The sequence below is a fragment of the Salmo salar genome, chromosome 13 (genome assembly GCF_965601325.2).
Source record: "Salmo salar chromosome 13, fSalSal1, whole genome shotgun sequence".
Classification (NCBI taxonomy): domain Eukaryota; kingdom Metazoa; phylum Chordata; class Actinopteri; order Salmoniformes; family Salmonidae; genus Salmo; species Salmo salar.
The window spans coordinates 40740703-40884881 of NC_138303.1; the positions used below are offsets into that span (position 1 = coordinate 40740703).

The 144179-nt window shown below is 43.5% G+C and overlaps 5 protein-coding genes across 5 annotated transcripts; 1 reads left to right on the forward strand and 4 right to left on the reverse strand.

The window, feature by feature from the left end:
* Positions 1 to 844: 844 nt before the first annotated feature.
* LOC106567143 (von Willebrand factor A domain-containing protein 5B1) lies at positions 845 to 69840 on the reverse strand. The gene is made up of 24 exons (XM_082959726.1): positions 69658 to 69840; positions 69231 to 69392; positions 68707 to 68929; positions 68207 to 68361; positions 66625 to 66756; positions 65308 to 65432; positions 60808 to 61015; positions 60605 to 60765; positions 52067 to 52243; positions 32298 to 32447; positions 31598 to 31800; positions 21561 to 21675; positions 20912 to 21097; positions 20377 to 20584; positions 19998 to 20200; positions 17029 to 17296; positions 16600 to 16908; positions 15176 to 15315; positions 14269 to 14473; positions 11565 to 11702; positions 10086 to 10208; positions 6812 to 6881; positions 4187 to 4310; positions 845 to 4096 (listed from the first exon to the last, which is right to left on the reverse strand). Exons 1-24 carry the CDS (start codon positions 69794 to 69796, stop codon positions 3350 to 3352), a joined length of 4671 nt encoding a protein of 1556 aa, XP_082815852.1. The 5' UTR covers positions 69797 to 69840; the 3' UTR covers positions 845 to 3349.
* A 5578-nt stretch (positions 69841 to 75418) lies between these two features.
* LOC106567140 (ATP-dependent RNA helicase DDX19A) lies at positions 75419 to 82026 on the forward strand. The gene is made up of 12 exons (XM_014136098.3): positions 75419 to 75676; positions 76035 to 76098; positions 76206 to 76256; positions 76353 to 76488; positions 76684 to 76776; positions 77151 to 77253; positions 77535 to 77649; positions 77915 to 78092; positions 79745 to 79982; positions 80094 to 80256; positions 80403 to 80594; positions 80689 to 82026. Exons 1-12 carry the CDS (start codon positions 75620 to 75622, stop codon positions 80748 to 80750), a joined length of 1452 nt encoding a protein of 483 aa, XP_013991573.1. The 5' UTR covers positions 75419 to 75619; the 3' UTR covers positions 80751 to 82026.
* Positions 82024 to 83704, reverse strand: ubxn10 (UBX domain protein 10). The gene is made up of 2 exons (XM_014136100.3): positions 83570 to 83704; positions 82024 to 83124 (listed from the first exon to the last, which is right to left on the reverse strand). The coding sequence occupies exon 2, from the start codon at positions 83081 to 83083 to the stop codon at positions 82238 to 82240; it is 846 nt and encodes a 281-aa protein (XP_013991575.3). The 5' UTR covers positions 83084 to 83124; positions 83570 to 83704; the 3' UTR covers positions 82024 to 82237.
* A 3334-nt stretch (positions 83705 to 87038) lies between these two features.
* On the reverse strand, positions 87039 to 89586 carry LOC106567139 (ceramide-1-phosphate transfer protein). Its single transcript, XM_014136096.3, has 2 exons — positions 89132 to 89586; positions 87039 to 87873 (listed from the first exon to the last, which is right to left on the reverse strand). Exons 1-2 carry the CDS (start codon positions 89263 to 89265, stop codon positions 87351 to 87353), a joined length of 657 nt encoding a protein of 218 aa, XP_013991571.3. The 5' UTR covers positions 89266 to 89586; the 3' UTR covers positions 87039 to 87350.
* A 19112-nt stretch (positions 89587 to 108698) lies between these two features.
* LOC106567138 (lysophosphatidic acid receptor 6) lies at positions 108699 to 127538 on the reverse strand. Its single transcript, XM_082960093.1, has 2 exons — positions 123844 to 127538; positions 108699 to 110529 (listed from the first exon to the last, which is right to left on the reverse strand). The coding sequence occupies exon 1, from the start codon at positions 127134 to 127136 to the stop codon at positions 126000 to 126002; it is 1137 nt and encodes a 378-aa protein (XP_082816219.1). The 5' UTR covers positions 127137 to 127538; the 3' UTR covers positions 108699 to 110529; positions 123844 to 125999.
* Positions 127539 to 144179: the final 16641 nt, after the last annotated feature.

A 144179-nucleotide genomic window follows, 5' to 3' on the forward strand; every position in this document is an offset into this window, starting at 1 on the left:
CACACCTGCCTGCTGCCATTCCTGAGCAAGCTCTGTACTGCTGGTGCCCCGATCCCGCAGCTGAATCAACTTTAGGAGACGGACCTGGCGCTTGCTGGAATTTCTTGGGCGTATTAAAGCGTTCTTCACAACAATTGAACCGCTCTCCTTGAAGTTCTTGATGATCCGATAAATAGTTGATTTAGGTGCAATCTTACTGGCAGCAATATCCTTGCCTGTGCAGCCCTTTTTGTGCAAAGCAATGATGATGGCACGTGTTTCCTTGCAGGTAACCATGGTTGACAGAGGAAGAACAATGATTCCAAGCACCACCCTCCTTTTGAAGCTTCGTCTGTTATTCAGACTCAATCAGCATGACAGAGTGATCTCCAGCCTTGTCCTCGTCAACACTCACACCTTTGTTAACAAGAGAATCACTGACATGATGTCAGCTGGTCCTTTTGTGGCAGGGCTGAAATGCAGTGGAAATGTTTTTGGGGGATTCAGTTAATTTGCATGGCAAAGAGGGACTTTGCAATTAATTGCAATTCATCTGATCACTCTTCATAACATTCTGGAGTATATGCAAATTGCCATCATACAAACTGAGGCAGCAGACTTTGTGAAAATTAATATTTGTGTCATTCTCAAAACTTTGGCCATGACTGTACTGCCTTTGGGTGCAATTCTTTTAAAATGCCAAACGTCATTAACTGAACATAAAACTGGACATAAACCACTACTGCACCATTCAGGGTAACGTTTGTTATATTGTTTATGTGACCAATGGGACCAATAGTTTTTGCTTTGTCTCAATACAAACTTTTACGGCTTCATGTGCAAACATATTTTATTACATGCAGCCCCAAACAAACAGTCAACAATCTTTTCAAAACACACAGCAGCAATGGCAAGGTACACTATATATATATATAAAAGTATGTGGACACCTTTTCAAATTAGTGGATTCGGCTATTTCAGCCACATCCATTGCTGACAGGTGGATAAAATTGAGCACATCGCCATGCAATCTCCATAGACAAACATTGGCAGTAGAATGGCCTAACTAAAGAGCTCAGTGACTTTCAATGTGGCACTGTCATAGGATGCCACCTTTCCAAGTCAGTTCGTCAAATTTCTGCCCTGCTAGAGCTGTCCCAGTCAACTGTAAGTGCTGTTATTGGGAAGTGGAAAAGTCTAGGAGCAACAACGGCTCAGCCGCGAAGTGGTAGGCCACACAAGATCACAGAACGGGACCGCCAAGTACTGAAGCGCGTAACACATAAAAATTGTCTGTCCTCGGTTGTAACACTCACTACCGAGTTCCCAACTGCCTCTGGAACCAATGTCAGCACAATAACTGTTCGTCGGGAGCTTCATGAAATGGGTTTCCATGGCCGGCCAGCCGCACACAAGCCTAAGATCACCATGCGCAATGCCAAGTGTCGCCTGGAGTGGTGTAAAGCTTGCCGCCATTGGACTCTGGAGCAGTGGGAATGCGTTCTCTGGAGTGATGAATCATGCTTCACCATCTGGCAGTCCGACGGACAAATCTGGGTTTGGCGGATGCCAGGAGAACGCTAACATAGTGCCAACTAAAGTTTGGTGGAGGAATAATGGTCTGGGGCTCTTTTTCATGGTTCGGGCTAGGCCCATTAGTTCCAGGGAAGGGAAATCTTAACGATACAGCATACAATGACAGTCTAGACGATTCTGTGCTTCCAATTTTGTGGCAACAGTTTGGGGAAGGCCCTTTCCTGTTTCAGCATGACAATGCCGTGTACAAGATCTTGACTGACCTGCACAGAGCCCTGACCTCAACTCCATCGAATACCTTTGAGATTAATTGGAACGCAGATTGCAAGCCAGGCCTAATTGCCCAACGTCAGTGCCCGACCTCACTAATGCTCTTGTGGCTGAATGGAAGCAAGTCCCTGCAGCAATGATCTAGTGGAAAGCCTAATTGCCCAACATCAGTGCCCGACCTCACTAATGCTCTTGTGGCTGAATGGAAGCAAGTCCCCGCAGCAATGATCTAGTGGAAAGCCTTCCCAGAACAGTGAAAGCTGTTAAGCAGCAAAGGGGGGACCGACTCCATATTAATGCCCATGATTTTGGAATGAAATGTTTGACAAGGAGGTGTCCACATACATTTGGTCATGTAGAGTATGTTTGACCTCGAAACATGAAAAATACAACTTCTCACAAGTAAAGCCAGCCACCACAACCACTATAAGCTTATACAGATCACAATTACATTATGACATTTCTAGAGATGCGTCCCAAATGGCACCTTATCCCATATGCAGTGAGATACTTTTGACCAGAGCCCTGGTCAAAAATAGTGCATTATAAAGGGAATAGGGAGACATTTAAGACACACCTTTGATCTCATCTCCAACAGCCAAATGCAGCAGAATAGGTTGACTGTGGTGGGAATTGCTTTGCTCCCACTGTTGATACATCTTTTAAAACACAAACACCTGGTTTCCATGCAGCGGGATAGATGCAATTTCAAAGCCTGAGGAAAATAATATCACCTGAGTAAAACAACACAAATTTATGAGTAAATATGAGAGCAAAGTACAATGCCTTGTAAAAGATAACAAGGACCAAGGAAAACATTTATATCAAATTATTCAGAACTATGAAAACATGCTGAGCATTTTTTATAAGGAAACACAATTAATATAGCATATCAAACAACATGTTGATGAATGGACAATGCATGACATCAGCAAAACATGTAAATACGTATTCCAGATAACCAATCGTTGTTTGTGTTTGATCATTGTTAGGCACTTATGGCTGATGAAAATACAATAAAAACACATCGAACATGAGAAGAGGAGTTCGCAAAGTTGGCAAAACGGCACAAACAGATCTGCTACCAGGCTAATTTTCATATCACAATATGGATTTTGAAATGAGGGTGACGATCAAACACATTAGATGCAATATTAATAATTGGTATTGTTTTGGCAGATTCTCTCATCATTGGACATCAATATGATGGAAATATTAAACATAAACAAAACATATATTTTCTCTCAAATATGTAAACAGTCAGCAAGTAACTTTACAGCATGTTTACTCGAACACTTCGGATTTCTTTCACTGACCCATAGCTAGTGAATGCATGGTCTGTATCCATCCACATGGAGACAACAAGCGTGCCTCTGAGAAGCTTCTGACATGTTTAGAAGTTATCACAACAAAATTAATCCAACTACACAATGCTCACAACAACCTCACTAACAAAATCATCAGAACAACAAATACAATTTTTTTGTGAGTAAAGCGTTAGTCAGTTAGCATAGTATGGTTGGATATGTCAGGATGGAGGACGGTGCATGTGATGCGATCAGCCTCAGACACTGTTGGGGTTGTAGCAGAGCATGTTGAGCTGGAGGTTCTCGTCCCAGTGTCTGAGGATGATAAAGAGCTGGTTGGCAGCAGACTTGACCGAGGCTAAGTCCTTTCCTTCAGGGATGCTCTGGGCACTGAGCCACATGCTAGCCTTAGCTGCTATCAGCTCCCACTCTATGAAGTAGCTCGCCGAGCTGTGTTCCAGCCAGGCCAGGGCTACAGCCGTGGCCCACACCATGCCCTCCGTATCCAGCCTCTTCTCAGACCCAAGGGGCGCTGCTGGGGGGGTTTCCACACTCTCCGACTCTGAGCCCCGTCCGCCGTCAGTCAGAGAGAGAGGGTAGAGAGGGGGCTCGGCGTAGGTGGTAGGGGTGGAGGGGCCGCCCAGGAAGAAAAGAGAAGATCCTGGCCCACCCTCCATCCGGAGACTCCTGGCCAGGTGTGAGGGGGTGTGGCCCGTCTGGCTGTGGCTGCTGACAGCCAGGTCTCCAGTCTGGTGGTGGCCTGCCAGGCTGGTCTCTGTTACCTTAGCTGAGCTCTCAAATGGAGACGGAGAGGTGGACTTGTGGCTGTCTTCTGCAGTGCTGCTGTCTGAGCGGCAACTGGCTGAGTGGGAAACGTGGTGACTCAGACTGACCCGGTGGCTGGTGAAGGGAGATGTCCACTTCAGCTTGTCCATGTGCACATTGATGGCCTCACACAGAGCGCTGTCCAGGCAGAACGCACCACACGCCAACTGTAAGGACACCTGTACCAGAGAGAGGGAGATGTAGGGTGAAAAAAGATAAAGATTTATATTTTCAAAAACGTGGCGTTTTGTCACCAATGAATTACGCACCAGAGGAATGTAGTCTTTTTTTTCATTCTCGCTCTCCCCTACAGAGTTGCTGGTTTTGCTGTGTGAGCCAAACATGAAGCCCCTGGCAGCCCGGGTCAGGAGTCTTGTCCGGCTGAGAGTCAACCTGTAGAGGACAGGAGAGAGATGCAGCATCTCAAGATCAACTTCAAGTTTCATTCATTGCCATTTGTAAGCACAAATACATACACTGGATTTTCTCTGGGACATAACGAAGCATATGCAGCCCTTATTTCCTGCTCCTAGCATAACCCTGCCATTCTCAGCACATACCTATAGTTCAACATAATAACAACTGAACCCAGCCCTTATTTCCTGTTCCTAGCATAACCCTGCATTCTCAGCACATACCTATAGTTCAACATAATAACAACTGAACTCAATAAACACAAATGCCTCGTCCGTTTATGTTATTTCACGACAAAGGAAAAAAAGGAAATGTATTGGTCGAAGCAAAATTTTAAGATCCTTCCATCAGTAAGGATGCATAGCATCCTTAAGAATGGACCTCAAGGGCACTGGCACACAGTGAAATTGTTTTCATTTTGAGAATGATGCATAGCGGAAAAAGGCGACTGAGTGGTAATGTGTGCCTGAGAGATAAGACTGGGTGAGATTAGGATGAAATGGAGAAAGGAGACATTACATCACACAAAAAACCATGCACTCGAAGTAGGGCTGTCCCCAACTAAAACGAATCTCACTCGACCGATTGATTGGTCAAAATGTTAAAACGTGTATTTTTCCATATATGTGATTCGTTTAAGGAAACTAGGCGTATGTCGCACGTCACTACTTCACAGGAGAGGGATGTGAACATAAACATTTATTTTCTTATCAAAATGTGTTTTTTGGCAGAAATTCCTTCTGAAACATCTGAACTTTCATGTGCCTTAATAACAAACTTGTATTCCATCCATAAATACAAATAGATTTTTGAAATATCGAGCCTAGTTGGTTTAGTCACGGAAAAAGACAGGAATCTTACCGCTAGCCATGATTGGCTGAGATAATGGATGGGCTGGACATGCCGGGAGATGATTTTGGATTGGTCTGCCATGTAGCATGCTTCTGTTTGTAACGTGAGCTGTTCAGTATGTGTTGATATTCTTTTGTACCGCGCCATTTAAAAAAAAATATAACGTTAGCCATCGAGAACTACAAAAGTTTTGCTACTTTTCTCAACAACATTGATGCCCTGAATTTAGCAGGTACTATCAACAGTTCAGTTGGAAAAAGTGATGGACTACTTTCTGCACACGCCACGGTCAGTGTGAACCGGAGTGACTTGACACAACATTTGCCAAACAAGATGTAGCTACAAACAAAACGGAGTTAAATGGTTCCAGTCTGCCGTGAAACGTTTATCCATGTATACGGGTAAGAGTCTAGCTACATTTTCAGATATAAGTTTCTAATTTAGTCAGAAAGTCATTTTTATTGCAAGTTAAAGCGTACTGTTAGTTAGCTAGCGAACGTTAGCTTGCTGGCTCACTAGCTAACGTTAAGTGTATGATCTGTCTAGTAATATTATTCGAATCAGAAATCAATTTGCATTTCTAGTTAAAGAAAAAATAACACATGACATTTTTTTCCCTTTCATGCTGACTGGTTATCGAAAGGGAGATACTGGAAGATTTTTAAATAGGCTATGTTGAGGAACTATTGTCATTCTCAATGAATGTAAAAACAGACTTTGTTTACTTGCAGTTTGAGGCAAAAAAGTATACATTTGCACGCAGACCAGGTAGCCTAGGCCTACTTCTATGCGTAATCAGGTGGTTGTCCTTACTCAAAATTGACAGGAGCGCTCCAAGAAAAAAAACATTAATAAATTGATAACTCATAAATGGAATGAAATAAGCAAAAACTGGTGTAGCCTAGATTGTGTGCACTGCAAACAACGTGTCCACTCCTACAATGACAATGGTAAGACTGTATCAGTTAATATATTGAATGTATTAACAGAAATTACCTTAACCAAACAAACATTGTAGATGAGAAATGATGGAAATTAATCATAGGCTAAATGTACTACTGGTGATACTGGTGTGGCATCCCTTTGGCCTATGTAATGGATTAGTCCACTCAGACAGGCGTGAATCAGACAGGTGTCTCGTTTTTTCCCAAATTTTGTTATGTTACAGACTTATTCTAAAATGGATTAAATTAAAATGTTTCCCTCATCATTCTCTGAATACTTATGTAAATAAGATATTTCTGTTTTATTTTTTTGCAAAAATATGTAAACCTGTTTTCGCTTTGTCATGGGGGGGAGGGGGGGAACAATTTAATACATTTTAGAATAAGGCTGTTAGGTAACAAAATGTGGAAAACGTCAAGGGGTCTGAATAATTTCCAAATGCACTCTATTTGCTACTGCTCTACTAAAAAAAATCTTGAAAAATCTTGGTCAACCAACAGCCTATCGACCAAACAATCAACCAGTCGACTAAATGGGGTCAGTCCTAACTTGAAGTCACTAGACCTAGCAGGTGCCCTCAGAATATAGAGTAACAGGAAGTAACAATTATCAGTTGGCAATAAGACAGCACTAGCGGTCTAGTTAGTATTTTATTCTCCATTCTGGCCCTCTCCATCACCCACCTGGCTGAGAAGAGGCTCTCCACCAACTTCTGTGATTGGTCTGAGGTCACAGACGGGCTCCTCTGGGGGGCTGAGAGAGACAGAGAGAGAAAGAGAAATAAAGAGAGAGAGAGAGAGAGACAGTCAGTCATGGCACGTTAGTTTTCCATTCAGCTCTCCCCTCTCCTCTCTCCTCTGAGCATCACGACCACATGACACTACCACACAGTACACAGATAAGACACCCACAGAGGGTTGGAAGCCACAGCAGAGGACAAACGCAATCTAGCAGCGGGGGGGGTGGTGTGTGGGGGGGTGTGTGTGTGTGGGGTGTGTGTGTGTGTGTGTGTGTGTGTGTGTGTGTGTGTGTGTGTGTGTGTGTGTGTGTGGTGTGTGTGTGGTGTGTGTGTGTGTGTGTGTGTGTGTGTGTGTTTGTGCGTGTGAGCAGGCATGTTTAGACGTTATCAATGTAGACCATAAGAAAACAAATGGGCTTTTTAATGAAGACAATATTATTTGCGAGCCAGTGATTTTCCTTGAAAGCAAAACAGGCCAGATAAAAACTCACCATTTGTAAAGCTGCTTCTTTCCCAACCAGAGGATGAGGGGGTGCTGCATGGAGAGGCCCCATCTTCCACACCTAAAACCCAGCAAAAAGATAGGTCAATGTCATTTGAAAAGTTTCACTGTGGACAACATGAATAGTATACTACACAGGTAAAACACTCAAAGCATACTCTATGCTATGTTAATATGAATGCACTAACTGTAAGTCGCTCTGGATAAGAGCATCTGCTAAACGACTACAATATAAAATGTAAATGTTTTACATACAGATCTCACATTACTGTATTGATTCAAACTTTAAAAAAACATATTGTTCACAAATGTATCCTTTGTACAGTTATATTTCTTTAATGTAGTTATTTGTTACATTTGACTGTGTAAAACCTAGCAGTACTACTTGTTTTTCTGAGAGTGAGGCGGATATATAGCGTTTTGCAAAAAACATGATTATTTCTCCCTCTGAAATGAAACCATCAATTGATAGATTTCAAATACATGTCTGTCATTGCACAACCCCATGCCACGATTAGATAGTCAAAAAACACACAACCTCTTTCATAACTTCTACAATAAAAGCTAATTTAACAACATTTCTGAAAATAGCGTTTTGGAATGAAGCTTTTGTCACGCCCTGACCTTAGAGATCCTTTTATGTCTCTATTTTGGTTGGTCAGGGCGCGAGTTGGGGTGGACATTCTATGTCCTTTTTTCTATGCTTTGTATTTCTTTGTTTTGGCCTGGTATGGCTCTCAATCAGGGACAGCTGTACATCGTTGTCGCTGATTGGGAGTCATACTTAGGCAGCCTGTTTTCCTTTGGGGTTTGTGGGTGGTTATTTTCTGTTTACCGTAGTCATTTGTTACCTGACAGAACTGTTTGGCTGTTGTCTTTTGTTTAGTTGTAAAGTGTTCTCATTTTCCATAAAATTTCATGATGAGCACTAACCACGCTGCGCCTTGGTCCCATATTTCAGATGATCGTTACAGAACCACCCACCACAAGAAGACCAAGCAGCGTGGAAAAGAGGACTGGACATGGGAGGACATCTTGGATGGCAAGGGATCCTACACGTGGGAAGAGATCCTGGCCGGAAGGGATCGCCTCCCATGGGAACCAGTGGAGGCACTCAGAAGAGCGGAGGCAGCAGGAGAAAAGGACCAACGGCAACGGTATGAGGGAACACGGCTGGCAAGGAAGCCCGAGAGGCAGCCCCAATTTTTTAGGGGGGGGGGGGGGGGGGGCACACGGGGAGTGTGGCAGAGTCAGGTTGGAGACCTGAGCCAGCTCCCCGTGCTTACCAGAAGCAGCGTGGTACTGTTCAGGCACCGTGTTATGCTGTGAAGCGCACGGTGTCTCCAGTGCGTGCTCATAGCCCAGTGCACTATAGGCCAGCCCGCCGCAAGTGCCATGCTAGAGTGGGCATCGAGCCAGGACGGGTTGTGCAGGCCATGCGCTCCCGATCTCCAGTGCGTCTCCAGGACCCGGTCTATCCTGTGCCTGCTCCCAGAGCCAGGCCTACGGAAAGTCCCCGTCCAGAGCTTCCGGTGACAGTTCCCCGTCCAGAGCTTCCAGCAGAGACGGCCCACAGTCCGGAGACGGCCCGCAGTCCGGAGCCTGCCGAGACGGCCCACAGTCCGGAGCCTGCCCACAGTACGGAGCCTGCCGAGACGGCCCACAGTCCGGAGCCTGCCCACAGTCCGGAGCCTGCCGAGACGGTCCACAGTCCGGAGCCTGCCCACAGCCCGGAGCCTGCCGAGACGGCCCACAGCCCGGAGCCTGCCGAGACGGCCCGGAGACGGCCTACAGTCCGGAGACGGCCCACAGTCCGGAGACGGCCCACAGTCCGGAGACGGCCCATGGCCCGGAGCCTGCCGAAACGGCCCACGGCCCAGAGCCTGCCGAGACGGCCCACGGTCCGGAGCCTGCCGAGACGCTTCTCGGCCCTGAGTCGCCCGCAGGCCAGCCGGGTGCAGCCAGAGTCGCCCGGGCGCAGCCAGAGTCGCCCGCCAGCCGGGCGCAGCCAGAGTCGCCCTCCAGTCCGGGGCCCGCTGCGAGGGTCCCCAGTCCGTGGTCGGCGGCAAGAGACCACGCTCTAGGGGAGCCATTAAAGTGGGTGGAGCGGTGGAGCGGGGTCTGCGTCCTGCTCCTGAGCTGCCACCACAGGTAGATGCCCACTCGGACCCTCCCCTATAGGTTTAGGTTTTGCGGTCGGAGTCCGCACCTTTGGGGAGGGGGGGGGTACTGTCACGCCCTGACCTTAGAGATCCTTTTATGTCTCTATTTTGGTTGGTCAGGGCGTGAGTTGGGGTGGGCATTCTATGTCCTTTTTTCTATGCTTTGTATTTCTTTGTTTTGGCCAGGTATGGCTCTCAATCAGGGACAGCTGTACATCGTTGTCACTGATTGGGAGTCATACTTAGGCAGCCTGTTTTCTTTTGGGGTTTGTGGGTGGTTATTTTCTGTTTAGTCATTTGTTACCTGACAGAACTGTTTGGCTGTTGTCTTTTGTTTAGTTGTAAAGTGTTCTCATTTTCCATTCAATTTCATGATGAGCACTAACAACGCTGCGCCTTGGTCTACTCCATTCAACAGCCGTTACAGCTTTTCATATAGAAATGACTAAAACCTGTCAGATCTGTCTGTTTGGCCGGTGTATGACCTCCTCAAACTATCACCTGTCACAAATTTTCACACATTCTTCTACTATGTAGCACGGTAAAGGTCTTACTGGGGTGCAGATGCCCGTCCTCAGCCTCTTCTGACATGCAGCCAGACTGGGAGCGGCCCAGTCCGATGGAGTAACCCTGGTTCTTCCTGCTCCCCGAGCGAGAGCCCCACTTCAGACCCTCACCTGAAACAGCCAACAGAGACACAGTGTATTTCCTAACCAAAAGGGTGACAGAAGTCTTAGAACTATACACATTTGTAGTATTAAAGGACAAAGTTACCTTGATTTTAATAAAGGTCTGAAGAAGAGTCAATGGATAAAATAATGATTAAAAAAACTCCCATCCATTCAATGTGAACGTATGCATACCAAGAATTCCAAAAAGTTTTGGAACACTGTAAAGTCCATGGAGAATAAGAGCACCTCCTCCCAGCTGCCCACTGCACTGAGGCTAGGAAACACTGTCACCACCAATAAATCTACGATAATCGATCATTTCAATAAGCATTTTTCTACGGCTGGCCATGCTTTGCATCTGGCTACCACTACCTCGGCCAACAGCTCTGAACCCCTGCAGCAACTTGCCCCCCCCCCCCACTTCTCCTTCACCCAAATGCAGACAGCTGATGTTCTGAAAGAGCTGCAAAATCTGGATCCCTACAAATCAGCTGGGCTAGACAATCTGGACCCTCTCTTTCTAAAATGATCAGCCGAAATTGTTGCAACCCCTATTACTAGCCTGTTCAACCTCTCTTTCGTATCGTCTGAGATCCCCAAAGATTGGAAAGCTGCCGCGGTCATCCCCCTTTTCAAAGGGGGAGACACTCTAGACCCAAACTGTTATAGACCTATATCCATCCTGCTCTGCCTTTCTAAAATCTTCAAAAGCCAAGTTAACAGATCAGCGATCATTTCGAATCCCACCGTACCTTCTCCACTACGCAATCTGGTTTCTGAGCTGGTCATGGGTGCACCTCAGCCATGCTCAAGGTCCTAAATTATATCATAACCGCCATCGATAAAAGACAGTACTGTGCAGCCGTCTTCATCGACCTGGCCAAGGCTTTCGACTCTGTCAATCACCGCATTCTTATCAGCAGACTCAATAGCCTTGGTTTCTCAAATGACTGCCTCGCCTGGTTCACCAACTACTTCTCTGATAAGAGTTCAGTGTGTCAAATCGGAGGGCCTGTTGTCCGGACCTCTGGCAGTCTCTATGGGGGTGCCAAAGGGTTCAATTCTCGTCCGACTCTTTTCTCTGTAAATATCAATGATGTCGCTCTTGCTGCTGGTGATTCTCTGATCTACCTCTACGCAGACGACACCATTCTGTATACATCTGGGCCTTCTTTGGACACTATGTTAACAAACCTCCAGACGAGCTTCAGCTTTAACTCTGTGTTGTTGTTTTTGTCGCACTGCTTTGCTTTATCTTGGCCAGGTCACAGTTGTAAATGAGAACTTGTTCTCAACTGGCCTACCTAGTTAAATAAAGGTGAAATAAAAATAAACAAATAAAAATTAACAGAAGTGTCTCACCTGGGTTGATGTAGTCGATTAAGGTCTGTAGATATTCATTCGTGTCCAGATCAACAGGGACAAATGCAGTGTATTTACTGAGAATGTTACAGGCCTTGCTGGTGTGGATGGCATACAACTGGCATCTTCTGCCAGAACCTGGAAAATAACACGTTGTCACCTTATCATCTTTGATTTACATAAATTCCATTATAAAACTGATTTGAAAAAGTAAACTATTACCAAAACAAAACAATAAAAGACAATCACTCCAAAGGATACCATTTGTGACTGAATTCAGGAAGGTGAGCTTATGTCAAATTTTCAAGGTTAGATTTTTTTACAAACTCAAAGCTTCAAAATGGTGTATCATACACTGCAGTTACGGGAAACATGGGAATGTGATAAATGTTGTGGCAGACGGCAGGGAGAGATGAGGGGAGTGGTTATTGAGGGGAGATATCTTGCAGCCCGCTGGTTCCACCCCCGAGCCTTATATGGACTTCCTGCCCCAAATAGACAAGGCTGTAGATCGTTAAGCCAGGGAGTGCTTGGGGATAAAGGAGGAAGCAGCCTGCACAAAGGAGCAGAGTAAGGAAAGATCAATGTACGTTGATTTGCATTCTAGTTGTGCTACTGGTGTGTTTTGTTATTAAACTTGGTGACGTGGAAACCCCACACCCTTGAGCGTGCTACATATGGTGGAGAATGTGGAGAGGCCAAACCAAGCTCAATAACTAAACAGACACAGAGCACAATGGAAGAATTGGTGAAACGACTGGTGGAGGCGAACATAGCACAGCAGGCTATGCATCGGGAGCTGCTGGAGGAACAGCGTCACCAGACTGCTCTCCTGCAAGCTGAACTCAGCCAGCTGACAGCCGCCCAGGCCGGCATAGCGGCAGGCGCAGCAGTCTCTCGTCCCAAACCCAGTAGGTTTATACTGAAGCTGACAGAGGCTGATATTGAGGCTTACCTACATGCCTTCGAGAGGACGGCGGCTAGGGAGAAATGGCCCCATGAGCAATGGGCCAGCCTACTAGCACCCTTCCTGTCAGGTGCAGCACAGAAGACCTATCAGGATCTGACGGTTGACCAGGTGATGCATTACGAGGTGCTGAAAAAGGAAATCTTGCACTGGTATGGTTACACCCTGATTAGCAGGGCACAAAGATTCCATGATTGGGCGTATGATCTTACAGCATCCCCCCGATCACAAATGCATGATCTAATAAGGCTGGCCAAGAGCTGGCTAACTGCTAAACCCCTGACGCTCAAGACGATCGAAAGTGGTCATAGATAAATTGATACTCTCTCTCCCGAAGCTAAATAGTTAGCCAGCCAAGCTAACCCGCAGATCAGCTGGTGGAACTGGTGGAAGGCCAACAGGTGGCTTTGGAAGCCAGACTGGAGGGAGAGGTGGCAAGTCTGGAAGACATGTTCCCAATGGACGATGAGGTGGCACCAGAGCCCGACAACTCTCTAGCGGGCCGGTTCGGCACGGCCCAACTGGAGGATCCCAATTTGGCCAGCGCTCTCCAGCAGGTGACCGTGGTGGACGGAAAGCCCGTGGAGGGGGTAAGTCAAATAACCTACCCCCATTGCTCTATAAAGAAGTTGCTATATCAGGCCGTGAAGAAGAATGACGAATGTCTGGAGTTGTTGTTGGTGCCCAGTCCCTTTGTACCATCTGTCCTGAAGTTGGCACACTTCCATCTTCTTGGGGCTCACCTAGGGGTGGAGAAGACCTTAGACAGGATAAAGGCACGATTTTACTGGCCAGGAGTGAAGAAAGCAGTGGAAGAATACTGCCGTAGTTGCCCTGAGTGCCCGCAGGTGGCACTTAAAACCCAATTTTCACAGTCCCTTAATTCCCCTACCCATTATTTCAGTTCCTTTCAGCAGGACCACAATGGACCTGGTGGGACCTCTACCCAAGAGCAACCGAGGGCACCAATACATTCTGGAGATTCTGGATTATGCACCAGGTACCCAGAAGCCATTCCCCTGCGCACCATGGCCACCAAGGGAATTGCATTTGAGTTGGTCATGCTGTTCTCCCGAGTAGGCATTCCTGACGAGAGATTGACCGACCAGGGCACCCCGTTCATGTCACGAATCATGAAGAATCTATGCAAGCTAATGAAAATAACCCAGTTGCGCACCTCAGTGTATCACGCTCAGACCGATGGATTGGTGGAAAGATTCAATCAAACCCTGAAGCCGATGATAAAGAAGGTGATGGAGGCTGACTGAAAGAATTGGGATCAGCTGCTACCCTACCTAATGTTCTCGATCCGAGAAGTGCCCCAGGCTTCAACAGGATTCTCTCCCTTAGAACTCCTGTATGGGAGATAACCCTGAGGACAGCTGGACTTGGCTAAAGAAGCCTGGGAACAGCAACCGTCACCACACCGAACCTTGGTGGAGCACGTGGGAGACATAAGAGATTGGATGGCAACCCTGTGGCCCCTGGTACGGGAACACATGCTGGAGGCCCAAGCGTGGGTGTTCAACAGAGGAGCACAATGAAGGGACTTTCAGCCCGGAGACAAAGTGTTGGTCCCCACCTCAGAATGTACGTTTTTTGCCCGATGGAACAGGCCATACAAAGTCATTGAGAAGGTGGGTGTAGTTAACTATAGGGTCAGACAGCCGGGACGTAGGCATCTGACCCAGATTTACCAGGTGAATTTGCGAAAGAAATGGAATGCATGTGATGTACTCTCCTCTAATTCCCCGAAGAAGGCTACCACAGAGACCGAGCCGATGGAGGTGCCAATGGGGGAGCAGCTGAGCCATGCCCAGAAGCAGGAGCTGAGGGAGTTGGTCGGCCGAAACCAAGATGTGTTCTCCAGTGAACCAGGACACACCGATCTGGTACAGCACAGCATCATCACCGAACCCAGGAAAAAGGTGAAGTTGAGACCCTACCAGAAGCAAGGAGAGAGGCTGTCAGGACCGAGGTAAAAACGATGTTGGAAGCTGATATAATCGAAGAATCAAATAGTGAGTAGTGCAGCCCCATAGTGTAATGATTTTAGAAAGGTAAATTACATTTCAAAGTTCAACGCCTACCCCATGCCCCGAATTGATGAATTAATCGAACGGCTAGGGACCGCCTGATTTATCAGCATGCTAGACCTGACAAAGGGTTATTGGCAGGTGCCCTTAGCTCTCGAGGCACGGGAGAAAACTGCTTTCACCATCCCGGACAGACTGATCCATTATAAGAAGCTGCACGGGGCCCCGGCCACCTTCCAGTGGTTGATGGACCGGGTTCTCCAACCCCATTGGGAGTATGCGGCGGCATACATGAACGACATTGTGATCCAGGGGAGCGAGTGGGAGACACATCTAAACCAAGTGAGCGCGATTTTGCAGGCCTTACCGGAGGCGGGGCTAACAGCGAACCAAAAGAAATGTCGGCTCGGCTTGCGGGAGGCTGAGTACCTGGGGTACATGACCGGGAGGAGATGTGTCAAATCCCAGGTGAAGAAAGTGGAGGCGATTTGGGACTGGCCCCGCCCCCTCACCAAGAAGCAGGTACGCACGTTTGCGGGGTTGACTAGTTACTACCGGAGACTTATTCCCCACTTTGCCTCCCTAGCCAGCCCCCTGACAAAACTGACCAGGAGCCGTCTGCCCGCCCAGGTGATGTGGACCGAGGAGACGGAGAAAGCCTGCCAGGACCTAAAGTGAGCACTTTGTTCTGGACCTGTGCTGGTGACACCAGACTTCTCCAAACCACTGGTGGTACAGACCGATGCATCTGAAACAGGGGTGGGTGCCATCCCATCACAGCTACAAGAAGGTGAGGAACACCCAGTCATGTACATTGGCCGGAAGCTGTTGCCGCGGAAACAAACTTATTCCACGGTGGAGAAAGAATGTCTAGCGATCAAGTGGGCGCTGGAAATGTTGAAGTATTACTTATTGGGACAGCCCTTCACCCTCGTAACAGACCATGCACCACTGGTCCGGATGTCACGGGATAAGGACAGTAACACCCGTGTCACCGGCTGGTTCCTATCCTTACAGCCCTTTGCTTTCTGTCATCCACAGATCAGGTGCAGCCCATGGAAATGCCGATGCCCTCTCCAGGAGGGATGCTCTAGGGAACTGGACCGCCCTTCCCTCCTGGTCAGAGCTGAGGGGTGGTTATTGAGGGGAGATATCTTGTAGCCCACTGGCTCCACCCCTGAGCCTTATATGGACTTACTGCCCCAACAAGGCGAGGCTGTAGGTCGTTAAGTCAGGGAGTGCTTGGGGATAAAGGAGGAAGCAACCTGCACAAAGGGGCAGAGTAAGGAGAGCAACATCCATTATGAAGAGTGGGAGAAGAGAGAATAATATCTGAGATTACCCGTTGTGACCTGGACTGTCGGATTACCCCCCTTGTGTACTGAACCGTATTGGCTGAGGACCCAAGTTTTAGGATTACCCCTGGAGAACGGAACAGACAACGAGAATGGCTTGTGGACTGTGAAGTAATTGGTGAATTCCCCCTTCTTCCCCAGTGTACAAAAATCCCTAATAAACTTCCCATTTGCATTCTAATTGTGCTTGTGGTGTATGTTTTGTTATTGAACTTGGTTACGTGGAAACCCCACACCCTTGAGCGTGCTATAATGTGTTATGTAACTTTGGAGATAAGTAGGAGAAAAATGCCATTAAATTATTTTTACTACCATTTAGCAATGTTCACAACTTAAGCCTTAGCCCCACCCATCTCTAAGAATTCATATGTAAATGCATGAGTCAGCATGACATTGTCCTCCAGAATGTAGTCTCTCTATTATCCCCCTCCCTTATCTCAGCCAATCATGGATCCTGCCTTTCTCCCTATATAGCTCAGTGCTTTCTATTGGGTTAAACTCATGAGATTTTTTTTTCATATTTACAGATCCCATACAAGTTTGTTATTAAGGCATATGAAAGTTAACATGTTCAAGAAGGCATTTCTGAAGAAATTTTTTTTTTAAATCTCATCAAACACCCTGATCCTGAATCCAGTCACATTTGAGCAATGAGATATTACCCATGTCTTACGCACCATGCTCAATCTCACACTCCTTATCTGCCATGTTTTCAAAATCCTGAATAATGGAACGTCCAGCCAGATGATGGAACGTTTCGTTCCATAGTTCCTCGTGAACTTTCTCTTCCCGCTCTCTGCCCTTCAGGTAGGGGTTTATGTCAAAGGTCACCTCCCACTTGACTGGCTTCCCGCAGAGCAGGCCCGACACCACGGCCTTACAGTCCCCCTTCACCACCTCCTGACAGGCTGGGGTGGTGTTCAGTTCTGGCATGGCTGGAGGCTCCTGGGGGGTTTCTATCTCACACAGCTGATTGGGGTAGCAGTCTGGTAACACAACAATGAGAAGTTAGACGTCTTGTCTGGGATATCAGTTATTGAATAGATTAGTGTGTCTACCATTGCTCAATGTTCGGGTGAGTGGGGGGGCTGTGGTTGTGGACGCACCTGTGTCTCCTAAGCTGCCGACAGAAGGGTCAGTGGAGGAGGAGCAGTCCTCCCCACCGGTGCTCCTGGCTCCTCCTGGAGCGTGCTCTGGGTCAGCCCTGCTCCTGGTGGCTGCGGCCTGCAGGTTGGAGCCGGGGGGCTGGGCCTGCTCTGGGTCCACCTCTTGGGGAGCCCACTCCAGATGGGAGGAGGGTCTGTGAGAAGCCCCGTTGGCAGGGCGCCCCCTGGACGCTGTGGCAGATGTGGCACACAGGTTCACCAGCTGTGGCTGTCAGGGGTTAGACATAAAGATACATGTTTAGCTAAATACCAAATATGTTATTAAACTTTATTGCAATGTTCATTTATGTCCAGAATAATTGCAATACATCCATTGATTTACTCCCCACGACTGTGAACCGACCATAGACTAATTGCGACCGTGCCCATTCAGCCAAGAAACTCACTTAAGTGTTAATAAGGACCATTACAGTGATGGCATTGTGCATGCAGTAATCATAGACTCAGTCATCAGAGCAAAGTGTTTTTGCCCATTCCACTGTTTACACTAAATCAGTGGTTCCCAAACTTTTTATAGTCCCGTACCCCTTCAAACATTCAACCTCCAGCTGCGTACCCCCTCTAGCACCAAGGTCAGCGCACTCTCAAATGTTGTTTTTTGCCATCATTGTAATCCTGCTACACACACACACACTATACAATACATTTATTTAACATAAGAATGAGTGTGAGTTTTTGTCACAACCCGGCTCGTGGGAAGTGACAAAGAGCTCTTATAGGACCAGGGCACAAATAATAATAATCAATAATTTTGCTCTTTATTTAACCATCTTACATATAAAACCTTATTTGTTCATCAAAAATTGTGAATAACTAACCATAGGTTAATGAGAAGGATGTGTTTGAAAGGATGCACATACATGCACATACATGTGCCTGTATTTAGTTTTTATGCTAGTAAGGGCCGAGAATCCACTCTCACATAGGTACGTGGTTGCAAAGGGCATCAGTGTCTTAACAGCGCGATTTGCCAAGGCTGGATACTCTGAGCGCAGCCCAATCCAGAAATCTGGTAGTGGCTTCTGGTTAAATTACATTTTCACAGAACCGCTTGTTGCAATGTCGATGAGGCTCTCTTGTTCAGATATTGGTAAGTGGACTGGAGGCAGGGCATGAAAGGGATAACGACTCCAGTTGCTCATGTCATCCGTTTCGGGAAAGTAGCTGCGTAATTGCGCACCCAACTCACTCAGGTGCTTCGCTATATCACATTTGACATTGTCCGTAAGTTTGAGTTCATTTGCACACAAAAAAATCATACAATGATGGAAAGACCTGTGTGTTGTCCTTGTTAATGCAGACAGAAGAGCTCCAACTTCTTAATCATAGCCTCAATTTTGTCCTGCACATTGAATATAGTTGCGGAGAGTCTTTGTAATCTTAGATTCAGATCATTCAGGCGATTAAAAAAAACATCACCCGGATACATCATTGCATAGTGCAGAAAATACACGAGAGTTTAGGGGCCTTGCTTTAACAAAGTGAACCATTTTTTCACTGTAGTGTCCAAAATGTCTTTCAAGCTGTCAGGCATTTCCTTGGCAGCAAGAGCCTCTCGGTGGATGCTGCAGTGTACCCAAGGTGCTTCCCAGGAGCAACTACTTGCACGCGGGTTACCACTCTACTATGTCTCCCTGTCATGGCTTTTGTGTCATAAGTACAGATACCAACATGAGCAGCAGCTACGTTTGGCTACATATAGACCGTTAGTGGAATTCCCGCAAGAGAGTAACGGTTAATGTGATTGGATGTTAATTATTTGTCTAGGCTACCTGTATTTGACATTGTGTTGTTATTTCGCTGAACACTTGATGGTTTAATTTTATTTTTGGCAGTGAAACGATGCTAATGAGGCGAGAAATAATGTAATCACATTTTTATTTGGCGTACCCCCGACGGCATTGCTTGGGAATACCTGCACTAAATCAAGGACAATGCCAGATACATTCTGATGATCTTTTATGACATGGGTTATGCCACAATTTGAATTAGCTGATGTCAATTTGTATAAAATGTTTTCTTATATATTTCTTTATATGCTTTCTGTTGATGACCTTAAAACCTGTTTTGTCTTAATAAGCAGATCAATAATTTCAGCACCCAGAACCAAGTCTTGCGTGCACTAGTAACTATCACACTATGCAGATCAAAGTCAAATTCCAAGTATATCATTTGTACAAGGGCAGAAACCATGGAATGACAGGTGAGCCTTGCCTCATTATGCCAATGCGCTCTGGGCAACTTTCAGACAGTCCATTATCATTCATGAAATGATGGTGGCTCTCATTAGTGATGAGAGAACATTCCTCTTTTGTATTCTTGATTACACTCCAACTCAGCCCAGGATCAGATCGCTTTCTCCCACGCCATTATTACTCATCCACCGTCACTGCAATTTCAAAACTGACTTCCTGGCATATCTTATTGAAAAGACAATATAATTGTCCGAAAGAGATTTGGGGTTTTCATGTTCATGTACAAAATGCCATATGCTGCAAGATCAACCTGTAAAAAACTATATTTTCCAGAATAATGGTTTTTACTTTTACCATGAAAGCCTATTATTTTTGCGCCAATGTCTTAGGTATTCTGTGGTGTTTCTTAAATAGCTTTTGTGTGGTTATGAACAAAGAATAAATTGGATTGTCACTTAAACGATTCTATTTGAGGATTGAAATCAATGAACCATGTGTATCATATTAAGACATGTTTCTAATGATTTCTATAAATGTTTTTCTTTTTGAACAATTCCCCTCGTAGTCATTCTTCCTCAGGTTATAAGTAGAGTGTGAGATAGATGATGAGGACAGAGACAGTAGGAAGAGGGGACATAGGAATCGAACTGCAGTCTCCAGGGTCGAGACCCAGATCTGTTGGCAGTGCCACAAGATCACAGACACTGCACTCACGTGGTAGTCAGTCTTCCACTGTGCTCCATAGTCAGGGCTGGTCTGTCCATTCAGCTCCTGGACCTTAGCTCTCCTCAGCGGGTTCTTCCCCTCTACAGACCTGGGGTCACTGGGAGTGTAGGTCTTCTTCATGTTTTGGTTGTATTCCACTATCTGGCTGGTGCTATACACACGTCTTCTAGGTGACGTTTTGCTGTCCATTCCTATGGGTTTGTGAAAAGATCACATTCATTTATGTGCACAAATACAACTTTTCATGTCTGAATGCGTGATCATGTCTGACCAAGTGATTTTTATCGCATGAATTGGACCAACTAAACAAAAATGGCATTTGAACCAGTGGAAAGGCAGAGATGATCTCAGACCTCTAGATTCTTACCCATGGCTTCGTGTTCTGTGGGGCCAGGGCTGCTTTCTGACATGGAGTCCGGATAGGAGTCAAACGGCAGGCTGGAGTGTATGTCCCTGTGCGTTTCTGGACCGTCAGAGAAGCCTGTAGTCGTCCCTGGGTCCTCCTCTTGGGAGTGGTAAAACACTGAGCTAGCTGACACATTGGAATGCATCATACTGTATCGCCTCCTTTTATCCTGGTGGAAGAGTTGAAAGAGAAATGTTTGAGTGCTTCAGCTCTACACCACTTGAGAGAGTAATTGATAGTTGCTGACCGAGACATTCATTTCAAGATATAGCTTTTCGACACCTTTTAGAGAGGATATTTTAGCCTTCAAGAAATAATCCACATCCTTCACTTCAATCACTTAACATAGAGAAGATCTATTGAATTGAAATAGAGGGGAACAGATGATGTGCTTGAGTCTCATTTAGGAGTGAGGAGACTCAATATCTTAGTCACACTAAGAAAATATGAACACATATGACATAGCCACTTTATGTCAAGGTGTAGGCCTACTTACAGATTTGGGATTGGGATGGTAGCGCGTGGTGTCGCACACCACGCTGTAGCCAATCAAACAGTCCCCAGGGAACAGGAATGTGGAGCCCACTGGGGAGAGCAACACCTCCTTGGTATCAGGGAACAACCAGTCGATGGCTATGTCACTCAGTACTGGGGCCATGGTCTTCTTCAGCGACTTAATAATCTAGGAGAATATAGAGATAAGAGAGATGCAGTTGATATAGAATAGAAACAGAGATCTATTGAAGTTAATCTTATGATGTTCAGTGATCTGGGAGAGTACAGGCAGAGATGCAGATGACATTGCCTTCCCTGAGTGCCAGCATTATAGAGGTGAAACGCGGATTCCTAGAATACCTGAAATTATGACATTCCCTCCGTCTGTGCAATACAATTTGTTTTGTGAAAACAAGACTAGAGCCTGTGAGTATGGAATAATAAAGGACCCTTTTAAAACATAAAGTATGCTGTGAATCAGACTGATTCTAATGGGCGTTTTATTCAACAAAATGAATTGTTAATTGCTAACAGTGGCGAGCACTCTTTCTGAACAATTTGCATCCACTGCATAATGGCCCTCCTCTATGACATTCAGAATAGCTGGTTGTCGCAAAGAGGAGGATAAACATGTCATTGGAAATGAGGACCTTGGGCTGCAGTCTCTCCCCTTCTGCCAAGAACTCTGCCGTTCCTTTGGAAACGGCCGCCAGTCCTGTCATCAGTCTCCTGCAAGCACTCTGACCGATGCCGAAGGTGTAGCACCTGCCAAAACAAGATTCAAATCTCAGTGGCTTAGAGGCCTGGAAAGACCAGCGGCCTGAAAATGTCTGTAGGTATCGGAGTCTAATAAGCGTCAGACACCCTATCTCTCATAGACATTTATTCCCTCACAGAGACCTCTTGAGACGGTCCAGTAGCTCAAAGTTATGGTGGTACATTACAACACCCCCCCGCCCCACAAAGTTTTGGTTTTATAAGTCCATGTAATTTGCTGCACATAGCAGCAGAAAACTGGATAATGCGAAATGTAGTTAATTCTCCGCAATGAGAAGTATGAAGAAAATGACAGAGCAGTGGAAGAATTTAGTGTGTCATCAGGCACCCTCAAGGCAGTCAATGAACGCATTGCGCCAAGAGCAGTTAACAAACTAGACCTCGATTCAAATGTATCAAGAAACATGAATCTGTATGCCTAGCAATCAACAAATGTACATTGTTTAAAGCACAGATTTACAAGTCTCAGTCACAAATGACAGCTCCAATAAACCCCCTATGGTGAACAACGTTGGTGCTTTCAAGACAACTGGGAACTCTGAAAAAAACGATGATGAATCATGAAGTCAATGAAAGAGATCCGAGTAGGAATTCTGAGTTGTATGACCGTTCAAAACAAATTTTCCCAGTTGGAGCTCGTTTCCTTCCGAGTTCCCAGTTGTCTTGAACGCCCTGAAGTCGGAAGTATGAGATCTCCCAGATCTGAGTTCCCAGTTGTTTTGAATGCGGCACATGTGAACAAGAGGGTCGTAGAATCATTCATGACTCTTTTTGAGTTTTCAGTTCATCATTCGCCGGTAAGGGCACTGAGGTATAATAAAAATGGATAGGGGGTCCTAGTGGCTCTGGCCATTATTGAGTCAAATGAATGAAATTAGTCTAAAGATTTGCTCTTTTGACTAAATTAGTCGAAAAGATCAGAGTCAGCAAAAAGATCAGAACTACCCATCACTAGCCTGATGAGGACCGAGAGTGAGACAGAGAGTGAGAAATGATCGGACTCTGTTGATGGTCAATTTTCATCATCATGCAGCCTAATGCCATGTCTCCTTATCAGTTTTCCCATTAGGTTTGTCAATTTCACTTCACATGTCACACTGAGTACAAATTAGAGATGTCAATCTCCATCTCAACATCAGCAGATGCACCAGCAATGGCCGCTCTGCATAGTTGGTGGGGGCAAACAGTGGGGATTAAAAAGGAGGCGCAACCTTTAGCATAGCTACATGTCTGACGTGGACTGTGTCCCAAATGGCACCCTATTCCCTATACAGGGAAAAGGTAGTGCACTATGTAGGAAATTGGGTGCCATTTGTGATGCAAACCTGGTAGCAGAGGTTCATTAGTATTTTCTCTGTCCACTGACCGGGGATGTGCTGATTTGTGAGTGTGGAGCAATAATGATTCTGGACGTGCGGACCGATTGGCCAGACCATGGTGTATCTAATCCAATCATCTGGGGTTATTCATCCTTTAAAAAGGGGAATATTTAAAGTTAATTACATCAGTTGTAGTTCAAGAGAGGATGACTGCGGACTGAGATTGGAGATGCAACAACCAAAGTGAAACAATAACCAATTCCCTGCAGACAGTAATGTGTTATTGGCGGTCTTGGTCTATCAACAGCTGGTGTTTTGATTCTTCAGTTGCAGTGTTTGAAAATATTAGCATATTACCATATGACTTTGTTGACACTGAGTTGCTTTGACTTTACCATACCCAATAGTGTTGCGCGGGTTGATTCATAACCAGCAGTCTGCGCGGGGCGGGTTTAGGGCCATGAAATATTGTGTGGATTAAGGGTGGGTGGTGGTGGGCGTGTTGAATAAAGAGAAAACAATACCTTACCATAAATGTAGCCTATCATTCTTGTGCAATTTATAGGCTACATTGGCATTTTTATTTCATCATTTTACGCTCTGGCATTTGCGCATAAGCCTAAACTTTATAGGCCAAACTGTATGCATGCCAAACAGCCTTCACGCTAATCGACAAATGCTTTTGGGATCAGTCAGTAAATGTTAATGTCTATCCATGGAGGCGAAAAGGACAATGTTGGAGTTTAAAGCTGCAATATATGTAACTTTTTGAGTGACCTTACCAAATTCACATAAACGTTTGTGTTATAGATCGGTCATTCTAATTGAAAGCAAGTCTAAGAAGCAGTAGATCTGTTTTATGTGCGCTATTTCTATGCTTCCCGTTCTTACGTTTTGTTTTTGCATCTTTTACTTTCGGTTTTGTACACCAGCTTCAAACAGCTGAAATTACAATATTTTTGGTTATGTAAAATATTTCACAATGGTTTAGATGGTACAATGATTCTCTACACTATACTTGCTTGTTTTGTCACATAAACTGAAATTAGGCAAACTATTAGAATTTTAGCAACCAGGAAATGGAGGAGTGATTTCCGCATAGCGCATCTTTAATTCTATAAGGGGTAAAGCTGCGAAATGGAGAGTTGAAAATAAAGAGAAGGGAGGGCCAGAAAAGTAATGTTAGGAAACTATGGACACTATACCAATTGGATAGTCCCAAGTCTGACTTCAAATAGGCGTATGGCACCTCAAGGAAACTGTAGCCTACTGATTAGATTGGTTAAATGGAAACTGAACTCTGGACACTGCAGGTCTATAACATCTTACATGACCTTTATATTAACTCCTGCAGAATTAAGCATTTCTTGCAGTAAAATGATTCACCAAATGTAGGTTCCTTTCTGCATCTTGAGAGAATATGAATGCAGTTCCATCTGTAGAGTTGCTATCTTTAAAAGCTGAAAGTAGCCTATTTCAACCACATAAAACATGGTCATTTTCATAGCTGTTTGGTCGTTTTCATAGCTTTCTATTTCTTACAACCGGTCAAACAGATGTAATTTGGAAACTTTGCGCGGAAAATATTTCTAGTTTTTTTTTCTCCCCGGTCCCTAAACTTCTTTGCTCCGAGAAAGAAGCAGAAATGACATGGAAAACTTTACCGATGTCAACTAGATTGAAGCATTAATTCTATCGATTTATGACATTCTGGTAAGCAAGGGTTTATTTAGTCTTCTAGGGCAACATATAGGCCTACTGACATAATTATATACTGTAATTATAGACAAGTTGACTAACAAACATCCTACCACAATGTCGGAAATTATAAGCAGAAATAACTAAAATCAGGCAAAAAAAAGAATCCTGCACCCCCTGTCAAATTATTCCGTCATCTCTGACTAGCCTAGAATGCATTTTCTATATTATCAGGTTAGGGTCTGGTGTGGGCCTCAGATTTTCCCTTTACCACATACAGTGCCTTTGGAAAGCTCTGGAGCAGGTTTTCATCAAGGATGTTTCTGCACTTTGCTCCGTTCATCTTTCCTTTGATCCTGACTAGTCTCCTAATCCCTGCCACTGAATCACATCCCCACAGCATGATGCTGCCACCACCATTCTTTACCGGAGGGATGGTGCCAGGTCTCCTCCAGACGTGACGCTTGGCATTCAGGCCAAAGAGTTCAATCTTGTTTTCATCAGACCAGAGAATCTTGTTTCTCATGGTGCCTTTAGGTGCCTTTTGGCAAACACCAAGCGGGCTGTCATTTGGCTTTTACTGAGGAGTGGCTTCCGTCCGGCCACTCTACCATAAAGGCCTGATTGGTGGAGTGCTGCAGAGATGGTTGTCCTTCTGGAAGGTTCTCCCATCTCCACAGAGGAACTCTAGAGCTATGTCAGAATGATCATCGGGTTCTTGGTCACCTCTCTGGCCCCCCCCCCCCCCCCCCCCCCCCGATTACTCAGTTTGGCTGGGCAGACAGCTCCAGGAAGAGTCTTGGTGGTTCCAAACTTATTCCATTTAAGATTGATGGAGGCCACTGTCTTCTTGGGGACCTTCAATGCTGCAGAAATGTTTTGGCACCCTACCCAAGATCTGTGCCTCGACACAATCCTGTCTCGGAGCTCTACGGACAATTCCTTTGACCTAATGATATGGTTTTTGCTTGGACATGCACTGTAAACTATGGGACATTATATAGACAGGTGTGTGCCTTTCCAAATAATGTCCAATTAATTGAAATAATGTCAAATCAAGTTTTAGAAACATCTCAAGGATGATGAAAACAGGATGCACCTGAGCTCAATTTTGAGTCTCATAGCAAAGGTTCTGAATACTTATGTAAATAAGATATACACATAATACCCCATAATGACAGAGCAAAAACAGGTTTTTAGATTTTTTTGGGATTATAAGAATATATGGCCTGCTCGCCTCCCTACCTCTGAGGAAGCACAGTTCCCGCTCAGCCCAGTCAAAACTGTTCGCTGCTCTGGCACCCCAATGGTGGAACAAGCTCCCTCACGACGCCAGGACAGCGGAGTCAATCACCACCTTCCGGAGACACCTGAAACCCCACCTCTTCAAGGAATACCTGGGATAGGATAAAGTAATCCTTCTAACCCCCCCCCTTAAAAGATTAAGATGCACAATTGTAAAGTGGTTGTTCCACTGGATATTATAGGTGAATGCACCAATTTGTAAGTCGCTCTGGATAAGAGCGTCTGCTAAATGACTAAAATGTAAAATGATATATATAATCCCCAATATATATAATCCCCAAAAAATCTAAAAACCTGTTTTTGCTCTGTCATTATGGGGTATTATGTGTAGATTGCTGAAGATTTAAAAATATATATATAATCAATTTCAGAATAAGGCTGTAACGTAACAAAATGTGGAAAAAGTCAAGGGGTCTGAATACTTCCCGAAGGCACTGTATAGTCGGAAGGTTGCGGATGGGTTATTAGCAATTGCGGGTGCGGGTGAACAAACAGCTGAACCGCGCACCCCTAATATCCAATCCTGATTGAGCTACAGGTTTTTGAAGTCACACCAAATAATATCAAGTACTGTGCGAACATAAGGTGCATATTTCCAAGCTTCATTTTAAAAGGATTACTGCGCAATAACAGCACAGCCACCACATAACGTTCTGAGAGCCATATGTTTCTTAGAGCTTAACGAGCGTGTTGGTGTCATATGGTTATTTTGCATACAACCATCACACAACCTTCTGGGAATGGTGTAGGATAGTTGCTTGGCTTTGAAAATTCGCAACAGATTTAAGGACTTGACAAAAAACATACATTTGTTGGTACTGTAGCCCAATGACCAAAAGTGCCCTCTTTGGCCTCATGGGTGGAATGTTATTCATTTTTTTCATAATTCATAAAGGTAATTTTAAAAAATGATTGAAAATCTGGTGTTTCTATATAAAACAGTTTTGTTATATATTTCAGTCTTCTGTATTGTATATAAAGTGTCATATTGGGATGCAAAATTGAATACATTTCAACTTTATATCTGACATGGTACTGGTGTTTTCTTTCTTTAAGCCCATAACCATGTGTGTGAGGTGTATACTTTAGTTTCAAAGTAGATTTGCTTAAGACTATCAATAATCACTGTGGCCCTGATTTAGCCCACTGCAGTAAAAGGTTAACAGATTGTTTCCTAAAAGTTGAAAAATGGGTACATTTAATTACATTTTTAATGAAAATGTTGGTAATGTTATAGGAACGTTCTACAACTGGTTTGACATCAGGAATGTTCTCAAATAGTTCAAAGAGCTTTAACCTCTATGGGCTAGGTGGGACGCTAGCGTGCCACCCGTGGTGCACTCCATCAACAGCAGGTGCATTTCAAGAGCGGCAAATTTGAATCCAAATAAATGTCAAAATTCAAATTTTTCAAAAATACAACTATTTTACACCATTTGAAAGATAAACATCTCCTTAATCTAACCACGTTTTACGATTTCAAAAAGGTTTTACAGCGAAAGCATAAATTTAGAGTATGTTAGGACAGTACATTTACAAGAGTTGTGTGTAATGTTTTGTCAAGTCAAAGACAGGGTCACCAAAACCATAAAACCAGCTAAAATGATGCACTAACCTTTTACAATCTCCATCAGATGACACTCCTAGGACATTATGTTAGACAATGCATGCATTTTTTGTTCTATCAAGTTCATATTTATATCCAAAAACAGCGTTTTACTATGGCATTGATGTTGAGGAAATCGTTTCCCTCCAATAACCGGCAGTCAAGTCAGCGTCACAAATTAAATAATTAAAATTAGAAAACATTGGTAAAATATTATATTGTCATTTAAAGAATTATAGATTTACATCTCTTGAACGCAATCAACTTGCCAGATTTAAAAATAACCTTACTGGGAAATCACACTTTGCAATAATCTGAGCACTGCGCCCAGAAAAATACGCGTTGCGATACAGACTAGACGTCATGTTGGGGAGATCTAAAATCGAAAATACTATGTAAATAATCCATTACCTTTGATTCTCTTCATCAGATGTCACTTCCAGGTATCACAGGTCCATAACGAATGTAGTTTTGTTCAAAAAAGCTCATCATTTATGTCCAAAAATCTCCATCTTGTTAGCACATGATCTAAGCCAGCCGGACTTCTCGTCATGAACGAGGGGAAAAAATATATTTACGTTCGTTCAAACATGTCAAACGTTGTATAGCATAAATCATTAGGGCCTTTTTTAACCAGAACATGAATAATATTCAAGGTGGACGAATGCATACTCTTTTATAACGTATTGGAACGAGGGTACCCAACATGAACTCGCGCGCCAGGTGTCTAATGGGACATCATCGTTCCATGGCTCTTGTTCGGTCAGATCTCCCTCCAGAAGACTCAAAACACTTTGTAAAGGCTGGTGACATCTAGTGGAAGCAATAGGAAGTGCCAAAATATTCCTCAGCCCCTGTGTTTTTCAATGGGATAGGTTTAAAGTCAATACAACACATCAGGTATCCACTTCCTGTCAGAAAATGTCTCAGGGTTTTGCCTGCCAAATGAGTTCTGTTATACTCACAGACACCATTCAAACAGTTTTAGAAACTTTAGAGTGTTTTCTATCCATATATAATAAGTATATGCATATTCTAGTTACTGGGTAGGATTAGTAACCAGATTAAATCGGGTACATTTTTTTATCCAGACGTGCAAATGCTGCCCCGAAACAACGTTCTTCTGTGGAAATGTCAGTACTTCAGCATAACGTTTCCTACAGGTTTCGTCATGGTTCTATTTAAAGTAATGTTCTCATATTAACCTTTCGCTAAGCCCCAACTCCCTTAGTTACTGTTGCAACCTCAGACAACATTTTCCAGGGAAGCCCATTTCCCCATACGAACCACTGGCGAAATCCCTTCGCAATGATCTCAAACTGTGTTTTTAATACACAATGAAATGAAACACAGACTACCCCTTGCTAACCAGGAAACGCTCTGGTATATTGTGGTGGACTGCCATTACAATTGCTTTACGAGAACCTGGTGAAATTTGTTTGTGGTGTGGCTAGCCACTGAATGCCTCTGAATTCACTGTCAGCATGCAGTCAATGCTACTAACCACTTTTGGAGCTAACTAGCTAGTGCTTTCAAATCTTGATGTCGACAGCAGATGGCAGTTGTATTAATAACATGGCTAGCTAATATACATTTCAAAAAGAAAGTTATATTAAGTGGCTAGCTAGCTAGCATTAGCAACATTTGGTGGTCAATGTTGCTAACCAGCTGAGCTAGCAAACAATGTAACAAAAGTATAATTTCAGATTGGAAAAAATACTCCATCAGGCTCTGCATATCAGGAATCACAGTAGCAAGTACCCCTGGCGCACTGTTAAATTATTTAACCATTAAAACAATGTATTTTTTGAAGAAAACTCAATTTCATATGTTTTAAACTTGAGCTTGTCCGAGGTGTAGTACTCGACGACAGTTGTTATCCGTTGGAGCACTGTGATTGGTTGCCACAAATTCTTGAGGGGCTTAGCGAAGGGTCAGTTGTTCCGAGAACGTTAAGAAAACTATCCATAAAAACCACAAGAAAACTTTAGTAATGTTGAGAGAACATTCTAAGAATGTTATTTAAAAACATATACATTCCGTTCTCAGCATCAACAAAACTCTCTCTATGCTCTTTCTTGTTAAGTGTGTTCAGGTGTGTTGGCCACACCCACTTATTGGCCACACCTGATCTTGTTGAGTGCTTGATTCGTTTGAAATGAGGCCTGTTTGAATAGACAAAAATGAACAGTTTTGTATGTGTAAAAAACAAAAGGCAGGGCATGCTAGCACCATCCTGGTGGCGCAGTGGACTAATTCCATGGATAGAGAACAGAAGATTATAGACTCGAATCTCACTGATGCCTTGTCACAATAATAAAATAATTGTGTTTGCATGATTACTGCCTAAGGAAATAAATGTCCATGTGTCCTATCTGTGCTAAGCCAAAATATTCAGTGGAAGTTATTTAAAAAACCTAATAGCCTATCATTTCTCATGAATAAAACCTCCCAGAACATTCTCAGAACCTCCCTGCAATCTAAAAGTTTACATTCCCAGAAAAGGTGAAATTTTCACTTCTGTTCTCAGAGCATTTAAATAAAGATACCGGTCAGGAAACGGCTTCGTTCCCACAACCAATGTGAACTTCCGAGGAACCAAATGTGCTAGCTGGGAAGGTTTTGCAATAACGGCCCCTCCAATCCCCTAGCCTTGATTACATGTCTGAATGGTTTGTTGTTTATTTGCTTTGTGCATAATGCATTAGCAAGCCTAATCAGATTTAATATGACTACTGTGCTAGTTAGCGTTGTGCTGCTATTGTTCTTGTGTCCAATTCCATTCCAACTCTTAAAGCGGTGCCCGAGGCCGTCTGATTCTGTTAAGGGAATTTTCAATCCCAATAATGCACTTAATCTTTAACCAATTCACCGAGGTTTGTAAGACCCTGGGTTCACTAATAATTGGGCAAAGTCTCAGATTTTATAAAAAAGGTTCACAGATCTTTATTCATGAGAGCTCTAAAGTCAAAATGAGGAGCCAGTCCTTTTATAATACACACACACACATTCCTATCTTTAGACCACTCCCTGCTCAAACAACCAGTACTTTTCCACTAACCACAAAGAACCATAAATGTCACATTCTTCAAGGCTTTCACCTCCCCTCCCCCGTTGGGACCCTCTTGGTTTGAAACCCTCTAATGATTTTCTATTATCTACTCTACAACTTCACTCTGTTTACATCCCTACTAAAGAATATAACATCATAGTATTACAATACTAACAGATCTACTCACATCCTGGTTTTATCTTCTCATGATTCTCAAACATTTCACACTATCCTTCAATTTCAGAGTGGAACACTAAAGTCATTATTCTAACACATACAAATGATTCTAACAGATTCACACGTGGTATCAAATGGGGCACTTTGCAACGGGCTTAGATTAGAAGCCTCCAGCTAGGGCAAAACGAACAGCAATTTAACAATACCCATTGTCACGGCTGTTCGAAGGAGCGGACCAAGATGCAGCGTTTTCGTAGTTCCACATATTTATTAAAAGTGAAACGGAATGCAATACACTAATAACTTGAAAATAGGCCGCCAACAACAACAACAACAACACAACAACAACAACAACAACAACAACCCGTGACGCAGTGAGGACAACACACTACTCAAAAGACAATAACCCATAAACAACAATGACAAAAACCCCTACTTAAATATGATCTCTAATCAGAAGCAATGAGGATCAGCTGCCTCCAATTAGAGATCAACCCCAAACAATCCCAACATAGAAATAGACAAACTAGAACTTAAACATAGAAATAGAAAACATAGAACAACCAAAAACACCCCCTGTCACGCCCTGCCCTACACTACTATAGAAAATTACATCTTACTAGGGTCAGGACGTGACACCCATAAACCACTTTACACCATGGTAAGGAATGCTGGGTTTGCATACTGATTGATTCCCCCAGTGCCTGTAAGAAGAGGAAGTAAAGGACAGGAATATGTTGATTGTCTGTTTACCTGGTGTAGCGGGCATGGCTGCGGACCAGCTCGATGACCTTCCCTGTGTTGTTGACGGCCCCGTCTGTGAGCAGGAAGAGCATGCGAGGATGACCTGCGTGCATCGGTTGTCTCAGGATCCATTTGAGCGGTGCCAGGATGTTGGTGCCGCCCATGTCAGCTCGGATCTTCCTGATGTACTCACAAGCCATGGTTACTGTTTCCTGAAAAATGTAGAAAGCAAGAGAAAAAGCATAGTAGAATTTAATATCTTAGCAGTTAGAAAGGCTAGCCTGCAACCGGAGGGTTGCCAATTCAAATCCCGGGTCTGACTGGAAAAATCTGGTGGCAAGTGAGCTGGCAACCAGAGGGTTGCTTGTATCAAATTCTAGACGCTATTGCCTGCAGTTGTGCCCTTGAGCAAGACACTTAACACCCCACAACAACAGTGCTTCGGGCGCACAGTGTGGCAGCCCCTGCACCTCTCCTAGGGGTTGGGTTAAAAGTGGAAGTCAACTTTCGGTTGGATAATGTGTGCAATTGACCAATAAAGTGATCTCTCAATAGACAAACGTGTCTCTGACTCATACTTCGATTACCTGTAGTTGTCAAATCTGGCCCGCGAGATTAAGTATTTACTAATAGAGATTTTATCAATGACATGGAGTTAATTAATATTGACCTGAAAGCAGAAACACTACATGTCCTGCCAGCCTCATACCTCATCATAGCTCTGACTGGTAGTAAACAGTGCTTTGAATGTGGAGCCGAAGCCAATGATGTTGAAGAGGCTGGCAGGCACAAGGCTCTTCAGAATCACCACCATGGCATCCTGGGAACAGAACAGACATGATAGAAACACAAGGTCAAGAGGTAGAAGAGCAGAATGAGAAATGTGGGAAAGAGCAAGGAAGAGAGCAAAAAGAGAAAAAGAAAAGAAACAAGACAGGCAGACCAGGCAGTCCATTTTTAAGTCATTGTCTAACAATCAACCTTGTTCACCTGCTGCAAGTGTTCTTTACCTATATGAGGAAAATTGTTAAAACATTTTTGGCTGCAGCAGTACAACCAGATTACAGCTCCTCTAACACTGTCTTCTCTGGCATCAGGCTAGTTATTACAAACTGTTTAAAGTTTAAAGTGTCATTAGTCGTATGTACAGGATACACATATACACTGTCCAACAAAACGCTTACTTACAGGTTCCTTCTTGACAATGAAACAACAATAAGAAATAATACAAGATAAGAATATGAACAGAAAGTAAATGGCTTAGTAGAATAGAATAGACATTTTAGCATATGTATAATACAGGAAGTTTGTAGTAAATTAATTACATTTATGTATCAGGGAAGGGGGGATTAGGGGGCAAGTGTTTAAATTGTGCAGTATTAGCAATAGTAAATAAGAGTCTGGTAGCAGCAGTTGTGATGTGTGTGTACCACATACTCTCACTACTGGTGTCCCCCAGGGCTCAGTTCTAGGCCCTCTCCTCTTCTCACTCGGCTCCGTCATATCCTCACATGGTCTCTCCTATCATTGCTATGCGGATGACACTCAACTACCTTTCTCCTTCCCCCCTTCTGACACCCAGGTGGCAACACACATCTCTGCGTGCCTGGCAGATATCTCAACTTGGATGTCGACCCACCACCTCAAGCTCAACCTCCACAAGACAGAACTGCTCTTCCTCCTGGGGAAGGCCTGCCCGCTCCAAGACCTTTCCATCACGGTTAACTCCACAGTGTCTCCCTCCCAGAGTGAAAAGAAGCTTGGCGTGACCCTGGACAACACCCTGTCGTTCTCTGCAAACATCAAAGCAGTGACCCGCTCCTGCAGGTTCATGCTCTACAACATCCGTAGAGTATGACCCTACTTCATACAGGAAGCGGTGTGCGGGACTTAATCCGGCACTTGTCCTCTCCCGTCTGGACTACTGCAACTCGCTGTTGGCTGGGCTCCCAGCTGGTGCCTTTCAAACCCCTGCAACATCCAGAACGCAGCAGCACGCCTGATTCTCAACCTTCTCAAGTTCTCTCATGTCACCCCACTTCTCCACACACTCCACTGGCTTCCAGTTGAAGCTCGCATTCACTACAAGACCATATTGCTTACCTATGGAACAGCAAGAGGAACTACCCCTCCCTTCCTTCAGGCTATGCTCAAACCCTAAACCACAACCCGAGCACTCCGTTCTGCCACCTCAGGTCTCTTGGCCTAAGGGATGGCAGCTTACACTCAGGCCAGTCCAAGCTCTTCTCTGTCCTGGCACCCCAACGGTGGAACCAGCTTCCCCCTGAAGCTAGGACAGCAGAGTCCCTGCCCATTTTCTGAAAACATCTGAAACCCTACCTCTTCAAACAGTATCTTAAATAATCCTCCTCCTCACCTCGACCCCCGCCCACCCCCAACAAAAAACAACACTTGCACTTGACCTCTCCCCCAGCTTTGACTCTACTGTTATTGAGGAAAATGTACTTTCTATGCCTGTGATATGTGGTTGTCCCACCTAGCTATTTTAAGACTGTAGATCACTCTGGATGAGAGCATCTGCAAAATGACTAAAATGTTAAATGTAAAAAATGTGCAGCATGAATATATATATATATATATATATATATATATATATATATATATATATGTGTGTGTGAGTGTGTGTGTGTGAGTGTGTGTGTGTGTGTGTGTGTGTGTGTTTGTGTGGGTGTGTGCGTTAGTAATTGATTGCATGTATGCTAAGGTGCGGAGAGTAGGTGCAGGTGGTCAGTCCAGTTGAAGTCTTCAGCAATTTGATGGCTTGTAGGTACCAACAGGCTCAGAGACTGTTTCTATCAGACCTCATGCTCCGATGCCATCTGCCCGACGGTAAGGGAGTGAACAGCTCGTATGTGGGGTCCTTGATGATGCTGCTATACTTCCTCAGGCACCGTTTCAAGTAGATGTCCTGGATGGTTGGGAACATGGCCCCCGTGATGTCCACCACCCACTGGAGGGCCTTGCGGTCGTGGACATTTTTGTGAGATTCAATTGGTAGTTACAGTCTTGTCCCATCGCTGCAACTCCCATACGGGCTCAGGAGAGGCGATGGTCGAGATCCATGCGTCCTTCGAAACACGACCCTGCCAAGCTGCACTGCTTGCTTAACCTGGAAGCCAGCCGCACCAATGTATCAGAAGAAACACTGTACAACTGGCGACCGTGTCAGCGTGCATGCGCCCGGCCCGCCACGGGAGTCGCTAGAGCGCGATGGGACAAGGACATCCAAACCCTCGGAAGATGCTGGGCAATTTTGCACTGCCTCATGGGTCTCACGGTCGCAGCCGTCTGCGACACAGCCCGAGATCGAATCAGGGAGGTCCAACGCATACTCTGAGGATGCGGCCATGGATTCCATCTTGGCCTGCGGCTTTGTGAATATTCACTCTTTATAGAGTTTTCCTTACGTCAGCCTTGGAGAGCAAAAGCACCTGCTCATCCGGATCAGCGAGAGCCTTCCTGGATGGCTCGGTATTGTCTGCCTCAAAGCGAACATAGAATGTCTTAAGCTCATCTGGGAGGGAGGCTTCAGTGGGCACCACACAGCTGGATTTGCCTTTGTAGTCCATGATAGCCTGTAGTCCTTGCCACATGCATCGCGAATCTGAGTTGTTAAACATCGATTCAAGTTTGAGTTTGTATTATCTTTTTGCGTCCCTAATGGATTTGAGGAGCTCATACCTGCTTGCCTGGTACGTGTTGCACACCACGAGTCGTTGGGGTTTGTTCTGCGGACATTGAATGCTGCAGTACGGGCTCTCAGAATGGTATGGATTTCTCCGTTTATCCTGGGTTTTCGGTTTGGGTGTGTCCGGATTGTTATTGTGGGTACAACAATTCATCAACACATTTCCTAATGAAGCCTGTGACTGATGATTCCTCAATGTTGATGGATGAGTCCTGGATGGATGAGTCATTGAATATATTCCAATCAGTATTCTCGAAACAGTCCTGCAGCATTGAGTCTGACTCCTCTGTCCAGTGCCTAACTATTCTCTGTGTTGGTGGCTCAGTCTTGAGTTGCTGTCACGACTTCTGCCGAAGTCGATGCCCCTCCTTGCTCGGGTGATGCTCGGCGGTCGATGTCACCGGTCTTCTAGCCATCATCGATCAGTTTTTCATTTTCCATTGGTTTTGTCTTGTCTTCCTACACACCTGTTTCCAATCCAATTAATCATGTTGTGTATTTAACCCTCTGTTTCCCCTCATGTCCTTGTCGATGATTGTTTGTGATGTTATGGTACGTGGGTTTGTGTATCGGTGTGCGACGGGTATACTTTACCCATTTATTTTGTACTTTGGTTTTGGAGTTGTTTTTTTAAATTAAATACCCCATATTAACCAACTTGGTTTCTCCTGCGCCTGACTTCCCTGCCACCTACATACACAAACATGACAGTTGCTGCTTGTAGGCGGGAAGAAGGAGAGACGTGATCTGATTGGCAAAAGTTGGGGTGGAGATGGCTTTGTACACGTCACGGATATTTATGTACACATGGTCTAGCACGTTGTTTCCTCTCGTGGGGTATGTTAAATGTTTGTAATACTTGGTTAGTTAAAATCTCCCGTGATAATAAAGACTGCTTCTGGGTGATAGGATTCTTGCTGGCTAATGTTCTTGTACAGTTCGCTGAATTGTGCCTTGATGTTTGCTTGTGGCGGCATGTACACAGCTGTGATAATAACACAAGTTAATTCTCTGGGCATATGGTGGCATATATATTGGCATATATAGCATATAGTGAACAGGAGCTCGAGATATTTTTAACTTTGGTACACCAGGAATTGCTGATGAGGAAGCATATACCTCCCCCTACTCTTACCAGAAGCTGCCGTACAATCCATATGGAAAATGGAAAAGCTGTCTGGTTGAATAGCAGAGTCGAGTGAATTGTCCATAAGCCTTGTCTCTATAACAACAAAGACAAAGCATTCCCTGATGTCCCTCTGCAATTGAAGCCTTGCTCTGAGTTCACAAAGTTTATTTTCCAGTGACTGGATATTAGCCATCAGGATACTAGGAAGAGGAGGCCGTGTAGCCTGTCTTTTTAGCCTAGCTTAGAGTCTCCCTTTCTGTCCTCTTCTTCGTCGCCAGCGTTGCAAAGTTGAGCAGGAATCGGCAAGATACGCGCACTCCTCAGCGCCACCATCTTAACTCTTAGCGTCTTTGTAGTGCACTAGAGAAGTGCCATATAATCCAATTTATTTGTATTATTTTCTCTGTGTGACAAAGGGGCCAGTGTATTATTATAAAGAGAACGCTCATTTCAAGTTTTGCTGTAATATGGATGTCACACCAAATTATGTATTCAACACCAGCGGTTGGCACCAAAATTATTTTCCAATTGTTCCGTTCTGAGCAGAAGCCCTATTTATTTTGTTCGGTTCTGGTGTTCTGACCAGAAAATAAAGTTCTGAACCAGTTCGAAACAAAAGGTAACGGTTCATGTAGTTCCTTTTAGTACATTTTTTTTAACCTCTGAAATCAACTTTGTTTTTACATTTAGCTCATTAATTTCCTTCCCTAATTACTGCAGATAGAGCAGCTTGCTGTGGATCAGGTAAGATAGTTGTTTACATGTTTGATTGGTGCAGGCACGAGATGAGACTGAAATTTCACGGGTGGGGAGAGAGCGAGAGAGAGGGGTGGACATGGGGGCTTGGCTTGAAGAACTGAAATATCCAGACATGATGTGAATTGGAATGTGTTCAGCATATCATTAGCATTATAACTTCACCAAATTACATAATTATATACTAGACATGAGTCATATTTTTGGAGCTAAAAATAAAATGATTTACTGGTTCTCAAGATTTGACAATAACGGTTCTGTTCCGGAACACTAGAGATCAACCACATAATCTCCTCCTCTTTTCCCCTCCTTATTTTAAGAGGTGGTATCAAATAGTTGTCTGGGTGTTTAATCTGGGTGTTTAATTTCTCATTCTCTTTATATTCAGTCGAAGGTGGTATCAAATTGGGGCCTGGCATTTTAGGGGAGTTTCTGGCTGATCAAAGAAACAGAGGAGGAATGGTTGCATTATCATCGATTTGACCAGCCTTTAACCAGTTGGGGGTAGGGGGCAGTATTGACACGGCCGGATAAAAAACGTACCCGATTTAATCTGGTTACTACTCCTGCCCAGTAACTAGAATATGCATATAATTATTGGCTTTGGATAGAAAACACCCTAAAGTTTCTAAAACTGTTTGAATGGTGTCTGTGAGTATAACAGAACTCATATGGCAGGCAAAAACCTGAGAGGATTCTGAACAGGAAGTGGCCTGTCTGACAAGTTGTTGTTCATCTTGGCTCTTTTTATTGAAGACTGAGGATCTTTGCTGTAACGTGACACTTCCTACGGCTCCCATAGGCTCTCAGAGCCCGGGAAAAAGCTGAATGATTTCGAGGCAGCCCCAGGCTGAAACACATTTACGCTTTTGGCAAGTGGCCGATCAGAGGACAATGGGCTTATGCGCGTGCCCGAGTCGACCCCATGCTTTATTTTCTTTCGTCTGTTTACCTAAATGCAGATTCCCGGTCGGAATATTATCGCTTTTTTACGAGAAAAATTGCATAAAAATGGATTTTAAACAGCGGTTGACATGCTTCGAAGTACGGTAATGGAATATTTTGAATTTTTTTGTCACGAAATGCGCCATGCTCGTCACCCTTCTTTACCCTTTCGGATAGTGTCTTGAACGCACGAACAAAACTCCGCTATTTGGATATAACAATGGATTATTTGGGACCAAACCAACATTTGTTATTGAAGTAGAAGTCCTGGGAGTGCATTCTGACGAAGAACACCAAAGGTAATAACATTTTTCTTATAGTAAATCTGACTTTGGTGAGTGCTAAACTTGCTGGGTGTCTAAATAGCTAGCCCTGTGATGCCGGGCTATCTACTTAGAATATTGCAAAATGTGCTTTCACCGAAAAGCTATTTTAAAATCGTACATATCGAGTGCATAGAGGAGTTCTGTATCTATAATTCTTAAAATAATTGTTATGCTTTTTGTGAACGTTTATCGTGAGTAATTTAGTAAATTCACCGGAAGTTTGCGGGGGGTATGCTAGTTCTGAACGTCACATGCTAATGTAAAAAGCTGGTTTTTGATATAAATATGAACTTGATTGAACAAAACATGCATGTATTGTATAACATAATGTCCTAGGTGTGTCATCTGATGAAGATCATCAAAGGTTAGTGCTGCATTTAGCTGTCTTCTGGGTTTTTGTGACATTATATGCTAGCTTGAAAAATGGGTGTCTGATTATTTCTGGCTGGGTACTCTGCTGACATAATCTAATGTTTTGCTTTCGTTGTAAAGCCTTTTTGAAATCAGACAGTGTGGTTAGATTAACAAGAGTCTTGTCTTTAAAATGGTGTAAAAGAGTCATATGTTTGAGAAATTGAAGTAATAGCATTTCTAAGGTATTTGAATAACGCGCCACAGGATTCCACTGGCTGTTACGTAGGTGGGACGATTTCGTCCCGCCGGCCCTAGAGAAGTTAAGCCAGACTTTGGGGTGTCAGAGAGTGTCAAAGGAAGAGGAGCCCATCCCTTCACAATCAGAAGCTATCTGAGTGTCAGCAAATGCTAGGAGTGGTGGTAGGAGTCAGGCGCAGAGAGCAGAGGTAAGGAGATAATGTGTTTATTCCGTAACACAACAACACTAGTCGATCGCCAGCACATCCAATAACAAACACACTCTGACGCAAATAATCCCCCACAAACCTGGGTGGGCTACACAGGCTTAAATAACCAAAAATCGGAGACACGTGATGCAGCGGAGCTGAACAGATGTTGACAAACCGAGCTCTTGAAATTTATCCTATTATTACCTAAATAACAACGTTGAAACAATATTCTAACATCGGCTGATAAATTGTCAAATACTTACCTTCCCAAAGAGCCATGGACCTCCGACCGAGAGGCAAGAAGGACGACCAAAACGTTGTTGAATCCCAAGACAACGATAACGCCACAGCTAGCAAGTCTAGCATTAGCCCTCATATCTCAGACGACGGTTCCAGACTATTGCTCTCGGCAGCCTCGCAAGACATGCTGGCTACTCTCCTCCGGGAAATTCAGGATGGTAACAAAGGTCTATCTATGAAAATTGACAAGAAATCGGCTGAACTCCATTCTTCCATCGACGACCTGAAATCCTCCATGAATGATCTCCTTCTGAGAACGACTGAGGCCGAGATGCGCATTAGCACAGTTGAGGACACCGTCGCTCGACATGACCAGGTTCTGATAGAACTGCAGAAGGATAATGCCTACCTCAAAAACAAAGTAGACCAGATGGAGAACCAGAGCAGACGCAGTAATATCCGTGTGGTGGGATTGAAAGAGGACAGCGAGGGCCGTGACCCGGTCCGCTTCTTCACTCAATGGATCCCGGATGTCTTAGGCATAATCAACTTCACCAAGCCGCTGGAAATCGAACGCGCCCACAGAACATCAGCGCCGAAACCCCGACCAGAGGAGCCCCCACGTGCCGTTCTGGTCAGGTTCCTCCGTTTCCAAGACAGAGAGAAGATACTGCAACTCGCAAGAGCCAAAGGGGACATCACCTTCGATGGCAAGAGGGTCAGCCTTTTCCCGGATATGAGTGCCGATCTCGCCAGACGTCGCAAGCAGTTCAGACCTGCCGCCAAAGCACTGAAGGAGAAGAACATCACCGGCTACCTCATCCACCCTGCGCGGATGAAAGTTCAGTACAAAGGCCGATGCCATATCTTCAACACACCGGGAGAAGTATTCACTTTCCTCAAAGAACCGAACCGCGACTGAAAAACGGTCTCTCTGGGGGATAAGATCCAATCTGTTTGTTTTCTCTTATCTGGACTGATCTGCTGATATCGGATCCGTCTACCCCGCTATCCGGTCGCTATAATTGATTTGTACATTTTCAACTAACCGTTTTTCCCCGGGGTGAGTTCTATTACATTTACAGGAGACTATATTTTGGTTTAGTCAATATCCACTGGACGAAGCAATAAGTGGGTTTAGGCCCACCACTTCCCTCCCATTTATGTTTCTCCTCTCCCGAAAAGAGACTCAAGCAGCCCTTACCGTGGGCAGTAATTATTCAGCCATAAATGCCTATTCACAATGTTTGTTTTCAATTTAGAGAGCTCGCAGGTTTTAGTTTACGCCAAGGTTTAGCTAGTAAGAGTAAGGTGGAAAGCGAGCAGCAACGTATCTCTACAAGTGTATTCATGTTTGATTGTTGGGATTGTTGTTTTAGTCTGACAATCGGGGTGGGTGGGTTTTTTTTCCCCTTTTTTTCCATGTTTATTGTTGTTTCCTTCCTAAAGAGGCACGTAGGTCACTTCTGTGTTCAAACCAAAGTTGAAACATTTCCTGACTATTTACATATGAGAGATTTCCATTCGGTTACATATTTCAAACCCAACCTATGCTTAATCCACTAAAATATGTCACATTCAACGTAAAAGGCCTTAACAGCCCGATTAAAAGGAAAAGAGTCTATACATACCTTAAGAAATTAAAGGCCGATATTGTGTTCCTACAAGAAACACATCTTACAGCCAGCGAACACAAGAAATTGAAGAGGGAATGGGTAGGACAAGTTTTTGCGTCCTCTTTTAACTCCAAAGCAAGAGGAACTGCAATTTTGATAAGTAGACACATCCCCTTCTGCGTCAACAACACCATCTCTGATCCCTCGGGCAGGTTTGTTTTGGTGCAGGGGCATATGTTTTCAGAGTCTTGGACCCTGCTGAATATTTATGCTCCTAACTTCGATGACCATATGTTTATACAGAATGTCTTCCTTCAGGTCGCTCAAGCACCACCAGGATGGCTACTGGTTGGAGGAGATCTAAATTTTTGTTTAGATACAGTCCTTGATAGGTCCTCGGATAAACCCTCCCTTCTTACCAAAGCCGCCAAGCTCACCATGTCATTCATGAAAGATCTTAATTTACTAGACATCTGGAGACAGTTGCACCCACAAGATAGGGACTACTCTTTTTATTCACACCCACACAAGACACACACACGCATAGATAATTTTTTACTATCGACCCAACTGTTTCATAGAGTGTTAGATATCGAGTATCTCCCCAGATTGCTTAGCGACCATTCTCCTCTGGTATTATCAATCTCCATTCCTAACAAGGTAAACGGAGCATATAGATGGAGACTAAATCCTACACTCCTAAAGCAACCAGAATTTTGTGCATTTATCAAAGAGCAGATCAATATTTTTACTTTCACAAACAAACCCTCCGCTCCTGACAGTTTCATTCTTTGGGACACATTGAAAGCATATCTGAGGGGACAGATCATTTCCTATACTAAAGGGTTGAAGAGAAAATACGGTGCGGAACTGAATGTCCTTGAATCTGAAATCTCTGAGCTGGAGAAAACCTACCAAAGAGGCCCGACTAAAGATCTATATAGGCTTTTGGTAAATAAAAAACTGAAATATAATATTCTGAACACATATCAAGCTGAGAGGGCCATCACTAAATCAAAACAGCGTTATTACGAGCTTGGAGAGCAAGCTCACAAAGTACTGGCATGGCAACTGAAAGCAGAGGAAAGTAAGAGGACAATTAATGCTATAGAAACCCTTACTAATGAGATATCTTTCGACCCTACCGAAATTAATAATACCTTTAAGAAATACTATGAAGACCTCTACACTTCCCAATCAAGCGATGATCTGTCGGAGATCGACTCCTTTCTCTCCTCTCTCAACCTCCCATGCCTGTCAGAGGAAGACAGAGAGCGCCTGAGTGAAAACTTCTCTGTTCCTGAATTGGTGGAAGCCATTAAATCCTTACCTTCTAATAAATCTCCTGGGGAGGATGGCTTCCCTCCAGAGTTCTATAAAGAATTTAGGGAGCTGTTGGTCCCCTACCTCATGGAGGTACTTAAAAAAGCCGGGGAAGACAACTGCTTTCCAGAGTCTTTCTCTCAAGCAGTGATTACTGTAATCCACAAGAAAGGGAAAAACCCGCTAAAGTGCGCCTCCTATAGACCAATCTCTCTCCTTAACACAGATTGTAAACTGGTCACCAAGATGCTATCTAAGAGACTGGAGTCATGTCTTCCCCTGTTGGTCAACCCAGATCAGACTGGCTTCATAATTAATAGACTGTCCTCCAATAATCTCAGAAGGTTCTTTGATATAATTCACCTTGCTAACAAAAACAAAATACCTAGTGTCGCAGTCTCCCTCGACGCTGAAAAGGCCTTTGATAGGGTTGAATGGCCATACCTCTTTCGCGTCTTGGAAAAGTTTGGTTTAGGTACCGTTTTTGTAATTTGATAAAATCACTCTACAAATCTCCTAAAGCTAGGATTGCTACCAATGGGATTACTTCCTCCTCTTTCCCTCTCTATAGGGGGAACAGACAAGGTTGCCCAATTAGCCCCCACCTCTTTGCCCTCGCCATCGAACCGTTGGCTGAGGCTATTAGATCGTGCCCGGACATACATGGCTTTGAGGTGGGCCCCCATACCCATAAACTATCACTCTTTGCGGACGACCTTATCTTATTTCTAACAAACCCAGAACACTCCCTCTCTCACTTGCAGATCCTACTACAGTGTTATAGCTCTTTCTCTGGATATAAGGTTAACTTCGATAAAAGCGAAATCTTACCGCTGTCTGTCTTTGACCATCATACCATCAAGCACAAGTTTCCTTTTCGATGGTCGCCTCTGGGCTTCACATATTTGGGCATAATGGTGGATGGTAACCTGAACAACCTCTATAAACTCAATCTGGCCGGCTTGTTGCAGAAGGTGGAGGGTGACCTGTGTAGGTGGATGGACTTGCCTCTCACCCTACTGGGTAGAATCAATGTGATTAAAATGAATATCCTGCCCAGATTTCTATATTTGTTTCAATCTCTCCCTATCCCTGTGCCCGCAGCATTCTTTTCCTCTCTTGACAAGCTGACCAGACGGTTTATCTGGCATGGCAAAACCCCGAGGGTTAGCCTGGACAAACTGACCCTGGATTACGGTCAAGGGGGCTTAAACCTCCCCAATTTTAGAATGTACTACTGGGCTGCTCAGTCTAGGTTTCTGGCTCAGAGGTTTGACAATGGTCCCTCCCCCTCATGGTTGAACATTGAAAAGCTTGAGATGAATGATGACACGGGGGCAGAATTGTTTTACAAATGGGACAGAAAATCTATAAAAACCATCACAGACAACCCTTTAATCATACATTCTGTCCTGGCATGGTGTAAACTGCATGAGCTGTTCGGACGAGGGGGATTTCTCTCCCCTAAAACCCCTTTATGGAACAATAGATTGATCCCTATGTTTTTCCAGAATAGTAACTTTAGACCATGGTCTGATAAGGGGATCACTCTTCTGGAACACTGTTATGAGGAGGGAGATCTTATGTCTTTTGAACAGCTGAAACAGAAATACCACTTGTCTAACAGGGACTTCTTTAGCTACCTACAACTACGAGACTTTATTAGGGTGACTCTCAAGGGACAATGGAACCTACCTAAGATGTCACCTATTGAGCAATTCTGCCATGCAGACCAACCACTATTCAAGACCATTTCCCGTGTTTACGATGCTCTAATGTCAGTACTAACACTGCCTGAGCTAGATAAACCCCGACTTAGATGGGAAAAAGATCTGGGTATTGATCTTGATGAGGGCCTATGGAGTGACCTATGCAGGGATGGTGTTACATCCACATTGAACTCCAGATACAGATTGATCCAGTTTAATTTCCTCCATCAGCTCTATATCACCCCATCTAGACTGCACAAGTTCAATCCTGATATCTCCTCCCTATGTTTTAGATGTGGCTCAGATGAAGGAACATTCCTCCATTCCACTTGGCAGTGTTCAAAACTACATGGTTTCTGGCAGGGGGTATGCGATACCATATCCTCAATCCACGGGGTTGCATTCCCTTTAGACCCCGAGGTCTGCCTACTGGGTAACTATACTAACACCAATCTTAGGCAAAGTCATACTATAAAGCTAACAGAAATATTGCTAGCGATTGCCAAGAAATGTATTGCCTTGAAATGGAAATCGGATTCCCCCCTACCAGTGGCAATGTGGCTATCGGAAGTTAATAGTTGTATCCCACTGGAGAAAATCACTTACTGCTTGAGGAATAAGGTAAAGACATTTTACAGAATTTGGCAACCTTTTATTGACTATATGGAGAATCTCCCCCCACACCACATTGATTGAATCTCTATATAATTCTTATATAATGTTTCACACGTAATGTATAATATGTAGCTTACAGCAGGTGACCATATGAATCAATGTCTCATTATTATTATTAATATTTATTTTATTATGATTTATGTATCATGTATATTTTTTATGTATTATGTATGCCCGTATATATAATTTTTATTTTTTATTACGCTCGTCTGTTACCGTCACTTTGTCCTTTGTTGTCTAACATATTTTCACTTTTGTTTTGAATGTTCTTAATTGGAAAATGCAAAAATAAAATATTTAAAAAAATTCAAAAATAACCAAAAATCAAGAGAACCAAATGAGGAACAGGTGCAAACAATCAGACATACCAAACGAAAAGGAAAAAGGGATCAGCGGCGGCTAGTAGGCCGGCGACGACGACCGCCGAGCGCCACCCGAGCAGGCAGGGGAGCCACCTTTGGTGGGATTCGTGACAGTACCCCCCCCCCCTCCTGACGCGCGGCTCCCGCAGCGCGCCACCACCGGCCTCGAGGGCGACCCGGAGGACGAGGCGCAGGGCGATCCCCATGATTCGGTGGAATTCCCTCAGTAGTGGGGGGTCCAAAATGTCCCTCCTAGGTACCCAGCACCTCTCCTCCGCGCCGTACCCCTCCCAGTAGACGAGGTAGTGTAGTCTGGAAGTCTGGAGTCCAGAATGGCACGTATCTTATACGCCGGGGACCCCCCAATGTCCAGAGGGGGTGGAGGAACCTCCAGCAACTCACCTTCCTGCATGGGACCAGCCACCACCGGCCTGAGGAGAGACACATGAAACGAGGGGTTAATACGGTAGTAAGATGGAAGTTGTAACCGGTAACACACCTCGTTTATCCTCCTCAGGACTTTAAACGGCCCTACACACTGCGGGCCCAGCTTCCGGCAGGGCAAGCGGAGGGGCAGGTTTCGAGCCGAGAGCCAGACTCGATCCCCTGGTGCAAACACAGGGGTCTCACTGCGGTGCTGGTCAGCGCTCTTCTTCTGCCGTCCACTCGCCTTAGTGAGTGCGTCTTGGACGGCTCTCCAAGTGTCCTTCGAGCGCTGCACCCAATCCTCCACCGCAGGAGCCTCGGTCTGGCTCTGGTGCCATGGAGCCAGGACCGGCTGGTAGCCCAACACGCACTGAAACGGTGACATGTTGGTCGATGAGTGACGTAGGGAATTTTGGGCTATTTCTGCCCATGGGACGTATCTCGCCCATTCCCTGGGCCGGTCCCGGCAATACGTCCTTAGAAACCTACCCACCTCTTGGTTCACTCTCTCCACCTGCCCATTACTTTCGGGGTGGAAACCCGAGGTCAGGCTGACCGAGACCCCCAACCGTTCCATGAACGCCCTCCAAACTCTGGACGTGAACTGGGGACCCCGCTCAGAAACGATGTCCTCGGGCTCCCCGTAGTGCCGGAAGACATGGGTGAACAGGGCCTCCGCAGTCTGCAGGGCCGTAGGGAGACCGGGCAATGGGATGAGACGGCAGGACTTCGAGAACCGATCCACAACGACCAGGATTGTGGTGTTCCCCTGAGATACGGGAAGGTCAGTGAGGAAGTCCACTGATAAGTGCGACCACGGCTGCTGTGGAACGGGGAGTGTGTGTAATTTCTCTCTAGACAGGTGTCGAGGAGCCTTGCTCTGAGCGCACACCGAGCAGGAGGAAACATAAAACCGCACATCCTTACCCAAGGTGGGCCACCAGTACTTTCCCCTCAGGTTCCGCACTGTCCTCTCGATCCCAGGGTGACCCGAAGAGTTGAGATTATGGGCCCATCGAATCAATCGATCACGGAGACCAAGCGGCACGTACTGAACACCTGCCGGACACTGCGATGGTGCAGGTTCCAACCGTAACGCCCTCTCGATCTCCGCGTCCAACTCCCATACCACCGGAGCTACCAAGCACGACGCTGGGAGGATGGGAGTTGGATCGATGGCCCTCTCCTCGGTGTCATATAGGCGGGACAGTGCGTCAGCCTTCGTGTTCTGTGAACCTGGCCGATAAGAGATAGTGAAACGGAAACGGGTAAAGAACATGGCCCACCTGGACTGACGCGGATTCAGTCTCCTAGCTGCCCGGATGTACTCGAGATTACGGTGGTCAGTCCAGATGAGGAAAGGGTGCTTAGCCCCCTCAAGCCAATGTCTCCACACCTTCAGAGCCTTAACCACAGCTAACAACTCCCGGTCCCCCACGTCATAGTTCTGCTCCGCCGGCCCGAGCTTCCTAGAAAAGAAAGCGCACGGGCGGAGTTTGAGTGGCGCGCCCGAGTGCTGTGATAGCATGGCCCCCACCCCAGTCTCGGACGCGTCCACCTCCACTATGAATGCCAAAGAGGGGTCCGGATGAGCCAGCACGGGAGCGTCGGTAAACAGCTCCTTCAGGTGACTGAACGCTCTGTTCGCCTCTGCTGACCAGCGCAATTGTGCCGGACCCCCCTTCAGCAGTGAGGTAATGGGAGCAGCAACTTGACCAAAGCCCCGGATAAACCTCCGGTAGTAATTGGCAAACCCTAAAAACCGCTGCACCTCCTTTACTGTGGTCGGAGTCGGCCAATTTCGCACGGCTTTAACACGGTCATCCTCCATCACCACCCCCGAGGTGGAAATGTGATACCCCAGGAAGGAAACGGCTCGTTTGAAAAACTCACATTTCTCAGCCTTAACGTACAGGTCATTCTCCAGCAGTCGCCCAAGCACTTTGCGCACCAGGGAGACATGCGTGGCACGGGTGGCGGAATAGATCAGGATGTCATCAATATACACCACCACCCCCTGCCCGTGCAGGTCCCTGAGAATCTCGTCAACAAAGGATTGAAAGACAGCTGGAGCATTCTTTAACCCATACGGCATGACGAGGTACTCATAGTGGCCCGATGTGGTACTGAATGCGGTTTTCCACTCATCTCCTCCCCGGATACGCACCAGATTGTATGCGCTCCTGAGGTCCGGTTTCGTGAAAAAACGCGCTCCGTGAAATTATTCCACCGCCATAGCGATGAGAGGTAGCGGGTAACTAAACCCTACTGTGATGGAATTTAGACCTCGATAATCAATGCACGGACGCAGCCCTCCATCCTTTTTCTTCACGAAAAAGAAACTCGAGGAGACGGGTGACATGGAGGGCCGAATGTACCCCTGTCTCAGAGATTCCGTGACATATGTCTTCATAGCCAACGTTTCCTCCTGTGACAATGGGTACACGTGACTTCTGGGAAGTGTAGCGTTTACCTGGAGGTTTATCACGCAATCCCCTCGTCGATGAGGTGGTAATCGGGTCGCCCTCTTTTTACAGAAGGCGATAGCCAAATCGGCATATTCTGAGGGAATGCGCACAGTGGAAACCTGGTCTGGACTCTCCACCGTCGTCGCACCGATGGAAACTCCCTTACACCTGCCTGAACATTCCTCTGACCACCCCCTGAGAGCCCCCTGTCTCCACGAAATATTAGGATTGTGATTGGCCAGCCAGGGAATCCCCAGCACCACCGGAAACGCAGGCGAATCAATGAGGAAGAGACTAATCCGTTCCCCATGATCCCCCTGCATTACCATGTCCAGTGGCACCGTGGCCTCCCTGACCAGCCCTGACCCTAATGGTCGGCTATCTAAGGAGTGCACGGGGAAAGGTTGGACCAACGACACCAGGGGAATCCCTAGTCTTAACGCGAGCCCACGATCCATAAAGTTGCCAGCTGCGCCTGAATTGACTAGCGCCTTATGCTGGAAAGAGGGAGAAAACAAGGGGAAAGTTACTAGTACGAACATATGACCAACAGGGAGCTCTGGGTGAGGTTGGTGCTTACTCACCTGAGGTGGACGAGGAGTGCTCCGCCTGCCATCCCGATTCCCAGAGGAGCTCCCCCAGCACCAGTCGGCAGTGTGTCCTCTCCGACCACACTGGGTACAGGAGGAGCCTCCTCCTCCGGTTCCCCTCGACGCGGCCCCCCCTAGCTCCATAGGGATGTGAGCTGGAGGGCCTGGAGGTGGAACCAACAGGGCCCGGTCTGGACGTCCGCGGGCAGCCAGCAGGTTGTCGAGACGAATGGACATGTCTATTAGTTCATCCAGTGAGAGGGTAGTGTCCCGACAGGCTAGCTCCCGGCGGACGTCCTCTCGGAGGCTACACCGATAGTGGTCCATCAGGGCCCTGTCGTTCCACCCCGCTCCAGCAGCCAAGGTTCGGAACTCCAGAGCAAAGTCCTGTGCGCTCATCTCCTGCCGCAGGTGGAACAGCCGTTCACCCGCCGCTCGGCCCTCTAGTGGGTGGTCGAACACGGCCCGGAAACGGCGGGTGAACTCGGGGTAGTGATCCCTTGCCGAGTCTGGGCCATACCACACTGCGTTAGCCCACTCCAGGGCATGTCCCGTTAAGCAGGAGACGAGGACGCTTACGCTCTCCTCTCCCGAGGGATTCGGACGAACGGTAGCCAGGTACAACTCCAACTGCAGCGGGAACCCCTGGCACCCAGCCGCCGCTCCATCGTACTCCCTGGGGAGAGCCAGGCGTAGGGCTCCGGGTCCGGACGCTGGCGGAGGGGGAGATGGGGGAAGGGGAATTGGTGCTGGGGATGCGGTAGGAAGGCCACTCCTCTCCCATCGGTCCATCCTCTCCATCATCTGGCACCCCAATGGTGGAACAAGCTCCCTCACGACCACCTTCCGGAGACACCTGAAACCCCACCTCTTTAAGGAATACCTAGGATAGGATAAAGTAATCCTTCTAACCCCCCCCCCCCCCCCTTAACCTCTTATGGCTAGGGGGCAGTATTTTCACGGCTGGATAAAAAACGTACCCGATTTAATCTGGTTACTAATCCTACCCAGTAACTAGAATATGCATATGGTTATTATATATGGATAGAAAACACCCTAAAGTTTCTAAAACTGTTTGAATGGTGTCTGTGAGTATAACAGAACTCAAATGGCAGGTCAAAACCTGAGAGATTCCTTTACAGGAAGTGGCCTGTCTGACCATTTCTGGAACTTCTTTGCCATCTCTATCTTTTACTAAGGATCTCTGCTCTAACGTGACACTTCCTACGTCGTCCATAGGCGCTCAGAGCCCGGAAAAACCTGAATGTCGTCATCCCAGCCCCAGGCTGAAACACATTATCGCCTTTCTCAAGTGGCCGATCAAGGGACTGTGGGCTTAGGCGCGTGACCTGGCCGCCCCCGTCTTTGTGATTTTTTTCCTCTGTTTGCCGAAAAGGAGATTCCCGGTCGGAATATTATCGCTTTTCTACGAGAAAAATGGCATAAAAATTGATTTTAAACAGCGGTTGACATGCTTCGAAGTACGGTAATGGAATATTTAGAATTTTTTTGTCACGAATTGCGCCATGCGCGCGACCCTTCTTTACCATTTCGGATAGTGTCTGGAACGCACGAACAAAATGCCGCTATTCGGATATAACGATGGATTATTTTGGACCAAACCAACATTTGTTATTGAAGTAGCAGTCCTGGGAGTGCATTCTGACGAAAACAACAAAGGTAATGAAACTTTTGTAATAGTAAATCGGAGTTTGATCAGGGCTAAACTTGGTCGGTGTCTAAATGGCTAGCCGTGATGGCTGGGCTATCTACTGAGAATATTGCAAAATGTGCTTTCACCGAAAAGCTATTTTAAAATCGGACATATCGAGTGCATAGAGGAGTTCTGTATCTATAATTCTTAAAATAATTGTTATGTTTTTTGTGAACGTTTATCATGAGTAATTTAGTAAATTCACCGGAAGTTTGCGGGGGGTATGCTAGTTCTGAACGTCACATGCTAATGTAAAAAGCTGTTTTTTGATATAAATATGAACTTGATTGAACAAAACATGCATGCATTGTATAACATAATGTCCTAGGGTTGTCATCTGATGAAGATCATCAAAGGTTAGTGCTGCATTTAGCTGTGGTTTTGTTTTTGTGACATTATATGCTAGCTTGAAAAATGGGTGTCTGATTATTTCTGGCTTGGTACTCTGCTGACATAATCTAATGTTTTGCTTTCGCTGTAAAGCCTTTTTGAAATCGGACAGTGTGGTTAGATAAAGGAGAGTCTTGTCTTTAAAATGCTGTGAAATAGTCATATGTTTGAAAAATTGAAGTTTTTGTATTTTTGAGGAATTTGTAATTCGCGCCACGCCTATCATTGGATATTGGAGCAGGTGTTCCGCTAGCGGAACGTCTAGATGTAAGAGGTTAAAAGATTTAGATGAAGGTGAATCCACCAATTTGTAAGTCGCTCTGGATAAGAGCGTCTGCTAAATGACTTAAATGTAAATGTAAATCTGATCCATCGCTGAGCCGATTCGGTGGAGAATGGTGGTATGATGGAGGACCCTTTCCTCCATCGATGGGAGAGGAGGGGATGCTGCTCCTGCTGACTCCATAGCTGGTGCGGGATTCTGTCAGCAAATGCTAGGAGTGGTGGTTGGAGTCAGGCGCAGAGAGCAGAGGTAAGGAGATAATGTGTTTATTCCGTAACACAACAAATACGGTCGACGCCAACACAACCGGCGTGAAATGCGAAGTGCCCAAAACAACAGGTACACAGCATGCACATAAAACAACACTAGTCGATCGCCAGCACATCCAATAACAAACACACTCTGACGCAAATAATCCCGCACAAACCTGGGCGGGCTACACAGGCTTAAATAACCAAAAATCAAGAGAACCAAATGAGGAACAGGTGCAAACAATCAGACATACCAAACGAAAAGGAAAAAGGGATCAGCGGCGGCTAGTAGGCCGGCGAATACGACCGCCGAGCGCCGCCCGAGCAGGCAGGGGAGCCACCTTCGGTGGGATTCGTGACACTGAGTCACACTGGCACGAAGTGCATCACAGACTGAGAGAGGTTAGTCAAACATCACTCAGCCTGGCCCAATCAGGTAACATTACGGTCAGATGCCCCGGATATAAAGTCTGAGCTGGGCTGAGTTTCCATTGACCATTCCATTGAAAGGTGTGGCAGCTTCACTCCATCTTTGTAAAGACTACTTTCTATGAGCAGTGAGTCATTGAGTCATTAATAGCACACCACTCGTGTATATCCGCACTTAAGACACCTAATTAGTATACTACATCATTCCTTTATCATTAATTTATTTTTCTTTGCCCTGAATTAACAAGTTTAGAATGTAGTTAATTATGCTTACTATATAATCATTTCCTATGAATGTGTTATGTATGGGTTATTATGAAGTCTCGTACAGTACCTTGACACGGCTGATGTTGACCCCGCTCATGCTCCCACTGCGGTCAATGAGGAAGATGTACTCTCCATGCACCTTCCTCAGGTCAGAGGTCATGGACTTGAGGTCTGGGCAGAAGTTGAGCATGACCACAGGGTTGTGAAGGATGTCCTTGTGGAGACGCTTGCGAATGATATCCACCTACATATGGCCACATGACCAGAGGATAACATGGTGAGTGAAGTGCTTGAGATCTAGTCTACACATGGTCCAGAGGATAACATGGTGAGTGAAGTGCTTGAGATCTAGTCTACGCATGGTCCACAGGATACAGTAAGAGAAGGGTGAACGAAAGAAAATGAGATCAAATCACGTCATGCAAGCTTTGAATGAGAGCCATATCCACATATTGGAATAACTTTGTACATGCATTTGTTTTTAAATATAGTTATCTTACAAATCACATTTGATAAGATCAGCATTAAAAAGAGCTAGTTCTTAACAAAACAGTGTTCCCCTAAACTACAACACAGCTGTTTCCTTAATGCAAAAGGTGCATGAAATACATCTAACAGTTAAATATTCTCCACGGGGAATGTTTTTGATAAGCTGAATTACAGCTACGCTTCTTTAAATAAAAATATTTCATAATTCAAGGACTTTCTTTTCTTTAAGAGACCCACATTATTTGAGAAAGAAAGGGCACTCGATCAACCGGTGAATGTGTTCTTGCAGGTAGATCCAAGCAGAAGGCTGAGGACCTTTCATTGTTTCCATAGTAACCCCTTTTTAATCACACACACACCATTTTAGGGCGTGAGTGTTTTCTCTCTCCCTCCCGTTTAGGTCTACTGGTCACTGAGGATGTATGTGTGTCTACCACCGTTGTGCCATTCTGACATGTGGAGAATAAGGTACAATCTGTACTGACACATGATTTCACACCAAGAAAAATGATAAACTCACCATTTAAATAACATACCGTAGCTCCAATGTGTGTCATGTGGTTTTAAAATCATTTCAGATAGGTGGAAATAAATCAAACACTTTTATGTAATAATAATGGACACAGGAATAATGTAAAATACCTGAATCATGCAAAACTTGCAAAAGGTGTGGGGGCAAAAACCCTGTACTATTCTGGAGCACGAGTACAAAACATTACAAGGCTGCTTCTGACCATTCTACGACAAATTCTGGGAGCTGACGCTGTCATAGTCCATGTGGGGTCAAACGACATTAGGAGGGATAGCTCGGAACTTCTGAAAATGTATTTTAAAGAACTGATTCTAGCACTGAAAGATTCCAAAAAGTGGCCAATTATTTCACGTCCGGTACCACCAATGGGCTGCGGGTGTGAAAGATTGAGCAGGCTACTGGCATTACACACCTGGATAAAAGATTACTGTAGCTCTGTTGGAATCACATTTATAGATAACTTTGGCACCTTCTGAAAACAGAAGATGCTCTACAGGAATGACAAAGTCCATACAAATCATCTTGGGTCCTCCACGCATTTCAAGGCTGCGTTGAGACAATGACTTATCAATGACCCACGCCCAGCTCAGATAATTCCTATCATTGTGTCGCTGAGTTGTCGTGGTGCTGCTGCAAATGTACATTGTCCCAGGGGTGTTGGCAGACACAATGTAAGTCATTTAATTTATGTCCCTCTAACTGCCCTGAATGTCTCGGTTGATCCTACAGCTATTGTATGCAGTAATCACGTGCCTATGAACCAAGTTATACTGTTAGCATGAGGCAGTGTTCCCTAGTAAGAAGTCCACCGTGTGCAGCTCACCCTGCACAGCTCAAACATAAATACTATTGTCATGTCTACTTCTGATAAGCTTCCCAATAAAGCAATAAAAACAATCAAGCATCCCAGAAAAGTGCTAAAAATAGCCCACAATAACATATGTAGAGAAAGAAACAAGGTTCATGAAATCAATAACATGCTAGTAACAGATGACATTCATATTCTATCTCTGAAACTCACTTAAATAATACCTTTGATGAAACAGTGATAGCAATATATGGCTATAACATGTACAGAAAAGACAGAAATGTCAATGGGGTGGAGTTGCGGTCTATATTCAGAACCACATTCCTGTAAAGATTAGAGAGGATCTCATGTTAAAGTAATATGTTGAAGGAATATGACTACAGGTTCATCTGCCTGACCTAAAGCCCATTCTTGTGGGAAGCTGCTATAGACCACCAAGTGCTAACAGTCAGTATCTGGATAATATGTGTGAAATGCTTTATAATGTATGTGATATCAACAGAGAGGAATATTTTCTGGGTGATTTCAATATTGACTGGCTATCATCAAGCTGCCCACTCAAGAAAAAGCTTCAAACTGTAACCAGTGCCTGCAACCTGGTTCAGGTTATTAGTCAACCTACCAGGGTAGTTACGAACAGCACAGGAATGAAATCATCAACATGTATTGATCACATCTTTACTAATGCTGCAGAAATGTGCTTGAAATCTGTATCTAGATCCATCGGATGTAGTGATCACAATATAGTAGCCATATCTAGGAAAACCAACATTCCAAAGGCTGGGCCTAATATAGTGTATAAGAGGTCATACAATAAGTTTTGTAGTGATTCCTATGTTGATGATGTAAATCATATTTGCTGGTCTGTGGTGTGTAATGAGGAGCAACCAGACGCTGCACTTGACACATTTATGAAATTGCTTATTCCAGTTACTAATAAGCATGCACCCATTAAGAAAATGACTGTAAAACTGTTAAATCCCCTTGGATTGATGTGGAATTTTTTTATTGTATGGTTGAGAGGGATGAGGCAAAAGGAATGGCAAATAAGTCTGGCTGCACAACCGATTGGCAAACGTACTGCAATTGAGAAATCATGTGACTAAACGTAATAAAAAGAAGTAGAAACTATACTATGAAACAAAGATAAATTATATAAAGATTGATAGTAAAAAGCTTTGGAGCACCTTAAATGAAATTTTGGGCAAGAAGGCAAACTCAGCTCCATAATTAATTGAATCAGATGGCTCATTCATCAAAAACTACTGATACTGCCTCCTACTTTAATGATTTTTTCATTGGCAAGATTAGCAAACTTAAGCATGACATGCCAGCAACAAATGCCGACTCTACAGATCCAAGTATATCTGACCAAATTATAAAAGACAAGCATTGTAATTTTGAATTCCATAAAGTGAGTGTGGAAGAGGTGAAAAGATTATTGTTGTCTATCAACAATGACAAGCCACCGGGGTCTGACAACTTGGACTGAAAATTACTGAGGATAATAGCGGACGATATTGCCCCTCCTATTTGCGATATCTTCAATCTAAGCCTATTAGAAAGTGTGTACCCTCAGACTTGGAGGGAAGCAAAAGTAATTCTGTTAGAATAGTAAAGCCCCCTTTACTGGCTCAAATAGTTGACCAATCAGCCCTTAGAAAACTTTTGGAAAAAATGGTGTTTGACCTGATACAATGCTATTTTACAGTAAACAAATTGACAACAGACATTCAACATGCTTATAGGGAAGGACATTCACAAGCACAGCACTTACACAAATTACTGATGATTGGCTGAGAGAAATTGATGATAAAAAGATTGTGGGAGCTGTCTTGTTAGACTTCAGTGCGGCTTTTGACATTATTTTACATTTTATTATTTAACCTTTATTTAACTAGGCAAGTCAGTTAAGAACAAATTATTATTTACAATGGCCTACAAAAAGGCAAAATGCGTCCTGGAGGGACGGGGGCTGGATTAAAAATAAAAATATAGGACAAAACACACATCACGACAAGAGAGATACCACAACACTACATAAAGAGAGACCTAAGACAACCACATAGCATGGCAGCAACACATGATAACACAGCATGTTAGCAACACAACATGGCAGCAGCACAACATGGTTGCAGCACAAAACATGGTACAAACATTATTGGGCACAGACAACAGCACAAAGGGCAAGAAGGTAGAGACAACAAAACATCACGCAAAGCAGCCACAACTGTCAGTAAGTGGCCATGATTTAGTCTTTGAATCAAGAGATTGAGTGTTTTTTGCAGCTTGTTCCAGTCGCTAGCTGCAGAGAACTGAAAAGAGGAGCGACTCAGGGATGTGTGTGTGCTTTGGGGACCTTTAACAGAATGTGACTGGCAGAATGGGTGTTGTATGTGGAGGATGGGGGCTGCAGTAGGTATCTCAGATAGGGGGGAGTGAGGCCTAAGAGGGTTTTATAAATAAGCATCAACCAGTGGGTCTTGCAACGAGTATACAGAGATGACCAGTTTACAGAGGAGTATAGAGCGCAGTGATGTCCGATAAGGTGGCAAATCTGATGGCCAAATGGTAAAGAATATCTAGCAGCTCGAGAGCACCCTTACCTGCTGATCTATAAATTAAATCTCTGTAATCTAGATTGAGTAGGATGGTTATCTGAATCAGGGTTAGCTTGGCAGCTGGGTTGAAAGAGGAGCAATTACGATAGAGAAAACCAAGTCTAGATTTAACCTTAGCCTGCAGCTTTGATATGTGTGTCACGACTTCCGCCGAAGTCGGTCCCTCTCCTTGTTCGGGCGGCGTTCGGCGGTCGACGTCACCGGCCTTCTAGCCATCGCCGATCCACTTTTCCTTTTCCATTTGTTTTGTCTTGTCTTCCCACACACCTGGTTTCAATTCCATTATTACATGTTGTGTATTTAACCCTCTGTTCCCCCCCATGTCCTTGTCCGGAATTGTTTATTGTAATGCTTGTGCACGTTATGCTGGTGTGTGACGGGTTTTACCCATTGATTTATTATACTGTTAACGGTGGTTTTATTTATTAAACTGCGTCGTTGGAAATCAGTTTTTGCTCTCCTCTGCCGCCAGTACGCACTCCTTACAGAATTCCGGACCAAAACTTATGGAGTCAGCAGGAGCAGGTACCCTGGGTACAGGGGTGGAGGAGCGCGTCCGGGAGCACGCAGCAATGCTCCACCATCTTGGCTCCGCCATGGACTGCTGGGAGAGACAGGGAGTTCTCCCAGCGCCTCCACCAGCACAACCGGGGTCTCCACTACGCGCCCCTCCTTCTCCTGGTCCCAGTGGGATTCGTCTTTCCGATACCCATGGAGCTGGGAGGGGCGGTGCGCAGGGAGACCAGAGGGGATTCCAGCTCGTGCACCATCTGTAGCCGCAGAGGTCACACTGCCGGTTGGTGCCGGGTTGGTTCCTCTGGGTATCGAGGCAGCAGGCAGGGTGCTCTGGCGTCACCCCAGGTGAGCCGGTACCATTCTCACCCAGAGCCCTCTGTTGCACATATGTTTGTGTATGTCACTTTTCCTGAGTTTTACCGCATTCCCAGCATAAGGCGCTTGTCGATTCAGGCGCAGTTGGGAATTTTATAGATAGATCGTTCGCCCGTAGTTTAGGGATCCCCATTGTTCCCGTGGCTGTGCCCTTCCCCGTTCACACCTTAGATAGTCGACCATTAGGGTCAGGGTTGATTAAGGAAGCCACCGCTCCTCTAGGCATGGTGACGCAGGGGGGTCACAAGGAGAGAATTAGTCTCTTCCTTATTGACTCTCCTGCATTTCCCGTGGTGCTAGGCCTACCCTGGTTAGCTTGTCATGACCCCACTGTTTCTTGGCCACAGAGGGCTCTCACGGGGTGGTCACAAGAGTGCTCGACTTCCGCCGAAGTCGGTCCCTCTCCTTGTTCGGGCGGCGTTCGGCGGTCGACATCACCGGCCTTCTAGCCATCACCGATCCACTTTTCATTTTCCATTTGTTTTGTCTTGTTTTCCCACACACCTGGTTTCAATTCCATCATTACATGTTGTGTATTTAACCCTCTGTTCACCCCCATGTCCTTGTCCGGAATTGTTTATTGTAATGCTTGTGCACGTTATGCTGGTGTGTGACGGGTTTTACCCATTGATTTATTGTACTGTTAACGGTGGTTTTATTTATTTAAACTGTGCCGTTGTAAATCAGTTTTTGCTCTCCTGCGCCTGACTTCTCTGCCGCCAGTATGCACCCCTTACAATGTGCTGAGAGAAGGACAATGTACTGTCTACCCATACTCCCAAGTACTTGTATGAGGTGACTATCTCAAGCTCTAAACCCTCAGAGGTAGTAATCACACTAGTGGGGAGAGGGGCATTCTTCTTACCAAACCACATTACCTTTGTTTTGGAGGTGTTCAGAACAAGGTTAAGGGCAGAGAAAGCTTGATTGGACACGAAGAAAACTTGGTTGTAGAGCGTTTAACACAAAATCCGGGGAGGTGCCAGCTGAGTATGACTGTATCATCTGCATATAAATGGATGAGAGTGCTTCCTATTGCCTGAGCTACGTTGTAGATGTAAATTGAGAAGAGCGTGGGGCCTAGGATCGAGCCTTGGGGTACTCCCTTGGTGACAGGCAGTGGCTGAGACAGCAGATGTTCTGACTTTATACACTGCACTCTTTGAGAGAGGTAGTTAGCAAACCAGGCCAAAGACCCCTCAGAGACACCTTAGCCGAAATTTGTATTTCGCGCCACGCGATTCCACTGGCTGTTGACTAGGGACGCAAGTGTCCCACCTAGCCCAGGTAATAATTGGTGATTAAAGAGCTCAGCCATCCTTGTCAGTAAAAAACACATCAACATTAACCTCTCTAGGGCCGGCAGGACGAAATCGTCCCACCTACGTAACAGCCAGTGGAATCCTGTGGCGCGTTATTCAAATACCTTAGAAATGCTATTACTTCAATTTCTCAAACATATGACTCTTTTACACCATTTTAAAGACAAGACTCTCGTTAATCTAACCACACTGTCCGATTTCAAAAAGGCTTTACAAGGAAAGCAAAACATTAGATTATGTCAGCAGAGTACCCAGCCAGAAATAATCAGACACCCATTTTTCAAGCTAGCATATAATGTCACAAAAACCCAGAAGACAGCTAAATGCAGCACTAACCTTTGATGATCTTCATCAGATGACACACCTAGGACTCAAATGTGGAAATGTGGTATCCTAGGAAGGAGACGGACTGCTGGAAGAACAGGCATTTCTCAGCCTTGACATACAGGTCATGCTCCAACAGTCGACCAAGCACATTGTGCAACAAGGACACATGCTCGGCGCGTGCAGCGGAGTATATCAGAATGTCATCAATATACACCACTACACCCTGCCCGTGCAGGTCCCTGAAAATCTTGTCCACAAAGGCTTGGAAGACTGACAGAGCATTCATCAACCCGTACGGCATGATGAGGTACTCATAATGCCCTGAGGTGGTACTGAACGCTGTCTTCCACTCGTCTCCCTCCCGGATATGCACCAGGTTGTAAGCGCTCCTGAGATCTAGTTTAGTGAAGAAGCGCGCCCTGTACATTGACTCAATTGCTGTGGCTATGAGAGGTAGCGGGTAACTGTACTTCACAGTGATCTGGTTAAGGGCTCGATAGTCAATACACGGGCGCAGACCTCCCTCCTTCACAAAAAAGAAACTCGAGGAGGCGGGTGAAGTGGAGGACCGAATGTATCCCTGACACAGAGATTCGGAGACATATGTCTCCATTGCTGCCGTCTCCGCCTGTGACGGGATACACGTGACTCCTGGGAAGTGTGGTGTCTACCTGAAGGTTTATCGCACAATCTCCCCGACGATGGGGTGGTAATTGAGTCACCTTCTTCTTAGAGAAGGTGAGAGCCAAATCGGAATATTCGGGGGGAATGTGCACGGTGGAGACCTGGTCTGGACTTTCCACCGTAGTAGCACCAACGGAAACCCCCAAGCACTCTCGCGACCACCCCGTGAGAGCCCTCCATTGCCATGAAACAGTGGGGTCACGACAGGCTATCCAGGGAAGGCCTAGCTCAACGGGAAACGCAGGAGAGTCAATGAGGAAGAGACTGATTCTCTCCCTGTGACCCCCCTGCGTCACCATTACCAAAGGAATGGTGGCCTCCCTGATAAAGCCGGACCCTAATTGTCGACTGTCCAACACGTGACCTGGAAAGGGCCTAACCACTGGAACAATGGGGATCCCTAAACTATGGGCGAACGCTCTGTCGATAAAATTCCCAGCCGCGCCTGAATCGACGAGCGACTTATGCTGGGAATGCGGGGAAAACTCAGGAAACTTGGCTTGCAAAAACAGGTGGGCAACAGAGGGCTCTGGGTGAGAATGGTGCAAGCTCACCTGGGATGACGCCAGAGTGTGCTGCCTGCTGCCTCGACCCCCAGAGGAACCAACCCGACACCGACCGGCAGTGTGACCTCTGCGGCCACAGATGGTGCACGTGAAAGCCCCCCCTCCGGCCTCCCTGAGCGCAGTACCCCCCAGCTCCATAGGCACCGGAGCGGTGGTGCTGGAAGATGGAACCGACAGAGCCGCGTCTGAACGTTCACCCAGCCGGATGGACAGGTCCACCAGCTGGTCAAAGTTGAGGGTGGTGTCCCTGCAGGCCAACTCCCGATGGACACCCTCGCACAAGCTGCAGCGATAGTGGTCGATCAGGGCCCTGTCGTGCCATCCTACTCCGGTGGCCAGGGTGCCTGGAAGTCCAGGGCGATTACCTGGGCACTCCTCGTCCCCTGCCCCAGGTGGAAGAGATGTTCACCCGCCACTCTACCCTCGGGCGGGCGGTCGAAGAATGCCCGGAAGTGGCGTGTGAACTCCTCGAAGTGGTCCAGCGCCCCATCTCCTTCTACCCACACGGCGTTAGCCCACTCCAGGGCTTTCCCCGAGAGGCACGAGACGAGGGCGGACACCCACTCACGTCCCGAAGGAGCTGGGTGGACGGTCCCCAGATACAGGTCCAGCTGCAGCAGGAACCCCTGGCAGCGTGCCACCGTCTCATCAAACTCCCTGGGAAGGGCGAGACGAATCCCACTGGGACTGGGTGCAGGGGAGGCGAGTAGTGGAAACCCCAGTTGTGTTGGTGGGGGAGCTGGAGGGACTCCCTGTCTCTCCCAGCGGTCCATAGTCTGGACGACGCAGGTCCATGACAGCGCCGAGATGGTGAAGCATCGCCGACATTAACCCCCACAACGGGGGCACCCGCTCCTGCTGACTCCATTGATCTGTGTGGAATTCTGTAACAGGGTGAGTGACTGGTTGCCCGGGAAGTCAGGCACAGGAGAACTTTAAACCTCTCTAGGGCCAGTGGGACGATTTCGTCCCACCTACGTAACAGCCAGTGGAATCCCGTGGCGCGTTATTCAAATACCTTAGAAATGCTATTACTTCAATTTCTCAAACATATGACTATTTTACACCATTTTAAAGACAAGACTCTCGTTAATCTAACCACACTGTCCGATTTCAAAAAGGCTTTACAACGAAAGCAAAACATTAGATTATGTCAGCAGAGTACCCAGCCAGAAATAATCAGACACCCATTTTTCAAGCTAGCATATAATGTCACATAAACCCAAACCACAGCTAAATGCAGCACTAACCTTTGATGATCTTCATCAGATGACAATCTTAGGACATTATGTTATACAATACATGCATGTTTTGTTCAATCAAGTTCATATTTATTTCAAAAACCAGCTTTTTACATTAGCATGTGATGTTCAGAACTAGCATAGGAGAGAAATCGTATTGCTGTGATCAATGTGGGAAGAGTTTTACTACATCTAGCTATCTGACTATACATCAGAGAACACACACAGGAGAGAAACCTTATATCTGTGGTCAAGTTCATATTTATTTCAAAAACCAGCTTTTTACATTAGCATGTGATGTTCAGAACTAGCATAGGAGAGAAATCGTATTGCTGTGATCAATGTGGGAAGAGTTTTACTACATCTAGCTATCTGACTATACATCAGAGAACACACACAGGAGAGAAACCTTATATCTGTGGTCAAACTTCCGGTGAATTTACAAAAAATGTACTAAATTACTCACGATAAACGTTCACAAAAAGCATAACAATTATTTTAAGAATTATAGATACAGAACTCCTCTATGCACTCGATATGTCCGATTTTAAAATAGCTTTTCGGTAAAAGCACATTTTGCAATATTCTCAGTAGATAGCCCGGCATCACAGGGCTAGCTATTTAGACACCCAGCAAGTTTAGCACTCACCAAAGTCTGATTTACTATAAGAAAAATGTTATTACCTTTGGTGTTCTTCGTCAGTCCCAAATAATCCATCGTTATATCCAAATAGCGGAGTTTTGTTCGTGCGTTCAAGACACTATCCGAAAGGGTAAATAAGGGTGACGAGCATGGCGCATTTCGTGACCAAAAAATTCTAAATATTCCATTACCGTACTTCGAAGCATGTCAACCGCTGTTTAAAATCAATTTTTATGCCATTTTTCTCGTAAAAAAGCGATAATATTCCGACCGGGAATCTGTGTTTAGGTAAAAAGAGGAAAGAAAATAAAGCACGGGGTCGACTCGTGCACGCGCCTAAGCCCATTGTCCTCTGATCGGCCACTTGCCAAAAGCGTAAATGTGTTTCAGCCTGGGGCTGCCTCGATATCATTCAGCTTTTTCCCGGGCTCTGAGAGCCTATGGGAGCCGTAGGAAGTGTCACGTTACAGCAAAGATCCTCAGTCTTCAATAAACAGAGACAAGAAGAACAAGATCTTGTTAGAGAGGGCACTTCCTGTAAGGAATCTTCTCAGGTTTTTGCCTGCCATATGAGTTCTGTTATACTCACAGACACCATTCAAACAGTTTTAGAAACTTTAGGGTGTTTTCTACCCAAAGCCAATAATTATATGCATATTCTAGTTACTGGGCAGGAGTAGTAACCAGATTAAATCGGGTACGTTTTTTATCCGGCCGTGTCAATACTGCCCCCTACCCCCAACGGGTTAAGCGACATGGGCAGCTGTGAGGAGGAGGGTTTATTCTCCATGTCTTTAACCATTTTCCAGATGTTCTTAGACCCACAGAGAGAAAACGGCTCCTTCAAGTAACTAACTTTGGCCTTCCGGATAGCCTGAGTGCACTTATTTCTCATTTGCCTGAACGAGAGCCTGTCAGCCTGATTATGCATGTGCCAAGCCTTTCACCAAATGGAATTCTTGAGGTGGAGTAACTCTGCCAGATCACGGTCGAACCAGGCGCTGAACCTGTTTTTAATAACTAATTTTCTTTACGGGGGCGTGTTTGTTAACAATACCACAGAAAATATTAAAAAATAAGTTCCAAGCGTCTTCGACAGAAGGGATAAAGCTGATTCTATAGCAATTTACAGAGGATAGGTCATGAGAGAAGGCTTGCTCATTAAAGGTTTTTAGCAGGCGTCTATGACAAATAAGGACAGGTCGTTTCGCTGAGCAGCCATTACGAACACAGGCTGTAAAACAGTGATCACTAAGGTCATTATAAAAAACACCCGACTGATACCTATCAGGATTATTTGTGAGGATAACATCAAGGAGAGTAACCTTTTCTGGGTGTTTGGAGTCATACCATGTGGGATTGGTAATAATCTGAGAAAGATTTAGGGAGTCCCATTGCTTTAGGACCTGGTCAGGTGGTTTATGCATGTCCCAGTTTAGATCACCTAGTAGGACAAATTCAGACTTAGTGTAAGGGGCCAGGAGAGACCTTAGGACAGGTAGGGTACAGGCCGGTGCTGATGGTGGATGATAACACCCAGCAACAGTCAACAAAGAATATTTTTTTTTGAAGTTGAATGCTTAAAATCAGAAAATCGAATTGTTTGAGGACAAAAATTGGTGGAGACAATTGAGCACTGAAGGTGTTCCTTGGTCATAGTCTGCTGCTGGAAACACGTATGTGTTATGGCTTTACACCCCCTGCTATATTGTGGATAAAGAGTTACGTGTCTAAAAGAACACATAGGGTGTTATTTAATGGAAGCCACTCCAACATAATCCAGGTTGAATCAGGAATTCCCCAGGACAGCTGTCTAGGACCCTTACTTCTTTCAATCTTTACTAATGACATGCCACTGGCTTTGAGTAAAGCCAGTGTGTCTATGTATGCAGATGACTCAAAACTATACACTTCAGCAACTGAAATGGCTGCAGTTAGTTTCAGAATTGGTGGCAAGGAATACGTTAGTCCTAAATATTTTTAAAACTAAAAGCATTGTATTTGGGACAAATCATTCACTAAACCTTAAACCTCAACTAAATCTTGTAATAAATAATGTGGAAATTAACAAGTTGAGGTGACTAAACTGCTTGGAATAACCCTGGATGTTGATACAACAGTAGATAATATGGTGAGAAGTCTGTCCATAATAAAGCGTTGCTCTCCCTTCTTAACAACACTATCAACAAGGCAGGTCTACAGGCCCTAGTTTTATCGCACTTGGACTACTGTTCAGTCATGTGGTCAGGTGCCACAAAGAGGAACATAAGAAAATTACAATTGGCTCAGAACAGGGCAGCACGTCTGGCACTTAAGTGTACACGGAGAGCTAACATTAACAATAATTATGTATGTCAATGTCTCATGGCTTAAAGTGGAGGAGGGATTGACTTCATCGCTACTTGTTTTTGTAAGAAGTGTTGACAAGCTGAATGCACTGGGCTGTCTGTTTAAACTACTAGCACTACTGGACACCCATGCACACCCCACAAGACATGACACCAGAGGTCTCTTCACAATCCCCAAGTCCAGAACAGACTATGGGAGGTGCACAGTACTACATAAAGCCTCGACTACAAAGAACTCTATTCCACGTCTATTCCACGATGTGAAATGGCTAGTTAGTTAGCAGTGGTGCGCGCTAATAGCGTTTCAATCAGTGACGTCACTCGCTCTGAGACCTGAAGTGGTTGTTTCCCTTGCGTTACAAGGGCCGCGGCTTTTGTGGCGCGATGGGTAACGATGCTTCGTGGGTGTCAGTTGTTGATGTATGCAAGGGTCCCTGGTTCGAGCCCAGGTTGGGGCGAAGAGAGGGACGGAACCTACACTGTTACATCAGGTAACTGATGCAAGCAGTAACATCATATTTTTCTTAAATGATAAAAATACACCTTATGGAACAGCGGAACATTTTGTAATGTAGATAAGTAGTGGTGTAATAATGTTATATGATGTACTGTTTTATTTTTTTTTATGTGTAAAATAATATTTGCAGAAGGTCTTATTGTCTGATGAGTATAATTAAATATTTATTATGCTACACACTTTTCTTCTTAAATTATAAGCAGCATCTTGCCATTTTACAAAGTCTGTTTAATCTAAAAGTCATTTTCTATCAGCTGTTTCTGTGTCTCTCATTAAGGCTGCTGTGTAAGATGCATATCAGATCTGATGCAGCACTCACTTTCTTTTCATTGCTGGAGTCCTTCTTGGTGGCCTTGATGAAGTCACTCTTCCCCGCGAGGTGATCATCGTACTCCTCCAGTGTCATGTCTCCATCCTCAATCAGCACATGTGGCAGATGAGGATCTAGACAGAAGAGGAGATTGTGGCCATTAGACTGTGATACAGTATCACCTAGACAACAAGCATGTTTCAGTATGAGCTAGATAGTGGCTAGATATAGTACATCTTTTTTCTGTCACAGAAGTCCGTCTTGGATTTAGATTTCCAAGTTGTAATGATGTCGGAGTCAAAATGATAGTCCCATTACTGTTATTTCCTGCTCACATTCTGCTCTCCACAGGCATCTCTCAAAACATCTCTCTGCAGTGAACTTTACGGCGAGCTGTTTTTATTGACCGTTTATTGACCATTTACTAAATCAATGACGTTTTCTTTGAAAACCGACAATCATTTTTCAAAATCATTCAAGTTAATTTACCTATACCAATACTGAGGAAAAAATGGCAAGCACTCCATCTCCCTATTTTTATTTAACCTTTATTTAACTAGGCAAGTCAGTTAAACCGCTGCGCCATCCATTTGGTTGAGCTCAGCAATTTCCTTGATGAGATTGAAACCCCAGCACCACATCGGGCTGAACTGAATTGCACAGCGAGCAACAGGCCCCAGGTCTGTTTGTAGACAAAGCCATCTCTTAGCGCCTATTGAATAAGCAATCTGGGGATTTATTATTGCCTCTGGGAGACAACTGGTCCATGCATAGGTCAAGACAACCAGGAGAGGATAGATAGACAGCGAAAGAGAGCAAGAGGGGGGAGAGATAGAGAGAAAGGGAGGGAGACAGAGAGTGAGAGTGAGCGAGAGAGAGAGAGTGGGTGGGTGGCTGGGTAAGCCCGAGGACAGCTCATACATTTGCACAAGGTGGAGGGTGGATGGACTGGAGGGGCTGATGGTGAACAGATATGCAGAGAGAGAGAGTGTGTGGCTGGGTAAGCCCAAGGATAGCTCATACATTTGCACAAGGTGGAGGGTCGATGGAGGAGAGGGGCTGAGGGTGAACAGATATGCAGAGAGAGAGAGAGAGGCTGATGATTCCCGCCCATGTAATCTGATTAACTGTCCTCATATAAATAACAGGGCTTAGCTAAATGAATGGTTTGCTGCAGATAGTTGATGATTTAACAATGAGGACAGGTAAACACTGGTCTTTTCTGGGTATGTGATACTGTATTTTGAAGAGGAGTGAGTAATCGTAGTGTCTGCCAGGCTGAGTGGTGGGTGGTGGATGGTGTGTCTACTAAAGTGCAGTACCCACCGCTGGGGTAGATGAGGATCTCCACAGGGCAGTCATAAGTGTATTTGTCAGCCAGGGTGATGACAACGCTGGTGGCTGAGCGGGCCAGGGGGTCTGCGTCAGCCCGGATCGCATGAGAGGGGCTCTCCACACCTGCACAAAAACACCTTTAAAGCATCTACAGTGTAGAATCTACAGTGTAGAATAAACAGTGGCATCCACTGTGATTTCACTTGACAAAGACATACGCTATATACAAAAGTATGTGGACACCCTTCAAATGAGTGGATTCGGCCATTTCAGTCACACCCGTTGCTGACAGATGTATAAATTCGAGCACACAGCCATGCAATCTCCATAAACGAACATTGGCAGTAGAATGCCTTACTGAAGAGCTCCGTTACCTTCAACGTGGCACCGTCATAGGATGCCAACTTTCCAACAAGTCAGTTCGTCATATTTCTGCCCTGCTAGAGCTGCCCTAGTCAACTGTAAGTGCTGTTATTGTGAAGTGGAAACCTCTAGGAGCAACAACGGCTCAGCCACAAAGTGAAAGGCCACCAAAGCTCACATAACGGGACTGCCGAGTGCTGAAGCGTGTAAAAATTGTCTGTCCTTGTTTGCAACACTCACTACCAAGTTCCAAAGTGCCTCTGGAAGCAACGTCAGCATAAGAACTGTTCATCGGGAGCTTCATGAAATGGGTTTCCATGGCCAAGCAGCTGCACACAAGCCTAAGATCACCATGCGCAATGCCAAGCGTCAGCTGGAGTGGTGTAAAGCTGCCGCCATTGGACTCTGGAGCAGTGGAAACGCATTCTCTGGAGTGGTGAATCACACTTCACCATCTGACAGTCCGATGGACGAATCTGCCAGAATGCATAGTGCCAACTGTAAAGTTTGGTGGAGGAGGAATAATGCTCTGGGGCTATTTTTCATGGTTCGGGCTAGGCCCCTTAGTTCCAGTGAAGGGAAATCTTAACGATACAGAATACAATGACATTGTAGATGATTCTGTGCTTCCAATTTTGTGGCAACAGTTTGGGGAAGGCCCTTTCCTGTTTCAGCATGACAATGGCCCCATGCATAAAGCGAGGTCCATACAGAAATGCTTTGTCAAGATTGGTGTGGAAGATCTTGACTGGCCTGCACAGAGCCCTGACCGAAACCCCATCAAACCCCTTTGGGATGAATTGGAATGCCGACTGCGAGCCAGGCCTAATCGCCCAACATCAGTGCCAGACCACACTAATGCTATTATGGCTGAATGGAAGTCCCCGCAGCAAATGTTCCAACATCAAGTGGAACGCTTTCCAAGAAGAGTGGAGGCTGTTATAGCAGCAAAGGAGGGACCAGCTCCATATTAATGCCATGATTTTGGAATGAGATGCAAAAACAAGCAGGTGTCCACATACTTTTGGTCATGTAGTGTATCACAGAAATACTCAAATAAATCCTGTTTGTGTGTGGAGGTAGCTTTTTACTCATAGTGGAAGGATGTCTATATCGGTATGCAAGTCACTGTTGGTCAATAACATAAATTGCATTTATTATTATACAAATAAACTGCAATGTGTAGATGGTTGTGTGTTGTGTCTCTGACCTGCAAGGAGATAGGGGGCTCTGATCTCCAGCTGGAAGCTAAACTCATAGTCGATGGAGTTGATGGCCTCTTCCTCCAGTAGCAGGGCCATGCACAGCTGGGGATTTATGGGTGTCTGTTCATGTGGACCCAGGGCACAATTATGCCTATCCCTCCTGTGCAAAATACCAGAATACAAAATCATATAATGTATTGTCCACGAGTCAGCTCTTTCTCTGTCTAGAACATTTAAAATAATGAGTCTAATACCGGAAGGTGAGTGAATAACTTAAATTCTAAGTTCACAGTCAAAGGGATACTTCAAGACTCAAGAGTTACAAGACTGTAACTACCCATTGGATACCACGAAATTGGGCAGAAAAAGGGGTAAAATAAAATAAAAAATAAAGATCAAGTTTCCTTTATAGATCAAAATGGCTCCATAGATGTTTTATTTGGACAAGACAGCGTTGACATTCAGTTGTGGTTATGATGATGACACACTGTCACAGCATTCTTACGTTCTGTTCTGGAAGTTAGGGGAGAGTCCCTGCTCCTCGTTGATGGTCCTCTGGACCCTCGGGGTGCACACGGAGGGTGACGTGACACGGATTCCCCCGTCCGGCAGGGTGGGTAGCTCAGAGGAAGTGCTGACCAGCACGTTGACCGTCTCCAGAGGTGGGATGACCCCCAGATTCACCACCAACACCGTCCTCTCCAAGTCCTCGTCCAGCACTATCTGTCCTGGAATACCATAGCAGAACAACTCACATAAATGGTAATGTTTTGTATTTTTCTGAGCAATATTATCATTATTCACTGGATTATATTCTAGATACATAGTTGGAACCAAAAACACTAGACTGGTCTCTGTTTGGACTGTCTTGCCATCTCCAATTGTCATTGTCACACAAATGACCATAGGAGTTGGCAAGATGGCACAAAGAGATCTGTGGCCAGGCTACAGAACCACTGACCACTTCATGACAGTTTGTGACGATTCCTCTAACCTTCAGAGGTGACATGACGTGAGACACATTCTTACCACTGCCACTCTGAAGGGCTCCGTTAGCTGTAGTGCAGCAATCAAAGTAACAGTCATCCATCTTGGACTTGTCTTTGATTTGCACTGTTATTATTTGGCTGGAGATCATAGCCTCGAATCCCACAACAGTAGAGCATTCTTCCAGTGGGTAAATGAAGATACCTGCATCAAATGAAGACAGGTAACATTAACCAGAGGCAATCAGGCAATTAAGTCAAACTAACTCAATTATGTTAATACAGCCCCCGGACAGTGCCTATGTTAATGTTTACATTGAGAAGCCTTGTGGAAGCTCTGGAGGCTACAAGGGAAGTAAATTCAGAATAATAATTTTAAGCACATTTGTATAAGCCCCCCAGAGAATGTTCATGATCACTTGTAGTAATGATCTTACTTTGTTGTATATACTAACAAATGAGGTTCTCACCTTCAATAGGATGGTCCTCGAAGTTGTTGTAGGTCATGGATGCTGTCAGGGCTAGAGTGTAACCTCTGACACAGGAAGTGATCTCAGAGACACTGAGAGGCAGAGCAATCTGCCTCTCCTTGTTGATCAGGCCTGGCATGGTGATGCTTCTTTTATGTTTGAGTTTCTTTTCATTACCAATCATAGACTGGGGGTAAATAACAAATTGTTCAGACACATTTTTAATAACTCAGAAAAAAACAATTAAACAAACAAACAGCTTTCATTATAAGCTCTGATATCCTCTCTCGTGTTGTTATCCAGCAATAACATCAAAGAAAACAGAGTGGGCCTTATAAATGCCTTTCAAATAAATCCAAACTTTATTTAACTAGGCAAGTCAGTTAAGAACAAATTCTTATTTACAATGACGGCCTACACCGTCCAAACCCGGACGACGCTGGGCCAATTGTGCGCCGCCCTATGGGACTCCCAATCACAGCCGGTTGTAATACAGCCTGGATTCAAATCAGGGTGTCTGTAGTGACGCCTCTAGCACTGAGATGCAGTGCCTTAGACCGCTGCCCCACTCAGGAGCCCAAAACGTTACATCCCTGCAGGCAGGCCCAGACAGTAAAACCACAGGGAAATTAAAACTATCAGTTCAGTACATGCATGCTTAGACTACAAAAGTGATTGAAAATGAAAAAAAAAAACATTAGAGATAGATAGATCATGTTTTTTACTGTAGTATGACATGAGTGGGGGTCTCTGATCTACATGTAAGGCAAAGGCAGAAAAAAACAATATAACACATTTGTCCAAGGTTATATTCAGGACACAACATTTCAAGTTCCCACTATAGAAAAAGCATGTCTCATCCAACAAACAGAGGATAAACATCAAAGTTGCACTGGTCTGGTAGAATATTGCATGAATGAGTGTGTGAGATGAGATGTGGCTATGAGAAGTGGACAATGCTTATGGCCAAAATGTTCATGCAAATGTCATGTGACATGGCAGCTCAACCTTTATTACCAGTCAAAAGTTTGGACACACCTACTCATACAAGGGATTTTCTTTATTTTTACTATTTTCTACATTGTAGAATAATAGTGAAGACATAAACTATGAAATAACACATATCACATATGGAAAAAATGTGTTATACAAATATATATTTGAAATTTTTCAAAGTAGCCACACCTTGCCTTGATGACAGCTTTGCACACTCTTGGCATTCTCTCAACCAGCTTCATGAGGTAGTAACCTGGAATACATTTAAATGAAAAGTAACCCTAACCCTTCTTAATGCATTTGAGCCAATCAGTTGTGTTGTGACAAGGTATGGGTGGAATACAGAAGATTGCCCTATTTGGTAAAAGACCAAGTCCATATTATGGCAAGAACAGCTCAAATAAGCAAAGAGAAACGACAGACCATCATTACTTTAAGACATGAAGGTCAGTCAATCCGCAACATTTCATGAACTTTGAAAGCTTCTTTAAGTGCAGTCGCAAAAACCTTAAGCACTATGATGAAGCTGGCTCTCATAAGGACCACCACAGGAAAGGAATATCCAGTTACCTCTGCTGCAGAGGATAAGTTCATTAGAGTTACCAGCCTCAGAAACTGCAGCCCAAATAAATGCTTCACAGAGACACATCTCAACATCAACTGTTCAGAGGAGACTGCGTGAATCAGGCCTTCATGATCGAATTGCTGCAAAGAAACCACTACTAAAGGACACCAATAAGAAGAAGATACTTGCTTGGGCCAAGAAACATGAGCAAATGACATTAGACCGGTGGAAATCTGTCCTTTGGTCTGATGAGTCCACATTTGAGATTTTTGGTTCCAACCGCCGTGTCTTTGTGAGATGCAGAGTAGGTGAACAGATCATCTCCGCATGTGTAGTTCCCGCCGTGAAGCATGGAGGAGGAGGTGTGATGTGTGGGGGTGCTTTGCTGGTGACACTGTCTATGATTTATTTAGAATTCAAGGCACACTTAACCAGCATGGCTACCACAGCATTCTGCAGCAATAGGCCATCCCTTCTGGTTTGTGCTTAATAGGACTATCATTTGTTTTTCAACAGGACAATGACCTAACACACCTCCAGGCTGTGTAAGGGCTATTTGACCAAGAAGGAGAGTGATGGGAGTGCTTCATCAGATGACCTGGCCTCCACAATCACATGACCTCAAAACAATTGAGATGGTTTGGGATGAGTTGGACCGCAGAGTGAAGGAAAAGCAGCCAACAAATGCTTAGCATATGTGGGAACTCATTCAAGACTGTTGAAAAAGCATTCCAGGTGAAGCTGGTTGAGAGAATGCCAAGAGTGTGCAAAGCTATCATCAAGGCAAAAGGTGGCTACTTTGAAGAATCTAAAATAAAATACATATATTTTGATTTGTTTAACACCTTTTTGGTTATGACATGATTCCATATGTGTTATTTCATAGTTTTGATGTATTCACTATTATTCTACAATGTAGAAAATAGTAAAAATAGTAAAAAAAAACTTGAATGAGTAGGTGTGTCCACATTTTTGACTGGTACTGTATGTGGTGTTCTGGGTCTGTCGTGTCCGGAGAGTCATTGCCTGAGCTTCTAACACTGGCTTTATGCGAGGTGTTGTGAGGAAAGCAATTTACATAGAAACTGAGAGGCTGCCTGCCTAATAAGCCAGTACTAGTGGCTATAAGACTACACAGACTACAATACTTCCACATAGTGAACAACTCTACCTACTTCTTCAGACAAAGAGTATTTTCCATGAAACCTCAAGATCTTAATTATCTACATGATGAAGCTCAAGATTGTTGCTCTCCCTGACTCCCTGGACTCGATAAGATGACAACATTTAACAGACCAGACCACTATCTGTTGTCATAATGCAGCCACACTTTACAGGATCCATAATTCATTGACAAAATGCGTTCCCCCTCCTCGTACTACTTAATCAAAAGGAGGTTTTGGCTGGCTGGCACAGCATTGTCATTTATTGAAAAGGAAAAGGTCAGACAGATGCATCAACATTGCTCACATCTGCTCTGCTCTGCTCTGTTCTGCAATCAGTGTCAACCGTGCCACCATGTGTCCTATGGGGCACAAGCCGGGAATATTGATATAGTATTATATTTAATAATATTATTATATTATATATATTATAATATTGATGTGTTAGAGATGGAGTGTCTTGTTCCTGTAAGACTCAAAATATCTCACAGTACAATGAAGCATACATTAATGCCATTATTCTTACTTTATTCTAAAAATAAATTGAACAGGATAACTGGACTGTAAAACTGTTTTAGCTATGACAATACAGAAATGCATTGTGAAATCAGATAGCCTCATATTGATGTACAGTTATAATGCAAACATGATTGATAAACTAAATCCACTTATTTTATAGCCATGCTAAGCAATCAAGGTGGGGGAAAAAGAATAAAAAACACACACAGTTCCTGTTCTCATATTTTATATATATATATATATATATATATATATATATATATGTATGTATGTATGTATGTATGTATGTATGTATGTATGTATGTATGTATGTATGTATGTATGTATGTATGTATGTATGTGTGTATGTGTGTGTGTGTGTGTATGTGTGTGTGTGTTTTTTCTTCTTTTCCCCCACCTTGTATACACACACACACACACACACACACACACACACACACACACACACACATACATACATACTACATACATACATACATACATACATACATACATACATACATACATACATACATACATACATACATATATATATATAAAATATGAGAACAGGAACTCAAATTGAGGGGGAATGTTCACATAAAATGTTCACAATTAAGTTGATTTATCTTATGCACAAAACTATCCCCTTTCAATAATTCTAGAAACTTGCTCCAATTATTTCTGGCCAATGGTCATAAGGCAATCCATTACAGTTTCTCTTTTAATGGGATTTTTTTTCTTCTTCAGTCTGACAGGTCATGATATTGATTGTGTCCAAGTGATAGACCCCATGAGACCCCTCTCCTTGTCGTATGAATCATCCTGAAATCTCCAGAAAGGTTCATCCAAACATAACCTAATTTCATCCACTATAAATATACCAGAAGCCACCATTAATACAGTAGAGTCATAATAACATTGCAATAACAACAGCTTTCCAAGGAAATAGGTCTGAAAAAACACCTGTTGATTGCTATTGCTGGATTTCATTGCAGACCATTATAATTGCAAAAATATCAATGCCATTATACAATATACATGCACAATATTTAGCAACTTTTAAAATATACAAATCATATTTAGAATGTAGAGAATGGAAGCAGCATCATGTCATGCGATCACTGACATCATCTGATATCAACACGTCTTCTTACCTTTCATTTGTGTCAACTGGGAGTGAAATTATGTCTGTCTTTTGGATGCCCACTTTTCATGAAAGATGTCCTTTCCCTTCTATTTCTCTTCCCTCCCTTTTTTCTTGCCTCTACATGTGGCGTAGAGGAAATGCCAGCTGTCACAGGTGGGCAGAGTTACTATTAATTAAATGGCTCTGGCTTTTCACAGAGGGACTAAACAAATCAAAGAAGGACAGTTGACAGGCAGCAACCGTGGCAGCAATTCAGTCAGCACAGCAACATGTGGTTATAAAAAGTATCTCTCAGCTCAGTCGCTGTCCTCCCTCCTTGTGGCTGGAGTTAGAGGCTTTCGCTAACGGAGAGAGAGAGAGACTCAGAGAGAGAGAGAGAGAGAGAGAGAGAGAGAGAGAGAAAGAGAGACAGACAGTCCTTTGCAACAGATTAGCATCCCTTTCCCCTAGTACCTCTCCTCTTTGCATTTATAGCATCAGCACCACCACTCTCCTTCCCTGCAATCGATGATGGGAGACCCCATTTATGGATCCTTTTTGAAAGCTGGGGGATCAGACTAAATAGATGAAATGCAGCACCAGGCATGGAGGAGTAGTGGGGGTGGGGGGGGGGACATAAAGCATGTCTCTCTTGCCTCCACCCAGGGCAGGCATTAACCTTCCCACTCACCATCGCCGACAAGTCTCTGTCTCTGGTTTATTGGAAAGCCTATAATGTTTTTATTTTAATGTGGGTAGTGGGAGTTTAGCTGTCTGCATTGTGGCCACTGTTAGTCTGATCCACCTATTATTTTTTTCCACTGAGGAGGTAACCATGACAATCGATATAGAGTTCTACTGGCATCTTAAAAGACATTTTAGGTTGGCATGAGGGAGGGGGTTGTGTGGGTGGAGGGTATTGGCTGAAGCTGCATCCGCTCCTCAATTAAATTAGCATAATGCTGGCCATAACCCCCCTCTCTCTCTTTCCTCTCTTAATCTGTGTGTGTGTGTGTGTGTGTGTGTGTGTGTGTGTGTGTGTGTGTGTGTGTGTGTGTGTGTGAGAGAGAGAGAGAGAGAGAGAGAGAGAGAGAGAGAGAGAGTGATGTGGACTGTCAGGTCTCTACCTGGCTGGGTCACTTTCATTAGGACCGATCAGGACATCCATAATCTCTTCTCCTACTCAATTTGTCTGGGTCCAGATGACGAATCAACAAGAATAAACCATATCAAATTCGATAGAAATGGCATATAATTTATAGCTGTAATACGTTAACGATTAACAAACAATAGTTTAAACTGACAAGTAAAAAATAGCCAAACCTGCTTATCTGATAAAGATTGTATTATTCCAATATAGTCTGTGGTATTGCTAATTTTAAACCACCTCCTACACAAACACATTTGGGGGTAAAACAAAGTTGATCAGAATTCCACTTCCGAGTTTCCATCGGAATGAGTGCAGCTGAGCTAGCTACAGCCGGTGCGCATCAGCGGTAGCTTCTTTGGCTTGGCAGGCAGCATCTCTTTCGACGCCCAGCTTGATTGCATTGTTTGTGTATCTAAAACTTCTTAAACTTGGTCTAAAATAATATACAGTAAAGGTTAATAATGGCTACTGACTCCTGGGCCCTTGCTGTCGATAAACAGGAATCTACGACTGACTCAGTAAGTTTAAATGTATAGGCTAGCAAGTTTAGCTAGCTTGGTACAATTAGCCAGACAGCTATATTCGCAGCTATGCTTTACGAAAAGTATCTAACTTTATGCTGCTAGTTTGCGAGCCCAGCCAACTGCAACTGAGGCAATTTGTGGCCGAGTTAATACTTTAGCATACCATGTGCTGGTGGTGTTCCACTTACTGACACACCTTTTGAAAGCACTGCCATTGACTGTAGCTGTGTTTGTCGTGGCTTTGTTTGTTGGTCGAATTTGACACTTGCTTGCCAAGATTTTATGAGGGAAAACTTTCATTCTGAGATTAGATATTTGCGTACTAATAAAACATTTTGGTTTCTCTTACCAGTTCGGCTCCTTGGTGATAAGATCTCCACCTCGAGGTGATGCTCCACCTAATAAGGCAAAAAAGGGTAAAATCACCGATGTCAATCAAACATTTGCTCTTGATATTCTTCCATGTATTGTCCATTACATTTTTGTGATACAATCATGTGATGAGTTTTTGTTTTTCTGCCAGGTACCACAAAGCAAGTGGAGGATGGCACCAATGTAGAAGGGGAGGAAAAAGGTGTGAATTCTTAGGGTTTATTCTCATCTCCCTGTCATGTCTCCATTCAATTAGTGTAGTCGGACAGGTCATTCACCTGTCACTCTTGTCTTTTAGAGGACAAAGCGGCCCAGTCATTGTTGAATAAGATGATCCACACCAGCCTTGTGAACACTACCAATCAAGTAGAGGTTCTTCAGAGGGATCCCAACTCTCCTCTTTACTCGGTCAAGACATTTGAAGAGCTGAGATTGTAAGTGATATCTGATTTCAAATTCACCAGTGCTTACACCTCACATGAAGCCTTGATTATACAGTGTATTTCAACCTGAGTTAGGATCCGTAACATTGCTTTTTTTTTTGTGGCATCATGTGTTTGGTCAGCCTTTTCATTACATGTTGTCCTTTTCATGGCTTCAATGCTTTTTTTATTGTACATCCATCTCAGGAAAGATAAGCTGCTAAAGGGAGTGTATGACATGGGCTTCAACAGACCCTCTAAGATCCAGGAGAATGCCCTGCCCATGATGCTGGCAGAGCCGTGAGTACCCATTATTCAATAATGGAGGAAATAGCCTAGATATTCTGGACATTTAAAAAAAACATTTTTAGTCATTTAGCAGACGCTCTTATCCAGAGCGACTTACAGTAGTGAATGCATACATTTCATACATTTTCATACATTTTTGTTTTTCCATACTGGACATTTGAAGGTGTTGTTGTGATGTGTGTTCTGAGGTTACACATTTAATTTCAACTTTCAGTCAGATGTAGTCAAACTAGTTATTAACCAGTGTTTATGTACACAGTAATATAGTTGTTTGCTTGATTTTTTTTTTTAGGTGAAATTAATGGAATCTACCTTTTAGTCCCCCATTAATCTCTCTTCAGCGTGTATTATCCCTCTGGTTCCAGACCTCAGAACCTGATTGCCCAATCACAGTCCGGCACAGGTAAAACAGCTGCCTTTGTGCTGGCCATGCTCAGCCATGTCGACCCAACTAACAAATGGGCACAGGTGAGTGGCATCTCCATCTTCAGCAATGCCATGGTCCATCAGCATTACTCAGGCTATGAGAGAGGTTAGACCTCAAGAGGTCAGGTAATCAGTAAGGTCAGAAAGAGTTTGCTCTTTAGGTGGATTTTTATGGGTTGTTTTATTAAGAGCACCTACAGATCAGGGTTACAGGAACATGTATTAGTTTAGAGAACATCTATCACAATGTGTTGCTTTTTTTGTTCGTTGGTTTTGTAGATAGAAGCCTCTTATTACTGAAACTTCTTATTTTGCCCCCTCAGTGTCTTTGCATTGCCCCAACGTACGAGCTAGCTTTGCAGACTGGTAAAGTCATTGAGCAGATGGGGAAATTCTATCCTGAGGTCAAATTGGCATATGCCATTCGTGGCAATAAATGTAAGTCTCAAAACATTCCTACTTTTTTATTTATTTTGAATACAACCTGTAAAGTTTGGGTGCCTAATTTCACTGGGGAAATGGTAGGCCTATGCTGTCACTGCCAGTGCTCTCACACAAATTTAATGTCGAAAGCATAACTGTCAATGAAGAAAATGCCACACGTGTATTATAGAGTTGATGTTCTGTAAATATAAGATGTTGATGAAAAGCATCATTGTAACAATATCATTAACTGTCCTGTTTGTCTCTGGGTGCTGAGCAGTGGACCGAGGGGCGAAGCTTCAGGAGCAGATTGTCATCGGGACACCTGGCACGGTCTTGGACTGGTGCTCTAAACTGAAGATCATCAACCCCAAGAAGATCAGCGTCTTTGTCCTGGATGAGGCTGATGTCATGATCGCCACACAGGGTCACCAGGACCAGAGCATCCGGATCCAAAGGTGAGATTTCCATATAGAAAGTTGTAAATGTACAGTACTCTCATCTAGCAGAACTTAAGTGATACGAGACAAGCTCGTCTTGCAGGCCAGTAATCATGAGCGCTGCCATTAACTTTGTTTACAGACACTTGTAAAAGGGCTCTTAACCTCTCTTGGGCAGGTGGGACGCTATTCACACTATTCAACAGCCTGTGAAAAATCAGAGCGCCAAATTCAAAACAACAAAATGTCATAATTCAAACTTCTCAAACATACGACTATTTTACACCATTTTAAAGGTACACTTCTCCTTAATGTAACCACATTGTCCGATTTCAAAAAGGCTTTACGGCGAAAGCATAAAGTTAGGTTATGTTAGGACAGGTACAACACAAGAAAAACCACACAGCCATTTTCCAAGCAGGCGAGGGGTCACAAGTACCAGAAATTCAGCTAAAATTAAGCACTAACCTTTGACGATCTTCATCAGATGACACTCCTAGGACTCAATGTTAGACAATACATGTATGTTTTGTTCGATAAAGTTCATATTTATATCCAAAAACAGCATTTTACATTGGCGCGTGATGTTCAGAAAATATTTTGCTTCCAATACTGCCGGTGAATCAACACAACAATTTACAAAAATACTCATCATAAACGTTGATAAAATATTAAACTGTTATTCAAAGAATTATAGATAACCATCTCCTTTATGCAACCGCTGTGACAGATTTCAAAAAAGCTTCACGGGGAAAGCACACTTTGCAATAATCTGAGTACGGCGCTCAGAAACATACACCAGGCAATACAGATACCTGCCATTTTTGGAGTCATCTAAAGTCATAAATAGCATTATAAATATTCACTTACCTTTGATCTTCATCAGAGGGCACTTCCAGGAATCCCAGGTCCACAATAAATGTTGTTTTGTTTGATAAAGTCCATAATTTATGTCCAAATACCTCCTTGTTTGCACGTTCAGTAAGCTACTTTTCACGACGAAAAGTTTAAAAAAAAGTTATATTTACGTTCGTTGAAACATGTCAAATGTTGTATAGCATCAATCTTTAGGGCCTTTTTAACATAAAACTACAATAATATTCCAACCGGACGATTCCAATGTCTTGAAAAACGTTTTGGAACACAGATACCTCATCACGTGAACACGCGCCACAAAACTCATGTCATTTTCTGAGTCACCAACTTCCCGGCCTTCTTGTTCGCTCTCTGTTCACTGCAAAAGCCTGAAACTAGGTTCTAAAGACTGTTGACATCTAGTGGAAGCCGTAGGAAGTGCAAAATGAACCCTAAGTCACTGTGTGTTAGATAGGCAATGACTTGAATAGACAAGAATCAGATTTCCCACTTCCTGGTTGGATTTTTCTCAGGTTTTTGCCTGCCATATGAGTTCTGTTATACTCACAGACATCATTCAATCGGTTTTAGAAACTTCAGAGTGTTTTCTATCCAAATCTACTAATAATATGCATATTCTAGTTCCTGGGCCCGAGTAGTAGGCCGTTTAATTTGGGTACGTTTTTCATCCGGCCGTGAAAATACTGCCCCCTACCCAAGAGCGGTTAATGACTGCTGATGATTTTCAGATGCTATTCTACTCAATAACAGCGTAACAGTCTAGTTCTTTAAGGACTTTTCTTTCCCCTGTTCAGAATGTTGCCAAAGGAATGTCAGATGCTGCTGTTCTCTGCCACCTTTGAGGACTCCGTGTGGAAGTTTGCTGAGAGGGTTGTGCCAGACCCCAACATCATCAAGCTGAAACGTGAAGAGGAGACTCTGGACACCATCAAGCAGTATTACGTGCTTTGCAGCGACAAGGAGGAAAAGTTCACAGCACTCTGTAATATCTACGGCGCCATCACCATCGCCCAAGCTATGATCTTCTGTCACGTGAGTGTCCTCAACTTATCCCAGGATTGAAGGAATTCTCTGAGGGATTGGGTTTGATACGGTACATAAACTAATGAAGTAAAGAAATAAAGTAGGCTTCTTTGCCTCTAGACCCGAAGGACAGCTGGCTGGCTGGCTGCAGAGCTGACTAAGGAGGGCCATGTGGTGGCGCTGCTGAGTGGGGAGATGACTGTGGAACAGAGAGCGGCCATCATCGAACGCTTCAGGGAGGGCAAGGAGAAAGTCCTGGTGACCACCAACGTATGCTCCAGAGGTATAAAGACTGTCATTGAAAGCTAGATTAATGGTACCATTTATCCAAAGTAGGAGGGTGAGGATGAGTGTTTAACTCATTTTTAATTATAAATGTTTTACATTGAATAGGCCTAAGGGCATGTTTTTTTCTCTTTCTATTGATAGGCATTGATGTTGAGCAAGTTTCTGTGGTGATAAATTTTGACCTGCCCATGGACAAATACGGAAACGCTGACAACGAGACATACCTTCACCGGATTGGTCGCACAGGACGCTTCGGCAAGAGGGGCCTTGCAGTCAATATGATTGACAGCAAACACAGCATGAACATTCTCAACCAAATCGAGGAACATTTCAGTACGTCACTCTGTTTCTAGAAGTCTTCACAAGGTTGTACATTTTGATCTATAAGACAATGTTCTAATAATTTCCTGTATTTATTTTTCCATAGATAAGAAGATCAACAAGCTTGACACTGATGATCTCGATGAAATCGAGAAAATCAGCAACTAGATACTGCTAACCTTGATCACTAATCATTTAATGCAACTATTTATGCAGTTTGGACTATTAACTCATTTGGGCTTTTGGACTTGTCACTTTAAGGATTTATTTGAATGTTTACATGAAATGACAGATGTTAGCCATGCCTTAAATGCAAAGCATTTTAGCATTTTCAGGACAATTGTTCATGCCAAAGAGAGGTCATGGCTAGAAGGATCCAGATTTTCAAATTAATGTCAAAGGTTTACATTTTTTGTATTTTAGCGAACCCTAACCCTTTTCCTAACCTTAACCTAATTATCCTAACCTGCTGCAAATGTTCTCCTAACCTGCTATGAAAAGTAAAATCTGACAAAAGCAGGATAACCTTCATTGATACTACTAGCATTACGGTTGGTGTTCAGTTGCTATATTATTTTTTTATTGAGTGGTTGTACTAAACTAATATTTTACCCTCTAGATCTTGAAGTCTCTCTGAGGCATGTATAGGTAGCCATTGGTTGTTAGCAATATACAATATATTGAATCAAACAATATATTGAATCAAACAAGACTTTGCAATAGTTAGAATGGGGGAAGTTTGCTGTGCTGATTGGTCTTAAAAAACATTTTCTTATAGAATAATACTAGTGGAAGGTAATGTGATTTGAAGTTGAGCAAATGGGAAGTAGTAACCAAACTGGAGAAATGTCCATTCCTTATTAATGAGAAGGCAACTCATGATCAGTCTAGACTAACAATCCTAAGTGATATAAAGAATTTCAGGATCACAACACTAAATACATTCTTGATGGTTTAGATGTGTGCTTCACAATAATCCAAAGATTCCATTGTATTAATACTGCGAGTATTGGAGCAGTTGCTCCCTCTTTTTATTTTATTTTTTCCCCAATAGGTTCTGCAAATCTATGGCGGGAGGTTGTTTCAGTGGAAACAAGTTTTGTTCAGTCACATTCAAGCTTATTCTGTCAACTGACAGAAGTTGGTCACTTTTACCAAGTAAAATAAGATTGTATGGAATATACCTAAGTTGTTAGGAATAAATAATAGATCTATTTCAAGAGGAAAAGCTTTATTGAGCAAAACACCATTGAATTGTTTTATTTTGTACCTCAGTGAATATGATTTATATTTGGACTGCTTGAACTAAACAAGAGTTTAGAGTGTTTACCTTGGCTATGAAAGCTAAAATAGCCTCTGCTGAATCTATTCTCTTATACTTTCTGCACTTTTTTTGGTTTTGTCATTTCTAAATGGTGGTTGTAATAAAGATTACTTACCTAAAGTATGTCTGTCTGGGCTTATTCTGTGGCACAGTGGCTGTGAGAAAAGGCTAGTTTTGTTTTACCTTAAATGCAAAACACACCTTCCTAAGCTCCTCTTTACAATGGAAACAAGCACTCTTTCCTCTAAACATATGGCTTCATTGTTAATATAATACATAGGCCTATTTGTCATAACTTTAATTTTGTTATACTGTGTCATCCATCTTGAGTTCAGGCAGAGTCCATATCCTCCTGAAAGATGCACAGTACTGATCTATTTAAGATGCCACATTGGGCCAAAGTCATGTTCAGGTCTGTGAATGTCCTTCGGAGGGGTCTATCCACACCACTCTTAACGTAGCCATCCACGATCTCAATGTAACCATGCTCATATCTGGCCCCATATCTGGCCTCTGCACTGGCAAGCACCGTCAGTAGGGTGTCTGTGGGTAGGAAGTGGTACTCAAACCGCCTACCACACGGAGCCCGGATGGCAAGGAGTAAGCTCAAAGGCCCAGGAGTGCCAGGGGAGAATACTGGTGGGCTTTCTGCCTCTGGGGTTGTGGCCATCACGCTGAGGTCCGGAGGGTTGTGAGTGGGGCAGACCTTGCAAAGCACCTCTGACACGTTGCCTATCTCCGGGTTGCTCCGGGATTCTGCTCGGGTCCTCACTGAGGACAGCTGATGCTCCCCGTGCCCTTGCCGAGCCTGGATAATGAGGCTGTCGGACAGACTGAGCTTGGATGTCTTCTCCTCCATGCCCCTCAAAGAGACACCCTCCTCTGATGGCTTCTTCTCAATAGAGGGGAGGGGCTTGTATTTGTTCCAAGGGAAGGGAAGAGAGGGTACCTCGGGAACAGTATGTAGGTAGTCTGGGTCTTGTTTCACGCTCAGCTGGCTGCTCTGCCTGAAGAGGGAGCGGGAGCGGAGGCAACGATCTGACCTGTCGTAGCCCATTGAAGGAGGCTTCGGGATCAGTGGTGTGTTGTGGAAGCTTTCAGCCACATCCATGTTTGGCGTGTGGCTCAGGTTGGGTCGATTACGCCCTTTCGAGGACTTTGGCCTGGTCAAATGCATTCTTCTCCACAGCAGTCAAATGTTTTAGATGTGACTCAACTCTAAAAGATGGGAGATAGTTAAGAGAGAACTGAAATATAAATATAATAGCTATTCTGTGACATTCTCTGTCATCATAGTCACAATGTGAATGGCATTCTTGCTGAGAGCCACTGGGTGTACAGGCTTTTGTTACATCCCTGCTGAAAGTTTTGTTACTGTCTGCTCATCAGGGTTGGCGCAAAAGTCTTCATGCCCAGTAGCTGTTAAGGAGGAGACTGGCCACCCTTTTTGAGAGCACTGGCCAGCTTGAAAGTTTACTAATCTTGACATGCCAATCACAGAAAATGTCTTCCATTTGATTTCCTTGTTGACCAGTTAACGTTACCAAATTAACGTTAGGTAACTAAGCTGTCCGATCCAAGTAGGTAACAAAGAGGGGACATACTTGCCACTAGAATTACAGATAGTGCACGATAAGAATACTAACAAACATATGCAGCATACCTTGCATTTCAGCTGATAGATCAGTCTCTTTTTTTGCTTGTCAACACTCGAGGGAAGTTTTCAAGCTTTTTCAGCCGGCAGCGTAACTCAAGTTACCGATACAGCGATAGTTACCTTGACAACGCTGCTTGCCTCACACATCAACAAAGCTGCCCCCTGGTGCAAATCAAGGAGCGTGCAGCATCAGTCGTATCTATTCCATTTCTAATCACACTGCTCCAGACTACGGTTGCAAGATTTCAGGAACTTTCAATCAATTCCCTGGTTTTTCGTAAATCCTGATTAGAGGATCCTGATTCCGGATTTCCTGTTTATTCCCTCCTGATTCAGGGAATCCTCCAACTGAGACTTTGGGAATACCAGAGAATTTATTGAAAGTTCCTGTAATTTTACTCCAGAGATGTTTTACATTATGCAAACTGTATTTGAAACATTGCACCAGATTTAACGCTAATATCCATATTCATTCTTAGGTTATATAACACCATGACACAATTATGAAGAAACATAAATCATTGCAGAAATAGAACAAAGACAAAGTCTAGACTTATCAGGTGTCAGTGTTTAATTTATCATTTCATTCATAGTCAACAGAAAAAAATGCAAAACTGTAAGATTAAGTGGTACATATTTTAAACGATAAACAAGGCAACAGTAAACATGTCATCCCCACGAATGATGCAGCCCCCCGGCCAATCAGTGTAACTTTGTAAATTACCGATTTCTAAAGCAAAACAAAACGTCCACCAGCCTATCAGAGCTCTTGCAGCATGAACTGACATGTTGTCCACCCAATCAAAGGATCAGAGAATTAATCTGGTACTGAAAGCATAAACTACAGCTAGCACTGCAGTGTGTACAATGGGGTGAGTAGTTAACTCAGAGAGAGAAAGACAATAGTTGGAACAGTTTTGAACACATTAAGAGGAAGCAAGAGAGAAATAGAGATTGTTCCTTTTCCCCACTTTCAGTTTCACTTACTTAGCAAATGCAGCTGGCTAGTTTAGCCTACTGAAACACCCTGCTCAAACAGAGTGATGCTATGTTAGCTAGCTGGCTATGACTTTCCAACCTAACACTGGAACTCCTCCAAGTAGTTTTTTCTTTTTTTCTCCAAGGTTTTTCCAATGTAAGCTTTTGGTATTACTAATTTATTGCCACCGGGGCCTCGTTGATGTAACTGCTTACTGACCGTACACTGTAGCGTTACTGCATGACTCTAGCTGGTTTACTAACTCGTTAGTTCTATTATCTATGCAGACTATGACATTACTTTAGCTAATATGGTGACAATGATGTAGGCTGTGTGTAGCGGTTTGGCTAGGAAAGGTTTTTTCCGCCTGGTCACATACAGCTGATGTGTTGTGCATTGAAGTCCACAACAAAGGGAAGAGGTGAGAGGAGGAGAGATGCGAGAAGGAATACAACGTGGCTGTTTTGAAAGTGAACGGTGTTTACGCATTATTAGGGGTGTATTCATTCAGCCAATTCTGTTGAAAACGTTTCTTAAATGGAAGCAAATGGAACAAACAGGGATAAACATACCTGAATTTGTCCAATAGAAACTCTTGTTTGCAACTGTTGGACTAATTATGACACCCTATGTCTCTCGACCTGTGTGCACCTACGTTGTAAACTTTCATTCATAGGCTAGGTTGTAGCAACCTCATGATGGTATAGGGAAAATTTGAGTATCATGTAGTAGTCTAAACCTATCGCTGTTACATTGAACTAGGTGAATGGAATATGAATTAGAGTCATCCAATATGCTGTAATAGAAATATGGCCATGCTCATGGAAAAAAACTTGTCTATATTTAGATAAGTTGCATGTAGGCCTCTCTTCTGTCATTATATGTTGCCCTAGGACACTAAGGGTGAGTTGGTAAATTCACTCTGGCTATCTACTAAGATTTCAGAGCACTACTCTGAGTATGCCTGCATGCAGAATAACTGATTAATTTAAGAATGTACAACTTCCGTTGAATATGATAGGTCTCTTCCAAATAAAGATTACAGTTTTGAAACTGCAGTAAAAGCACAGTAACTAGTTGACTGTGGTATTTTGGATGCAGTAATTGCACAATAACTGCAGATACACTGCAGTTATACTGCATTGTAAGTGCAGATACACTGCACTGTAACTGCAGATGCACTGCAGTTATAAAAAAAAATGGTTATTTTGGATGCAGTATTCGCAACATACTGCAGTTATGCAGCAATCTTTTTTTGTAAGGGGTGTCAGTAAACAAAAAGTTATTAAATTGTTGCCAGCAACACAGTTAGTCACCAATGCTCTAGATAACATGAAAACAGCCTAACCAGCTCTGCTAGGGCGAGTAAAATGGTCAGAGTGAGGTGTTGTCATTTGTGTCTGGAAGTAGCTAGCCAACTTTAGCCAGTTAGCTTGGGTGCCGTTGTGAGGTCAGAATGCTCGGATCGACCCTACTTCTCGGCCAGTGTTCAGTGTGCACTCTGAATGCTCCGAGAGAGAAACGCTCTGAATTTGTGAACCAACTATCTGACAATGCTCTGAATTTAAGATCGCCCAGAGCGCACTCTGGCACTACCAGTGAATTTACGAACACACCCTAAATAAACCCTTGCTCACCAGAATTGTATAAATGATTGCTTAAATTTAGTTGACAACGGTAAAGTTCTCCCTGTCATCTCTGCTTCTTTCACAGAGCAAAGACATTTAGAGACTTGGGAGAAAATGCAACAAAAGAAATAGGAAAGATTTTCTGTGCAGAATGTCCAAATGACATCAGTTTAACCGGTTGTAAGGAAATAGAAAGCTGTGAAAACAACCCAACATGTTTCTGATAAGATTTACATTCGACTTAGATGTATATTTTATGTGGTTGAAATACTATCAGCTTTTATGACGCTGATAAAGATAGCACCTCTACAGACTGCACATTTGCATTCTCTCAAGATGCTGAACTAAATCAATCATATTTCTCCACTCCTGTTCCCGAATCAAAGTGTACACTTTATGTATCAGTTTACTTCAAGAAATGCTTAATTCTGCAGGAGTTAATATTAAGACTACGTGAAAGGTTATAGACCTACAGTCAGTCTCCAGATTTCAGTTTCCATTTAACCCATCTGAACAATGGGCTGCAGTTCTTTCGTCACGCCATCTGGATAATAAGTGTAATTTTGTAAATGCCTGATTTTTATGGCAAGACACATCATTCCACAAAATTGCTGTCAATTTGTCAAAATTGGGCCAGTGCGGTCCGAGATCTCACGTGTGATGAACGAACGTATGTACGTACTAACGGACAGAGACAGATCCACAGTCCCATCCCCAATTTCATTGTGTTGCATTTGCAATGAAATCATACTGTTTCCGTAATACAAAACCTACTTTGAGCGATAAAAACTGATGCATACTTAAATTAAGGAGAGACTTAAATGCAAAAAGATGTGTTGCACAAAAACAGCACTGAATGCCATAGAAATCCCATTACACAATTCTAATTAGAAATAAATATATGGGTAATGCTGCCTTATTACATAATAATGTAATGTACATACAGTAATACACCCATCTCTATACACCAGAAATTGTCACCAAGAAACAATAAAGGAGCAGCACGGCTTGCCAGCATTGATGTGCTGGTTGGACTACGAGGCCGACAGTAGCCTGGTGGTCTCAGATCTATTTATGCTGTCTTGCCAACTCTTATAAACAATTCCATTGGAGTTGGCAAGATGACACACACACAGATCTGGGACCACCAGGCAACCACTACTACAGTACTTCCTGCCTACTAGGGCAAGTCCAGTATATTGTTCTGGGCATAGAGGTTCTCTGTCACTTGGTACACCTCAGAGATGAGCGGCACGGCATCCCCTAGCATGGCCACTACCTGCTCTGGGGTACCTACATTCATCACATCAAAGAACGTAGCACGCCCTGGGAGAGCCCAGAAAGCTGTACCGGCAGCCTTGCGGATGATCCATGCATGGTGTTGGGAGAGGGACTCATTATAGGCTTCAGAGCACATGACAGAGGTCTTGCTTTCCTCAGTGCTGGTGCGCAGCCGTTCGAGAAAGAGCTCCAACCAGCGCAGGGCACGGTGCAGCCTCAGAAGGGTGCGGCAGCCGGACTCGGGGAAGCTGCCTCTCTTAGTCAGATCCACCAGTTGGTTGTCCAGTTCGTATTTGACCATAGACTGGACGGTGACGTAGTGGGCCCCATTCTCACCGTTCAGATGGTTGATCAGGATTTGGATCTTGTTGACAGCATCCTTGGCGATGAAGGAGAACACACTCCCCAGGCTGTTCATGAATCTGGATACAAAGGACAATAAACACATTTAATACAACATAAAACCTTTTTTATTGGAAGAGTCTTCAAATATTTCATTATGCTAAATGGCTCTATATTGAGACAACCAGAATCATTTCAGGGGCTGACATCAAGGAATCATTAAGATCAGTACTGGGATTTTGTATTTGTGTTGCTATCGGTAAATAAAAAAATCTCAGTGCAGGCTCAACTTGCCCGGGTTGGCTGACATCACGAAAATGATGCGTGCGCATTGATGTGGCATGCGTTCTTATGATTCTGAACGGTCAGATAGCAAGCATCAATGACAAAAAGCTGCCATGTGGGAAATCGTAGATGGCTCGTTTCAGCTCGTAGCTTGTTATTGATACCATGTCTTGTTTTGACTGATGTCATGTATATGCCAATATGGCTCAAATTTGCTAGCTCGCTAACCAACAACTGTAAAGATATATTTGAGAAACAACTGCTCATGGTCAAAATGTTTGTTTTCAATAAACATTTGGAGACTAAATACAGTTTACATGTTATCAACAGTCTATGCCAACCCCGTCTGTTACAACCAACCTGTCTATAAATACCATACATTGTCTGTCTTTCACTTAAACAATGGTGAGGATCCAGAAAGATCAGTTTTAGGCTAATGGAATTCTTTGCAGTTTGGTTGTTTTGTCTTTTTTTAAATTAACATGCACAATGGTGCAATCTCAGAGCAGGCTCAACTTGTGCGACTACTCCCTTCACTTGCCCCAGGCAATAGGGCAACACTTAAAGCTAGAGTCCTTAGTTGCTACATCCATTTTTTTTTTTTATAATTCATTTACGATATATACCCATTGATTCTTGAAGAATATAACTTATAAATGCCCCCTGAGTTTTAGTTCAACTGTTGTACCCCCATCAGAACCTAAACATGAGCTAGTTTTACTTTATTTGTAAACAATGTAAACAAACACTAACTATAGGCCCAAAACATAGTTCAAACTATAATTTTGATATCAGGGATGGTCAGTCCTTGCATAAATAGCTCTTTCTACGAATTTGATTGTGGTAAAACAAAGGTGGGATAACGCTTTGTTATTGTTTCAACTAAGGATTCTAACTTTAATGTTAATCCCTGTAATGTACATAGCATATTTATTTTTAGTACATATAACTAGATTATGTGCACACAATGATTTGCCAGCCGTTTGTTTAATGTTAGCCCAGGGCTACCTAGTTAGCTAAGAATCTAGGCTAGCATAGATTCAAACGACTTACCTTACAAGACCAAGCCATCCTGCTACATAATGTTCGAGGTATACTTCTTTGTTTTCAGATAGGCATGACTTAAAAGTGTCAAGAACCTCTTGTAAAGTGAATTTCGGGTCCTCTACTGCTACAGAATCGGCCATGGCTACACGGAAGTACTCTACGTCGAAAAATGATATGAATGAGTGCAGCAATTCTACAATATTGTTTACTTGCCAATAGAGATCTTCATATGAATGTTTTATATTCAACCTGTGGGCATCCTTAATAACCTGTTATTATTAGAATTTCTAACAAATTAACTGCATTCTGATATTGTACTTGCAAACTCTGTCGTCCCACCGAAGTACTAGCTAGGTTTCCACTAGCTTCTAGCAACAAAGTCAGATTCCACAGCCACAAAATAGCAAAAATTGCAATAACAAAAAACTGTATACGGTTAGCAGTGTGGTTAGGTTTAAAATCATATTTTAAAAAGAGAAATTGTAGAAATGGGCGGGGTTTATGAAACTATTGAAGACCAAAACACTGCGAACGGCCCTGCGCAGGTCCGAAGTTCGTGAATACTGCAGTGCAGTTGCACATCCTCGTTGGTGGCGATAATGATGGGTGAAGCGGGTTGGAACAAACACCATAAACACAGATAAGCTCATGAGACCATCTTTGGTATAAGGGCCACTGCTAGCTAGCAACAACACACGGTGCTAACCCATCTTTCTAAAACAAAACTGCTTCTTGCCGCCATCTAGCGAGCTAAATCATTTGTTTAAAGGGAAGGCTTTGTCCATCATAATTTAGCCGCTAGGATTAACTACTAGCTGGCAAATCAGTCTACATTAGTTAGCTAGTCAGCTACTTTTCGACCCATTCTTGTTTGAAAACCCAGCCAGGATGCCTAAGATAAGTGACACCACTGGGCAAATCGACAATTCTTCAAAATACAGAAATATAGCTAGCTACGAACTTTTGAGCACGTTGTTTACCGCCAGATTAGCTAACTCTCCTATAGCCTGTGATTCCACCAGAGTTTCTAAACCGCCTTTGATTTCACACTCATTCGAAAGAGATATCTGCTAGAAAACAGATAATATTTTATATTGACTAGATACTCTAGTGGCCGCTCTCTACTTCTTAGCTGAGCTTCAACGGCGGTTGGCATCCAATAAAATGTTGCATTACCGCCACCTGCTAGACTGGAGTACAACTCCCTTATACTTTGAATTAAAAAATAAGTCAATACCCTACCATCTAACACTACTCACAAAAAATACAAAATTACACCACCCTACTCCACTATTTAAATCTATTTAGTCCTACCTCAGGCCAACAACCTGAAAGGATGGGACACCACCACTTAACACATTCTGTAACAATTCTGATGTCAAGTCTCACATGACCAAATACCTCCCGGCAGCTCCCACCACAACCTCAATGTTCTACGACTAATGTTCCATCCTTGCAGTACAGTTGATAACCATTGCTATAAATGCAAAAAATCCAATCTTACTGAAACATACACTACCGTTCAAAAGTTTAGGGTCACTTAGAAATGTCCTTGTTTTTGAAAGAAAGGCACATTGTTGTCCATCAAAATAACATCAAATTGATCAGAAATAGAGTGTATATACATTGTTAATGTTGTAAATTACTATTGTAGCTGGAAACTGCAGATTTTTTATGGAATATCTACATTTGTATTTATTTCACCTTTATTTAACCAGGTAAGCTAGTTGAGAACAAGTTCTCATTTACAACTGTGACCTGGCCAAGATAAAGCAAAGCAGTGCGACACAAACAACAACACAGAGTTACACATGGAATAAACAATCGTACAGTCAATAACACAATAGGAAAAAAAAGAAAGTCTATATACAGTGTGTGCAAATGGCGTGAGGAGGTAAGGCAATAAATAGGCCATAGTAGCAAAGTAATTACAATTTAGCAAATGAACACTGGGGTGATAGATGAGCAGATGGTGATGTGTAAGTAGAAATACTGGTGTGCAAAATAACAGAAAAGTAAATAAAAACAATATGGGGATGAGGTAGGTAGATTGGGTGGGCTATTTACAGATGGGCTATGTACAGCTGCAGTGATCGGTTAGCTGCTCAGATAGCTGTTTAAAGTTAGTGAGGGAAATATAAGTCTCCAGCTTCAGCGATTTTTGCAATTCCTTCCAGTCATTGGCATTAGAGAACTGGAAGGAAAGGCGGCTGGCTTTGGGGATGACCAGTGAGATATACCTGCTGGAGCGCCTGCTACAGGTGGGTGTTGTTATCACGACCAGTGAGCTGAGATAAGGCGGAGCTTTACCTAGCATAGACTTATAGATGACCTGGAGCCAGTGGGTTTGGCGACAAATATGTAGCGAGGGCCAGCCGACTAGAGCATACAGGTCGCAGTGGTGGGTGGTATAAGGGGCTTTGGTGACAAAACAGATGGCATTGTGATAGACTGCATCCAGTTTGCTGAGTAGAGTATTGGAAGTTATTTTGTAAATGACGTCGCCGAAGTCGAGGATCGGTAGGATAGTCAGTTTTACGAGGGTATGTTTGGCGGCGTGAGTGAAGGAGGCTTTGTTGCGAAATAGGAAGCCGATTCTAGATTTGATTTTGGACTGGAGATGTTTAATATGAGTCTGGAAGAAGAGTTTACAGTCTAGCCAGACACCTAGGTATTTGTAGTTGTCCACATATTCTAAGTCGGAACCGTCCAGGGTAGTGATGCTAGTCAGGTGGGCATACAGATGCCCATTATCAGCAACCATCACTACTGTGTTCCAATGGCACATTGTGTTAGCTAATCCAAGTTTATCATTTTAAAAGGCTAATTGATCATTAGAAAACCCTTTACAATTATGTCAGCACAGCTGAAAACTGTTGTGCTTATTAAAGAACAAAAACAAAAAGGCCTTCTTTAGACTAGTTGAGTATCTGGAGCATTAGCATTTGTGGGTTTGATTACAGGCTCAAAATGGCCAGAAACAAAGACCTTTCTTCTGAAACTCGTCAATTCTTGTGCTGAGAAATGAAGGCTATTCCATGCGAGAAATTGGAAGGCTTTCTACCATTCTATTTTAACAAACCATCTCCCTTTTCTCTGTCATTTTTAACCGACTCATACTCCCCCTCTCTCTCTTAGACCTCCATTCCTCCTCCGTATTCCAAGTATACGTCTCCTTATGATAATACTGCACTTCTGACATACATATTGTTCTGGTCTTCTCGAGGGACGCCATTTAACAGTCTGTCACAATCAGCTCGAACTCCTCGGGATGTGACGCTCAACACTGCATCTCACTTGATGTTATTCTTTATCAAAAGCTACCACAACACTTTTCAATTTCAAAGCGCGCTCTTCCATCCACCGTCTCGCTTCATGCCGTCCTAGTGGCCGCTCTAACAATGGAAATACCTTTCTTCAAAAACAGAAGATCATTCTAGCCAATGAGAGGGCAGATATGGGTGTGAACAACAGGCACAGCTGTTTCCACTAGTTGTCATGAAAGCTACATTTGCTTTTTGGTCCTAAGGTTAGGTATAAAATCACATTTTAAGAAGATAAATTGCAGAAATGGGTTGGATTTATGACCATGGTCGTGGTAATTAGTGACGACCAGGCACAACTCCGACAATGTTTTTTTCCTCAAAGTTGCCGGGATGTCACGTGTCCTATTTATATCGGTACACTCCTAACAACCAAATCGTTACAAAAGTTATATTCGAGCAAATACGCCATTACATTTAAAAAAAACTAAATTAGACACTTGTAGTGGGTGTAAGATGGCACGAACAATACTGGTTACTGTCATCAATGACTCTGTCTCGTCATTTAACATCCAAACAACTCTCATTGAGCTCCATACAAAAGCTCATCGCTTGGTGTGCGGAAAAAACGTAACCTGCTGGAGAAGACCAATTGTGGATCCAGTTACACCACGCCAACAGTGTCTTTTCGCAAAATAATACTTTGCATAATCTAGATATGTGTGCAACAAAAGTTCAATATACACCTTTTCTTCAGGAATGTAGTGAAGTAAAAGTAGTCAATTATAAATACCCCCCCCCCCCCCCCCCCCAGAAAACTAGTACTTTAAAGTATTTTTACCTAAGTACCGACTGTTATTGCATTTTGGTACACCAGAAGTACATCCATTTCCAATTGAACGTTGCAGAGGCAGTTGCAGTACGTCTTGTGTGGTGCACAGATTGGATGTATCGAACATATGCATAGATGGCTTGACAGAAATGGTAGCAGAAGGTGAATGTGTAACTTTTGTTGCAAACATACAGATGATGCTGTGTACCACTTTCCACATAAACACTGTCGGTGTGATCGAGGCGTGAAGCTTGAAGCCTCTTTCTCTCTGGCTAGAGCTAGCTAGCTTTGGTCCGTGCGCATGCGTTGGATGCACATGCAGTTTACATTCCTTTCGCCTTGATCACACCTACAGCGGCTTGCGCAAAATGGTACGCAGCATCATCTGGATAAGAGCAACAGAAGTTCAACATTCACGTACAGTTTGACGCATACATTCAACAAATCTAACGTATGCACCACGCAGAACTCAATGCAACTGCCTCTGCAATGCAATGCTGCGAGGCAAATGCAACGTTCCATTGGAAATAAATGTACCTCTGGTGTACTAAAATGCTAATTTTGGTTCTTAGTGCAGATTATCCTATGCATGTGCTCTGGACTTTCAATGTTAATGGTCAGTTGCCATCACGTTTAAGAAATCAGTAACATTATGGATGAGATGTTGTTTGTACCTCGTCCATCTGTCCCTACTCAAGTGCTGGACAAGATGTCGGCCGCAGCTGCATCCTTGTCTCGATTGGAGGCAAAAATATTATGCTTGATTGTGGGATGCACATGGGTTTCAATGATGATGTAAGTAGCTGCATGATTCTCAATGTCACTGTCCCATTATGTAATTCAGATAATCTTTTGGTCCTTATGATGTTCCATTATTGTGCCATTGTTGTCTTTCCAGAGACGATTCCCAGATTTCTACATAACACAAGGACAGCATGATAATGCACGGCCCCATGTCGATGCACGGCCCCATGTCGCAAGGATCTGTACACAATTCCTGGAAGCTGAAAATGTCCCAGTTCTTCCATGGCCTGCATACTCACCAGACATGTCACCCATTAAGCATGTTTGGGATGCTCTGGATCGATGTGTACGACAGCGTGTTCCAGTTCCCGGGAATATCCAGCAACTTCGCATAGCCATTGAAGAGGAGTAGGACAACATTCCACAGACCACAATCAACAGCCTGATCAACTCTGTTCAAAGGAGATGTGTCACACTGCATGAGGCAAATGGTGATCACACCAGATACTGTCTGGTTTTCTGATCCACTGACCTTTTTTCTAAGGTATCTTTGACCAACAGATGCATATCTCTATTCCCAGTCATGTGAAATCCATAGATTAGGGCTAAATTCATTTAATTCATTTGACTGATTTCCTTATGTGAACTGTAACTCAGTAAAATCGTTTTGGTTCATTATAGATTTATTCACCACACTGGGTGTTGCAGCTGCAAAAACACATACAATTCACACAAGCTATATTTATACCTTCTAATTAGGCAGAGTCAAATTGTATTTCTAGGATAAACAATCAGTCTCTGTTGCTAGGCAAGAACTGAGTCTGTTCCTCCTATTGGTGTTATCGTGGGCCAACCTGAGTCCAGAACCTTCATGGGCAGGGATGTGCGTGTATGAGATAATACCTCAGTTTGAGTATTGTTGAGATGGACACCTCTAGCCCCCCTCCCAGAGGTTTCTTCTCTCTTCAACTTTGTCCTCATCTCCACGTCTCTCTCTGCCGTAGTTCCACAGAAACTCGCCTGACCTTACCAGGAACTGAGAGTTGACTTTGGCTCTTTATCTACTTCTTTTAGAAATATGAATATAAAAGGAGTTCACTCACTGCTTTAGAATGTAGTGAAATACTGGTGAATTCAAGAGGGTGCTAATATATGAATGTCTACATGTAGTTTTCATTGCCCTATGTCATTATGAATCACATTCAACTAATCATTAGATTGTTCTTTACAATATTATAACCTTAACAGCTTGTACTTAACAGTGTTGAGTGAAATAAGAAACTAGGTTTGTTGTGACCGTTGCTAGTTTAAACTGCCCTGCTCTTGGTTGTATCGCTTCCATTTTCGGCATTGGGAGGTAGTAACATTATGAGGCGTTTCTGCAGTTTGGACCAATCAACTGGACCGATTGTCTTCGGGGAGGGTAGATATTGAAATTCAGTCTGTTTAGCTTTATAAATCAATAAATACATAGACCCAATTTGTTTTGTATTCTGCAGAAAACCCCAATGTTATCACACAGGAACCTGCAGCCACTAGCTAGCTTGTCAGTTGATTTTTGAAGTTAGCACTGTTCTGGCCGCAGAGCAGTGGCAGAGTTCTATTGAGCAGCAACCACTTTTTGACCACGGTCATATTGACATTCTATTCACTCTAATCATGCTAAATTCTCTGAGAAACTTGTGAACCATCTATGGTAGAGACAGGATTTGCACTATTGTTTTTTTTCTTCCCGGATAGACAGGGGCACACTCCAACACTCAGACATAATTTACAAACGAAATGTGTGTTTAGTGAGTCCGCCAGATCAGAGGCAGTAGGGATGACCAGGGATGTTCTCTTGATAAGTGCGTGAATTGGACCATGTTTCTGTCCTGCTAAGCATTCAAAATGTAACGAGTACTTTTGGGTGTCAGGGAAAATGTGTGGAGTAAAAAGTGCATTATTTTCATTAGGAATGTAGTGAAGTAAAAGTTGTAAAAAATATAAATAGTAAAGTACAGATACCCCCAAAAACTACCTAATTTTAATCAAAAGCTTGTCTGGGACAGCGAAACCAGGGCCAAAATCACGTAGCGTACACCCAACTTAAAATGGGCTCAAAAGTCCTCCCTCTGGACCAGCGATCACTCACATGTTCCACACCACCTATAAAACACAATGACTTGAGCAGAGAAAGAAAATGTGTCTTGATAATTTCACACCACCCTTGATGAGAATTAGTTTGGGACAAGGACCATCTACCTGATCTGTTCCATGCCAATGGGATGTTAGATCTTCTGCTGGGCTCTGTGAAAATGGGACCCTATTGGTTTCCCTCACACGTTACCCCAGACTTCCCACATTGGCTTCAGATCATCAGAGAGAACACACTCGCTCCCTCTCCTTCATCCTCATACTTGGGTGTCATAGCAAACTACGAGCTTTGAAATTACTTAATTGCACCGTGTAGTCCGGCAAACCATATGTATTAATGCACTTTAACATTAAGGTTTTGATGGCATAGTAAAATAAGGCCCCTTTCATCAAGATAACAATTTTGTCTAGCATTGCCCAAGCTGCATATTCAACTATCCACATAATTTGTCCCTTAGTCCATGACCATGTGGTTACTACTGCATCTTGAACAGATTTGGCTACGCCTTTTTACACTTCCACCCTCCACAACTGCAGTCACTACCAATGACATGGTGAATCTATTCACGCTGCTAGTCGAAACTCGTAATGAATTCAATTTTAGTGACATTCACTTCTCTTATAGGTGTGTCATTCACCACTAGTGCCTTGGTGAACACTCCACCATGGTTGGAAGGTGCTGTTATCGCCTGTTCACCCGTGTCTGATTCTAACACCCCATAAGATTGTTTATCTGCTTCAAGGCTCTTCCATTAGATAACCGTCTGTTCCAGAATTATGCTGCCAGTAGTGTTTTGCTCACACATATTGGTCAATTTAGGGGCTCGTAAGAGGCTTGTTTAGGGGCTCGTAAGTAAACATTTCACTGTAAGGTCTAGACCTGTTGTATTCGGTGCATGTGACTAATAAAACTTGATTTGATCAACGCGTTTCACTACAATTGTAGTTTTGTTAGCGTATTGCTTGGTTAACATGTTTCTTAGAGTTGTGTTATCCCAGCACAGAATTTTATCAGGTAGGAGCAGCTTTCCCCCCAAAGAGAGTCTGTGTTTCCATCTTTAACTTGATACACTATCGGCATTTGGGGAACAAACATTCTTTTGACTACTCAGCCCTGAGCGACTCTCAGAAGGCTGAACATCTGTGACGTGTCTTGGGTGGGTTTCCTGCTCCCTTCTCTCTGGGAGGATGTGAAAGCATATGGTTTCAGGAGTGTCATTTTCACCGCTTCCTCTACACAGGGGCAGTGTTGTCGCAGATGCAGAAGGAGGGACAGTCTCATCTAGTTCTTCAGACATGAAGTGCCGTTCTGCTCTCTCCAGATCCATTTCTGCAACACAATTACTCCACCCAGGGCAGAACCCACCCTCAGAGTACTGGTTTGTTTTTTACTCTCCTAGAACAACCCACACAACATGTCCACAGTGATTAATGTTCTGCTTCGCACCTGTGACATTAACAGCACTTTGTCACGCCCTGACCTTAGAGTTCCTTTTTATGTCTCTATTTTGGTTTGGTCAGGGCGTGAGTTGGGGTGGGCATTCTATGTTCTATTTTCTATGTTTTGTATTTCTTTGTTTTGGCCTGGTATGGCTCTCAATCAGGGACAGCTGTACTTCGTTGTCGCTGATTGGGAGCCATACTTAGGTAGCCCTTTTTCCCACCTGTTCTTGTGGGTAGTTAACTTTGTTTGTGGCACTTTGCCCTGTAAGCTTCACGGTCGTTTTGTATTGTTTATTGGTTTTGCTGGCGACATTTAATAAAGAGGAAAATGTACGCTCACTACGCTGCACCTTGGTTTACTTCATCCGACGGTCTTGACACACTTCTCACCCAATGCACCCTCTCATCTGTCCACTCTCCTATCCATTGTACTGGCATTGAAATGCGGTCATTATCATTGTTCCCCTAAATCACTACTGCTAGGAATACGGTTATCACTACACGGATGCTGTTATGACAACACTTTTCTTAACATAACGCCTATTCTCCAGTCTCCTTTTCTCCAGCGCTTCTTCCAGCTTACCCATTAGTCAGCTGGATCTCATTTCACATGAGAAGTATGGGCCACCAGGGAGAGGCTGTGGTTTTCACCGCTGTAGGTGCGGTGAGGGGTACCATTTGGGGTCCAGACCAGCGTTTATTTTCCAAACACAACGGCTGGTGGACTTTGATGTACACTCGGTCCCCCAGACTCAGGCCGTGCTCGCGGTTATCTCCTGGGGTTCCGTTGCTCGTGTGCTACTTTTACCTGTGAATACACACACTGCAAGGCATGGGTCATTTTCTGATAGTATGACAACATTGATTCTGCCATTATGTAATCACCTCCCTTAGGAGAGTCTGTGCTGCAAAGTTCAATGTAGATTTATTCACCACACTGAGTGTTGCAGCTGCAAAAGCACACATACAATTCACACAAGCATATGTTTATACCTTCCTATTAGGCGGAGTCCTTGTATTTGTAGGATAAACAATCTGTCTCTGTTGCTAGGCAAGAACTGAATCTGTTCCTCCTATTGGTGTTAGCGTGGGCCAACCTAAGTCCAGAACCTTCGTGGGCAGGGATGTGTGTGTGATAAGACACATTAGGAATGTGACCAAAATAGCTTTTTACCACCTGATGAACATTGCCACGGTGCGGATGTTTCTCTCTCAGGCTGATACAGAGGGACTCATCCACGCTTTTATTACAAGCAGACTTGACTACTTTAATGCTCTCCTGTCTGGTCTACCAAAGAAAGCCATTGGTCAACTGCAAAACATACAGAATGCTGCAGCACGGGTACTGGCCAAGACCGAACAAAGAGCACACATTACACTTATTTTAAAGTCTCAGGCTGCCTGTGAGTTTTAGAGTACATTTTAAGATTCTTCCATTGGTTTTCAAATCAATCCACGATTGTGCACCCCAATACATATCAGACATGCTTTTGAGTTATGTACCCAGTAGGTCCTTCAAGATCTCTGGCACTGGCCTTTTAACTATCTCAAAGCCGATGGCAAAGAGGCATGGAGAGGCAGCCTTTAGTTACTATGCCCCCAGACTCTGGAATAGTCTGCCAGAGAACCTGAGTGGGACAGAAACTGTGGACATATTTAAAATATCTCTTAACACACAACTTTTAGCTTTGCTTTTCCTTAGGGTGCTTTTTTAGTCTTTTTAGTCAGTTTTCTTTTCGTTTGTTTTTTATCTTATGTTTGTTGTGTAGTAAATCAGTTTTTTTCATAGTTTTATCAGTTTTTTTTCCCTGTGCATTGCATGTCTGAAATGTGCAATATTGTCAGGGATTTCTTCGTCGTCAGACGAAATGGCGAAATCATCGTCGGAAAAAGATGACCAATATGCAGCAGAGTTGATATAGTTCATTTTGAACATTTAATAAACTCAAAATGAATATACAAAATAACAAAAACGAACTCACGATATACTGACAGTCCTGTTAGGCTAAAGACGAAACAGTCTCCCACCAATACACAGACAAACATACCCAACTAATATAGGACTTCCAATCAAAGGCAACACCACACAGCTGCCTTCAATTGGAAGTCCACCCCAATTAACTCAACATAGAAACAGATTACCTAGACTAAACATAGAATTACATAAACAAGGAACAGTGCCCAAAAACCCCAGAATACATAAATCAAATCCCTTTTAGAAAAAACACCACCCCGAACCACATAAACCAAATACCCTCTGCCACGTCCTGACCAAACTACAATAACAATTAATCCTTATACTGGCCAGGACGTGACAAATATAAATAAAGCTTGCTTTGATTTTAGGTAAGTCTACAGTTGGCGCGTGGTTAGGATGTGCCCTTCTAGCCCCCCTCCCAGACGTTTCTTCTCTCTTCAACTTTGTCCTTACCTCGGTGATGAATGCCACGTATCTCCCTACCCTAGTTCCTAAGAAACTCACCTGGCCTTGCCAGGAACTGAGACTTGACTGTGCCTATTTACCTACTTCCTTAGAAATATTAAAATATAGTGCCTGCAGAAAGTATTCAGATCACTTGAATTTTTCCACATTTTGTTGCGTTACAGGCTGAATTTTAAATTCATTACATTGATATGTTTCACTGGCCCACACACAATACCCCATAATGTCCAAGTGGAATAATGTTTTTAGAAACTTTTATAAATTAATTATAATGAAAAGCTGAAATGTCTTGAGTCAGTAAGTATTCAACCCCTTTGTTATGGCAAGCATAAATAATTTGCTTAAAGCTGAAATATATGTAACTTTTGGGGTGACCTGACAAAATTGACATTGAATGTGAGTTATAGATCTGTCATTCTTATTGAAAGCAAGTTTAAGAAGTGTTAGATCTGTTCTATGTGCGCTATTTCTATGATCCCGTTTTTAAGTTTAGAAAATACAATAGTTTTGCCTATGGACAAGATATTTCACAGCTGTTTAGATGGTACAACGCTAAAGTGAAATTAGGCAAACTATTAGAATTTTAGCACCCAGGAAATGGTGGAGCAATTTCTTCGTAGTGCATCTTTAACAAGTCGCATAATAAGTTGCATGGACTCACTCAGTGTGCAATAATAAGGTTTAACATGATTTTGGAATGACTACCTAATGTCTGTACCCCACACATACAATTATCTATAAGGTCCCTCAGTCGAGCAGTGAATTTCAAGCACAGATTCAACCACAAAGATCAGTGAGGTTTTCCAATGCTTCGCAAAGAAGGGCACCAATTGGTAGATGGGTAAAGACATTTAATATTCTTTTGGAGCATGGTGAAGTTATTAGTTACACTTTGGATGGTGTATCAATACACTCAGTCACTACAAAGATACAGGCGTCCTTCCTAACTCAGTTGCCGGAGAGGAAGGAAACCACTCAGGGATATCTCCATGAGACCAATGGTGACTTTAAAACAGTTACAGAGTTTAATGGCTGGATAAAAGAAAACTGAGGATGGATCAACAACATTGTAGTTACTCCACAATAGTAGCCTACACTGAACAAAAATGTAAACTCAACATACAAACATTTCAAAGATTTTACCAAGTTACAGTTCATATAAGGAAATTAGTCATTTGAAAAAATATATTTGGCCCTAATCTATGGATTTCACATGACTGGGAATACAGATATGCATCTATTTGTCACAAATACCTTAATAGTTGAGCTGACAGCTGTTTTGCACTGTTTAGCTATGGCTTTAGTCATCAAGCTAGCAAGAGGGCAATACACTTTTCAACCCACATGATCTAGTACACAAAAAAATATAATATGATAGAACATTTTAAAGTGAATGAATAAGCATTTTCATACTTTATAATATGTCCATATATAGTTATAATCTGTTTTAGGAAGATCTACCCAAAATATTAAACCTTCTTTATTAATTTGTCCCCAGTACAAGGTGTACCTGTATAATGATCCTGCTGTTTAATCAGCTTTTTGATATACAGTGCCTTGCAAAAGTATTCACCCCCTTGGTGTTGTTCCTATTTTGTTGCATTACAACCTGTAATTTTAATTGGATTTCATGTAATGGACATACACAAAATAGTCCAAATTGGTGAAGTGAAATGAAAAAAATTACTTGTTTCAAAAAATTCTAAAAAATAAAAAACGGAAAGGTGGTGCGTATTCACCCCCTTTGCTATGAAGCCCCTAAATAAGATCTGGTGCAACCAATTACCTTCAGAAGTCACATAATTAGTTAAATAAAGTCCACCTGTGTGCAATCTAGGTGTCACATGATCTGTCACATGGAGTCTGCAACACCACTAAGCAAGCGGCACCACCAAACAAGCGGCACCACCATGGCTACCAAGGAGCTCTCCAAACAGGTGTGGTGGATGAATCAGAATTAGTTGGGTAACATAGATAATTAAGATGTTTTATTTGCATAATATGCTTATGTGAGATAATTGTCATATGTGAATGTATCTGTTAAACCATGTGAGGGGATGGCCTGATTAATGGGGAACCAATTACTTGTCTCCACAATGTCTGTGCGCAAGTCACTCCCTCCTTTGGCATTGGGGGAAGGTGTATGGCAGTGTCTGGACCATTGTATGTCCCCACTGATGTTGCACTTATCTTGGGATAGTGTATGACCTAGAGGCTCACTCCCCTCAGTGAGCTTGTCCAGGAGTGGAGTCAAGAGGGGGTTAACTTGAGATGGGAGTATCTAGAGTTGTCAATTGATTTATGCCATTGGATTAGCCATTGGTTCTATACTGTACCAGGGAGAGACTGTTCCAGTTTGGAGTAGGAGGACCAGACACTGGTCTACACAATGAAAACTGTTGACATAGCAGTTGCTCTCTGCTATGTTTTATAGATATCTTTAACCTGTTAGGGCTAGGGGGCAGTATTGACACGGCTGGATAAAAAACGTACCTGATTTAATCTGGTTACTACTCCTGCCCAGTAACTAGAATATGCATATAATTATTGGCTTTGGATAGAAAACACTTGATTGAACAAAACATGCATGTATTGTATAACATAATGTCCTAGGGTTGTCATCTGATGAAGATCATCAAAGGTTAGTGCTGCATTTAGCTGTCTTCTGGGTTTTTGTGACATTATATGCTAGCTTGAAAAATGGGTGTCTGATTATTTCTGGCTGGGTACTCTGCTGACATAATCTAATGTTTTGCTTTCGTTGTAAAGCCTTTTTGAAATCGGACAGTGTGGTTAGATTAACGAGAGTCTTGTCTTTAAAATGGTGTAAAATAGTCATATGTTTGAAAAATTGAAGTTTTTGCATTTCTAAGGTTTTTGAATAACGCGCCACGGGATTACACTGGCTGTTACGTAGGTGGGACGATTTGGTGCCACCTATCCTAGAGAGGTTAATACAAAACTTAACCTTGTGACCCATTCTATGTATCTGTGGTTCGTCATGTACGTTGAGAGGGGTGTATCTTGGCTATAAAAGATCTTTCTACTTTTGTGTAATCACTTTTCAATGGTTCATTAGAGATGGCGCATCATTGAAAGTCAAAGTGCTTTTGCAAAAGCTCTTAATTATTAAAGATGTAGTTATAAGTATAACTCTGACTGGTGTGTGAAGTTTGTAACTCTCCTCATTTGGTAATGCAGAAATTAGCCACCACACAGGTCAGGGACAAAGTTGTGGAGAAGTAGAGATCAGGGTTGGGTTATTAAAAAAATATCATAAACTTTGAACATCCCACGGAGCACCATTAAATCCATTATTAAAAAATGGAAAGAATATGGCACCACAACAAACCTGCCAAGAGAGGGCCGCCCACCAAAACTCACGGACCAGGCAAGAAGGGCATTAATCAGAGAGGCAACAAAAGAACTGTCTATCTCCATCGGCCTGGGGCTCCATGCAAGATCTCACCTCGTGGAGTTGCAATGATCATGAGAACGGTGAGGAATCAGCCCAGAACTACACGGGAGGATCTTGTCAATGATCTCAAGGCAGCTGGGACCATAGTCACCAAGAAAACAATTGGTAACACACTACGCCGTGAAGGACTGAAAATCCTGCAGTGCCCGCAAGGTCCCCCTGCTCAAGAAAGCACATATACATGCCCGTCTGAAGTTTGCCAATGAACATCTGAATGATTCAGAGGACAATTGGGTGAAAGTGTTGTGGTCAGATGAGACCAAAATGGAGCTCTTTGGCATCAACTCAACTCGCCATGTGTGGAGGAGGAGGAATGTTGCCTATGACCCCAAGAACACCATCCCCACCGTCAAACATGGAGGTGGAAACATTATGCTTTGGGGGTGTTTTTCTGCTAAGGGGACAGGACAACTTCACCGCATCAAAGGGACGATGGACGGGGCCATGTACTGTCAAATCCTGGATGAGAACCTCCTTCCCTCAGCCAGGGCATTGAAAATGGGTCGTGGATGGGTATTCCAGCATGACATTGACCCAAAACACATGGCCAAGGCAACAAAGGAGTGGCTCAAGAAGAAGCACATTAAGGTCCTGGAGTGGCCTAGCCAGTCTCCAGAGCTTAATCCCATAGACAATCTGTGGAGGGAGCTGAAGGTTCGAGTTGCCAAACGTTAGCCTCGAAACCTTAATGACTTGGAGAAGATCTGCAAAGAGGAGTGGGACAAAATCCCTCCTGAGATGTGTGCAAACCTGGTGGCCAACTACAAGACACATCTGACTTCTGTGATTGCCAACAAGGGTTTTGCCACCAAGTACTAAGTCATGTTTTGCAGAGGGGTCAAATACTTATTTCCCTCATTAAAATGCAAATCAATTTATAACATTTTTCACATACGTTTTTATGGATTCTTTTCTTGTTATTCTGTCTCTCACTGTTCAAATAAACCTACCATTAAAATGATAGACTGATCATTTCTTTGTCAGTGGGCAAACGTACAAAATCAGCAGGGGATCAAATCCTTTTTTCCCTCACTGTACCTCCAATGTACTCACATCCTACCTTACCTTTGTCTGTACACTATGCCTTGAATCTATGCTATCGTGCCCAGAAACCTGCTCCTTTTACTCTCTGTTCCGAACGTGCTAGACGGCCAGTTCGTATAGCCTTTAGCCGTACCCTTATCCTGCTTCTCCTCTGTTCCTCTGGTGATGTGGACGTTAATCCAGGTCCTGCAGTGCCTAGCTCCACTTCCACTCCCCAGGTGCTCTCATTTGTTGACTTCTGTAACCGCTAAAGCCTTGGTTTCATTCATGTTAACATTAGAAGCCTACTCCCTAAGTTTGTTTTACTCACTGCTTTAGCACACTCTGCCAACCCGGATGTCTTAGCCGTGTCTGAATCCTGGCTTAGGAAAACCACCAAAAACCCTGAAATCTCCATCGCTAACTATAACATTTTCCGCCAAGATAGAACTGCCAAAGGGGGCGGTGTTGCAATCTACTGCAAAGATAGCATGCCGAATTCTGTATTACTATCCAAGTCTGTACCCAAACAAGTCTCTTACTGTTGCTGCTTGCTATAGACCTCCCTCTGCCCCCAGCTGTGCCCTCAATACCATATGCAAATTGATTCCTCCCCATCTATCTTCTGAGCTCGTGCTACTAGGTGACCTAAACTGGGACATGCTTAAACACCCCGGCCATCCTACAATCTAAGCTTGATGCCCTCAATCTCACACAAATGATCAATGAACCTACCAGGTACAACCCCAAATCCGTAAACACGGGCACCCTCATAGATGTCATCCTAATTAACTCGCCCTCCAAATACACCTCTGCTGTTTTCAAACGCTCCCTAAAACACTTTTGCGAGCATGCCTTTCTAATCGACCATGCCAGGGTATCGTGGAATGACATTGACCTCATCCCGTCAGTAGATGATGCCTGGCTATTCTTTAAAAGTGCCTTCCTCACCATCTTAAAAAACATGCCCCACTCAAAAAATGTAGAACTAGGAATAGATATAGTCCCGGGTTCACTCCAGACCTGTCTGCCCTTGACCAGCACAAAAACATCTTGTGGCGTTCTGCATTAGCATCGAAAAGCCCCCGTGATATGCAACTTTTCAGGGAAATTAGGAACAAAAATACACAGGCAGTTAGAAAAGCTAAGGCTAGCTTTTTCAAACAGAAATTTGCATCCTGTAGTACTAACTCAAAAAAGTTCTGGGACACTGTAAAGTCCATGGAGAATAAGAGCACCTTCTCCCAGCTGCCCACTGCTCTGAGGCTAGGAAACACTGTTACCACCAATAAATCCACTATGATTAAGAATTTCAATAAGCATTTCTCTACGGCTGGCCATACTTTCACCTGGCTACCCCTACCCCGGTCAACTGCCCGGCACCCTCCACAGCAACCCGCCAAAGCCCCCACCATTTCTCCTTCACCCACATCCAGATGGCTGATGTTCTGAAAGAGCCGCAAAATCTGGACCCCTACAAATCAGCCGGGCTAAACAATCTGGACCCTCTCTTTCTAAAATTATCTGCCGAAATTGTTGCAACCCCTATTACTAGCCTGTTCAACCTCTCTTTCGTATCGTCTGAGATTCCCAAAGATTGGAAAGCTGCCGCAGTCATCCCCCTCTTCAAAGGGGGTGACACTCTAGACCCAAACTGCTACAGACCTATATCTATCCTACCCTGTCTTTCTAAGGTCTTCGAAAGCCAAGTTAACAAATAGATTACCGACCATTTCGAATCTCACCGTACCTTCTCCGCTATGCAATCTGGTTTCAGAGCTGGTCATGGGTGCACCGCAGCAACGCTCAAGGTCCTAAACGACATCATAACCGCCATCGATAAGAGACATTACTGTGCAGCCGTATTCATCGACCTGGCCAAGGCTTTCGACTCAGTCAATCACCACATTCTTATTGGCAGACTCGACAGCCTTGGTTTCTCAAATGATTGCCTCGCCTGGTTTACCAACTACTTCTCTGATAGAGTTCAGTGTGTCAAATCGGAGAGCCTGTTGTCCGGACCTCTGGCAGTCTCTATGGGTGTGCCACAGTGTTCAATTCTCGGGCCGACTCTCTTCTCTGTATACATCAATGATGTTGCTCTTGCTGCTGGTGATTCTCTGATCCACCTCTACACAAACGACACCATTCTGTATACTTCTGGCCCCTCTTTGGACACTGTGTTAACTAACCTCCAGACGAGCTTCAATGCCATACAACTCTCCTTCCGTGGCCTCCAACTGCTCTTAAATGCAAGTAAAACTAAATGCAAGCTATTCAATCGATCACTGCCCGCACCTGCTCGCCCGTCCAGCATCACTACTCTGGACGGCTCTGACTTAGAATACGTGGACAACTACAAATACCTGGGTGTCTGGTTAGACTGTAAACTCTCCTTCCAGACTCACATTAAGCATCTCCAATCCAAAATTAAATCGAGAATCGGCTTCCTATATCACATCAATGCATCCTTCACTCATGCTACCAAACATACCCTCGTAAAACTGGCCTTCCTACCGATCATCGACTTCGGTGATGTCATCTATAAAATAGCCTCCAACACTCTACTCAACAAACTGGATGCAGTCTATCACAGTACCATCCGTTTTGTCACCAAAGCCCCATACACTACCCACCATTGCGACCTGTACGCTCTCGTTGGTTGGCCCTCGTTTCATACTCGTCACCAAATCCCCATACACTACCCACCATTGTGACCTGTACGCTCTCGTTGGTTGGCCCTCGTTTCATACTCGTCGCCAAACCCACTGGCTACAGGTTATCTACAAGTCTCTGCCTGGTAAAGCCCTGCCTTATCTCAGCTCACTGGTCACCATAGCAGCACCCACTCGTAGCACATGCTCCAGCAGGTATATCTCACTGGTCACCCCCAAAGCCAATTCCTCCTTTGGTCGTCTTTCCTTCCAGTTCTCTGCTGCCAATGACTGTAACGAACTGCAAAAATCTCTGAAGCTGGAGACTCATATCTCCCTCACTAGCTTTAAGCACCAGCTGTCAGAGCAGCTCACAGATCACTGCACATAGCCCATCTGTAAACAGCCCATCCATCTATCTACCTACCTCATCCCCATACTGTATTTATTTATAATGCTCCTTTGCACCCCAGTATCTCTACTTGCACATTCATCTTCTGCGCCTCTACCATTCCAGTGTTTAATTGCTATATTTTAATTACCTCGCCACCATGGCCTATTTATTGCCTTAACTTACCTCATTTGCACTCACTGTATAGAGACTTTGTTTTCTTTTGTTCTACTGTATTATTGACTGTATGTTTTGTTTATTCCATGTGTAACTCTGTGTTGTTGTATGTGTCAAATTGCTATGCTTTATCTTGGCCAGGTCGCAGTTGCAAATGAGAACTTGTTCTCAACTAGCCTACCTGGTTAAATAAAGGTCAAATAAAAAAATAAAAAATGTTCACCTTCCAGCAGGACAATGACCCTAAGCATACTGCTAAACCAACACTCAGTGGTTTAAGGGTAAACATTTAAATGTCTTGGGATGGCCTAGTCAAAGCCCAGACCTCAAACCAATTGAGAATCCGTGGTATGACTTAAAGCAGTACACCAGCAGAACCCATCCAACTTGAAGTAGCTGGAGCAGTTTTGCCTTGATGTCAAGTGTCAGTTGTGTGGAGGTTAGGATGGAGTCAGGCGCAGGACACAGAACTGAGTAAAATAACATACTTTACTCTGAAAAAATAAATATCCAAAATCCACGCAGGGATAACAACCCTAACACAAAAGACTAACACAAAAACCATGACACAATCATGCACAAAACATAATGAGAACCAGAGGGTTAAATAGGGAAATAATAATAACGTAATGGGAACCAGGTGTGAACAATCAAGACATAACAAATGGAAAAAGAAACGTGGATCGGTGGCAGCTAGAAAGCCGGTGACGACGACCGCCGAACGCCGCCCGAACAAGGAGAGGCACCAACTTCGGCAGAAGTTGTGACACTTGAAGAATGGGCAAATATCCCAATGGCTAGATGTGCCAAGCTTATAGAGACATACCCCAAGAGACTTGCAGCTGTAATTGCTGAATAATGTGGCTCTGCAAAGTATTGACTTTGGGGGGAGTGAATAGTTATGCATGCTCAAGTTTTCTGTTGTTTTGTCTTATTTCTTGTTTGTTTCACCCCCCCCCCCCCCCCTCAAAAAAAGAAATGTGTGTCTTCAAAGTGGTAGGCATGTTGTGTACATCCAATGATTTAAACCCCCCCAAAAAATTTTATTCCAGGTTGTAAGGCAACTAAATAGAAAAAATGCCAAGGGGGTGAATACTTTTGCAAGCCACTATATTACACCTTTCAGGTGGGTGAATTATCTTGTCAAATGAGAAATGCTCACTAACAGGGATGTAAACAAATTAGTGCTTAAAATTTGAGAGAAATAAGCTTTTTGTATGAGATCTTAATTTCAGCTCATGAAACATGGGACCGACACTTTACATGTTGTGTTTATATTTTTGTTCAGTATAAATGACAGAGTGAAAAGAAGGAAGTCTGTACATAATACAAATATTCCAGAACATGCATCTTGTTTGCAATAAGGCACTAAAGTAAACTGCAAAGAATGTGGCAAAGAAATTTTACTTTATTTCCTGAATACAAAGTGTTATGTTTGGGGCAAATCCAACACAACACGTCACTGAGTATCACTCTTCATATTTTCAAGCATGATGGTGGCTGCATCATGTTAGGGGTGTGCTTGTCATCGGGAAGGACTGGGTTTTTTGGGGGGATAAAAATATATATGGAATAGAGCTAAACACAGGCAAAATCCTAGAGGAAAACCTGGTTCAGTCTGCTTACCAACAGACACTGGGAGACAAATTCACCTTTCCGCAGGACAATAACCTAAAACACAATGCCAAATATACACCGGAGTAGCTTACCAAGATGACATTGAATGTATCTGAGTGGCCTAGTTAAAGTTTTGACTTCAAACGGTTTGAAAATCTATAGCAAGACTTGAAAATGGCTGTCTTGCAATGACCAACAACCAACTAGACAGAGCTTGAATAATTATTTTAAGAATGTGCAAATATTGTACAGCCCAGCTCTTAGAGACTTACCCACAAATACTCACAGCTGTAGTCGCTGCCAAAGGTGATTCTAGCATGTGTTGACTCAGGGGTATGAATGCTTATGTACATTAGAGATTTCTGTATTTAACTTTCAATAAAAATAAAAAATAAATTGTCATTGTGGGGTATTGTGTGTAGATGGGTGGGGGATATATTGTTTTTAATAAAATTTTTATTCAGGCTATAACAAAATATGGAATACAGTACATTTGGAAAGTATTCAGACACCTTGACTTTTTCCACATTTTGTTACGTTACAGCCTTGTCGTAAAATGGATTAAATAGTTTTTTTCCTTATCAATCTACACACAATACCCCATTCAGACCCTTTACTCAGTATTTGTTGAAGCACCTTTGGCAGCGATTACAGCCTTAAGTCTTCTTGGCACACCTGCATTTGGGGAGTTTCCCCCATTCTTCTCTGCAGATCAAATCAAATCATCAAATCAAATGTATTTTTATATAGCCCTTCGTACATCAGCTGATATCTCAAAGTGCTGCACAGAAACCCAGCCTAAAACCCCAAACAGCAAGCAAAGCATGTGAAAGAAGCACGGTGGCTAGGAAAAACTCCCTAGGAAAAACTCCCTAGAAAGGCCAAAAACCTAGGAAGAAACCTAGAGAGGAATCAGGCTATGAGGGGTGGCCAGTCCTCTTCTGGCTGTGCAGGGTGGATATTATAACAGAACATGGTCAAGATGTTAAAATGTTAAAATGTTCATAAATGACCAGCATGGTCAAATAATAATAATCATAGTAGTTGTCGAGGGTGCAACAAGCACGTCCGGTGAACAGGTCAGGGTTCCATAGCCGCAGGCAGAACAGTTGAAACTGGAGCAGCAGCACGGCCAGGTGGACTGGGGACAGCAAGGAGTCATCATACCAGGTAGTCCTGAGGCATGGTCCTAGGGCTCAGGTCCTCCGAGAGAAAGACAGAAAGAGAGAATTAGAGAGAGCATATTTAAATTCACACAGGACACCGGATAAGACAAGAGAAATACTCCAGATGTAACAGACTGACCCTAGCCCCCCGACACATAAACTACTGCAGCATAAATACTGGAGGCTGAGACAGGAGGGATCAGAAGACACTGTGGCCCCATCCGATGATACCCCCGGACAGGGCCAAACAGGCAGGATATAACCCCACCCACTTTGCCAAAGCACAGCCCCCACACCACTAGAGGGATGTCTCCAACCACCAACTTACCGTCCTAAGACAAGGCCGAGTATAGCCCACAACGATCTCCGCCATGGCACAACCCAAGGGGGGGCGCCAACCCAGACAGGAAGACCACGTCAGTGACTCAACCCACTCAAGTGACGCACCCCTCCCATGGACGGCATGGAAGAACACCAGTAAGCCAGTGACTCAGCCCCTGTAAAAGGGTTAGAGGCAGAGAATCCCAGTGGAAAGAGGGGAACCGGCAAGGCAGAGACAGCAAGGGCGGTTCGTTGCTCCAGCCTTTCCGTTCACCTTCACACTCCTGGGCCAGACTATACTTAATCATAGGACCTACTGAAGAGATAAGTCTTCAGTAAAGACTTAAAGGTTGAGACTGAGTCTGCGTCTCTCACATTGGTAGGCAGACCATTCCATAAAAATGGAGCTCTATAGGAGAAAGCCCTACCTCCAGCCGTTTGCTTAGAAATTCTAGGGACAATTAGGCCTGCGTCTTGTGACCGTAGCGTACGTGTAGGTATGTACGGCAGGACCAAATCGGAAAGATAGGTAGGAGCAAGCCCAGGTAATGCTTTGTAGGTTAGCAGTAAAACCTTGAAATCAGCCCTTGCCTTAACAGGAAGCCAGTGTAGGGAGGCTAGCACTGGAGTAATATGATCAAATTTTTTGGTTCTAGTCAGGATTCTAGCAGCCGTATTTAGCACTAACTGAAGTTTATTTAGTGCTTTATCCGGGTAGCCGGAAAGTAGAGCATTGCAGTAGTCCAGCCTAGAAGTAACAAAAGCATGGATTAATTTTTCTGCGTCATTTTTGGACAGAAAGTTTCTGATTTTTGCAATGTTACGTAGATGGAAAAAAGCTGTCCTTGAAACAGTCTTGATATGTTCTTCAAAAGAGAGATCAGGGTCCAGAGTAACGCCGAGGTCCTTCACAGTTTTATTTGAGACGACTGTACAACCATCCAGATTAATTGTCAGATTCAACAGAAGATCTCTTTGTTTCTTGGGACCTAGAACAAGCATCTCTGTTTTGTCCGAGTTTAAAAGTAGAAAGTTTGCAGCCATCCACTTCTTTATGTCTGAAACACAGGCTTCTAGCGAGGGCAATTTTGGGGCTTCACCATGTTTCATTGAAATGTACAGCTGTGTGTCGTCCGCATAGCAGTGAAATTTAACATTATGTTTTCGAATGACATCCCCAAGAGGTAAAATATATAGTGAAAACAATAGTGGTCCTAAAACGGAACCTTGAGGAACACCGAAATTTACAATTGATTTGTCAGAGGACAAACCATTCACAGAGACAAACTGATATCTTTCCGACAGATAAGATCTAAACCACGCCAGAACTTGTCCATGTAGACCAATTTGGGTTTCCAATCTCTCCAAAAGAATGTGGTGATCGATGGTATCAAAAGCGGCACTAAGATCTAGGAGCACGAGGACAGATGCAGAGCCTCGGTCTGACGTCATTAAAAGGTCATTTACCACCTTCACAAGTGCAGTCTCAGTGCTATGATGGGGTCTAAAACCAGACTGAAGCGTTTCGTATACATTGTTTGTCTTCAGGAAGGCAGTGAGTTGCTGTGCAACAGCTTTTTCTAAAATTTTTGAGAGGAATGGAAGATTCGATATAGGCCGATAGTTTTTTATAATTTCTGGATCAAGATTCGGCTTTTTCAAGAGAGGCTTTAATACTGCCACTTTTAGTGAGCTTGGTACACATCCGGTGGATAGAGAGCCGTTTATTATGTTCAACATAGGAGGGCCAAGCACAGGAAGCAGCTCTTTCAGTAGTTTAGTTGGAATAGGGTCCAGTATGCAGCTTGGGGGTTTGGAGGCCATGATTATTTTCATCATTATGTCAAGAGATATAGTACTAAAACACTTTAGTATCTCCCTTGATCCTAGGTCCTGGCAGAGTTGTGTAGACTCAGGACAATGGAGCTTTGGAGGAATACCCAGATTTAAAGAGGAGTCTGTAATTTGCTTTCTAATGATCATGATCTTTTCCTCAAAGAAGTTCATAAATGTATTACTGCTGAAGTGAAAGCCATCCTCCATTTGCGAAGGCTGCTTTTTAGTTAGCTTTGCGACAGTATCAAAAAGAAATTTCGGATTGTTCTTATTTTCCTCAATTAAGTTGGAAAAATAGGATGATCGAGCAGCAGTGAGGGCTCTTCGATACTGCACGGTACTGTCTTTCCAAGCTAGTCGGAAGACTTCCAGTTTGGTGTGGCGCCATTTCCGTTCCAATTTTCTGGAAGCTTGCTTCAGAGCTCGTGTATTTTCTGTATACCAGGGAGCTAGTTTCTTATGACAGATGTTTTTAATTTTTAGGGGTGCAACTGCATCTAGGGTATTGCGCAAGGTTAAATTGAGTTCCTCGGTTAGGTGGTTAACTGATTTTTGTCCTCTGACGTCCTTGGGTAGGCAGAGGCAGTCTGGAAGGGCATCAAGGAATCTTTGGGTTGTCTGAGAATTTATAGCACGACTTTTAATGCTCCTTGGTTGGGGTCTGAGCAGATTATTTGTTGCAATTGCAAACGTAATAAAATGGTGGTCCGATAGTCCAGGATTATGAGGAAAAACATTAAGATCCACAACATTTATTCCATGGGACAAAACTAGGTCCAGAGTATGACTGTGGCAGTGAGTAGGTCCAGAGACATGTTGGACAAAACCCACTGAGTCGATGATGGCTCCGAAAGCCTTTTGGAGTGGGTCTGTGGACTTTTCCATGTGAATGTTAAAGTCACCAAAAATTTGAATATTATCTGCTATGACTACAAGATCCGATAGGAATTCAGGGAACTCAGTGAGGAACACTGCATATGGCCCAGGAGGCCTGTAAACAGTAGCTATAAAAAGTGAGTGAGTAGGCTGCATAGATTTCATGACTAGAAGCTCAAAAGACGAAAACGTCATTGTTTTTTTTTTTTGGAAATTGAAATTTGCTATCGTAAATGTTAGCAACACCTCCGCCTTTGCCGGATGCACGGGGGGTATGGTCACTAGTGTAACCAGGGGGTGAGGCCTCATTTAACACAGTAAATTCATCAGGCTTAAGCCATGTTTCAGTCAGGCCAATCACATCAAGATTATTATCAGTGATTAGTTCATTGACTATAACTGCCTTGGAAGTGAGGGATCTAACATTAAGTAACCCAATTTTGAGATGTGAGGTATCACAATCTCTTTCAATAATGGCAGGAATGGAGGAGGTCTTTATACTAGTGAGATTGCTAAAGCGAACACCGCCATTTTTAATTTTGCCCAACCTAGATCGAGGCACAGACACGGTCTCAATGGGGAAAGCTGAGCTGACCACGCTGACTGTGCTAGTGGCAGACTCCACTAAGCTGGCAGGCTGGCTAACAGCCTGCTGCCTGGCCTGCACCCTATTTCATTGTGGAGCTAGAGGAGTTAGAGCCCTGTCTATGTTCGTAGATAAGATGAGAGCACCCCTCCAGCTAGGATGGAGTCCGTCAATCCTCAACAGGCCAGGCTTGGTCCTGTTTGTGGGTGAGTCCCAGAAAGAGGGCCAATTATCTACAAATTCTATCTTTTGGGAGGGGCAGAAAACAGTTTTCAACCAGCGATTGAGTTGTGAGACTCTGCTGTAGAGCTCATCACTCCCCCTAACTGGGAGGGAGCCAGAGACAATTAATCGATGCCGACACATCTTTCTAGCTGATTTACACGCTGAAGCTATGTTGCGCTTGGTGACCTCTGACTGTTTCATCCTAACATCGTTGGTGCCGACGTGGATAACAATATCTCTATACTCTCTACACTCGCCAGTTTTAGCTTTAGCCAGCACCGTCTTTAGATTAGCCTTAACGTCGGTAGCCCTGCCCCCTGGTAAACAGTGTATGATCGCTGGATGATTAGTTTTAAGTCTAATACTGCGGGTAATGGAGTCGCCAATGACTAGGGTTTTCAATTTGTCAGAGCTAATGGTGGGAGCCGTCGGCGTCTCAGACCCCACAACGGGAGGAGTAGAGACCAGAGAAGTCTCGGCCTCCGACTCGCTTAATGGGGAGAACCGGTTGAAAGTTTCTGTCGGCTGAATAAGCGACACCGGTTGAGCATTCCTGCAGCGTTTCCCTCCAGAAGCCATGAGAAAGATGTCCGGCTGCGGGGACCGTGCGAGGGGGTTTATACTAACGTTACTATCTGTACTTACTGGTGGCACAGACGCTGTTTCATCCTTTCCTACACTGAAATTACCCTTGCCTAACGATCGCGTCTGAAGCTGGGCTTGCAGCACAGCTATCCTTGCCGTAAGGCGATCGTTCTCCTGTATATTATAAGTACAACGACTGCAATTAGAAGGCATCATGTTAATGTTACTTAGCTTCGGCTGTTTGAAGTCCTGACGAACCATGTCCAGATAAAACCTCCGGGGTGAAAAAGTTGAATGAAAAAAGTTGAGTGAGGGGAAAAAGTAAAAATATACGGTAATGAAAAAGTAAAAAACCGTCAGGTAGCAAAGTAAGATCGGCAACAAAACGCACAGCAGCGTAAACAAGTCTGCAAGTTCCTCCCTGTACTCGCTTTCATTCAGCAGATCCTCTCAAGCTCTGTCAGGTTGGATGGGGAGCGTCGCTGCACAGCTATTTTTCAGGTCTCTCCAGAGATGTTAGATAGGGTTCAAGTCTAGTGGCTAGGCCACTCAAGGATATTGAGACTTGTCCCGAAGGTGAACCTTCGCCCCAGTCTGAGGTCCTGAGTGCTCTGGAGCAGGTTTTCATGAAGGATCTCTCTGTACTTTGCTCTGTTCATCTTTGCCTTGATCCTGACTAATCTCCCAGTCCCTGCCGCTGAAAAACATCCCCACAGCATGATGCTGCCACCACCATGCTTCAACATAGGGATGGTAACAGATTTCCTTCAGACGTGAACCTTGGCATTCAGGCCAAAGAGTTCAATCTTAGTTTCATCAGACCAGAGCATCTTGTTTCTCTTGGTCTGAGAGTCCTTTAGGTGCCTTTTGGCAAGCTCCAAGCAGGCTGTAATGTGCCTTTTACTGAGGAATGGCTTCCATCTGGCCACTCTACCATAAAGGCCTGATTGGTGGAGTGCTGCAGAGGTGGTTCTGGAAGGTTTTCCCATCTCCACAGAGGAACTCTGGAGCTCTGTCAGAGTGACCATCGGGTTCTTGGTTACCTCCCTGACCAAGGCCATTCTCCCCCAATTGCTCAGTTTGACCGGGCGACCGGCTCTAGGAAGAGTCTTGGTGGTTCCAAACTTCTTACATTTAAGAATGATGGAGGCCACTGTGTTCTTGGGGACCTTCAATGCTGCAGACATTTTTTGGTACCCTTTCCCAGATCTGTGCCTTGACACAATCCTGTCTCGGAGCTCTACAGATGTGTCCTTCGACCTCATGGCTTGGTTTTTTAGAAAAAATTGTATGTAGTCCATTTTAGAATAAGTCTGTAATGTACCAAAATGTTGGATAATTATAGGGGTCTGAATACTTTCCAAATGCATTGTATAAAACACAAGAAAACCAAGTTTTTGACAGACATTTTTTGAATGAACTTAAAAATATATATTATCCACCGTCAAATCTTGTTTAGGGCCTCTTAAAGGCTGGAGGCGGGCCTGGCCCTGCCCTGCCCTTGTGGTCATACATACATAATAGGACCATTTATTCTGCATTGTGAATTTTTGTATAATTTTATGATTTTTTCTTACCTTTTTAATGGAAAAACTGTTTTTAAAAAATGGCTGTTTAACCTTTTAACTGGCACACCAAGAAAAAGTATTTTTCAGCTAAATTTGTTTGTAGCCTCAATATAGGCATAAATTAAGATGTTGTTTGTTTGCATGATTTAAACTTTGATAATGCATCACAAACATCTCAACCAGCCAGTTGTTGCCCAATTAGCGTAAACAAATTTTGTACTGAAATTTACCTAGACTTTTTCAGTCATCTAAAAAATTATACATGCTTTTACATTATGTCTGCTTCATTAACTTACAATGGAAGTTAGGACTGGTATCAAATATTAATAAAATATGATACGTGTAAAAATATGAATATTAGAATGCATGTAAATTAATGCATTTACAGTTTATATGCTTAGAATACCAGTACAATTACATGTACTGAATGATATTGTGAAACATATTGAAGATATGGATTTGAAAGGATTTTTTGGATTTGCACAGATTTAAAAAATCCCAGAATATTTCTCCATTGTCCATTATCTCTAGCTTTGACTTAATAGCATTCCGTTAATGGGAAACTCAACCAACTGGTAGAACATGTTTTTCAAGAGTTCCTAAAATTATAAAACAACAACTTATTAGTAATTTAATCATTCTGAAGTTATGTTTTAAAGGTCAACAACATTTTACAACGTTCTCATTTCCCATTTTAAACACAATTAGTAAACTAAACGTGTGGTACTGTAAATGAGGTTTGGTTTTGCTCATGTTCACGTCCTAGCAACTTTGAATGCCTTCTTCAAAAAATATGGGAGTTCGATAATGAAATCCATATGATCATTTTACAAAATAGTATTTGTTGAGATGATAAAATATCCCAAACCAAATTTGTGTTTAATTTCTATTAACATTGGTTGTAAAAACTTGGTCAACCGCCCGGTTGAGCTGCCTGTTAAACAAACGTTAAGCAAAATTGTCCATTTGTCACATCCCTAGTGTGTAAAATGATTTAGATCCATGCTTATGTGTTCTTTAATAAACCATTTTTATTCTGTGTTGTCATAGGGCTGCGTGGATTGATAAGTGTCGGCCTGACATCCTCATCTCAGAGTCTACCTACGCCACCACCATCCGTGACTCAAAGAGGTGCAGGGAATGGGACTTTCTGAAGAAAGAACATGAGACAGTGGAGAGAGGAAAGAGGAGGAAAGGTGAGGACCACCACACAGGTTTCTTCTGTCCCTTTAGCTATTTCTGTCTCTAGAACTTGTGCGTAATGGAGGAAATGTTGTGCTCTCAGGTTCTGATTCCAGTCTTTGCCCTGGGAAGAGCTCAGGAACTGTGCATTCTATTGGAAACATTCTGGTAAGGTTGTAATTCTGAGTTTAATTTTCGAGTTCAATTAGTATTGTGATCATAGTGTCCATTTGTTAAGATGCCATTCATTTTGTGTTGATTTGGTGTTAGGCAATTCAGAGAATGATTTCACAGTAACACTCTCCTCTCCTTCCACAGGGAGCGGATGAACTTGAAGGCCCCCCATCTACTTCTCCACAGGGCTCACAGAGAAAGCCAATCACCTCTACAAACTCTTCATCACCTGGACCAATCAGAAGATCAGAAAAACCTTTGTACAGAGAAACATGTTTGAGTTCAAACACATCAAGGCCTTTGATCGCTCCTACACAGACAACCCTGGACCAATGGTGCAGAACCATCATATTTTTGTATGCTACTACTATAACATTACTTTACAGTTGCAACAGTTGAATGTATGTTTAGGCATTGATATGCTTTAGATACAGACAATTCCCATAATTTGTCCATTATAGATACTATTCTTCTTACCCCAGTGAATATTCTACATAGTCACTGTAGACCCGTTATTATTGGTCAGTCTCTACAGATTTTCAAGAAGTGCGCTGGCAACGAGAAGAATATGGTGAGTCCCATTTAAGATCTATACCATAAGCCTCCCGAGAGGTGCAGTGGTCTAAGGCACTGCATCGCAGGTGCTAGCTGTGCCACTAGAGATCCTGGTTCGAGTCCAGGCTCTGTCACAGCCGGCCATGACCGGGAGACCCATGGGCGGCGCACAATTGGCCCAGCGTCGTCCAAGTTAGGGGAGGGTTTGGCCGGCAGGGATGTCCTTGTCCCATTGCGCTCTAGCGACTCCTGTGGCGGGCCGGGCGCATGCACGCTGACACGGTTGACAGGTGTACTGTGTTTCCTCCGACACATTGGTTTGGCTGGCTTCCGGGTTAAGCGGGCATTGTGTCAAGAAGCAGTGCGGCTTGGTTAGGTTGTGTTTTGGAGGATGCATGGCTCTCGACCTTCGACTCTCCCGAGTCCGTACGGGAGTTGCAGCGAAGAGACATGACTGTAACTACCAATTAAAGAAAAAGATCTATACCATAAAACTTCAATTTAATGGCGAGTCTCAAATAGCCACTGGGTCTAAATGAATTGTTTACGAGATTACAATGAATTGGTTTAATGTTTGATTTGTAACATTAAAGGTGCCTTATGCAGAAATGCTTCGCCATTTCCTGGTTGCAAAAATTCTAATAGTTTGCCTAATTTCAGTTTGTGACAAAATAAGCAAGTATAGTGTAGAGAATCATTGTACCATCTACACCAGTGTGAAATATATACTGCTCAAAAAAATAAAGGGAACACTTAAACAACACATCCTAGATCTGAATGAAAGAAATCATCTTATTAAATACTTTTTTCTTTACATAGTTGAATGTGCTGACAACAAAATCACACAAAAATAATCAATGGAAATCCAATTTATCAACCCATGGAGGTCTGGATTTGGAGTCACACTCAAAATTAAAGTGGAAAACCACACTACAGGCTGATCCAACTTTGATGTAATGTCCTTAAAACAAGTCAAAATGAGGCTCAGTAGTGTGTGTGGCCTCCACGTGCCTGTATGACCTCCCTACAACGCCTGGGCATGCTCCTGATGAGGTGGCGGATGGTCTCCTGAGGGATCTCCTCCCAGACCTGGACTAAAGCATCCGCCAACTCCTGGACAGTCTGTGGTGCAACGTGGCGTTGGTGGATGGAGCGAGACATGATGTCCCAGATGTGCTCAATTGGATTCAGGTCTGAGGAACGGGCGGGCCAGTCCATAGCATCAATGCCTTCCTCTTGCAGGAACTGCTGACACACTCCAGCCACATGAGGTCTAGCATTGTCTTGCATTAGGAGGAACCCAGGGCCAACCGCACCAGCATATGGTCTCACAAGGGGTCTGAGGATCTCATCTCGGTACCTAATGGCAGTCAGGCTACCTCTGGCGAGCACATGGAGGGCTGTGCGGCCCCTCAAAGTAATGCCACCCCACACCATGACTGACCCACCCCCAAACCGGTCATGCTGGAGGATGTTGCAGGCAGCAGAACGTTCTCCACGGCGTCTCCAGACTCTGTCACATCTGTCACGTGCTCAGTGTGAACCTGCTTTCATCTGTGAAGAGCACAGGGCGGCAGTGGCGAATTTGCCAATCTTGGTGTTCTCTGGCAAATGCCAAACGTCCTGCATGGTGTTGGGCTGTAAGCACAACCCCCACCTGTGGACGTCGGGCTCTCATACCACCCTCATGGAGTCGGTTTCTGACCGTTTGAGCAGACACGTGCACATTTGTGGCCTGCTGGAGGTCATTTTGCAGGGCTCTGGCAGTGCTTCTCCTGCTCTTCCTTGCACAAAGACAGAGGTAGCGGTCCTGCTGCTGGGTTGTTGCCCTCCTACGGCCTCCTCCATGCCTCCTGATGTACTGGCCTGTCTCCTGGTAGCGCCTCCATGCTCTGGACACTACGCTGACAGACACAGCAAACCTTCTTGCCACAGCTCGCATTGATGTGCCATCCTGGATGAGCTGCACTACCTGAGCCACTTGTGTGGGTTGTAGACTCCGTCTCATGCTACCACTAGAGTGAAAGCACCGCCAGCATTCAAAAGTGACCAAAACATCAGCCAGGAAGCATAGGAACTGAGAAGTGGTCTGTGGTTACCACCTGCAGAACCACTCCTTTATTGGGGGTGTCTTGCTAATTGCCTATAATTTCCGCCTGTTGTCTATTCCATTTGCACAACAGCATGTGAAATGTATTGTCAATCAGTGTTGCTTCCTAAGTGGACAGTTTGATTTCACAGAAGTGTGATTGACTTTGAGTTACATTGTGTTGTTTAAGTGTTCCCTTTATTTTTTTGAGCAGTGTATTTTCCATAATTTGTTTGAAGCTGGTGTACAAAACCGAAAGTAAAAGATGCAAATCCGAAACTTAATAAGAACGGGAAACATAGACATAGAAAATATCTACCGCTTCTTAGACTTGATTTCAATGAGAGTGACAGATCTATCTAACTAACTGGCAAACACAAAAGCATATTACGTAAACACCCCCAGAAATTGGCCAATCACCCTCTACTGGCAAAAGTAAGAACTGCCAAAAAATGCACTGTGAAAGTAAAGAATCATCAATTTTGTATTTTTTTTGCCATAATAAGACAAACATGACAAAGTGTGTAAATAAGAACACATTAGTGCAGGATATGAAGACATTTATTAAAATGCTGGAAGTGGATGCTGGAATTAAAATAATTACTACGCAAAGGAGAAAAAGCTGTGCACATTAAGGAAATAGAAGCCTCTCTCTGGTAAGTGCCTGTTGTGTTCAGTGATTTAAGCAAATAAATGCCCGGGCTATTATTTGAAGTTTTATGTAGATTACAGAGCTGAAGTAAATACCAATTTCTGTGAAGTTGGGGAGAAAAACAATTCTACTTTTCATTTTATGTTTATCAGATCATCATGACTGGGTATTGTGTGCAAGGCACCATCCGACACAAGATCCTGAATGGTCAAAATAAACTGGAGATGGAAAACAGACAAACTGTAATGCTAGATAAGATTATATTAAACTTTATGTATAATCATGATGTTACTGCAGTAATAGATATCAAATGGATACGTTGAAATTGAGATCAGTGAGCCAACCTGCTGAGTTTGTCCCTGTGACCCCTGCAGTTGGATGTGAAGCTGCAGGTGGAGTACATATTGTTCACCACCCATGCAGACGCTAAGGGCATCATGCAGCTCATCCGCATGGCAGAGCCTCACAACATGCTGCTGGTGCACGGAGAGGCCAGCCAAGAAGATGGAGTTCTTCAAGGACAAGATCGAGCAGTTCGGGGAGGGACACCAGGATGTCCTTGCAACCCTATCTTTTTCAAGAATGTCAGGGGTTTGGAGAAAAGGATATAGAATTGCAGTGTGCGCCACATGTTTGAGGAGCACTGGGTAGTGTTTAGTAGTAGGGCACAGCAAAATGTTTTGCAACAGAAAACAACAGTCTTCTTATTAGACAAGTTCACGTTTCCACCTCCCTCGTTTTATTCCATTTGAAAAGTTTTTCTCCCCACTGAACAGCCCTGGTATTATCCATCATCAGTCATTCTATGTGAATACAGGCATCAACTGCTTCATGCCTGCCAACGGTGAGATGACCACTGTGATCACCAACCCCAGTGTCCCGGTGGACATCTCACTCAACCTGCTCAAGAGGGAGATGGCCCTTGGAGGTATTTTTCAGTACACCTGAGTCAGTCTCGATCTATGTCACTCTCAGTTAATGTCTGTGTTATTCATTGTGATGTTTCAGAGGCCCCTTACCTGACCTGAAGAAGCCTCGTACCATGCATGGGACCCTGATCATGAAGGATAAAGTAAGTTCTGAATTCCATCAACTGCCATGCATACAAAATAAATATTCTGCTTTCTCTATTGTTTATGATATAAAACGTTAAACCAGGGCCTTGCCTTGCTAATTTAGATGTTAGTAACAACGTGCACACCCCGCCATTTCTGTCATTTTCAGCCATCAATTTCCTTTGTTTGCGTGGAGCAAAATCCACTTCTCAGTTAAATCTGGCAGGATTGATTCCTTTCATTTCACTCCTGCGACTCTATTGTATTCTTGCGTCTGACTGTCGTGTTTTCCCGTTAACGTTACGAATGCGGAAGTGTTTGTAATGACCTGACAAACACACCCTGTTAATGGCTGAAATGGGCTCAGTGGGATAAATTAGCTTTCCATTGAATCTATAAGAAAGGTAAAGCTTTGTCTGGGATTTAATGCACCGTCTCAACACTTACATCACAAGAAAGACGAAAGATAACTTTATTTTGATCGGTGTTCATTGTTTGTGGATTTGTACAAAGTTATTTAATACAGTCGATGCACTGAAATGAAACGCCCGAAAATTAACACTTGGATTATAGTGATATTATGTCTGATCTCACAAATAATGTAAAATATGTTTAGATAGGTGTAACCTAGAGCCACGTGTGTTGAATTTTAATCGGAGGGTATCCTGTTATTGACACACTTGTTGAATTATGCAAGAGAATGTGACAACAGTAATTAATGAGGCAGTCTAGACAGCACATGCGAGTGCAGGTAGTGTAGACAGAGCAAATGTTGTTTGGTGTTTGTAGCCATGTTCCTCCCCTTTATGTTAATTTATTCATAAATGCAAGTAGACCCAATGTATTTATTCAGATGAGATACAAATATCCTGATTTTTAACACACACAAAAAAAGACCTGATTCAATAAGAAAAAGTATACATGAGTGCATTCTAAGACAATAAGAAGTGACATTTGACAGTGAATTGAATACCTGAATTCCATTCATTATTTGTACTTACCAGTAAAATGTTTTATGTGCTATAATTCAGTCGATATCTGATAGATGACAAAAATTTGAATAGTTTGGAGTATCTTCATGCATTGTCCAAGAATGTTGCATTTATTACAATTGTTTTTAAAACCTTAACAATTTAGATGACCAGTTGCTAGTGTTTGTAATTCAGGGTGTTTTATTCTCTGCCTTGGGCCTTGCAAGTTTTGTCCTATTATTGCACTTGGTTCACTTCTCCCCCATTTGTTCCCCTGCTCTCCCTGGGTGTAGAGTCTTTGGCTGGTCTCTCCAGAGCAAGCTCTCAAGGAGCTGGGCCTCAATGTGCACCAGCTCCGCTTCACTTGAGTGCAGCTCCACGACGTGCACAGTGACCCCGACACCCACAGAATCTACACACACCTCAATAGGTACAGTAAGACAAAGTTGACCATTTTTATTCTTATTTGGGCAAAGCTTGGGCATAAAATGTACAAAGTTTGTTCTATGTCTTGAGCAAAAGAAAGTACACATGTATCACAAAAAAAAGAGTTACAGTAAGAGGACTAATATGAATAATTCAATCTCCCATTTCAGATTACCCAGACATACTGCTAAGCAGACACTGTCGTCTGTCACAATAGCTCACACTCATTTCCAACACCCGTCCTCCTTACCTGATAGCTCCAGGAGAGCAACAGCACCTTGCTGTTGGGCTCTTCAGCTGAAGAGCCTGGGAGGTGCTGGATGGTGTAACCTTTCAGTAGACTAGAACAGAGGCAATACATGGCTCGAACCAGGGTCTGCATCGCAAACACGCGAGGCCGTCTGTTCGACAACGTACTAGTCAGTTGAGCCACTGAAAAGCGATGTGACTGGAGACAGTTCAAGCTTTGGAGTGTGCTTACGGTACTATCTGAACCCTTTTGCACTATACACATTATGGCGCAGCCCACAACCTTAAAGAGTCCTGTGGTTTCTAAACCTTGCTGCTTGAGTCACCGTCGCATATCCTGTGACGCACTTCTATATTTTTGACCAAAAACATCTAGCTAAAGCATTACATGTAGCGACCACAAGCCATAACCTTTTCGAATCGAACCCTTTTTAGATAAACACTATGTAAATGTCAATGATATGATCAAAATACACTTTAGGTTAGTATGTTTCCTGATAGAGCAGATTTACTAATCACAAGTCAACTCAGATGGTTTATTTCAATCCAAATGATGTCAACCTGGTTTTATTTGTAGGATGAAGATCTAAGGAGCTTTCTGTCTACTCTGCTGAAGAAAGGACTTCCATCGGGATTGTCTTCAATATGATCCCATTGTTCAGTGTAACTTTCGGTAAAGTTTAGTATGTCTGTTGTACAAATCTTGAATACATACAGTTGAAGTCGGAAGTTTACATACACTTACGTTGGAGTCATTAAAACTCGTTGTTCAACCACTCCACAAATTTCTTGTTAACAAACTATAGTTTTGGGAAGTCGGTTAGGACATCTACTTTGTGCATGACACAAGTAATTTTTCCAAGATTTGTTTACAGACAGATTATTTCACTTATAATTCACTGTATCACAATTCCATTGGGTCAGAAGTTTACATACAATAAGTTGACTGTGCCTTTAAACAGCTTGGAAAATGCCAGAAAATGATGTCATGGCTTTAGAAGCTTCTGATAGGCTAATTGACATCATTTGAGTCAATAGGAGGTGTACCTGTGGATGTATTTCAAGGCCTACCTTTGCTTGACATCATGGGAAAAAGAAAACAGCCAAGACCTCAGAAAAACAATTGTAGACCTTCACAAGTCTGGTTCATCCTTGGAAGCAATTTCCAAATGCCTGAAGGTACCACGTTCATCTGTACAAACAATAGTACGCAAGTATAAACACCATGGGACCACGCAGCCGTCATAGCGCTCAGGAAGGAGACGCGTTCTGTCTCCTAGAGATGAACGTACTTTGGTGCGAAAAGTGCAAATCAATCCCAGAACAACAGCAAAGGACCTTGTGAAGATGCTGGGGGAAAAACATGTACAAAAGTATCTATATCCACAGTAAAACGAGTCCTATATCGACATAACCTGAAAAGCCGCTCAGCAAGGAAGAAGCCACTGCTCCAAAACCGCCATAAAAATACTTATTTCCCTCATTAAAATGCAAATCAATTTATAACATTTTTGACATGCGTTTTTATGGATTTATTTGTTGTTATTCTGTCTCTCACTGTTAAAATAAACCTACCATTAAAATTATAGACTGATCATTTCTTTGTCAGTGGGCAAACGAACAAAATCAGCAGGGGATCAAATACTTTTTTCCCTCACTGTATTGGAGTGGCCATCACAAAGCCCTGACTTCAATCCTATCGAAAATTTGTGGGCAGAACTGAAAAAGCGTGTGCGAGCAAGGAGGCCAACAAACCTGCCTCAGTTACACCAGCTCTGTCAGGAGGAATTAATTGAGTGCATGTAAACTTTTGACACACTGGGAATGCGATGAAAGAAATAAAAGCTGAAATAAATCATTCTCTACTATTATTCTGACATTTCACATTCTTAAAATAAAGTGGTGATGCTAACTGACCTAAGACAGGGAATCTTACTAGGATTAAATGTCAGGAATTGTGAAAAACTGAGTTTAAATGTATTTGGCTAAGGTGTATGTAAACGTCCGACTTCAACTGTACATGTATGCAAAGGTTGGTGGTTTACGATGGAAAAAAAACTGCTTCACCAAGTGCTTCAGAGTTTGTGAGTAGAATATAAAAAGCATACAATTACATTAGCTGATAGGATACAGTTGGAGCCAGTTTATCCAAACCATTCACTGTCCCACAGCAATGGTATAGCGCCCCCTATTCCTCCTGGCCCAAATCCATCTGAACCTGGCCATGGAGGGACTCCAATTACAGCGACTAGTGGTGAAGTAGTAGAGCAGGGGGTCCAGACAGCTGTTGAGGCTGACCAGAGCCAGGGTCACCTGCCGGGCATTGTAGATGGCATTGGCATGGGGACAGTAGTGGATGGCCCCTTGACGGCGGAGCAGGTGCAGGAAGTGAACCACATGGTACGGCAGGAAGCAGAGCAGGGTGATAGCCAGGATGATGTAGATGACCCTCAGGGCTCCGCGGGCCGTGTTGGTCCGGATGAGAGCGATGCGCCGTGCCACCAGAGGGTAACACACCAAGATGACCACAGAGGGCAGTAGCGAGCCGAAGACGAGACTGAATAAGCTGTACGGCGCCACACGCCTGTCCCACTCGTGCTTTGAAAAGTTCTCAAAGCAGCTACGGCGATGGGGGAGACCTCCGCCAGGTTTGCTGTCCAGAGGTCCCACTCGGATGAAGGACAGAACAGCCACGCCCGCCACCACCCACACCGCCACACTCACCACTACAGTATAACACGAGTTCCGGAGCCTCAGATAGATGTGAGGACGGGTGACGGCCGTGTATCGATCCACACAGATACAGGTCATGAAGGCAATGCTGATGTAGATGTTGGCGAAGAACAGTGTTCCTGTAATGCGGCAAGCCATGTCTCCGAATACCCAGTCGTTTTTGTTGAGGAAGTAGTGGATCTTGAAGGGCAGGGTGCAGAGGATGGCGGTGTCGGCTAGGGCCAGGTTGATCACGTACACGTTAGAGGAGGTGCGCGGAGTGATCTTGAAGATGAACATGTAGAGGGCTCCCACATTTCCTGGCAGGCCCAGTGCCATCACCAGACTGTAGACGGCTGGGAAGAGGTAGAACTGGTAGTCTGCTGGGGTACTGCAGTTGCCAGGTAAATCTCCAACAGATGTATTCATTGTTTCAGGTCGGATAATCAAAATGAGCTTGTAGGTGACAGAGCCAGTGGGAGAGTTTACTTCTGCTTTCCTTTGCTGATTATGGAACCTATGGTGAAAGTGTTCACAGTCAGATATTATCACTGTTGATGTTTTACAGAAGAGATTTCTCATCCTATCCTCTGCTTGCTTGACTTATCATGCCGTAATTCACCAATACAATCATAGCTTCCATTGTAAAAAGTTGCTGTTTGAATTTCTTTATCTGATTTACATTTTAGTCATCGAATTGAAACTATCAAAATATTTTTCAACTTATGAACACCATGTGTATTCTGTGACTATAGGCTACAATTCTTAACTATGACTAAATAAAGCAAACTGTATTGGTAAAAGATAAAGTATGTTTAAAGAAAAAAGTACTTGCGTTTCTGAAGAACACCAAAAAAAGAGTCAACGAATTATTACACAGTACGCTAAAAAACATGAGCACTAAACAAATGCATTGTCTGTTTTCCCCCACACCTTCATATGAGCTTGGTGTCATGGGCTTGGAAACTTCTTTGTGAGCTCTGTTGTGTGAGTGGGTGGCGCTCAGTGCTATGTCAAACTACACAGGAAACCTTCAGTGCGTGTACTGTGCTCCTCAGTGTGTGGGTTGTATCAGACACCCACCATACTGTCAAGTCGTTGCCTCATTATTTTTAGTTGAAGGTGTTAGACCTAATTAATAACAGTACAGGACTAGCTGTCAACACAAGCAAGCCATGCCATTGCCACAAGGTCAGTTTAAGATTGACTTACTATATAATTGACCTACTATTTAATCTTCTACTTAACTTGCATGATAGTTTATTGGATCCTTGATACTTCCCTGGGGGTTGTGTCCTCACTAAATGTTGCTAAGCTTGTCAAATTGGTGGCACTTGTCAGTGCATTTGATATGCTATTCTGGGTGTCTTGTCTCTTCTTCAACACTGGAGGGCGCTTAACACAAATCAAATGTCCTTTACTGCTGGTCATGTCATTGTCTGCAGCACAGCAACAAGCCATAACGCTGATAGTAAAGCAAAATTCAAAAGCATAATTATTGAAAGGGATTTTGATCCATATATTTGGTGTGAGGGCTTTATGGCTTTGTCGATGTGCTGATGCTTATATGTTATTCAAATATTTAATCCAAAATAGGATGTTTTGACGTTGACATTCAAATCATTATTTTGTTCATTATTTTGAGTTATTCTCTAAAATAATGCTAAATTATACACAACAATACAATACCATGTATATCGTCATCATGGAATATCCAGCAATGCATATCTTTCATCCTCTTGGATGACTGGAATGTTACTGAAATCCGTTATTGATTTGTACTGTAAGGGTTGTTCAAAGAGAATAATCAGGTACTGTTCATGTTGTGAACTATTCCTGAAAACCTTAACTGTATTGGACCTGGTTATAAGAACAGATGGGAAACCCCCTCCATCACCACCAGAGAGAATCCAACACAGCCAGAGTCGGTTGGACACAGGCAGCAATCACCGGCCAGATGTACTGTAGTCTACTTGGCCAAGCACAGCATGATGGATGGCTGACACACACAGTCACACTCACAATACATGGCTGATAAGTCACAGAATCAAGTTAGATGATGGCTAGAGCCAGGAAGTAGCTATCTCTCTCATCCTACCCTCACTCTCCACTGTGCCATCGCCTAGCAACACTGCTGCTGTACTCACCAGTCTTTCACAACATCCAATCCCACCATCCCCAAGAGGAGGGAAAGAGAAAGGGGGATACCTAGTCAGTTGTCCAACTGAAATGTGTCTTCCGCATTTAACCCAGCCCATCTGAATCAGAGAGGTGCGGGGGGCTGCCTTAATCGACATCCACGTCTTCGGCACCCGGGGAAGAGCACTGCCTCTATCAGTGTTAGACACATTTTACCACAGCCACAAGACACCAGTGAGGGCTAAGATATATTTTGTAGCTGCTCATTTCATGGTAACTCCATACACGGTAATTTCCCAAGAGGTGTATATGTCTAAAGTAGCCTATGTGAGGGTTTAGTAATTAACCAGTGTGAAAAGTAGTTTACTATGGAATTTCTGTGTTCAGATGAGAGTCAGAAACCATACATATTTACTGATGGTGTGAGGAGACAATCATTGTGGAGAGACACAAAGTGTGTGCGTACCTTCAGAAAGTATTCACACACTTTGACTTTGTGTTACAGCCTGAATTTAAAATGGATTAAATTGAGATTTTTTGGTCACTGGCCTACACACAATCCCCATAATGTCAAATGAAATTATGTTAAATAATATATATATATATATTTTAGAAATTCATTAAAAATGAAAAGCTGAAATGTCTTGAGTCAATATGTTATGGCAAGCCTAAATATGTTCAGGAGTAAAAATGTGCACTCACTCTGTGTGCGATAACAGTGTTTAACATGATTTGTTTTATGTTTACCTCATCTCTGTACCCCACACATACAATTATCTGTACAGTCCCTCAGTCGAGCAGTGAATTTCAAACACAGATTCAACTACAAAGACCAGGGAGGTTTTCCAATGCTTCGCAAAGAAGAGAGGGGAAAAAAACGGACATTGAATATCCCTTTGAGCATGGTGAAGTTATATTTTAGATGGTGTATCAATACACCCAGTCACTAGAAAGATACAGAAAGATATTCTTTTCTGAACACTTTTCTGCTACCATGATTACAGATAATCATCATTGAACAGTGTATAATACTTCCCTCCCCTGTTATTGCCAATGGCAAAAGGTTAGTGTGTTTGGAGGATATGTTCTTTGTGCATCTGTTACTTTCAAACGCATTATTATTCACGATTCATTCAGAATTATCCGTAATCATGGTAGCATCCACATTTTTGTAGAAGTATTCTTATTTACAATAAAAGTGACTGCTAAATGACACAAGTGAATTTGTACAAATACTTGACACCTTCAAATGGGGGGCCTAAATACATCGTGTTTTCATTTCTAAATGGTAAAACAGATATGTTTGAAAATACCCTCAAATAAAAGGGGACATTCTGTAGCGGAGAGTGGGGTAAGTTGAGCCAAATGGTTAGTTGAGCCACCCCTTGTTTCTATAAAACCATATACAAAATGAATAATGCGACCAAATATTTAGGAAGAGGTCATCATTTCATGGAGTTTGTGAAGGAATAAACCACATGGAAAAAGAGGTAAGTAAGTTAGGTCCATAAAACGGATTTTCACCAAGTCAAATGTGTGTTATAAGTTTCATTATACTTTTACCAAACCAAATTATACAGTTTTAATATTGTTCTATAAATCAGTTGGGATCTTTATAAGCTTCAATATGAGGTCCTAAAACGAGCCTGAAAGTACATTCTTGTAGCTGTGGGCTACTATAGTAACTAACATTTTTGCCTTGGAGTAAATTGAGCCAATGGCCACCAAAACCTATACAAATTATGATTATATTTTGTCCGTTTTATGCATTATATGTATAGTATTTTTGCAATGTGTCATGCATATGAACTCAAAATAGGGCATTTCTGTTGTTATAGAGCAGATATCATCATGCCCTGTGCATACAAACATGAAACAAGCAGAGGTCTAGCCCCCCTTGAGGTTTTTGAGAGAGCAGACAAGGAAGTGAGAGAAGGGAATAAGTCCATTCGAGCAGCAGCAAAGGATAAAAACATTGACTGAATAGCTAGGTTTCCATCCAAATTGGCCTGATTTTCCTGCAAGTATTCTAAAATCTGCATAAAGAAAATATGCAGATTTTCCCACCAGTGGTGTTACTTTTGTTGTTGCAAACAAAAGTCAGTGTGTGATGACAGTGCACACAAAATGTACTTTTTCGCTTAAGTTTTCATGTACTGAATAAAAATCTAAAGATCAATGTGTTTCCATCGCATTTTCAACTCTACCGATAGTTTTGCCACACACCATTGCGTTACATGGCAAATACTGTGCAGGTAGACTAGTCTACTTGATGAGATTGTTATTGATATTTTCATTTGTCAAACAGCAGTAAAGCATCTATCATCATGTCACTCACCAGAATAAGGCCCTTGATATTTATTGGAAAGGAGAATCAAGCTCATCACTGTGCACTTTCACCACCCTGTGAAATTCATCATCATTTATTTAATCTGTAGCCTAATAAACTGCATAGTGTCATGAGTCATAGTGGGAAGAGTCGGAGGACCACACACCATATCATCGCGTGTCTCCAAGTTTACTTCAATATGATGGTTATTGTATCAATATTTGCGCATAAGGCATTTCCACCATCATTTCTCGTACATTCATTTTAACGAGACAAAAAGATTCCACCATGTCGAACTAACAAATTATCTGTCTGTCGGCAATTATAAAATTGTACAGAAACTTCCAGTTTCCATCATAGCTGTCGTGATTTTTATTAATATAGTGCATTCGGAAGGTATTCAGACCCCTTGACTTTTTTGGCATTTTGTTAAATTATAGCCTTATTCTAAAATTGATAAAATCGTTTTTCCCCTCATCAATCTACACACAATAACGCATAATAACAAAGCAAAAACAAGTTTTTAGAATATTTTGCTAATGTATAAAAAAATTTAATAACTAATATCACATTTACATAAGTATTCAGACCCTTTACTCAGTACTTTGTTGAAGCACTTTTTGCAACGATTACAGCCACGAGTCTTCTTGGGTATGATGCTACAAGCTTGGCACACCTGTATTTAGGGAGTTTCTCACATTCTTCTATGCAGATCCTCTCAAGCTCTATCAGGTTGAATGGGGAGCATCGCTGCACAACTATTTTCAGGTCTCTCAGATATGTTCAATCAGGTTCAAGTCCGGGGTCTGGCTGGGCCACTCAAGGACATTCAGTGACTTGTCCCGAAGACACTCCTGCTTTGTCTTGGCTGTGTGCTTAGGGTCATTGTCCTGTTGAAAAGTAAACCTTCTCCCCAGTCTGAGGTCCTGAGCGCTCTGGAGTAGGTTTTCTTCTAGGATCTCTCTGTACTTTGCTCCGTTCATCTTTCCCTCGATCCTGACTAGTCTCCCAGTCCCTGTCGCTGAAAAATATCCCACAGCATGATGCTGCACCACCATGCTTCACCGTAGGGATGGTGCCAGGTATCCTCCAGACATGACATCCCTGACCAAGGCACTTCTCCCCCGATTGCTCAGTTTGAACGGGCGGTCAACTCTAAGAAATGTCTTGGTGGTTCTAAATTTCTTCCATTTAAGAATGATGGAGGCCATTGTGTTCTTGGGGACCTTCAATGCTGCAGACATTTTTGGTACCCTTCCCCAGATCTGTGCCTAGACACAAACCTGTCTCAAAACTCTACGGCTTGTTTTTTTCTCTGACATGCACTGTCAACTGTGGGACCTTATATAGACAGGTATGTGCCTTTCCACATCATGTCCAATCAATTGAATTTACCACGTGGACTCCAATCAAGTTGTGGAAACCTCTCAAGGATGATCAATGGAAACAGGATACACCTGAGCTCAATTTCGAATCTCATAGGGTCATAGGGTCTGAATACTTATGTAAATAAGGTATTTCTATATTTTTTTTAATTACATTTGCTAAATATCCTACAAACCTGTTTTTACTTTGTCATTATGGGGTATTGTGTGTAGATTGGTGAGTTATTTATTTTTATTTAATCCATTTTAGAATAAGGCTGTAACGTAACAAAATGTTGAAAGAGTCGAGTGTGAATACTTTCCGAATGCACTTTACGTATGACTGGACGGAAACATGGTTAATGACACTGAAGGGGTACATTGATATAAAAGAAAATGAACATGTACCTGTGTGAATGAGAGGCTATGATAGACATGGAGTCTGAGCTTGCTAAACATAGCAAGAATCTCACAGAGCAGTTTCATGGGCATAGTAGCCTCAAATGCAGAGAACTTGTCTATGACGTGGCACATCGAAACAACATCCCTGTCCTAGACAGAAATAATAGTGAAGACATCACAACTATGAAATAACACTTGGAATCATGTAGTAACCAAAAAAGTGTTTTTTAAAAGCAGCCAACAATTGCTCAGCATATGTGGGAACTCCTTCAAGACTGTTGGAAAAGCATTCCAGGTGAAGCTGGTTGAGAAAATGCCAAGCGTGTGCAAAGCTGTCATCAAGGCAAAGGGTGGCTACTTAAAAGAATCTCAAATATAAAATATATTTTGATTTGTTTAACACTTTTTGAGTAACTACATTATTCCACATGTGTTGTTTCGTAGTTTTGATGTCTTCACTATTATTCTACAATGTAGAAAATAGTAAAAATAAAGAAAAACCCTTGAATGAGTATGTGTGTCCACATTTTTGACTGGTACTGTATATGTGTATTAAAGTAATTACGTTTACTATTTCATCCCATATTCCTAGCACACAATGATTACATCAATGTAACAGGGTGAGTGACTGGTTGCCGGGAAGTCAGGCACAGGAGAGCAGAGATGGGTGATAACAGGAGAACTTTAATACACACCCTGGCCCAAAGGCACAGGCGAGGCAGTACAAAGCACAACAACGGTAACATGAACCGGATTAAACAAAACAAACAAACCCCCTCAAGCCTTCAACGCCTTGACCACAGCCAACAGCTCCCGGTCCCCCACGTCATAGTTTCACGCCGCCGGGCTGAGCTTCTTTGAGAAGAAGGCACAGGGGCGGAGCTTCAGTGGCGTACCCGAGCGCTGAGAGAGCACGGCTCCTATACCAGCCTAGGCCGCGTCCACCTCCACCATGAATGCCAAAGAGGGATCCGGATGCGCCAGCACAGGAGTTGAGGTAAACAGAGCCCTTAGGTGACCAAAAGCCCTTTCCGCCTCAGCTGACCACTGCAAACACACCGGTCCCCCCTTGAGCAGTGATGTAATGGGATTCGCTACATGACCAATACCCCGGATAAACCTCTCCTGTGCCTGACTTCCCGGAAAATGAAAGGTGGAGCGGCGATGGCTAGAAAACCGGTGACGTCGACCGCCGAACGCTGCCCGAACAAGGAGAGGGACCGACTTCGGCGGAAGTCGTGACAATCAAGCTTGTGACTCTACAAATTTGTTGGATGCATTTGCTGTTTGTTATGTTTCAGATTACAGAACAGAAATTAATGGTAAATAATGTATGGGGTCACTTTTATTGTAAATAAGACTAGGATATGTTTCTAAACACTTCTAAATTAATGTGGATGCTACCATGATTACGAATAATACTGAATGAATTGTGAATATTGATGAGTGAGATTGTTACAGAGGCATAAATATCATAAATGGATGAAAATACCCTCAAATTAAAGCTGACAATCTGCAATTTAACCTCAAAGTCATTTTATAATTTCAAATCCAAGGTGCTGGAGTACAACAACTAATTTGGAGTACAACAACAACATTTGTCACTGTCCCAATACTTTTGGAGCTCACTGTATATCTGAATGTAGGCATACATTTAATATTACAATATACCACACCCCCATACCATTAATTAAACTTTGACCTACCAGCACCACCAAGCACTTGTCGCAGGACACCATCAACCACTGTCACAGGACACCACCAAGCACTTGTCACAGGACACCATCACCCACTAACCCCAAGGTGGCTCAACTTACCCTGTCCCGACGCTCAACTTACCCCATACCGGAAAACAAGCTATGTTTTTAAAGCTATTATGTTTACATGAATTCAGATTATTTCCAGGGATACACAACAACCCCCCCCAAAAAAAATGTAGATATCTTTGTTAGAAAGAATACTATACTTCCCTTGATGTAGTGATGCTGAATGTAAAAAATGGCTCAAAGTACCCCAGTCTCCCCTACTGTAGCCTCATGAAACATTTGATCTCAAATCCAAAATACTTGAGTATTGAGCCAAATTAATAGTTTTAGCTTCATTGTCCAAATAAATACGTAGGGGAGTGTGTGTGTGTTAGGATTGAGGGGCTGGAGACTAGCAGCTGAGTAAAGCCTGCAGCTCATCTTGCCCTACCTTTCCAAAAAAACTAAGTGCATCACATACATTCATCATCTGAGTCATACCTTGTCAGAATTATTTAAATAAACGTAAAGTCCTGACAGTCAGAGACAATGGCTTTCAGGACTCTTATAGTGGTAGCTTTGAGTCTACACAATTAAGCACTCACTCTCTCATGTTTGTTAACACTTTGCTGGGTAATCAGCTTAATGCTAATCTTCACTGCTTCACTCACTCATCTCAGAGCAGTTCCCTTGTATTATTGGTGAATGTTCATTTAATTGTTTTATTGTCCTCTGAAAATGACTGGTACTTTTCAGTTATTCAAGGGACAATTCAAGCATGGAATTTGACAAGCCAACTTTGGAGAAAGTGTGCCAGCGTACTACTTCCTGGTCAAAGGAGCCATGTTCATTTGAAATGTGCTGCTTTAGCTCAGAAATAGAGGGGAGGGTATAGAGATAAGGAAAGATTTGTTTACAGTATAATGGAAGATGCTCAGCAACTATTAGTTCAGGTCTTAAGAATGTCCCAGAAATCCTACATTCAATACTATATATCTATGTACTTTCACAAAGCTCAGTGTGTCCTTGTATTTCATTTTGTCCATCTCTGAGTATGATCATCAAATTTAGTGAAGAACTGTTACATTCCAGTGTCATAAAAATGGCATTCCAAGACCTTCCACTTGGGGTTTGATGTTCTGTATCCCTCTTCTTCAGAGCAGCTGGCAGTTTGAAATGAACAGTACTTTCCTTTGTACCTGTTCCAGCGGGTCTGACTATGACCCTGATTCACGTTAGCCAGCCTTGACTTCATAAGGATACTCTACTCTTGTTGTCTTGGCTGAAGACTTCAATTATGATTACGACAGCACTCAGGCTGCTATTGACTTTGAAACAGTGCTTCCTCTACAGCACAAAGACCTTGTCGGAAGCAAAGGGGCTTTGCCTGCCTGGCTTTGACTGTCAGTCCGAGACTTCTTAAGTAATTAGGCTTACCAAGGCTAACACGATTAACACACAATGGAGCCAAGGTCAAAACTGTTAATGACTCTTACTACTGAACATATTTAAGCCTGGTTGCTTTTACATACTTTTCTTAATGGATGTTGACATACTGAAGGCTCCTCAACAGAGTTGTGATTAATGTCTGGGTCCCTCCCTGGGTTTATATAATGTAAACTACTATCTAGGTTAAATATATGGATGAATATCCATTTAATGGGGCAGCAGGTGAAAGAAAAACATAGCGTTCTTCCTGCCCCTGTTTCGGTAAAAAGCTAAGGGATTGGTCTGTAGAAATGTAACCACTCTCAAATTCAGAGACTTACCATCCATGATATCAAAATTATAGTTGAACCATGTTTTGAGGCTATATATTGTTTGTTTAAATTAACTTGGTTTGCAAACGGAGTAAAAAAAGCTTATTAATGGATACGACAGTTGAACTAAGCTCATGAGGCATTTAGAATTTATATTCTTCAAGAATCAATGGGTACATGTCATTCATTTATCAGTCCAATGATGGATGTAGCAACTGCAGATTGCCCCTTTAAAATTATATTTAAAGAGACATGCCACTACATTACACATACCCTGAAGAAGTGCATTACAGAACCAGTACTGCATATGAGTCATATGCACTAGATGATCATCACATTTACTTGTCACCCAACATCATCAACATGTTTTGACAGAGTCATATTTAATGCAAAGGACTGAGTGAATATATTATATAATGCACATGAAGGACTGTGATGGAGATCTAAGTAAAGTATAATTTATCATCCACTCTCTTCAACATGACTTATTTATTTTATATTTGATTGGCATTACCTTGTATTAGCTTACAGTGTTGGTAGAGATATAGTGTAGATCGATCACACAAAAATAGCTTAATGTTAGTACATTGTGGCATCCATGAATTGAGAGAGCCAGACGTGAGGGGTGCACACAATAGATACTACCAGCAATTTCCAACGTTGTCTGGGCAAAAAATATTTACACCTAATGTTTTAATTTAGTCCCTATAGGTGCTGGCCTTGATGTATCTCAGTGAGATACATATTTTGCACATAGGGAAGGCTCTTTGCTGGCTTGCCTCCTGTAGCCAATGCTACAGCTAGTGCCCTCAGCTGCAGATAGAATGGAGGGAGCAGGGGGGTGAAAGACTTGGTAATCAACGTTAACAGGGGCTCTTGAATTAATCATGGCTGCTGTTAGCATGTTGGCTAAGTGCCTCGGGCTGGTCTCATACCTCTTTGGTAAAGGAAACAGCATCATACTAGCTTGACCTACAAAATGTTGTATACCCCAATGTGTATGTGTGATGATGTTTATCATTACCATTTTAATTATTGATAAGGTGCTCACTCTCAGGTTATTCTCCAATGTAGTCGGATGCTGAGTCTTCGTAGTAAAGTCTCACTAATCATAATCATTTCACAATAACTGTATTGTATGATGATAAATAATGAACCACTACAAAGGACCCACTGGGAGAAATGTGATGATGTTGAAACAATAGCGATACTGATTGGATTTGCAAAAAGTCAACTTAAGGGAATTTAGTCTTTTTTCACCCAACTTTTAACCTGAAGCCAATGTCATGGTGAAATGTCTTGTTAAGTTCATGTTGAATTCATCTTAGTTGCATAGCCGTGGTGCTGCAGCACCCCCTGAAAAATCAGAATAAAAAAATATATTGATAAAAATATATATAATTTATTGAAAATATATGTTTTTACTACATTATTAGTTGACCGATATACTGTATATGTCTGCAGTGTGCAAAAAATAAATATTTCAGCATCTCAGCTTTGGCAAAAAAAGGTATTTGTAGAATTAAGAAGCAGCAGCATACCACCCTGCATCCTACTGCTGGCTTGCCTCTGAAGCTATGCAGGGTTGGTCCTGGATGGGAGACCAGCTGTGGCTGGAAGTACTGTCAGAGGATCTGTAGGAGGTACACTTTCCTGTGGTCTAAAAAAATATCTCAGGGGAGTGATTGGGGACATTTCCCTGTGCAGGGTGCTGTCTTTTGGATGGGATGTTAAACTGGAGTCCTGATTCTCTGTGGTCACTAAAGATCCCATGGCACCTATCCCATGGCACCTGGTTAAGTACTCAATCTGGCCCTCATACCATCATGGCCACCTAGTCATCCCTAGCTTCCAAAAGGCTCATTCATCCCCTATGACTGTTCCCCAGGTTGTTGCTGTGAATGAGAATGTGTTCTCAGTCAACACACCTCATAAAATAAGAATCTTGCTGGATTCAATAGTTGGAGTTGTAAGACTAGAAAGAACCCTGTCCTCAAACATTTACATCAAAAGGTGCAAAGTTATGAGCAAAGACTCAAAACATCCACATCAAATAAATTATTTTTCTTGATCAAATAGCATGACAAATGCAATTAAAATGTTGCAGTATTAATTTACCATCCTTACAAACCACTTAATGTAAACGTACATTACTGTATTGTACATAGGGTGGTCATCTAGGTTTGTTCCTGTAGATTTTCCATCAAATTAAGGAAAACAAGGGACAATACAGTAATTAAGTACACTGAGACATCAAGTGGTTTGTGATGATGTGATGTGATGATGTGGCTCAGTTGGTAGAGCATGGTGCTTGCAATGCTGTGGTCGTGGCTATGATTCCCACGAGGGACCAGTACAAAAATATATACACTCACTACTGTAAGTTGCTCTGTATAAGAGCGTCTGCTAAAATGGAAATGGTATGACTAGACCATTTCAGTTTTCACATAGAAATAAGTTGTGTTTGCAAAGTATTTCAAGAAACTGAAAAACATATAGCAAGCAAGTGTTTTTATATTCCACAAGTGTTATCAGATTAACTGTTTTGTACAGATAATTATCAGACTCAAGTTACGAATGCTGGTAAACACTCAAATGTATTTAGTTTTTTTTTTAAATCACAAAAGTAGTGCACTGGGCCTTTACTAGTCCTGTATTAGTGGACCGATATAGACATCTTCAGCTCAGGCAACAACAAAAAATTCTGCATTACCCATCGGCCCAAAAAATCGTAGCACCCCCACCCCCAAACTACTTCCCGCGGCTATGGTTAGTTGACAACTCAACCAAATGTGAATCAAAAATGTACGTTGAACAGACGTCTGTGCCCAGTGGGAAAGCACCTCCCATTAAAACAGCAACATGTATTATCTGTAGCATCCTCAGTAACCCCGTTAAGTTTTACACAGCATTCACCTAGCTAGATGTTGTCGGCTGTCTGTGGCACAGGAGGTTGGTGGCACCTTAATTGGGGAGGACGGGCTCGAGGTAATGGCTGGAGCGGAATAGGTGGAATGGTATTAAATACATCAAACACACGGTTTCCAGGTGTTTAATGCCATTCCATTTGCTCCGTTCCAGCCATTGATCATCCTTGGAGAGATTCCCTCTGTTATGCAAAGAGTAGAGTATAACATCTGGCATGCAATGGTGTCTTGATCCTTCACACTATGGTGCACTTGGACACTTTCGTTTTGACATTTGATAGTTGAAAGTTGACAGTTGAAAGGTCAAACAATGACTCATTATTCATTTAAGAGGAATTAGAGTCTACTCTGCCCAATGAACTGTGAATGGATAATGAAGGCAGCCAATCATCATTTTAGTGCTCCGTTATACTTCACATTCCCGTTCACTCTGTGGGAGATAAAGACGGTTAGGTAAAAAAGCTGACATAATGGGGAATAAATGTTTGAGTAGGGAAGTAGTGCGAACACACACACACACACGCATAATATGAAATGTTCATAACAACACCCGAGCCACTCCAGAGGTTCTTCGTCAACCCCTGCAACTGCAGTCAGATGGGATACTGTTACAAGCTTTGTGCTCAGTGATGTGACTCATTCGAAGCTCGCCCCTCGCACCAGCAGACCAAAAAAGGGAGAGAGTGGAATACATACTAGAATAGTGGAAGGGAGCAAAACTAGGTCACCTTCCTAGAGACCCCCCTCTCCCGATATTTCCACGCTTCTGCAGCAGTGCTTGTGTCTGCCGTGAAAGGGCTGTCCCAAAAATCAGAGCCGACAGCATCAACACCCTCAACCCCTTCTCACGATTCAGAGGCTGACATTTTACATCTGCACTCTCTGTGGTGGATGCCACGCAGCAGGGGACAGGTCATGAGTAGGGCAGTATAGTCTAGTGGCAGTCAACCCACGCTTAGACATTTACACATACTGTATCAGTCTTCCACCGCACTCTGAGGCCAAGATTTCATGATGAATATCTGCCTTTAATTAAACCCCTACAACTCATCCAGAACGTATCTGTTTGACCACTTTGTCTTACTATTGTCTGAGTAAAAGGACCTAATGACAGTTTTAAGGAAGGGCCTATGGATCTACACTGAGTGTACAAAACATTAGGAACACCTTCCTAATATTGAGATTCACCCCCTTTTGTCCTCAGAACAGCCTCAATACGTTGGGGCTTGGACTCTACAAAGTGTCAAAAGCGTTCCACAGAAATGCTGGCCCATGTCGACTCCAATGTATCCCACAGTTGTGTCAAGTTGGCTGGTAGTGGATCTCTACTCTGAATAGCTAGTTTCATCTCATCCCACTGATGCTCAATTGGATTGAGATCTGGTGACTGGGCAGCCCACTGCAGTAAGCTGAATTCACTGTCATGTTCGTGGAAACATTCCTGGACATTCCTTCCCTAGCCTTGTGGGCGGGGGGGGGAGGGGGGAAATATATCCGGTACTGCATATATATACCATACTCACCTTTCCCTCTACCACACGATACAAGACATCACAATAACCAAAAACACTCACCACTTCTATAACCGTATATCCAAAACATCTTCCCCAGCTATACAGACAGCACCGCAACACACCATATCTCCTAAAACACCTCCACACTAAAATTTTATAGAACTGAAATTCTACCCTAAGGTGCGCAGAGACCATCCCATTAAATAATAGTAAAGGGTCTGTTATCCCCCACCTTTGACCCTGTTCCTCCTTGTTATCCAAATAGACAACTTTGCCTGAGCAAACAGAAAATTCAACAAAACACATTTGGCATTTTTCTTATTTGAATACCTGTACCCCATTATAAACATCCCAACAGTAAAAAACACCCCCAACCTCTCACACAGACATTCCAACAGAGACATTAATGGCATTAACCTGGCGCACACAGAAAACACATGAATCACAGTTTCTCTCATCACACAGAAAGGACACCCCTGCCCAACTCCCGGTTCAACCCGTACCAACCAGCTGTTAGTGGCCAGGGCTCCATGAAGAACCCTCTACTGGAGGTCCCCTGACCTCTTTGGTGCTGGGGGTTTGTAGAGCCCCCTCCATCTAAAACCCACCATACTCTCCTCCCCACATAACCCCTGCCACTGAAGTGCCTTCACTCCTGTTAGGCTCCTAATGTTCCTCACCTTAACGCAGAGGTTGTAGAGGGCTTTACCTCCCACCCCCTCAAACTCCCCCAGGCTCGGAATGTTAAAATCTAACAAGTCCTCCAGACCCCCTTGCCAGTCCCCAGTCTCTGCCGTCACCTGCAATTGTGGAAACATTGGTGGCCCCTCCCCCTTTGGCCGCTCAAACACCCCCCCCCCTTACCGGCTCAGACAGTGCCTCCTGGACCTCCTCCAGGAACCTCTCCAGCAGCCTAAGAGACGTTATTTCTGTTTGTTGTGCCAGGACTTCCGGGGTTTTCCACCAATCCTCTCCCAGCAGTCGCAGGTCACCCAGCCTTAGTATGAACGCTGCCATCAGTTGCCTCTGCAGGGTGGCTGACTGAACCGATCTCAAAGGGATGGCTGGGTTATGGAAGATAGGCTCCTCCCACACCCACAACCCAGGCTCCACACCCCCTTCTCGTGTGGGCCTTAGCAGCTGCCAAGTCCTCAGCACTTCAGAGTAAAAATCAGAGAGACCTGCTGTACTCAGCCTCTCCAGCCTCATGAGGAACAGCTGCCGGTCCAACCTTAATCTGCCAGCTCTCCTCAGCAGTGCGCATGTTGGTTCCCTCCAGCCAACATCAGTGTGGTACAGCAGTCTCTGCGCCGCCTTTAGTCGGAATGCAGCCACACTGCTCTCCAGTTTCACCAGGCCCTGTCCTCCTTCGTGGACGGTCAAGTACAACATTGCCGCCCTCAGCCAGTGATGGCCCGACCAGAAAAAGTCCACCAACTTGTGTTGCAGGTCTGCGAGCAGACCGGCGGGGGGTTGAGTACAGCCAGTTTATGCCACAGGGAAGATTCCACCAGGTTGTTGATTATCAGCACCCTCCCTCTATATGAGACTTGGGACAGGAGCCACCTCCACCTGGCCAGTCTTGACACCACTGCCTGTGACAGCCCCTCCCAGTTCTTCCTGACCCACCTCTCCGAGCCCAGGTACACCCCCAACATTTGAAGCCCTTCACAACCCCACTGCAAACCCCCTGGAAGCAGAAGAGGGGCCCTATCCCCCCATGCCCCACATAACAGAGCTTTGCTCTTGCCCCAGTTTACCCTCGTACACCTTCAGACTGGTCTCTAGTGCCTCCATATCCTGCCCATCCCTGTCCATCACAGAAACATAATCTGCATACGCTGACACTGCTATGCCTGTCAATACACCCATGCCTGTCCAGCACACTCCCTGCAGTCTCCTGCGTTGCAGACCCTAAAAATGCTCAATGGCTAGTGTATATAACTGCCCCGATAGAGGGCATCCTTGTCTAATGCCCCGTCTCACCCAGACTGGCCTACTGAGCCTCCCTCCCACCTTGACCATACATGATGCCCCAGCATACAACATCTTCACACAGGTCAAAAAACTCTTCCCAAACCCAAAGACATCACATTAAACAGATACTCATGGTCCACTCTATCAAAAGCCTTCTCTTGATCTAAAGATACCAGTCCAAAGTTCACATTAGAACCTCTCAACAAGTCCAACATGTCATTGATCAAGAAAAAGTTGTCCGTGATTGAGCGTCCCGGTACATAGTATGTTTGGTCCTTATGTACTATCGAGTCCAGATGGGACTTCAGTCTGTTAGAGAGGACCTTGGCAAATATCTTGCAGTCTGCACAGAGCAATGCCACAGGCCTCCGGTTCTTAAGTTTACACAAGTCCCCTTTTTTGGGCAGGAGAGTCAGAGCCGCCCGACGGAAGCTCATCGGCAACTCTCCTACCCCGACGCATTCATGCAACACGCAAAAGAAGTCCAGTCCAATTATTCCCCAGAATTTTTTATAGAACCTCACTGGGAGTCCATCGACCCCCGGTGCATGACCAGGGGACATCTGGGTTACGGCCTCTGCCAGTTCATGGGACAACAGAGGAATGTCCATTTCATCCCTCTGTGCCAGAGAGAGCTTAGGGAGTTCTGCGAACAAGACCTGAGCACACGTAGGATCACACATTTCAGCCCTATACAACTCAGTATAAAACTCCACAGTTCACTCCCACATCTCCCCCACCACAGAGGTCACCCGCCCATCAGAGAACCGTAGACAATGCATACCCTTGGCTTCACCGCTCTGTCTTTCCAAACCAAAGAAGAAGGAGCTGGGAGCATCCATCTCCTTGAGCATGGAGACCCTAGCTCTTACAAGTGCTCCCTTTGCTTTAACCTGGAAAAAACTGCCCAGGTCCCTATGTAATTCAGCTTCTGCAGAAACAACACCTGTACTTTTTTTGTTTTACATATTCACCCAATCACACTCCTCTTACCCGCATCTCTGGTGCCATTTATATTGAGCGAGCCTACCCGAAGAGTCTCCATAAGAAGTGGGAGAAAAGCCAGCAAAGAAAGAGACCAATAGCAATGCTCAAAAAGCCCCAGTGTCAGAAATAAACTATACATCTAAACAGTGTCTGAAGGTAGACCCTTATGCACTGTTGTGACCCACTTCCTCAACCTAAACCGTTTCCTGGGAAGGAGGACACCACGCCCCTCATTTTTCATAGTATGTTGTACTCTTACAAACTTTCTCGGATCAGAAAAAAAAGCCTCAAGATTAACCTTTTTTCCCCTTGGTCTCATTCAGGAACCTTGTCAGTTCTCTCAGCGTGTACTTTGACCCCTCTGCTTGACTGGCTGTCAGCTCCGGACCCATTGAAGAGGAGTCTGTAAAAAAGCCTTCTCATCATGCTCCTCCTCAGACTCACTTTCCTCCTCATCTCCATCTCCTATCCTAACCACCTG

What these genes read in the sequence shown, in the direction of transcription:
- LOC106567143 (XM_082959726.1), bottom strand. Translation starts at nt 69,796, where the DNA reads ATGCCAGGCCTGATCAACAAGGAGAGGCAGATTGCTCTGCCTCTCAGT. An exon ending in AGCCCTTCAGAGTGGCAGTG is followed by an intron (nt 68,930 to 69,230) that starts GTAAGAATGTGT and finishes ATGGTATTCCAG; the next exon opens with GACAGATAGTGCTGGACGAG. An exon ending in CGGCAGCTTAGGAGACACAG is followed by an intron (nt 16,909 to 17,028) that starts GTGCGTCCACAA and finishes TTGTGTTACCAG; the next exon opens with ACTGCTACCCCAATCAGCTG.
- LOC106567140 (XM_014136098.3), top strand. Translation starts at nt 75,620, where the DNA reads ATGGCTACTGACTCCTGGGCCCTTGCTGTCGATAAACAGGAATCTACG. An exon ending in ACATTTGAAGAGCTGAGATT is followed by an intron (nt 76,489 to 76,683) that starts GTAAGTGATATC and finishes CATCCATCTCAG; the next exon opens with GAAAGATAAGCTGCTAAAGG. An exon ending in CCAAATCGAGGAACATTTCA is followed by an intron (nt 80,595 to 80,688) that starts GTACGTCACTCT and finishes ATTTTTCCATAG; the next exon opens with ATAAGAAGATCAACAAGCTT.
- ubxn10 (XM_014136100.3), bottom strand. Translation starts at nt 83,083, where the DNA reads ATGCATTTGACCAGGCCAAAGTCCTCGAAAGGGCGTAATCGACCCAAC.
- LOC106567139 (XM_014136096.3), bottom strand. Translation starts at nt 89,265, where the DNA reads ATGGCCGATTCTGTAGCAGTAGAGGACCCGAAATTCACTTTACAAGAG. An exon ending in GGATGGCTTGGTCTTGTAAG is followed by an intron (nt 87,874 to 89,131) that starts GTAAGTCGTTTG and finishes CTTTGTATCCAG; the next exon opens with ATTCATGAACAGCCTGGGGA.
- LOC106567138 (XM_082960093.1), bottom strand. Translation starts at nt 127,136, where the DNA reads ATGAGAAATCTCTTCTGTAAAACATCAACAGTGATAATATCTGACTGT.